General features: G+C 40.0%; 7 protein-coding genes across 9 annotated transcripts; 1 reads left to right on the top strand and 6 right to left on the bottom strand.

The window, feature by feature from the left end:
- Nucleotides 1-2,172: 2,172 nt before the first annotated feature.
- On the bottom strand, nucleotides 2,173-20,879 carry map1b (microtubule-associated protein 1B). Its single transcript, XM_019269122.2, has 7 exons — nucleotides 20,436-20,879; nucleotides 18,487-18,588; nucleotides 11,537-11,619; nucleotides 10,610-10,750; nucleotides 4,412-10,337; nucleotides 4,069-4,307; nucleotides 2,173-3,974 (listed from the first exon to the last, which is right to left on the bottom strand). The coding sequence occupies exons 1-7, from the start codon at nucleotides 20,617-20,619 to the stop codon at nucleotides 3,819-3,821; spliced, it is 6,831 nt and encodes a 2,276-aa protein (XP_019124667.2). The 5' UTR covers nucleotides 20,620-20,879; the 3' UTR covers nucleotides 2,173-3,818.
- A 23,974-nt stretch (nucleotides 20,880-44,853) lies between these two features.
- Nucleotides 44,854-77,296, bottom strand: ttc33 (tetratricopeptide repeat domain 33). 3 transcript variants are annotated; one of them, XR_003462864.1, is made up of 6 exons: nucleotides 77,173-77,296; nucleotides 76,529-76,765; nucleotides 71,895-71,976; nucleotides 68,568-68,699; nucleotides 46,876-47,156; nucleotides 44,854-44,990 (listed from the first exon to the last, which is right to left on the bottom strand). XR_003462864.1 is itself a non-coding variant. In XM_027282105.1 (5 exons), exons 2-5 carry the CDS (start codon nucleotides 76,762-76,764, stop codon nucleotides 47,109-47,111), a joined length of 498 nt encoding a protein of 165 aa, XP_027137906.1. In that variant the 5' UTR covers nucleotide 76,765; nucleotides 77,173-77,296; the 3' UTR covers nucleotides 46,872-47,108. The 3 variants fall into 3 exon arrangements, 2 of the variants coding, with proteins under 2 accessions (XP_027137906.1, XP_010749237.2); XM_027282105.1 differs by lacking the exon at nucleotides 44,854-44,990 and having other exon boundaries at nucleotides 46,872-47,156; XM_010750935.3 differs by lacking the exons at nucleotides 44,854-44,990; nucleotides 46,876-47,156 and adding an exon at nucleotides 64,604-65,743 and having other exon boundaries at nucleotides 77,173-77,295.
- ptger4b (prostaglandin E receptor 4 (subtype EP4) b) lies at nucleotides 56,184-60,470 on the top strand. Its single transcript, XM_010750936.3, has 2 exons — nucleotides 56,184-57,404; nucleotides 58,912-60,470. The coding sequence occupies exons 1-2, from the start codon at nucleotides 56,631-56,633 to the stop codon at nucleotides 59,482-59,484; spliced, it is 1,347 nt and encodes a 448-aa protein (XP_010749238.1). The 5' UTR covers nucleotides 56,184-56,630; the 3' UTR covers nucleotides 59,485-60,470.
- A 3,097-nt stretch (nucleotides 77,297-80,393) lies between the features above and the next one.
- On the bottom strand, nucleotides 80,394-91,379 carry prkaa1 (protein kinase, AMP-activated, alpha 1 catalytic subunit). The gene is made up of 9 exons (XM_010738413.3): nucleotides 91,089-91,379; nucleotides 88,619-88,760; nucleotides 86,663-86,756; nucleotides 86,229-86,373; nucleotides 85,158-85,245; nucleotides 84,825-85,049; nucleotides 84,182-84,701; nucleotides 83,959-84,085; nucleotides 80,394-83,392 (listed from the first exon to the last, which is right to left on the bottom strand). Exons 1-9 carry the CDS (start codon nucleotides 91,192-91,194, stop codon nucleotides 83,109-83,111), a joined length of 1,731 nt encoding a protein of 576 aa, XP_010736715.1. The 5' UTR covers nucleotides 91,195-91,379; the 3' UTR covers nucleotides 80,394-83,108.
- A 1,695-nt stretch (nucleotides 91,380-93,074) lies between these two features.
- Nucleotides 93,075-96,843, bottom strand: cenpa (histone H3-like centromeric protein A). Its single transcript, XM_010738412.3, has 5 exons — nucleotides 96,711-96,843; nucleotides 95,263-95,385; nucleotides 94,776-94,897; nucleotides 93,570-93,644; nucleotides 93,075-93,214 (listed from the first exon to the last, which is right to left on the bottom strand). The coding sequence occupies exons 2-5, from the start codon at nucleotides 95,381-95,383 to the stop codon at nucleotides 93,086-93,088; spliced, it is 447 nt and encodes a 148-aa protein (XP_010736714.3). The 5' UTR covers nucleotides 95,384-95,385; nucleotides 96,711-96,843; the 3' UTR covers nucleotides 93,075-93,085.
- Nucleotides 96,844-98,359: 1,516 nt separating this feature from the next.
- psmb10 (proteasome 20S subunit beta 10) lies at nucleotides 98,360-102,643 on the bottom strand. Its single transcript, XM_019269120.2, has 8 exons — nucleotides 102,478-102,643; nucleotides 101,579-101,672; nucleotides 101,086-101,183; nucleotides 100,842-100,982; nucleotides 100,528-100,643; nucleotides 100,246-100,304; nucleotides 99,561-99,712; nucleotides 98,360-98,653 (listed from the first exon to the last, which is right to left on the bottom strand). Exons 1-8 carry the CDS (start codon nucleotides 102,540-102,542, stop codon nucleotides 98,542-98,544), a joined length of 837 nt encoding a protein of 278 aa, XP_019124665.1. The 5' UTR covers nucleotides 102,543-102,643; the 3' UTR covers nucleotides 98,360-98,541.
- Nucleotides 102,644-109,312: 6,669 nt separating this feature from the next.
- Nucleotides 109,313-121,560, bottom strand: aif1l (allograft inflammatory factor 1-like). Its single transcript, XM_010738411.3, has 6 exons — nucleotides 121,384-121,560; nucleotides 121,184-121,245; nucleotides 118,894-118,960; nucleotides 115,022-115,063; nucleotides 113,729-113,891; nucleotides 109,313-110,912 (listed from the first exon to the last, which is right to left on the bottom strand). The coding sequence occupies exons 1-6, from the start codon at nucleotides 121,406-121,408 to the stop codon at nucleotides 110,825-110,827; spliced, it is 447 nt and encodes a 148-aa protein (XP_010736713.1). The 5' UTR covers nucleotides 121,409-121,560; the 3' UTR covers nucleotides 109,313-110,824.
- Between the last annotated feature and the right edge of the window lie 5,494 nt (nucleotides 121,561-127,054).

Genomic DNA, 127,054 nt, shown 5'->3' on the forward strand with positions numbered 1-127,054 from the left:
GCTGGCATGTCTATTAACTCTGTGTTTTAAATCTGGCTGCATGTTGGTTTGCATAAATAGTAGGGATGCTCTCTCTCCATATATGTATATAATAATGTCATATATCTGGAGGGACGTGTAGAAGCCTTCCACTTCCCTGTGTGAAATATATTTTCCGAGACGGCTCGAGAGATTGGCTCGCACGCTTGGAGCTCACTTGCTCCGAGACATCAGACGTCGTGGTCCCCCACCGTACAACAAAAGGACGTTGAATTGTAGAGACATGTCCTCTCGCTATGCTCTGCTCTGTTCCTCCTCTGCTCTCTCAGTCAGTATCCCTCGGGTGTCTGATCCAAGAGGTCATTCAGCTCACCACATACCGGAGGAGCTATATATGCTCTGTAATGTTATTTTCCTCATATTCTTCTGACATGTTTCATGTCCTAGACTTCATTATATTTTTATATCTGTTAATTTGTCATAAGCTGCATTATATTTTATTCATTTTCATATATTTTTTTCATTACTTTGCCTTTGCACTGGAAGCAGTAGTGTTGGCTCAGCACCGCAGCCTCACAGCATGGCCCTGGGTTTAACCTAGTGCTGATTGTAGCCAGTTTACTTGTTCTCAAGGTTAAGATCAAGTTTACTTTATGTGTCTCAAGGGAAATTTGTCTTGGACATAAAGGCTGCCACATAAAAATACATACAATTCTATTGTTCTCCTGGTACTCACAACATAGGGCATGCGTGTCTATGCATATGAGATGTTCCACAAGCACTGACTGCTTCGAAATAGCTAGGATGAATCAATCCAGGCGATCAGCAAAGTCAGTAGGATCTGGGGCATCTGGGGACCATGAATTTCTGTACAAAGTTTTAGAAAAATTCATCCGTAAAAGTGGTGGACAGACAAACAGTGTTAATACAGTGTTAAAAGACGTCGCTTTATTACATTTATTAAGACTAAACCAGGAAAACAGAACCTCTGATCTCTGTTCCCACTGCATCTGCGTAAGGAAACATAAATATTCCCAGTCTATATCCTCTCTAACTCTCAGGGACACTTGTCAATAAGGAGGCTAAAATGAACTACTTCCATCCTGGGCAATATTGTCACTTATAGGCAATTACTTGTGTGCAGGTTATGGTTTTCAGTGTAATATCTTGGCAATGATTGGATGAACATTCATGCTTCCCTCAAGTGTAATGACTTGGGTGATCTCCTGACTTATCATTTAGCAGCAGAGTATTTGTTTGTCAAATGTTTATGACCAAATATCTGTAAACCTAATGACATATCAGCCTAAGCTGTGGTCTGGGTTAAGTGCTCACACGGCTGTTGGTATGGTTGTAAGCATAGTCTTGTTTATATAAGTAGAAATATAAAGGTATAACTTATTTGGGCATGTAAACAGTAAAATAACTGTGTCTGCTTTTTTGCACTTTGGATTTGCACTTGTGATATCGTAAAATTGGGTTTATAATTCTGTGCAAGGAGCCAGGCTCAGCAGAAGAGGCTATTTTTTACTATCACAGTCTGAATATTACATTATAAGAAATAACACAATGGCACAACTGGATATAAATAGATTTAAAAAAGACAAAGACATAAATCCTTATTTTTTCACAACAGATTTTATTGTGGTTGTCCTTGAATGTTTGTTCTTTAGTAGTGATTCCTCTTACATCAGATTTATGGGTAGAGGAAATATTGCACACAAACATCAGAAAGCACTAAGGAATACTTTCACTTAAAACTAATTGCTATAGGTTACATATGAGTTTGGGAAAAGGGCAGAGAGGATGCAAGATCACAAGACAAATATACCACACAGCTGCAGACAAACATTATTAAAGTTCTCCCAAGAGAAAGATAAGGAGAAAAGGCAGAGATAAATAGAAAGAGAGAGAATTAGAGGAAGTGTAGAGAAAGAAGACAGAGGAAAGAGAAAAGTCAGTTCAGAGTTTGTCGGTTTGTTGTTCGTCGTAGTGTTGGTTTGAGGTTCCCCTGCAGGAAAACTGGTCTGAACACCTGACATCATTTCAGAAATATCTGGTGAGTTTGGTGAGTCGAACGGCCAAAGCCCAAAGTACCAAAAGCCTGTAAGCATTGAGTTGTGATTAGTTAAATGTGTCTCCAGAGGCAGGCGTGTCAATGCTGATCTGTGGCCTCTGTACTGTTAGTTTGGTAAGTGTCATGTTTGTGTTTAAAGTGTCTAGTTTTACATACTTTCATCTAAAACTCACAAGTCACTCACTCCCACGTCTGTGTGCTGCCTCCCTCAATACTACGCCTCTAGTGGAAGCTGTTTCCCTTTTATCCTGGCTAAAGAGGAGACATTTTCAGCCTCCCAAACTTACATCAACCTTAAAATCTACACTGTGCTGCACCCAGTATCAGGTTCAATATCAATACAAGTGCCATTGGAAATCGCTGGAGTTACTGTAGTGTACAATGTCATGGCACAACTTGCAAAAATCATAAAACGCTCCTTTATTTAGCCTGTATAGCCCTGTTGTTCATAATGAAAGTCTGAGCAAAATCCCCGTTAAAAAAAGAGAGAGAGAAAAAAAAATCCTAATTTATCATAACTCATGCACATCTTCCAACCACTCCATCGGCCACAAAGCTATTTATAATTATAGTACAATGCTTTAGAAAAACAAGACATTTTAAGGTTTATGAAAATATCCTGCCTCACTAGCTTTACAATGGGGAAAGTCTAGCTCCCCCATAGCAAAATGATTACATAAAAAACAGGTATCTTCTCTTTTTGAAATAACTTAATTCCTGTAAATAAAACAAGACAATCTTAAATGAAAGGTAATCCTCTAAAAACATTAACTTTGTCTGTGGGAAGCGATTTTACAGATGTAACAAAAGCAAGGGAGAACATCTGTGTATGAGTGTACAAGGCTATCTGGACAATCAATAAAGCACAATAAATTAAATGTAACATAATAAATGAATATGCATACATCATTAGCAGCAACATAAACCCAAAAAAACGCCCAAACATCCATTTTAAATCAAATAAAATCATGGAACGGTTTCACAATGCTAGGGCCACTTTGTCTCGCCCATGATGAATATGAAGTCAGACATTATATTAACACTAATCAATGTTAAGTATGCTTTCAAGTTAATTTATTTTTTTTACCATCATTCAACTGTGTAACCATTTAACAGTCCTTTTTGGGACAGACCTCTGATGTGTAGAGTTACCTGCCTACTCTTCAGTTCGTTGCACCAGTTCTTATACATTCATTTTGACTTTCCCTAAGGCAATAACAGAAAACGACTTGTTTCATCCTTTGGTGTGGATAACAAACATCATTCAAGAATATGTCATATGCAGGGATGTTTTGTTCTTTAACAGCAGTTTGATTATTTAAAACATCTCATGTATTTTGATCTGGGGATGCAGAAGAAACTCAATACATCATCAACAACATCATTATTTGATCTTGTACTGGAGTTACCATAATTGGACAAAAATGGCTTTTTGGGGTGTTTTTTTGGTTTCTAATTTCCTCCCAGTACAGTCCATTTAGACCTAAAAACCAGATAACACCTTGAGGGGTGTCATGGATGTATTACTTTACATGTAGAAAACATTGTCCTTTGCGTGGAGCCCCTCAAGGCTAATTTGTATTAGTGTTAATCCTCATTAAGATATTCATTCTTGGTGGGGTTTAATACACAAGAAGTATCATTTTAGCATATAAAGGTTTAAGTGTCTGCTTAGGTGTTATGCTACATAAATTCGGATAACAATCCCTCTCATTATCAGTCACTAGGCCTCCTGATCGCTTGTCTCACTTGTGAAACAGGCCTACATCTCAATCTTACAAGCCGGGAAGGACTCATCCTGCATGACCACAGTGCTGCTGCTGGCCAGCACCATGATGTTGAGCTCCTGCTGCTTGTCGTGAGTCTCCTGGTACCACTCCCTCATCACATCAGTGTCATGGGTTGGAATCAGAGTGACCTAACACCAGGGAAGGAGAGGTGGGAAGTTTCAAGTATCATTCATATGACCAAAAATTCCCTTTGTATTTCTGTATTGTCACATTAATACTTACCTGCAAATTGTTGCCCCACTGGGCCTTTCCTTCCAGTAGAGCATCGAGGACAGCCCTACTGGGCTCCTGAGCTGTCTGATCATTGCCACTGACCACATAGTAAGAGGAGCGAACCCGCTTAAAGAACTCAGCATCCACATTCTTGGCACTGCAGTGGTTAGGGATGTAAACCAAATCCATGTACATGGGAGGACAGTTGGGCAGCGATGCCCCACTTGATGCCTTCCCACTGCCAGTACCTGAAACAGGCGAAAATATACATTTCTCTTAGATAAGCTATCAAAACATGTAAACAAATTATGTAATGTGATATAGATGATGACAATGAGTAAATAGTACTAACCTGATGTGGCATTTTTCACACCTCTGGATGCAGAGGTATTGGTTGCATTTTTGGCATCTTTCCCTTCTCCGACAGTCTTCTTTGGAGAAGAAGTCTTTGAATCCTTCACTTTTGATAGAGCAGTCTTCCTGGCTGGTGAGGAAGTCTTCTTTACAAGCTTTTTCTTCTTGGCCTTTTCTCCTCCATCTGTATTTGCATTGTGGAGGTTTTCTTCAGCCTTGAGCGCCTCTGGGTCCACCATGCAGACATCATGGTGGCCTGAAGATGGAGCAGAGTCCCTGAGTGCCACCGGAGGGGGATCGGCATGCCTGTAGGTCAGGGTCCTGTCAGTAGGCAGAGTCTCAGAGTCGTCTTCAGAGTCAATGTTAGCGTCTGCTGTAATGGAGGGGCACTCCTCTGTGCCTGGTGGAACATCTGAATCTGTCTGGGAGGGAGCAGATTCACTGATGGATGTGGGTGGGGTCTCCTCACATTGCTTGGCAGAAAGCTTACCTCCTGGTGGTGGGGGTCCACCTCCTAACTTGGCCAGAGGCTTCTCCTGATTCAGTGCATTCTCTTCACTGATGAAGTATTCTAGAGGGTTAGGGTTGATGAAAGATGGGGATAGTTCTGTTTTGGGGTGACGGTATTCGCATGAAGTGACTAGACAGAGGTCAACATCTGTCTTGGATGGAGCAGAGGGGAGTGTGGCGGCTTCTGGGTCCTTGGATCCAGAGGCAGAATTGTAATGAGACGGATCAGAGGAGAGAGGCAGATATGATGGAAAGGGAACTTTGGGGCTCATTGGGGATTTTGCCTCAGGTGTAGAATCCTCACATTTAAAAGGATTAGTCTCCTTTGCTGGGGAAAAAGTCTCTTCTTTTGAAAGGGTAAAAGACGATGATGGAGAAGTAGCTTTGGGAGGTGAGGGTGACTTGTCGTACTTTTGCTGTGTGTCAAATTTATCAGAAATGCTCTCTAAAGATGGTGAAATTGGACTGGTGGTAGCTTTTTCGTACCTTTGCGGTGTGTCACATTTATCAGAAATGCTGTCCATACATGGTGAAATTGGGCTGGTGCTAGCTTTGGGAGGTGAGGGTGACTTGTCGTACTTTTGCTCTGTGTCAAATGTATCAGAAATGGTCTCCACGCATGGTAAGATTGGGCTGGTGCTAGCTTTGGGAGGTGAGGGTGACTTGTCGAACTTTTGCTGTGTGTCAAATTTATCAGAAATGCTGTCCATACATGGTACGATTGGGCTGGTGCTAGCTTTGGGAGGTGAGGGTGACTTGTCGTACTTTTGTTGTGTGTCAAATTTATCAGAAATGCTCTCCACGCATGGTAAGATTGGGCTGGTGCTAGCTTTGGGAGGCGAGGGTGACTTGTCGAACTTTTGTTGTGTGTCAAATTTATCAGAAATGCTCTCTAAAGATGGTGAAATTGGGCTGGTGCTAGCTTTGGGAGGTGAGGGTGACTTGTCATACCTTTGCTGTGTGTCAAATGTATCAGAAATGGTCTCCACGCATGGTAAGATTGGGCTGGTGCTGTCTTTGGGAGGTGAGGGTGACTTGTCGAACCTTTGCTGTGTGTCAAATGTATCAGAAATGGTCTCCATGCATGGTAAGATTGGGCTGGTGCTAGCTTTGGGAGGTGAGGGTGACTTGTCAAACTTTTGCTGTGTGTCAAATTTATCAGAAATGGTCTCTAAAGATGGTGAAACTGGGCTGGTGCCGTCTTTGGCTGGGGGACCTCCTAGCACTGGGGATGGCTCCTTGGAATGGGGAGAATGGGTGAGTGACGATGCCTTTGGGGTGACTGGGGACTTGTCTGTGTGCTCAACCACGGCATGTGGGATCTCTGTCATTTGGCATGGGGTTGTAACAGAGGGAGTAGACTGAGATGCATCTGATGGAGTTGCAGATGTGGCAAGGACTGAATCACTTTCATCAAAATAATAAGGCTTCTCCATTGTAAGGCTATGGTCTTCAGATGGTTTTCCATCTGTTCTATCAGAGGGGCTGTACTCAACCTCAGTTGGTCCGTTCTCTGTAGCACGTGAGCCGCCTCCCACAGATGGATGCTCTGGGGATTGCTTACTAAAGTCCAGGGCTAAGGAGTGGTCAGGGGACTCCTGGCCAAACTCTATTGACATGGTGGAGTGTTCTGGGGATTTTGTGTCATGCAACTGTCCTCTGCTTTTTGTTTTTGGTGAGATGTCTGGGGAGATAGACATGGGCCTCGGGCTATCTTCCTTGGATGGCGATCCTTCAGCCTCATGGAAGGTGGTTGGGGTCTGAACCACGGAGACAGACAAAGAGTCATCTACTTCTGTTGAGTGAGGAGAGCCTACCTCGGCATGAAGGGAAGGAGAGTCAGTGGTGGGTTCTGGCAGGGAGCTGGTGGCCAGAGAAGCTGTGGATGCTGAAGCTAAATGTGAAAATGTATCTTCTGCTACCACCTCCTCTAGAGGTGTTCCTGACTTGTCTGATGTGGTACCCTCTGAAATGGACATTTTGCTCTCTTCTTTGAAAGAGGTGAAAAGATTAGTGTCTTCATGTTTGGTCAGTGGTGCTGAGGACAAGACTGGATGGCTGCTTTCTTCAGTTTTCTTATGATCTATATCAAAGGGTGATCTTTCAGTCTTTGTTGGGGAATCAGGTTCAGTTGGAGATACGCTTTTTGGAGAGAAAATTAGTCTCTCTCCTGGGGAGAAACTTTCTGGTACTGGTTCTGGTTCTGGCTCATATGGCTCTGGCGTAACTCTGCTTGAGGAATCTTCTTTATCACTTGTGACCTCCACAATTATTGGACCCTGTTCTTTGTCTTCACACTCAGGAGGTATAACTCCGGCTTTTTCATCTACTGGTGACTGATAGTAAGGTGTGTGACCAGAGGACTGAGGTGAGTTAGCTCCTTCCAGTGTCTTGTCATCTGGGCTGATGGAGGAATCCGCTGTTCCTTTGGTGCTCCCTGCCAGTGTGGTGGACAGTTCTATTGGAGCAGCAAATAGTGGTGGAGAATCAAACTTGTCTTTGCGGTCAACTGAGGGAGAACGTACAAGAGGTGATGTTGTGGAAGTTGAACTGAGTCTAGCTGGGTCTATGTCAATCTTCTCACATGGCTCTTGAGTTGTGGCAAGTCCTTCATCTTTGCCTACAGAGAGAAACTCCTTACAGACTTTATCCTCTGCTAGTGATGAAGGGGGGGATATCGTGGAAGCGGAGTGGTCGTAGTCATGGCCTTCTGTGGCTTCACTCTGAGAGTGATCTGGTACTGGCATATCTTGAAGTGGAGACAGCTTCTTCCTATCAAACTCTCCAGATGCTGTTGTCCCAAACTTGCCAACGTCCTGTGAAGGAGATTCAGTCTCATCATTCATGGTTTCGTCACTCATAACGTCCCTAGGAGTCGACATCTCATCAATTGGAGTAGGCACACTGGAGATCTCCATGGTGGACTGAGTGTGGCCAGAAGTGATAGTGAATTCCTCAGGGGGTTCATCTCTGTTCTCGTCATCTGAGGCTGTAGAGCTCTCGAAGGCGACTGGAAGCATTTCATCATGGATCAATGCAGCTGGAGACACTGGTGAGGACACTTTGGGTAAGGCTGATACACACATGTTAAGTTTTTCAGTTTCTTTATCACTTATGTGCAGGATTTCTACATTTTTGTTTGTCACATCATCGTCTTCAACGCTCTTCTCTGGTTTGACTGGTTCTGGTTCTGGTTCATCAATTTTGTCTTGGTGTTCATCTTCAGTGGGAGTAAGCTTATCTTTATCTGGTTCCACTCTCTGTGGTTCATAAACCTCTTCTGTTTCTCCCTTCTCTTCATAATCTCCGACCTCAAACGTCTCCTCCATTACAGTGCCTTCATCTTCAAATTTCTCACTTACAATGCCATTGAGTTTTCCCTTCAGAACCTGTTCATCTGGAGTCTCTCCACTGTCCCCTTCTGCCTCTGTTGTGGTTATTCCCTCATCCAGAGACTCTGGTGCTTCAGGTGACTCTTTGGTTTGTATTACTTCTTCATGGTGGATCATCACAGCCTCTTCATCCTTATTTTGTTGCACAGTCGCATCATCTTCCACCAACTCTTCAGCTTTAAGCTCCTCAAAGTCCTTAGTGAGGTCCTCTGGTGAGGACATTAGAGATCTTACTGCTTCTGGATCATCTGCAATAACAGCTGCACTAGCTACAAGTTTGTCACTGTCCACTTTTGTCTCCTTCTTTGTCACCTTTGCCTTTCCTTTCTCTTTTAATTTTGACGGGGTTCCCGCGTCTTTCTTTGTGGCAATGTCTTTTTTCAGGGGCTTTGGTTTTGGCGCTGGACTCTTTTCTTCACCCACAGCTGCCTTTTTTATGTCTCTAGAGGGCCGTTTGACATCTTTCTTTTGCTCTTTCTTTTCTTCCTTCTTCTCCTTCATAGGTGAGTCTCTTCTGATATCTTTTTTGATAACTTTCTTTGCCTCCTCTTTCTTTACTTTTTCATCCTTTTTACTTTCTTGTTTGGCTGTATCATCTTTCTTTGCGACTTCTTTTTTAACCTCCTTTTTCTTTTCGACAGGTGTTGTTTTGGTCTCCTTTTTAACAACCTTCTTCTTTTCTGGAGTTTCATTTTGGGCTGTTTGCTCCGTCTTTGCTTTTGATTCTTTCTCGGATGTCTTTGCCTTTTCCTTTTTCACCGGGACCTTTTCTTTTTTCTCTGTCTTTTGTGTTTTTTCATGAGACGATTCTGCATCTGTCTTCGCCTTTTCGGGCGCTTCCTCTTTTGACTCCTTCCTGATGCTTCTGATTGGTGAAGGCTTTGGGGTAGACTTTAGGCTCTCTTTGCTGTCTGTTCTGTGTTTCATCTTAGCTTGCTTTAGTGTTGGTGTTGACGGCATGGTAGCGGACAATGCTTTTTGAGTGACAACTGGCTGCTTCAGGAAGTCCAGGTGCTTTAGTTTTTCTAAACCTTCAAAGATGTGATGCTGGGTGGCATTTCCAGGAAAGAGAACACGCACAACCTTATCTGAGGGATTTGCAGGGTGCCACACAATGAGTGAGGAGATAGAAGTGAAGTAAGAGACAGGGAACTCAGATTCTTTTCCATTTGGCAGAAGAATGGAAGTGGTGTCTTTTTCACTACCCGTCCACTGCTTCATAAAGTGCTGCATCTCCTTGCTGTTCTTTGATGGATTAAGCACATACATCTCAAGCTTCCCAACGCCCATTTTCTGGAAAAGTATGATTGGTTCTATAGTGTTTCCAACAGGTCTTTGCAAAGGCTCTATCCTCAGATTGAGTTTGGTGAGGAACTGCTGAGTGAACGCTGCCTCCTCAACATTCCTCCGCACTCTGTAGTTAGGTTCAGGGGTCTCCAGGTTTTCAGGCAGATTCACAAACACAACACCAATATCTGGAGAAATCATGTTCTTCACCCAGTCACTGTTAGCCGTTGAACCCTGTGACTGTTCCTCCTCGAGCTCTGCAACCTTCCTCTGCAGCATGCTATTGATGCCTGGCAGGTTGTCATCACCAATGTGGGTCAGGAGGATAGAGTCAACCCTGTCCAGATGTCTCACCAGCTTCCAGAAGCATGACTTCCTGTCTGAACCACCGTTAATGAGCATGTTGAAGCCGTTGACAGCAAAGAGAGCAGAGTCACCACAACCGGCGGGGAAAATGTAACAGCATGGTTTGGAGAGTTTGAGGAATCCACCTGAGGTTGGTGGTTCTAGCATGTCAAAAGGTGATGGGATCTCTACTGATTCAGATAAATACTCTGTGAACTCTGAGAGGCCTTCCATTTCAGGGAGTATAAGAGTGGAGTTTATCTTCATGTTAATGAAATCCTGCAGGTTGTGTTTGTCCAAATTGGAGTTTTTCCAGTCGCCTTGTTCAGGGCAAGAGAGTGTAAGGTTGGCTTTGTTTGCTGGGTGAATGGTGCTGAGCAATTCACCAATCTGTGCATGAGAAAAATTAAGTAACTTTAATTTTAAACATACTGTAAATGTACATCCCTGTACTGTGTGTATGTCAGTAAGTTTACGCATTGCTAGAATGGAGTGTAACTACTGTACATTTTAATTTATTGAATGGGGTTTTATATACAAATTATAATTTTGTTATCCTATAAAAAGGGTTTTGCAAAACAAAACCCCCCAAATCTGATGGATTTGTTTTTCATGACAACCTCATATGTCTCATAGGTGGTGTAATTATCATGGTGGCTCACCTCTTGGTCAGTAAATATGTCAATAAACTTGAAGAAAGAGAAAGCTCCGGACTGAAGAATCAACTCTCCGGTGTTTTCAGAACATTGCCCAGAGAGAACGAGAAGCTTGTGTCTGGCCGTGTCTGAGATCATCAAACGAACCTGGAAATTAAAAGAAGAATATGGCATTATATACTACAATAGCATGATGCCACTGACCTTGGGTAAAAGTAAGTTGACAGTAAGTTGAAGAAATATTGAGAAAAGCATGTATGGTACGAAGAAACAAATGAATAGTTTTCTGCAGCAATCAGCTTAATGATTTAGTACATTTGAAATATCGCCAGTTTCAAGTCACTCAAATCCATTAGCTAATTAGCTGACTTGTTTTCTTGCTGCCCACGTTTCCTTTCATCCCTCTATCTTTCGCCTCTCCCCTCTCTGTTTGTCTGTTTTTTTTTCTCCACAGCAACATCAGCTGTTATGGGCGGCTGGCCAAGTCAATCCTGCTGTGTTGTGAGATATTATTAATGCACATGACTGCAGACATGGCTAGGGGGGCGGAGGCAACACTGAAAAGGAGCAGTGACACAAGAGAAGATTTTGTGCCATCTATGCTACTGAACAACCTCTGTCTTTCTTCCCATTAAAATGTAGCGAAAGCTTTACTGCACCAGAAAACGGCATAATGACATACTTGTTATTCTAGCAGTAAACAAGCATTAGTCTTGTCACTTGAGCTCCTAAACGCTTCTAATTTTTTATTCAAATCAACAGCAACAAGCTGTGGATAAACAGCCATGACACGGAGGACAGCCAAGGTTGAATAATAATCCTTTTCAAGCTGTAACTGCTTTTAAATGAACTTGTGCATCAGAAGCTGAGATGCCGAGTTACAGAATTAACAAGGACGAATATAAATCAACAACAATTACGGCTTTAATTTACCTCGGTGCTGACTGCGTCATCTGAAGGGTTGATAAGAACCACCGTCTCCAGGACATTACTTTTATGGTGAAGAATTCTCTGCCCTGCAAAAACAAAACAGAAGATAGATGCGAATGACAAAATAAAATCTAATTTCATACTCACATCATTTCATCATACCAAGCAATGGGATTCAATTTTAATGCCTGTACGTTATATTGTCCATATGGTGCTGCTGATTTGCCTCTTGTGAGTTAATCAGACGTGTCACAATAAATGAAATGGGCAGATTAGAGATGAAAGGATTAGTCACTCAGCTAACTGTATAATAATAATAAAATAATTATTTAACTTATGTTTCTAGCAAAAAAAGCACTTCCAGCTTAAAAGATCTTATAAGATAGTAAATTGAAAATCTTTAAAAGATACATTTAACGTTTTACATTTGACGTTTTATGGACCAAACGATTAGGTAACTGAGATAGTTGCAACCCTAAAATTAGACAAATTGTGCTTCAAAATAAAAGCACAAGTCTCTCTGAAAATATGATTCATTGAATTACATAGTTAAATGGAGTACTGACTTTGAATCTTGTCTTGCGGTCGGGACATGCTACAGTAATTTATTGTATGCTAATATGACTTTCATCTAATACAAGTTATAATGAGATAAAACACTAATTAAAAAGTCCTGAATGAGTCCCCACCCTTCTGGCTCTTATATGGGGCAGAGCTCGGCATATTTCTCAACTAATTCATCAAACACAGTCGATCTGACAGTTCTAATATGGCTGTGTAAATGTTAATGGTCTCTGCAGAGTACGGTGCTTCATCTCTAAGATGGATGAAATCCCTCGAGATGGAATATAACTCTCTCTCCCTCTTACACCCTGAATCTCACTCCCAGCCACTAAAACCTGTTTTCACATGAAATTACTCCTCCATCATACTTTGTTATAAGACATCATCTCACTTAACTCCATGATGTTGGTTTAATTTATTCAACGTCATAGAAAATGTCGATGATATGACGATATTCATCAACTTAACTTCAACCTGCAATAATTGATTTTATGGCCACTTGGGGGCAGCGCAACAAGCTGTAAACACGACACTGACATATTATCTGTTAGTTATTTATGAAGTTGATTTGCTGAACGTGTAGCAAACAGTGACTTATTGACCAATTCAACAGATATGGAGAAACATTAGTATCGTGTTTCTGACAACTTGATTCGTTGTTCATACAGAAATATTGATTAGTGCAGCTTTAAAGTAAGTGATACTAAACACTTCATTACATTCATCTGGGTGTTTATGCGCTGTGAAGAATCAAAATGACCATATTAGATTTCATGTGCGAAACAAGAACAAATAAATCTTGATTTTAGAATTATTTACATTATTGATTATTCTGGCCATTATTTTATTGATAAATTGATGAATGAATCAATAAAAGCACTGATTAAAAACAAATAAATAAACATGGCGTCTTTAAAAGTGTCTTGTTTTGCCCAACCAATAGTCTGGAACTATATTTGGTTTACTGATTAGTGAATATTTACATTTAACAAGCTGATAATATCGACTTTTTGGCAGTTTTTCTGAGAAGAATTACTCAAATGATTAATCCATTTTAAAAATAGTTGCTGATTATTGCCTAATCAATTAATCAGCAAATCATTTCAGCTTGATTATTTGCCAAAGACCCAGTAATTGATTGGTCTCTCCATATAATGTGGACTGAAAATGGCCATAAGTAATATTTTCCTTTCATAAGACAGAGCTGTTGCATAGAAAATGAACAGTGGGGGTGTGGACAGGCTGATAATCAATCATCCTATACTTTGGATGATTGATTATGATAATGACTTTGATCACACAGTGTGCATCTTTGGGGGTTAGCCTGTGGACCAGCTGACGGGACATGTTATCATTATTTACCTTCAACACGTCAGGATTTCACTCAACCTAACAATCTGTCTTTGTGTCTTCTCCTTGTGGTCTAATTTATTAATTTGTGGATCATCCTAGAGCTGAGAAATGAAAATTTAGATTTAGATTTTTGCTGATAAATCCGATAACACTCGAGAACAAGACAAATATGTTCCCTGTCAGGTTGAGAGGGGAGGCGTGAGGTGTTTGCTCAGAGCTTTAAATTCAATGGCAGACTGCACTTCGTCTCCAGAGACGCAGCTATATGGCTGCTGGACCGATTCCTCCATACATATTTCATATTGTAGATTCTCATTATGGAGCCCACAGCCATTAACCCTGCCTCTTCCTCCCAGAGGGCTGTCACTCCATATGGAAGAACTCTTCATTCAGTGCTCTTAATAGTGAAGTGGTTCCTATACGTGCATGACTATTAGCCTTTAATATTCTGGAGATTGTAGAAATAATGATTTTATCTCAACTCCCATAGGACACTCCAGTTTGCATGGAGTTAGTTGTCTGGAAAAAAAATATTCCTAGTGTGATTTTAAGCTTTAATAATTCAATATGACCTCCATATTGTTTTTTTTAGGGGTGGGGGAGTTATTGTCTGCAATCTTTCATCTTAAGATCTAGTGGAGGATCCCAGAGGATGAATCCTGACTCGTCGATCTTCTGACTTTTCCTGTCGTTTCACCATCAAGTTGACATTTTTTTCTTTCATTATTTAGATTTCTTGATCTCCATTAAGTGGATTGTGAAGTTTTGTTCTGACATTTATGATCCAGAGTGGATGGAGCCGTCTTACTTTAGTGATCTCAGTGAGTTTTGACTCATCCTGAGAAATATCTCAACATTTACTCGATGGATTGGTGCAAAACCTTCAAATACAGCATCTCAAAACAGCTTGTCTTGTTTTTTGAGCACTTTGCTTTACAGGGGAAAATCTTACCGTAAGATGTAATTTCAGTGATGGAAGCTGTAATTGTAACTGATTTATTTCAAAGATAAAATACGGTATTTTAGTGTTTGCACATCTGTTCAGAGTCTTCATTCTAGCCTCTTCTCTTTGCATGTGAATGCTATCAGCAGTTTGAAGTGGAGATTTGTATCTACTGCCACCATCATCATAATCCCAGTCGACTGTGGGAGAAAGCAGCTTCACTCAGCTTTGTTCTTAAAGTGATGACCAGAGCTCGTCTATAAGAACAAGTGACTAAGGAAACATTTTTCAGTGGTCTGTGAAATGAGAGAACAATCAATCATGGGGGCCATCCTGTTCATGATACTGTACACCAGCTCTAGCTGTAATTGCTAATGTAATAGTAAAGGATTTTCTTTGTTTGTCTTAGTGGGTTACGCCCTGAAAATACCATGCACCATGCAACAAGGCAGCCACCATTTTCACCCTGCCAAATTGCTGTGTGTCTAGGGTAACTCGTCAAAAAAATGACAGATTGTGCACTGGGGCTCGATTCACCCTGACAATTACCTTGATCGATATAAAAACCCTTAATGCCAAGCGTGTCTCCGTCTCAGCAGGGGGTGCGAGGTAATGTGACATGCATCGCCGAGCCTTCTCCTTCTGGCTGAGCAGAAAGTGCAAGGCCGCTGTCTATAGCCTGTCTGCCACAGACTGAACCAGACAGGGGAACATCAATGCGGATGGCACCGCACCAAAAATAGATCAGTGGAACAACTAAATTCAGCGTCTCCTTTCTTTTGCATTAAAAAAAAAAAAAAGACCTTGCACAAGAGGATAATAATTTGATCTCCTCAGGTGGATTCCCTGTATATGTCAGCACCTTTCTCCTTGCTGTCATTTCCTTCTCCACCACAACAGAATAATTGACCACGGTGACATTCAGCGGCAAAGACGGGGGCCCCCCTGAGCACAGTTTTCAATGTCACTTGCTCCGGTGTCCCCACACAACTGGATTAAAAAAGAAACCAGTATACGTAATACATCTGGACATGGAAACGTTGACTCGGCCACGGCTGTTAAACCGACTGACTCAAAGAACAGTCTGCGTCGTAACATCGATGCCTGATGTTTTTAAACTCTTTATTATTTTTAGGAATTAGCTTGTCAAAGCAAATGACAATAATTACTAAATCTTGATGTCATGCCATGGCCTGTCTCTTTCCACATCCATCCAGCTATGAACATGAAGGGTAATGCGGCTTGACTGATCAATCAATCTGCTTATTTACAGCTACAGAACCAATCAGTCATCGTCAACTGTTTAATTGACATCGAGAGAAAACAGGATCGTATTTGTTGAAAAAAAAAATATCAGGAGGATCTTTATCCCGGACAAATTCATTTGTGAAAAGTCAACACAGTTCTTTATTACCTATTGATCACTGAATGGATTTTTTGTGAAAGCCTTTTAACCCTCCAGTTGCTCCAGTGGAGACAGCGCCGAAGGCAGAACGCTGGGAAATCTATACGTAACCAGAAGTATCATATATCCAGCAGGGAGACACCAGGGGTCTCCTGTCTTGCCCCTCTTTTTTTCCCCTCTTCCCCTCCTCACTGTGGGGTCCGGGCTTCCTGTGCACTAATGCAGTGTAATGGATAGCACGTCATCTATCAAGCCGACAAATGATTGCATTTGCCCTCCTCCGCCCCGAGACCACCTGCTGGTTTGTGTTTTCCTGTATGCTCTAAACGATGAATGCACGACAAGTAAAAAATAAAAACTCACAGAGAGATGTTTCATCGATTCCTCTACAAATAAAGTTGAAATTACATTACACCTTACATGAAGTCAGCAGTTCAGCTTCCTGATCAATCTTTATCCTGAAAGAAACTTACTGTTGGATCGACGTTTTGCCTAAATTGACAGACTAAGCGTTAACTAAGACTAACGTTCTGGAAAATCTGCTTATTTGCTTTCTTGGCAAGAGTGAGATGAGAAGATTGATACCATACTCTTGTATCTCAGCCATCAGCCCACCTATCCACCGAGAGCAGTAACTTCCCAACTTTAGTCACAAAACTGTTGTGTTGTCGTTGTGTTATTCATGTTCTGCAATTTATTGCAAAGTCAACCTATATGCTGGATCGTGGATGAAGCAAAAGGTTATGTTTCTAGTTGCTGATGCTCTGTTTTCAGTCATTGTAATACAATTTGTTACAGTTTGCGACAGGTTTGGTAATGCTGTAAGGAGATTCGAGTGCATACTGATATGATATACGAAGGATTCAGCCGAGTTATGGATCAGTACAAGTTTTTGACCGTGGGAAGTAGAGTATTAAGTCATGAGTAATGAGGTCATGGACCTTAAATCGAGCGTTTTCGCTTCCTTGTTGCACTGCGATTACGTTGTTTGTTTTTTTACAGATTGAAGATTGAACTAATCATTTTATGGACACGGAGCCCAGGAACCTGGAGCTTGTAGTAAAACGTCCACTACATGTGTGGTACATGGGTAATTCATACATTTAAATCCCTGTAAATGTCAAACTAAATATTGTAGTTTCCAGAGAAGCTGCTCAAAACACAATGAAGATCCTGCCCTTTGAGAAGAGACTTGGCAAAAACACGTCAAGTGTAGAATCCAAGAGAACAACATTAATCTAATTTTACTGCTTATGCTGCATTGTGTCTCAAAGTCTTGGCTCCATTAATTCACTCATCAGAACTGCGTTTCTGCCTCAGTGTCGCATCTATCTCCTACCACCTCCCCCTCCCCGCTTTGCTCCCTTGTTTGCTTTTCTGTCATCCTCTTTCTTCTCCCCTCACCCTCTCTGTTCCTCCAGTCCTCTCTGTTCCCCTCCCTTCTTTTCTTTTCACGGACAGACACTTGCCACTGGGGATCCTACACTGCTAATTACTCCCAAATCAACTGCGCATCTAGTACCGGGTTGCAAGGCAACAGCACACATGGCGGAAGAGAGGGAGAGGAATGGAGGGTAGGGAAACGGTAAAAACAAGGTGGGATGAAAGGGGTGTCTCTTTGCCATTATAGACAAATCACCATGTTTCATCTGCCTCTCAGCCTCTTGTATTTCACCTTTGTTAGCCTTTTAGGAGATTTGATACAGGGATATTAAAGTAAATCACCTGATTTAGGCTGCAGCAGCAGCAGCAGCAGCAGTAGTTGGCTGGATCGATGTATTGTGAAGTACGAAGCCCTGCTGGTCACATCCAAAATGGAGCAAAGCCAAGCAGAGATTTTACTGTAACCGCCGCCACCCGTCAAGGCCATACTGCCCCACTGACAGACCACATGTCCTGCCATACTGGATCTGTTCCATCTTTATGGAGCCTCTTCCTCACCTTGCCAACGATACATCTATAAAAGTACCATGCAACCGAATGCTGAGAGGGCGTAACCAGTGACAGGTAATAAAACCTGTCTGCTTAGTGTACTGCACAGGATTTATAGCTGACTGCGATGTGTCAGCGCGGAGTCGTATACAAGTATATTTACTCAAATGCACTTTAGAGGTAATTGTAGCCCACTTTACTGTCTGTGATACTCATATTATACTTTCCCCTCTTATCAGGTCATTTAATCTGAAATTCAAGTGTCATCGTCTTGTGGAAAAAAAAAAAAAAGATCTAGTAGGAATATTTCAACTGATCAACATTTTCTAGTATTGAATTGTTCAGAATTCTAGTGCCACAATCTTTTTTACATACGCAAAACATTTCTAGAACATTTAAATACAAAATAAAATTTAAAAAAGGTTGAAATATTCAGGCTGCACTGAAAAATAAAGTTTTTATAATTCAGACTTAAACAGAAAAGTCTGCCCAACGCTTAATAAATGATTTAAAATCACCACGGCCAACTGATAAAAGTATCAGTGATGATATTTCTATAGTATAAATAAAATAATCTACACAAGTTTATCAGGAGTTTATGAGTTTATCTGGCTAATAATACTAAAATTTTGTAGTATCATCATTACTGAAGTAAATTTTCGGCATCATTTTTCCGCCACTGGAAAAGTGTGTGTCTCTGTTTTGTTTGGGATGCAGTGGAAGCTAACTCATATAATATATCATATTATTATTTACCTCTGACTTCTGCAGAGAAACGAGCTGAGTGTCTGGAGACAAACAGCTTGAGTTCCTGGTCCAGGTTGCAGTCAATAAGGTTTGTGTCCCATGAGCGGATCCCTGCAAGACACACACACACACACAAAAATAATAAATCATATAAATGAAGAAAAAAGAGCAAAGAGCAAGAAAAGACAACAACGAAGAAGAAACATATGTTAAGTATTTCACTGATCATTTGTTGGAAGTTTGTTGAAAAATCTTTTAACACAAACATGTGTAGCCCTGTTACTGGTTTGGCATGAGAAAATAAATCTATAATAGGAAATATCCATAGCCCTGTTTCTGTTTTGCCATGGGCCAGACGCACTTGGTTGCCTCCACTGAGCTGAGTCATGGTGGCATCACCCTCTCATCATAATTATGCGGAGTAAAGGCCTCGATGAAGTAGTTAGGAGGAGGACAAAGGGAATTTCTTTTCTTTGAGGGGAAACTGCACGTGAAAGTTAGACATACAGTTTATTTCAGTCGCATTGTATTATTACTATTTACTTGTTGAAATAGGATTACAACAATAGGGCTTAAATGAAAGCAAAGGGTGTGGCAATAACATGAAGATGAGGACGATAATGTGTTTTTTTCTTTGTCTAAGCAAGACAGAAGGATGTTAACATAAAATAGATTTAAAAATACGAACAGAAAAGAATAAAAGAAATGCTTTTAAAGTAAAAACACTGTCAAACTCCATCTGATGAGGAAGATGAGTGAAAGCTCCGGAACAGCTACTAAAAGCGCTTGTGTTTTGATTTTTTTTTTTCAAAGTTTCAGACACATTTAGGGTCGACGTAACAATCTGTTGAATAGATATAACAACAGAAAAATAAACCCAGACGTAAACACTTCAATTTCCATCTCTATAAAGCAGCTTTTTATTTTTATTTTAAATCACACCTGTTTGTTTTTGTCAATGTATAAAGTCATTATTTTCCTCTTTGGAAGCTTTCGTGTGTTATCTATACTGGAAAATAAAGAAGCTCAGTAACTGCGCCATATTCTCCTCTCTCTCTCTCACACACACACAAACACATTAAGGCCAGGAAGGCAGGCCACTACAGCAGCAGCAGCAGCAGCAGATGCAGCTGTATGGCATTTTCTAAAACGCCCTGCTCAGTTTTAAAACTCGCCCCTTGTGGCTTTCCGTAGGGACCGCAGTGCGGACCGAGCCACGCCCACCAGCCGGTGAGAGATGAGAGAGAGCTGGATGCAGAGTGATGATGATGATGATGATGATGATGATGATGGGGAACTGTTCCCACAGGATCATCCGATAATTCATTTTCTGACCAATTCTGTTATCACATCCAAGCTCCGACTTCTCGAAATGAATCCAGCTTTTGTCTGCCCACAGCCACAAAGCAGCTGTTTAACAATCCCTGCCTGGAAACTGATGCGTGGGACCCGAAACAAAAGCCTGACGCACCTGAATAAAAGCTTGGCAAAAAGGTGATTGTGCGTGCGGCTGCACCACTTGGAGATAAATGTTGCATTATTGACGCATAGTGCAGATTTTTTATGCTGAATCACTGCTGTCGGCTCCATTAGAGGCCCTGTCCCACGTGTGTGTGTGTGTGTGTGTGTGGATGACAACAACACTGACATTCATATGACAGGAGGAATGATTCAATAACAAAACAGTGTGTGACAGATATGCCACAGATATGCGATATATATTGATGTCACTGGGAGGGGCTGTAGTTCAAATAGTTGCCCATAATTAAAGGCTGACAAACAGTTAATGACTCATTAATATGCGTAATTCGTGCGTAAAATCCTGCGTTTACAAACAGGTGCATCCGACTTTCAAAACATATAAGATGAACTTCCATCTGTGTTCAAGTTGCTATACGAAGATGTTAAGTTCAGACTCCCCGTTGGCCTCCACCCACCTCCGCGGAGCTCCATCTTACCTTTCTCTATGTCCGCAATGGCACACTTTAGGTGATCCTCCGTTGTGATCTCCCCGATAACCACCAGCAGGTAAAATTTGCTGTCGTTGAAGTGCTGCGAGGGGTTGGAGGATGTCGGTGATACCCCGGTGTTGCTTTGACCGCCTAAAGTCTCCATTTCTGCAGATTCTACCAGGGTGGCCATCCTCTCTCCTCTCTGTCTGTCTCTCTCTCTGTCTATCTCTCTAGTATCTCCCGTATACGCGCGCTGGATCCCAGCAGCAGCAGCAGCAGCAGCAGCAGCCTCCTCCCTTTATTCGCTGCAGAGCACCGGAGTGATCTCCAGACATGCAAGTGGAGCCTCGATAGGAGTGGCCCTAGCTTTTTATACCAGCAGACATTGTGTCATATTCGGTAACCGGGGAGAGAAGAGGGCGCCGGTGGAGTTTTTTTTTTTTTTTTTTTTCGCACACTCACTCCACATCTGATGTCATCCGCAACGAATCAAACGCCTCCGGAAGTCACAGAGATTTGATGCTTTGTGTTGTTATTCCTCAGTGATGGGCTGTTTATGACTTGTTACACATTATAAATACTCTGACAGACAGCTACAAGTTTGGTGTGTTTATTATAAAGCACTGCTCCTTTAAAATAAAATCAAAAAACTGTTTTAAAGCTCTGCAAAAATAAATAAATAAATATATATAAAAGATGACTTTTTCTGATTTTAAGAGTCATTCAGGGGTATGTTCTGTTCAGAAAAGGCCTTATAGATGCTCATGTAGACTTTTTTTTATATATATATATCTCACACATTGAACCGTGAGACTTACTGATACTAAAACAATAAAATGTTAAAAAAGAAAAAAGAAATAAAACTATGTTAAGCAAATAAAAACAAGGGAGAAAAACAATGATTTTAAAGATATTAAATACTTTACACTAGACACATCAGGCACTAAGAGGACCACATCAGCAATTTAGTATTGCAATGTCATGAAATTAGAGCAATGGTAAGAGTCTAGAAATGCTGGAACCCACGTTCCTCATAATGCAGCTCTGTGGCATTTTTCATCAGAGCCTCTCGGACTGATTGAGTTGGTGTATTAAAAAAGTTTTAAAGCTCTGGGATCACGTTTAAATGAGCAAATATCAGAAGACAGAGGTTTATTTACTGTGTTTTAATAAAGTCGACACAGAGGTTAAGAGGTTTAATTTGAGGTGATACAGTACTGTTTTTACTGTGTCTTACTCTGTTTGTATGCCATAGTTTTGTACATACATGCAAATGTACAAATAAAATAATGATTGAATGGAAATGTTCTTGTATATTTTAGGATGTATTTAAAACCTCAATTAGAGAATAACAACGATGAAATGGGCTATAAACAAACCTTTAGTCAATCTAATTTAATTTCATGTTAGTTTAAGAACAATTAAGAGTAAAATACAGTTAGAATAGCTTCACCAATTGATTAGAGACAATTACATTTTCAGCAAAAATATGTTTATAATGTTCTAAATCTTGATATTTGGTATTTTTGGTTAATTAGTTTAAATATAAACAACACAAATTATATTTCTGAGTGACAGAAAGATAGATCATCAATGATTAACTTACAGAAATACACACACTATATTACAGTATCAGAAATGGGCCCAAGCATTATCCAAACATCACTCTGCATGAAGTGTTTGGTTTCTAACCCCACCACTGTCCTATATTTAGAGATAATGGACATATTGATGTCTGATCACAGTCTGCATCTTTGATCTCACTCTGGTCGGCCCCTCACAGTCTAATGTTCAGTTTTCTAGAGATTCACTTTAATAAAAACATCTTTGACTGTGGAAAGTTTTCATTGACGACTACAAACGGATAGCAAATGAAAAGAATGAAGATCACAGCATTGCTGCCTGCCATATTTTATTAGAAAGTAAACAGTGTGTGTGTGTGTAGATGTTAAATGCAGCTGGCAGCGAATAATAAAGACATTCGATCTTATGATAAAAACATAAAAGATGCTCAGCTTTCCTTGGAGGATAATCTAAAGGTGCAAGCCGAAACTTTGCCCTTTGTGAAAGCTGCAGACTTCAGAACTGTTGCGAGAATAAACGTCAATAATTGGACAGAGACAGCACAGGATGCACAGATCTAAACACAAAAGCACACGCAGATCCCGACTCTCCCGCTGGATTCCCCTCCGGCAAGCCTCATTGATGTGATTTGGTGTCATGGATGGGGTCACTGCAGGTGCGTTATTGACTTTAAAAAGGCTACCAGAAACAGGAGTCCACTCAGCAGCTCCTGGACGTGAATATTTCAGGGCCTTTGCGGCCTGGTGTGCTGTGCTTGGTCATATTCTCTTAAGGCCATGGGAGGTCGAATCAAACATTCATAATACACTCTGGGAAAGGAGGGAGGCATTAAAAATACAACAGGCTGCCACCAAAAAGTCTAAAAGACACAGGCGAGGATGGAGATGAAGGGATGAATGTGTGTGCGTGTTGTTTTTGGAAAGAGGATTCATAGATAAAATCGCTATAGGATTTCTGCTTGTGCACATGCATTTGTGTTTGTGTCTGTGTGTAGACGGGAGTTCAAAATTTTTACTTGGAGGGATTTTAATAATTCAAAGACCTTAAACCCTTCTGGGTCTTACAAAACATCAAATCCTGTGATGCCTCAGGTCACTTATAAAAAACAACAAAGAGGAGACATAATGTATAAACGCTACAAAGAGATTTATTCAGCACGGAAACAAAAGAGAATAAAATGTAAACATAAACATACAGACATCAGGATCTGTTAGAATAAAATGATTTGAAGTGGGTTGTATATCTTTCACGTTGTTAATTATTCGTCTGTGTGGATGTGTTGTCAATACTGTTTGTCCATTTTATATGAAATTATTTTGCAGCTGCTTCGTCAGAGCTCTCTTTGTTCCCTCGTGTTGCTTTGATAATTCACATATCAAAGTGCAGCTTGCCACACCTCTTTTACAGCTGGCTAATGCTGCTAATTGGCATTCAACCTAATGTGACACACCTTGGGTTGCAGTGTTTTTTTTAAGTATGAACGAGTTACTTCAGGGTACAGCAAAGTACAAATGTAGTGTGGATGCTGTCTGATTTTATTCTGCACAACTCTGGTTATTTACTTATTTATTTTTAATCCTGCTTTATTTGTTTCTTTGTGATTTAAAATGTCATTGTTGAAATTAGGAGGACTGCTTTCATGCCTGCCTCCCTCACAATGGTCTAAAGTAGTTACACACCACACTGCAAGCTGTCATGATGGGCACCATCTACCATGTATTTGGACAACATCAGCATACATATTAACCAACAGTCATGATTGCATATATCAAAGAAATACCAAAGAAATAAAAAAATATTCATTTAATTGACTTGCATTTCAAATAGTTTATTGTTTTTGTAGCATAAACATCAAATTTATAATATAAGTTTTACTTCAGCTTGCTACTGACATGACTGTTTTGCCTGTGTTTTTCTTTGAACATAGGCATACAGTATATCTGAGATGGGAATCTGAATCATTTACAAGGGTCCAATCTCCACTCAACTGTTCTCTCTACGGGCCCCAACTTTGTATTTAATCCCTTGCCCCCTTATCTGTGGCGTCCCGCAAGGCTCAAATTCAGGTCCTCTTTTATTTCCTCAAAATTAGATGTGCTCAGAAGACGTACCAAAAAAAATCTATCAAAGAATTATCAAGGTGAACTAACTATACTGAATCCTAATAATTATCATTATTAAAGCACCACAAAGTCACAGAAACTCTCATGGTATGATAACTTGGCCATAGACTGATTTTTACTACACACCTGAAGACAAAAATTGGAATCAATAAAAGTGGGGCTGCATGAACAGCTCATCTGAGGTACTAAAGTGCATTTGAACAGTGATGTTACTGATGTTGATGAAACTACACAGTTAGAACTACAAATGTTTGAACTTAATGTAATGTAGCAATTCGAATCAGCAAAGCAATCTGTGATCGCTACCTCTACTCCAAATTAATCTACAAAATACATTGCTGTCCATGTTAGTCTAGCCAAATTTGTAGGCTTCAAAATAAAACTCTTTGCTTTGACTTGTTAAGGATCAAAATACCCATCATGCTTACTGTATCTGCACTTGCTGTGAAACACACGATGTCCTGAAATCAAATAATGACAAATACCTGTAAAGCAGCATAATAACATCTGATATGACAGGATTTATTTTCATGATTTGTTGGCGCGGAGACAGCCATCTGCCCTGACTTGGCATGCGGCCACAATTAAGACCTTATTGCCATGGTACCGCTGCCCAAGAGAGAGTGGGTTTGTGGTTGAAACACCTTTTCACTGGCTGCATCTCGCCGGCTTCTCCTGTGCAGACTTGGCACATAATGCTCATAATGTCATAAATGTGCACTGCAGTTATTATTAACGTTACGGTTTATTACAATATCACTTTAATTGCTATAAATCACTACAGACATTTAACATAGCAGGAATAGCACAGGTGTAATTTCAAACGTTTCATTTAGTGCCAACATGCACAAGACCAACACCGGGCAGTGACAGCCAACAGACGCCATGTGTTTGACAATTAAACTGCTCACCTTGAGCAAGGTTGCAATTATATATTCATCTTTATATCACAGATATGAAAATGACTATTTGAGGTGTGCTTTTTGAATACAGACGCCCGGCAACAGCCCACTCGTCACTCTCAAAATTTCTGCGGGAATTTTCTAGTTATCGTACAGGATTTTAACACCTGTATCACATCCATGTTTTCTCTCTTTAACGGCTATACTAACAGTATACTGTTTAAAATCTGACATATTACAACATAAGGCAATGTATGTGTGTGTGTGCAAAAGAGAGTAAGAAAGAGTATCTTTAAATATCAAAAGAGGTGTTGGATGATGTGGGGATTATAAATTATAATCAGCAAACACTGATGCTGCACAATCCTGTAAAAAAAAAAAACATGTTCCTATGTGTGTTTTATAGCAATTAGTGCTCCAAAAAGAGCAAGAAAATGCTGCATCAACTAAAGAAAATAGGTCTTGAAGCAAACACAAGGACAAAATATCATCCTAGAGAGGAAAGCACAGGTGCACAGACTAAACACTCCATCAACTGAGGAGTCCCTCGCTCTACCCTCCCTGGTATCTCTGTGGTATTTCTCTGGGTCAGCCGACACCCTGCTGAGCTGACAACACCAATGTGTCAGCCCGTTGTATGCTTGTGTGTGTGTGTTAGTACGTGAGGGGTCTGAACATGCAATTGACTGAGAGAGACAGGAACACAGAGGCAGACGGGAAGCGAGATACAGAGTTCAATCAATCACAGTTCATATGATCGGGGGAGTTTTATACGCTCAGTTATACACGCAGCATTCAGTGTATATATATATATTTTTTTATTATTGTCACACCTTATCCTGTCCATCCAGCAATATGTCCAAATCCGATAAATTTGCCAGCACCAGGCAGAAAATTGTGTCTGACCTGTTTTTTCTGGACTCATAAAGACGAGCTAACTCTGTGCACAGCAGTAGTGTGTGTAGTGTGTGAGTGTGTATGAACCAGTTGAACCCTGTTGTGTCTGCACAGAACATGGCTACCTAGATTATTATCCACTTACCAGCCTAATGGTGTGACTGCAGGGATAGGAAGGTCGGTCGACTGGTCGGTCCACCACCTCGTCACTGCACAGGAGGTGGACCGGCGTTCGGGGGAGTCATCTCTGCACTTGCTGCTGTGCAGTTTGGCATTATGATATGGGGGCTTATGGAGTTTGACTTGTTCTGTACCCAACCTCGAGTGGACATGTGAGGAACTGCAGTTTTTGGCTTCACTTCACAGCCACAGAGGTTGCTGCTTGAATATGGAGGACAGTTATTTGTGTTTCCCAGAGGATGAATCCTTTGACTTTGGCGATGTCCTCGTGTTTGCCTCTAGCGCTTTCAGCAGGTCAATGAAGTATACAGTGAAATATCTCCAAACTATCCCAAGGATTAGCACAGAATGTGGTGGTTCTTATATAATGTATGCTACTGTAATTCCTTCAGTGCAACCATGAGGTTGACATTTGTGCTTTTGAGTCAAATATCTTTACAAATATTGGATAGATTGACCTAAAACCGTGTGCATTCATGTTCCCTTCAGGATGTAATTACTTTAATGGTCCTTTTCTTTTTATTTGTTGCAATCTTCAAATCAGAATTTGAATTTTTATATGAGCATATACTTGCAAAACTAATGACGTTACCATCAGTCTCAGCTGTACTTTGTGTTTTGTACTAAATTTTAAATATCAGCATGCTAACAGACTAAATTAAGCAGCTGAGTGTGGCTGCAGACCATTTGTCTAGTATTAATCACACCACTTGCAGATGTGCAGGTTAAGCTGACTTAAAGCTTTTCAGTCAATATGTGAAGTCTGATTTTATTTTTTTTGTTCAGGACAAAGCTTGTCACATCTTTTGTGACTACAGAGTAGGAGAGATGGAGCCACTGCAGAGTCAATAACAAACCTCTGATCTGTACTTTACTAAGTGATCTCCTGCCGAGCCTGAGAAAGGCACGGTGTTTACCGGCTATAAGGAGGTGAAATTGGCTTTTCTTTGGTAATGATAGGAGGCATTATCTCGATCCAGATCCAAAAAAAAAAAAAAAGAAAATGATGCATTGTAATGATGTAGAGTGGTCCAAGACTGCTGTGAAATTTTGAGATGATACAGCAGAAAAAATAGAGAGTAATGTTTCGTTGTGTCATCTGTTTTCAGGCCCTGGCCCTAACCCTGTTTTTACTTTAGACTATATGATCAGCTGCTCAGTGTCCTGCAGATGAAAGTGCAGGAGAGGCTTTGGCATAGACTGACAGCTCCCTCTTGTGACAATAATAAAGAACAGCATTAGCTGAGAATTTCACTTGTTTAAAGACAATTTAAAAAGTCAGACATATTTTTATATTATTATTTTTTTAATTTTATCTCTTGTATTTTTAATATTTTGTGACTGTTCTTGTAGGCAAAGGAGTAGATTTAAAAAACTGGAGCTTATTTCAATTTAAAGATCTAAATACTTACTTAACTGCTCAAGTAAAAATGTTATTGATTGTTTTTGTGTCATCGAGTGATTATTAGATTATTATAGCTAATTAATTCATGTGTTGAGGTTGGTTGAAAGAATCTGAAGGACTTTATATATTGTTAATTTATAACAAAGTGTCATATTTTATAATCTAATTTTGTATGAACAATCTTAATTTGTAAAGTAACTTTAAATACAGGGAATGGAGTAAAATGTACAGTATTTTCCTCTCAATTGTATAATGTAACATAAAACTGAAATACTCAAGTACTCTTTAAACTTTACTCGAGTACATGTGATTACAGTCATCACTGGTTTCAACTAAATGTACTATAACATGAAAACTATGATTTCCTGCTCATTAATTAAACATAGTTTTGATGCTGCATTAGATTATTTTATTTTACAATATGTTCTGTTTATTCATTCTTCTTCTGTATCTCACTGATCTGACACTCGAAACATGAACCCAGTATAAACAACTTTGTCCTGAACTGACACTTACACACACTGAGGATGTAATTATCGCTACAACCTCTCTCAAATTGCTGGCTTGTCTTGATCTTTCGTGGGCACATAATTCTGACGAAATGTGTGTGAGTGAGCTGTTAAATAAACATCCGTCAAAGTAAAGATCTTCGCACTGATCTTACCTGACATGGGGGTGAACATTTCATGGCTGTTCATCTCCACTCTTGATCTCCTTGAGTCACCATTGTGTCACTGGCATCATCCTGATGAAGCCTTGATGCACTTCCTCTCTGATTCTCACTTTTACCGCTTGAACCTGTCATTACCTGAATTTCAAATACAGAGTAGAGGTTTTGGCAATGACCTCTACATAAATTATAGAAAGCACAGACACATACAGTCTGTGAGGTCTTGTTTTTGCATCATACTAGGCTTTTATTATGAGGCAACTGCATGTCAGCTCTTTTTTTTTTTTTTCCACAGGAGCAATTTGAAGTAGGATTTCTGCAAAGTCAGCAGTCACCAGCTGGGAAACCTCTTTACCTGTTGTGTCCAGCCTGATTATTATCTGAATTTCTGGAGTGGGCCTTTATTTGTAATTAAAATACAACCAGAGAGTGGAGCTGTAGTGCCATAGCATGCAAAATATAACACCTGCAGAAGGAAAGGAAGCTACTATATCCTTTGAGAGTGTGTGTGTGTGTGTGTGTGTGTGTGTTTCTGCACATCTGTCTTTGTGTGAATCAGTTTGATATTCATTAGGAGGACAGTTTAGGAATGTAAAACTAGTGGGAAAGCTACAGAAATTCAAAATAATATGCATACCTATATGTTTAGGGTCTATTTACCTGAATAGAATCACCTGAAGAATTGTTATGTTTTACTTAAAATGATCTGTTATATCTACAGATGTACATGTGGGTCCTCTCACACCGGCTCTAGGAATGGCTTTTCGTGCCACTTTGGTTTCTCTTTCACACTAGGAAGGAAAGGGCGAGGCGAGGGGGTTGCAACAACACTAGAGGCCAATAAATACTACACAATGGAAGCTACAGCCAGTAGCTTAGCATAACATATGGAAACAACGGGCCTGATACCGTCCAACATTAAGAAAATCTACTTACTAACATCTCTAAGATCAACAATTAGCATAATAAACTTAATCTATAGGACTACAGAAAACAATGTGGGGTCAGGTGCAGCAAGACTCCTGTCCAAAAGCTAACAAACATCTCAATAACATTATATTTCCTTTGTTTAATCCCTATCCTTTTATTGGCAGGACTGTTTCTTGGCTGCGTCTTATTTTCCCCACTTTAAACCTTTACAAAGATTAAACAAACGCTTGCTAATAGGCGAGTTATACATGTGATTTGATCACTGTTACACTGAGCTGTTTCCAGTCTTTAGGCTTAGCTGAGCTTCTGTTGGATGTAGCCTCATATTCTGCAGATCCTAAGTGATTCAGCATATTTTCTAAAATATCAAATTACTCCTCTAGCAGTAAAAAATTACTTCAGTCCCGAGAAAATGATGATGATTTAGTGTTAATCTTGAAGCTTTGGCCTCTGAGGCAGGGGAAGGCTGTGGGCCAATTTATGTGCACGTATGTCAACTTACACATCTTCCATCAGCCGCCTCTTTCCATTACAACAAGCGCATTAAGACAACAGTGGGTAACAGTAAATCCACTTTAGTCAATCCAGTTTAGTGGAAATACTTGGCACCGGCAGCAAAATAATCACATGGCAGCACCCTTCCCGACATCTCACAGTGTGATGGAGCAGTTAATAGAGCCAGCTCTGCTTAGTGATGCACTCCTGTGAGTAAACCAAAGGAAAACAGACTACATCAAGTCATCGAGTTTTCGCAGCCAACGTTGGACCAGAGCACGGTGTGAGAAATATACTGACTGCTGTTTTTAGGGAATCATGACAAATCCCATTAAATTCTGTTGTTTGCCATTAATCAGTGGTGAAAAAATATATATATAATTTAAGCTCTTAACAAAGTTATATTGAAAATAGTTTGACAGATTAACCAAATATTTTCTATTAAGGGAAAATGTATGAACAAAGACAGCCCCCTTTTGCATTATAACAATTTCTAGCTTCCTGTTTTATCAGTCCTTCCTGTGGTCAGGACAAAATGTTAAAACGTTTTATTCTGTGCTGATCGGTACAGAGCAACGTGTCCATACTGTGCTCTGTGGATCTTTGTTCAGCCGCTACTAATCTGACTCCCAATCTGTACGTTATCCACCAACAGGTTGACTGATGTTCATCCAAAACCCTCTCCTCCTGCCCAAACTGCACACACACACACACACATGCACACATACAGTCCTTTGGCTGACTTGATTTTGACCTGCCCTGTAAAAATAGTTTAGATAGGCATCAACTGCTGGCAGTGCAAACAGACAAAGACGTGACTAGAGTGGTGGAGCATTTAGTGGCTAAATAGTCAGATATATTGGAAACCAGAGCTAGTTAAAATATTGCAGTAAATATTGAGTGTAGTGTAGTGACAGGCAAACAACGTCCAAATATTGCAGACTTGGTCACAAAGGCTAAGGTATGTGACCGAGAATGGATATGGACCAGTATATATGGAGGGAATAACAAACAAGTGAGTGATGAGGGTAAGGCCATACAATAATCATAAGACTGGCTGCAGGGAGCTGCTGGAAAATCATAACAATGCCATGGTGGCCAACACAGCTTGCTCTGCTGCCCATATGTGGCCACAGAAATCAGTGAATGCTATCTATCTATCTAAGATGCTGATGTCATTGGATTATAAACATTATATAAATACAGAGATTTAGAATACTGAGAGACACTTTCATCATTTTTTCTCCTAAAAGAGTTAAGTGGCTCTTTTTCCAGGTATTGAAGCAACGTTTGCAGTTAATCACTGATCTTACGATAAGGCTCATTGTTATTCTTAATGATGTATTTAGAAAGTGCAAAATGTCTCTCGAGGTTTCATTAGCTATTTATACGTTGACCTCAGAGTGACTTCTGTGTCTTGGACACTTGCAGTCACGTGGAACTAGTGCTGTGAGTTTCCGTGGAAGGAGCCTTCACTGGAAATTACCTTAAGGTAGAGTAGACCCTCAAAATGAGTGTTTTCAGTTGGTTTATTGTGTGTTAAATAAAATTATGATGACTTATTTTATATGATACCAATTCTCAGGGATGCTTCACAGGAGGACTTATGGTTATAAACCATTAATTATTATGTTTATATGCAGCTTATAAATGCTAAATTTGGACTTGGAGTTTTGCCCAGTGTGATAACCAAAGTCAACGGATGACCCCTGCGTCAACCTCACCAGCAGAAATTCATTTTTAGGTTTTTGACCTGCACGCCAAATCTAGAGGCGTAATGAAACTATCAACTTCTCCATATTCCCGCTCTCTCTCGCCTACTAGGTCTCTATTCTTACCCACAACACCACTTATTAATGTGACCGTTTTTTACTCTCCAGGTTTGTCTCTTTGTTTTCAGTTCCTCATTCCGTAGTACTAACGGAACAATTAAGGGAAGGGCTGAACTCAATTTTTCCCTTTGCCAAGCAAAACCGGCTAAAGATACAACACAATTCTGAAATTAAAAAGCAGATGTTTGACCTTGTGACTCTGTTGCTGTTGACGAATCACTGAGAAGAAATTAAACATATAATCTTTTTAGCTCTGTAGGATCATCTTCACAGCGCAGCCCACATTTGGAGAGGTCAGAAAAGATGTCAGATGTTTTTGGAGCACTGGGAAGAAGTTCTCAGGTCCATAATGTGGACAAATACTGTCATGCCAGAACCAGAGCTGAGCGAGCAGGCAACGTATCCGGACTTAGCCGAGCCGGGCTTCTTGCTGTTGGACTCAATATTCACAGAAAAAAAATACAGAAGATATGTCCTGCATCTTCAGCCCTGCTCCTCCCTGTGTATTGCACATTTATAGATGTATTTGATATTAACATATTTAATGTGTCACATGTCCTTCCACTCCAGTCTTTCAGTCTCCAGTCTGCTTTCTCTCCCATCTTTCCTTCAGTCTCAACAAAACCTGAACCAGACTTGATGTATCTGGTCTGCGTGGCAACAGTGGTGAGGTCTGGCCAGTGTTATTGTCTTCTGCCGGCTGAGATGCCAGCTTGTTACTGTATCTGCTGAGCTTCCTTCCAAGCATGCAACGTTTTGTTTTTTTTGGCACGGGTGTTTACGAAACCAAGCAAGGCCAGCTTTTTTTAAAAAAGGGCAAGGGATGATCATCCCTGGGAATGTTTTTTGAAATAGTCCGTAAAAAAATCAAACGCACATTGAGGTCACATGGGAGAAAGTGGTTACTAAGTACAATTTGAGAAGTTGATCCCAAAAAAAAAAAGCTACAGAAATCGGCTAATCTCACTTCATATCTAGTTTCCTCATGTCTCTGAGTGGAGCTGAATTACTAGTAATCTCTTAGGGTATTATAATAAACAACAGTTTATCTCTGGGTAAATTGAAGAAAATATTCGATAGAGCCATTTGATGAGAAAAGACCAATAAAAAAATTTAAAAAACACAATCTGGATGAAGACAAACTATGAAAAGCATGACAACATATCTCCACAGGTTTTTATTTTGTAAATTTAAGCCAATGACCTCCTTTTTAGATGAACACAGTGATGATGACGATGATCAATGCCATGCAGATCTCTGCACCTCTTCTTTGCCAAGATGTTTTGAAACACCATCGCCAGCAAGAAACAGCACGTGTTCGCGTTTGTTCACTTCCCAGATTGTATTAAACTAAATACTATGATGCTTTATGAAAAGAAAAACGTTCAGATATTATATAGCTCAGATAACATGAGGAGAAAAACACTATTTTCTATTGGTTTACTGTGTTCAATGTACAGGAATACGGTGCACAGAGTTGTTTTTTCAAAGATGTGCTGGCACTGCAGTACAGCTGTCTCCTGGTTTATTATTCCAGGGGTATTACACATGGCAAAGACTCTTTCACACCTCTTGACAACTGCAGAGATGGAATGATGCGCTCACTCGATCCCAAGAAGCAATCTCGCATAGATTTCCACTCATTTGAGACAAAGCAGGGCAGTGAGCGGTGTAAATGAAACAACGAAAACACAAATCTGGACACAGAAGTCCAGAATCACACATGCCCACAAACCATGCTCACCCCAGCGGAGTTAGAGAAGCATGTACTGTCCCCACTTTCTCCGGGAAAACATTTATCAGCAACATCACTCACTTAATTATTTGGCCTGGAGTTGCAGGTCAGAAGGGAACAGTACAGTTTGCATTCTGATCACAGACATCGTCCAGCCAAGGTCATCTAAAGTGCTGCGTAAGACTTTCCCACGGAAACAAGGCACAACACAATTTATTGCAAGACCTTGTAGAGATGACCCTTCATATCATATCTTCACATCGGCTCTTTTCAACATCCTACTGGTGACAGAGATTTGTATGTAAAATGTCACCAAGTATCTGCTGAGTGAATGGTGTGGATGTAGTTTACAGAGAGTCATTTGTGGAAATACGGTTATCTGAGCATTCACAGGCTAAAACAAAGGCAAACAGCAAGCCTGGCTCTTCGCGGACAAACAAACATTTATGTGGACTTAAGTGCAAAAAGGCCGCAGATAGTCAGCCAAGTGGCAATCTCTGCGTCTGTGATGTGAAGCCAACAAAGCCCATTTTTTCTGGCGACGATTGGAACCATCAAACTCTGAGCTTCATCAGAAACGTATAGGGGACAGCACAATACCACACACATATTTTATACCAGCTATGCTTCCAGTCAAAACCTTTGTACCCGTGAATAAACAAGACTGGATTCAAAGTATCAAAGTTTAAGTTTATTATTCTTATACAAGAAGGAGCGTTTAACAGTTCAACACACAAAAGGGGGTTACAGAGAAAAGGCTCCTCGAGGAGCTCTAACAGTTGGTTCTTATGTTTTTTAAAAATGGGCTGTTTTAGACACCTCCCTCACTGATAATTTTCTTTTTTGGGTTTCTGATCAGTAATAAACATTATGTTTCTTGTCCAAAATGACACTTCTCAGGCCATAAACATTATGTTTCTTGTCCAAAATGACACTTCTCAGGCCTGCCTGTCTCTCACGTCCTTGTCTCTACTGATCTACAAATTATCTCTCCCTGCCATCCTCAGCAAAACACAGTCCGAATAAGGGAAGTGCACGACACATGCAAAAAACAGGAAACACACACCCTATGAGTTAAAACATCTGAACCCCAGTATAATCCTTATTTTTATAACAACCTTTCTATTGTTTGTATGGTAAATATAATGCTGCAACCGGCAGCTGGTTAGCTTAGATTGATGTGAACAACTGTAAACACAGGGAAACAGCACAGCTAAAGCTCACTAATTAACACATTGCATCTCATTTATTTCAATTCATACAAAAAACAAACGTAAAAACAAAGTTTACAGGAGATTAAGCAGCCGTTAGTTCAAATAACTTTTGAGGTACTTTAACCGTACTCTTTATTTTGGTCTATGAATGTACGGTTTGTCTCTTTTTTGTGTGTCACTATAGAAATAACATCGTTCTCCTCTCTCTCTGTTATTGTTACCCAGCATTAAAAAAAAGGTTTAATTCATCCGGGCTATTACCCAGGTCCAAACCTCCCGTTAATGATGGGATTTTCCTTTTGCTTCTCTTCCTCCACCTTTAAATGCTTTGAAGTGCTGAAGCAGCTGAGCTATTATTCAAAGAAATATAATAAAATAATTACCCAGATGGTAATGCTGTAAAACAAGCAGCTTTAAATTGTGTGCCAGGTGACATGCTTTTCCTCAGACCCTTTGGCTCAAGGCAAATGCAACCACGTTTACATTACCTCAATGGTTTCGCCACAGTTTTTAAAGTATATTAAAAAGTACCAAGTTAGATGGATACGTGGCTGCTTTTTTAGACCTTAAAGTAATTATATTTTCTTCTAATTGAACAGGACGAAGAGGGATACAGATCTCATAGTTGGGCCTTCCCTTTTTTAGCCACTTTGCAACTGGAACACTAATGTTGGTGGAAATATTCCCATCCCTAAAGTACAATAAATACTCCTGTAAAGGTCCAGCAGTGAACATGTTCACATGTGAAATCAGGAACTTAACGAAGATTAGATTTCTCGTGAATGTAGTGTGGCCCTGTGATGACGTAGTGTCCAGGGTGGCCCGCCTCTTGCAGCTGGGATCAACTTCAGCCCACCACAGCCCTGATAACGATAAGAGGTCATGGTAAATGTATGTGTATTCCAATAAACTTGAGTCGTCTCACATGAAATCTGCATCTTAAATCAACATGATTTAGGACACCGAAGCAGATAATATCTCTTTTCCCAAGCATATCTATTTATCTCTGCAATACATTCCATCATATACATCATCTCTGTCTACTGTGTCGCATCAATTTAAGGCAGTCATTCCCTTTCATGCCTCGACTGGTTATTATGGTAAAAGAATTTGCGGCACGTCCTATTCTATACAAGGGGATCAGTACTGCCGAAGACTAGAATCTATCAAAGATATTGTCAAAACAACATGGACTCTTAACCCAAAAAAAGGAAGATATATGGAAGATATGCTGCTGACTCTATTTCATGTTACTCTGAAAAGACACCAAGAATGTTTCCAGATGAAAGTGAGCGGGAAGTTACGTGATTTCAAGGTTCCTACTTCAATTAAAAGCGCCATTTTTTTGCTAGACTAGACAGCTGCAGGCCATCTGTCAAGTTTGTCCAATATGTTCTCAATTTACCTTGGGGTAATGATGCCTGCATTCATTTCTGCTTCCCTGATATTGATACATATCTTCATACCTCGACTTTGTCCTGAACTCTCTCTTTTTTCTTTTTTCCTTGGAGTTTCACAATACTTGTTAATACAAGTTGCAGCTGTGTGTTTTGTTTTTTTCAAGTCAGCAACTGAGACATTTAATCACTTTGATTGCCAGTGATATGAGCTGAAGAATAAACAAAGACTCTTGATGATAAGATTATCCTTGTGATTACCACTTGTGTTGGACGGTGTCTAAACCGATATTTACCAGATGTAGCCATAAAATTTACGACCCAAAGAGAAAGATTGCTGACTTTGGTGATCCACTACTTTTCCCTCACCATGAGGTTGATATTTGATGTTGATCGCCATCAAACATGTCCTATGTTTTTGGAGTAAGAAAACCAAGAGCCACTTGATTTAATATTGGTTGTCATGCAGTCCAGGTCTTAGGCTTCACAAAAGTATCCCCTGGGGGATCTTTTAAGGGGGTACTAAGGGAGTATAGGGAGTATTTTCTCTGTATATTCCTGAGATCCTGTCCATGAATATCACAAACAGGATCTAAAGTCGCAGCAGGTGTAAGGAATCATGGTTCTCCTTTTTGCAGATGATGTGGTTCTCTTGGCTTCAGACTACAACCTACAGCACACACTGGGGAGATTGTAGCGGAGTGTGATGAGGCCAGGCCGTGACCCAACCCTGGTTAAACAGAAGGAAATTTTTGGATGGACTTTTTATCTACTTTAAATTTAAACACTGGGAAAACATATAAACCTTGAGCACATCCGTGAATACAGGACACTGCAGCCTGACAGTGTCAAAAAGCCATACTGTAATGACTTTGAAGAACTCTTTACCGTGTAAATGTTCAGGCGTGCATCCATCATTACCTCATGAACTGCAAACATTATCATAATATCATGTTTGTAGCATTTATAAAGTCGGGCTTATCAATTAATCTGTTTAAATCCCTATTACGGAGCAATTCTTTCCGTTCATCTCTTGTTAATAAACATGCAAATTCCTCAAGAGGATTCATTCCCAGTGACAGATAGTGGGTGGTCATATGTCTGTGTGTATATTTACAGCCAGCCCGGAAAGGCCATCAGACTGGGCCGGGGTGTCAGGTCAGTCTTAAAAGCGCAAAATGAAAGAGATAAATCAAAGTGCCGAACTGCAGACCGTCAATCCCCATCCCGCCTGCTGATGTTGTAAAAAATGAATGAATGGTACAACACTCAGTTATTCCTACAAGAGGAATGTAGGAGATGAATATGCATGGAAATAATATTGAAAATAAAGACCTGTGCACTCTCTTCTGTCAGGCACAAACACACACACATGAACATTAACTTCTGTAGCCTTAATTATGGCATTGGAGGTGTATCTGAAGAACTGGTCTGGGTTGAGATTACCAGTTCTGATTAACAGGGCAGAGAAGCTGCAGAGGAAGAACAAGTTAAAGGTCAGAGATGGAGCAGTAGTTGGATTCATAGGTGATTGGTCGAGGCTGAGAATCTAAAGAATTTGGAAGAGAATTTGCTGTCGCATACTGTGTCTGCAAAAAGCTGAATATTTGCTTATTGGGGTTTGGCTTTGCACAAACCGAGTGACGTCCAACATTGTTTAGACGGGGTCACTTAGCTTAGTTGCACAAATCCCTGTGTGTAAATAACGTCATTGTACTATTAATCATCATAGGAATTCTGGTCAAAATCTATTCCCAAGCCACACAAATATGTCTCTGTGCCCAGGAATGTACCATATCACCAAACTAAGGAAGGGGTGGCAGGGTGAACGGCGTCTTTAGTAGTGATAAAGAAGGTTGACATGGAAATGTTTACAAGAATGCAACCAAGATCCTCTGAACGACAAAGATAATCTTTTAGCGAAAACAATACCAAATCTGCCAAAATGTACACACTGATAAGTAAAATAGATTTTTGCTGTAAACTGGCCAAATGTCCAGGCTGTACCCCGTCTCTCGCCCATCGACTCGATGAATGGTAAAGGAACATGGACGGATTTATTAATTTTCATATATATTTATGTTTGAATAATTTATGATCACACACACTTACAACTCCTGTATGAAAATGACGGATAGTTCTAATTAATAACTCTAAAATAAATGAAAATGTGCACATACATGAATCCAGAAAAATCTAATCTAATCTTTCCATCGGTCTATTTATTATTCTTTTCCCATGTTGAATAAAGTGAGATTTACATGTCTTTTTTTATCATAAAGTAGGTCTTGGTGCTGTAGAAACACTTTAAGTGTCAGAACACTCAATCTACATAGCCAGTATTCAGAAACTGCACTTTTAAATGATCAATCAGGACTTCTATAAACTATACGGCCTCAGCTCTCAGCACGGCCAAAATCTGTTACCTGTGCATTAAGCTCATTAATATTAACGAGACGAAACCCGACACAAAACACATTGTTCTTGCTTGAGGCTCCAGAGAGAAGAGATGTAAAACTATACTTTTTGCCGTTTTTCGGCACAATTATATCTCCTTGTAAACGTACGGGACATATCTAAACTTATATTACAATGGGCATCTTATCCCGTTTCTGTTTCTCTCTGTATGCTCAAATTGTGTATATTGACACATTTCAATTCATCTGTTGATTTAACCTTTAACGTGTCACTGTGACGATCTCTGAAGACAGAGTATTCACGAGCAGCGACGTGGAAAGCCAAAGGTAAATTACTTAGAAATTATTCTATTAATTAAACACAAGATGATCTCACTACAAACTAACCGTCATGGAACAAGACAGCAGCTTTTATAATATTGATACAGCTCGGATTAGTCCCTCCTTTCTATGAGCTCAGCAAGTGGCTTAATACGTATTTATTTATTTCCTTACTCTTCAGACCTGTGAGATCGTCTGCAAATGTGAATCAAATCATAGAGGTTTGTTTAATTTGAGTCAAAATACTTTTTGTCCCTCAAGAGTGGTCATCTTTTTTTTTTTTGCCAGAGAGGCAAAAAGTTCAAGTACATTTGTCAATTTAAGAAACTGACTCTTTCCCAAATATTCCCAAATATCAGGCTTTTTAGCTGCTAAATACTCATCTATGTTCACTAACTTGTTCCTAACTGTGTCTGATTTAGAGCTTTCTTTGCTGAAAACAGCTGCCTGCTAAGGTGAAAACAGCATGAGAGCGGCGAGAGTTAACCAGAGCAGTAAAGCTGTGGTTTGGACGGCTAAACAATGAACTGAAAGTCCATATAAAGCTTCAGATTCAGACTTCTTTCACATGTCACATTGAATTTCCATTGTAATTTAACAAACTGTTGTAAAAATATCAATTGAAGCCACTTTAGCTGTCTGACAGCAATTTCTAAGATAAAAATGTCTTAATTTCCTTATTGTGTGATGGAAATCATGACCCATTACGAGCCCGTTAGATAAGAGACGTGACGTCAGTGCTCTGCTCTCTTTCACTTTCTCTGTCAGTTTGTTATCAACTTTAACATCAGCAAACTTGTGTTAAGTTTGGTGTCAAAACACTGAACCAAGTGGAAAAAAACTGACAAACACCTACAAGACAAATCAGCGGCAGGAACGTACAGAAGACGAGATTTAAATACGGTGGCCCTGAAATGCAAAACACAACAGCAAATCAAATAACACAGCAGCAAATTCAAAAACACAATAGCAAATCGAATAACACAATAGCAAATCAAATAACACAACAGCAAAGCGAATAACACAACAGCAAATTCAAAAACACAACAGCAAATCGAATAACACAACAGCAAATTCAAAAACACAACAGCAAATTCAAAAACACAACAGCAAATCGAATAACACAACAGCAAATTAAAAAACACAACAGCAAATCGAATAACACAATAGCAAATTCAAAACGGAAAGGATAGGTACCCTCGGGCAACATGAATCGTCGCTGATTGGACTGGTGGTCCTTTGAACCGGAAAGACATGGCTTACATGTTTTCAAATATGAGCACTGTTAGTGACGTATGCGCTGCTATTAAAGAATATTTTGATGCATGACATGGATATGACGTGATACTACGGAAGCGCATTGCATTCACTGGATAAAAAAATAAAATAAAATAGACACTTTATCTCGTAATTACGTAATTAATAAGGAAAGGTGCCTCATTGGCCACAGCACTTAGGTGAAGTTAGAAAGATATTGGCACTTCCGGGATCAATAACCTTACAGTTTTTTTCCATTTGCTTAAACACAATTTTGCAAACTAGGCTGGTTTTATCAAAACATTAAACACAATTCACCAAGCCACACACCCAAACTGCAAAATACCTCATGTATCCCGCAAAATGAAGCACTGCAACCAAAGTCAAACTTTTGCACCAGATGGCACACACTTAATTTATATTACTGATTTCTGTCTAACCAACTACACACTGTTGGGAATAATGAAAAGCACTCTCATCTTTAGTATGCTTTGCCATAATACTAATATAGTTCAAACTGTAGAGAATTCTTCAGATTGTTCACATGCACAGAAATATTTGCAGACGTGCTATTGAAATATCTATTTTTTATTTTATTTTTCACCAAACAAATCAGTGCAACATATGCACAGCAGATATATTTACATTTGCATGAAGCAAAATATGCTCACACAACAGTAAGCTGAAAAATACAATTGCAGTAAAAAATTTGCATAAAAATTAAAAAAATGAATAAAATAAGGAGTAAAGCAAAATAATTAGACCGCGCTGCTCTACCCCGACCTCTCACTCTTCCTTCCCCTCTCATTCTCACCCTCCCTCTTCCTCTTCCTCTCTCAGCAATGTCTTCCATTGTTGTTGTAAAAGAAAAAAATAAGATGCTCACCTGTTCTCTTTTATTGCTTACTTCCTTACACTTAAAGAGCCACTTCGAAATGCAAAATGTGTGTAAAGCAGAAAATGTGTTTAAAGTTTTGGAGATTTGAGATGAGGTTTTTGCTCCCTGTGTGTCAGTTTAAATATTTGTGCTATCCATGTCATTTCAGTGTGTTAACAACTGTAACAAAGGCACTTCAGGGCCACCGTATTTAAAGGATTGTTGCCGGTGGCTCTAAAGAAGCAGAGGAATAGATTGGCCTGAGAAGTGAGATGAAGTTAAACCTACCAAAGAAATCACTCCGCTGTTTGACATCTGTGGTGAACTGCATTCTCTCTTGTTGTGGTTGTCGCAGACACAAAGGGAGTTTCCGGGAAAAAAAAGAGAATGTATTCAGTTTTTTTCACAGGAATAAAAAAAACGGAAAGACGTGATGTCATGTCTCTTTGCCCAATCCACCCACATAGAAACTTTTAATCACATCATAGTTCCTACTGCCTTAAACACACTTCTGCATCCACATACAGGATGTCGTTAAAGGTCTGAAAAATTTTGTTTCACCCACAAAGGATTTTTTTAAATGTCATATATTCATAACTGCCCACAGCCTTTAAATTCCACTTGTTTGAGCATAAATCTACCTTCATCCTTAAATATTCTCACAGTGTTTAAAATATACTGATGTAACATTTAGCTGATTACACATGATTTGCATGAGAAGCACAGGTGTAAACCAATAACGTTAACGTTGTCCCTGTTGCATTCAGTTGCCCCAGTTGCCAGGTTATTAGTTACACCTGTGTTTGACAATTATAAATGTCAAAGTACTTATATGTAGTAATGCATATGTGGAAAAATGTAAGAGGTATGATGAATGCACTTGTACCAAGGGTTAAACTAACATTAGCAATACATATAATGCTGGGTTATTCCTTTGGGTAAACATTGCCGGCATATGGCAAGTGTAGTAACTTTAAACAAACCTCTCTTGCAGTCTTACAGTTGGGTTTAACTCCAACAGACGGTGAGCGTGAAAAGAAGCAGGTGGACTTGCAATCACACTTGCATGAAATAACTGGAGGTCAGCCAAGTGCAAGTCTTTAAAAGTCAGAAATTATTAGTCATATTTGCATGATTTGCTTATGTATACGCAATAGGCTGTAAGAAGCAAGCTTTGTTTTAGTGTTGCAGTCATATCCCAGAAGCCAAGAGCCATGTCAGAGGTTCTCAATGGACTGTGAAGGCGTCTTACTCAACCGCCAGACCCGGACACACATGGACGCCAATCACGGTGCACTTCTACTGAGGCAGAACCAGACTCTCCTTGTTTTTGTAACACCTCCAGTTCCCATGAGGAAGATGGATGACATTGTGCCCTGCCTTCCCCTCCGTCGTAAGTTGTGTTGTGGAATTTTCGGGCTCGAGCTGGTCGAGCTGGTCCGACAGTCAGGAAACTGCCTGTACAAGCTGACCACCCGTCCATCAGGAAGTGCTTTGTTATTGTGTGCAAATATTTCATCAGCCTGACTGCAGGCCTCGACGCCCCCCCCTGGTATTCAGAAAAGGACAGATGCATTTCTTTCCAACAAAGAACATCCCTATTCTGATTGAGCAATATCTGAAAAGTCATAGTAACGTCACAGGGAGTTCACACTTCATTGACACAAATTATTTCTATTTATTCTTGCTTTTTTTTAAAACTATGTTTACTCTGTGTTCAAACAATTGTCATATTTCCTCAAGAAACATTAATAATTTCATAAACAAGATACCAAACACCATAGCACGGAGTCTTTTCCTGCAAAGCTCAGTTAAATTCAGACAAATGTAAGCTGTCTGTGATTTGTCTTCCACCTTCCCGCATTTTCACTCCGGCTTCTCGATCCGTCTCCTCCCCCTTGGCTCTTTTTTCCCCTCACACTTTTCATGTGATAATGGCCACAGATTTGATGGAGTGTGCAATAAAATGTTACATTGTCCCTGTTTGTCTGCATGATCTGTATTACATCTGCAAAAAGAATGCTATCGCTTAAAACATTGAAGGGCGATATCTCCGAGAGCAAGTGATACACTGAATGACTTAGTCAAAAGTTTTTAAAAAAGGTTTGGACGTGTTTGTGTTTTTTGTATTTGACCCAGTTCGCTTCTGCATAATTTGCATTTCATCTGGTGTAAGCGGCATTCAAGTTGAAGTACAAAACATCTTAAAAATAACGAGCGATTGATAGGATAGGGTCCCCGCACGCAGCCCACATAACATACTGTTTTTGCCTTTACCTCTATCCTTTTTCCGTTAGTTTGATGAGGCGTCAGAGACGAATGTCTGTCCAGAGGGTCATAGTTTTTTAACAGATGGACAGGAATCATACCTGCATGTCAGGATGTGAGGTCAGATGGTCGTAGAAAGTGGCAAAACTACAACCAGGCAGGGCAAAACTCACAATGCAGACATTTCCTGCCCTTTGGTGCACATATACACTATTTACTTTAAGCTCCTTTCATGTCAAACGAAGACAGCAGACTGAAAAAAACAACAACAACAGTTATGATATGGGATATAAAAGAACATATTCATAACCCTAACACATTACGGAGCACTGGGAAAGGTGAGTTTTTCAGCTGTCACTTGAAAGAAACAACAGATGCTCACTGACGCAGATGCTGAGGGTTCATTGAGGTTAAGGCCAGCCCCACTAAAGGCCCCGTCAGCCTAAAGGGGGGAGTGGAGACTAGATGGGCTTCAGTGGAACATAGCGAGCGAGAGTAAAGTGCGTAGGGAAATGTATAAACACAAGAAACACTTTAAAACAAATGCTGTATTTAACTGGGAGCCAGTGTAGTTGCTTAAGAGTAGGGGTAAAGTACTCCCAGGACTGTGTGTGGCAGACAACTTTTGTAACTGACTTCTGGAGATACTGTAGTTTTTTTAAAAATCTCTGAGTAGGTACACCTAAGTGAAGGGCATGAGTAATCTAGTCGGGATGTAATAAAAATGTCAATCAGACTGACAGAAGAGTCTAAAATTAACCTCAGGACTTACAGGGGAGACTTTGTGAAGTGAGGCAACGTGCATAGCCTCAGTTTAAGTTTAAGGTAATTACAGGTCATCCAAGCAATAATATAATTTAAGCAGTCTGACAGTTTAGATGGTGGTAGACAGTCAGAGGTCTTGGTGTGCATGTAGCGTTGACAGTTTATATGTTCAAGAGGAAAAATGTAAATAATGAAAAAGAAATAATAGTCCCAGAACTGAGCCCTGGGGGACACCGCAAGGAAGGGAGGATGTGGGAGACCAAATGCTGGTAATAGAAACGCTGTTGTCTAGCTGTGAGGTAGAACTTGAACTACGATATCGGAGTGCCAGTTACACAGAGTAGCGTTCAGAACCGGTTCAGCAGAAGGTTATGACAGCTTGTATCAAAAAGCAGCCATTTTTAAACCTCAGGGAACAGAGCCAGACAGAAGAGATGTGGTAATGATTTGTGCAGAGCACGGGCAGGCTTGATTTAATCTGCGCAGTGGGTGTGTGGTTAAGAAGGCTCATCTACAGTGGAGACAACCTTCAAGATTTATGTTGATTAAAATCCGTCATGGATTATGTTCTTCTGGTTTTTAATATCAGAGTTAACATGTTTTAGCTCCTGTAATTTGGTGTCATTAATAATTACTAGCTGCAATCAGAGCTGCAGGTGTTATGTGTAGTAATAAACACAGAACAATCATAGATATCAAACTGTGTTACCTCATTTTCTATAAAACTTGGAGCCACACAAATTAGTATTACCATAAACAGCGATGCTGCTCGTAGTAATGAACCCACAGGAAATTATCAACCTAGTTTTGTTTTAGCATCTTTCAGCTCGTTGTTTTGTCGTTTGTTCATGAAAAACTGATCATGATTCTCATTTAGGGTTTGAAACTAAAGAAGAAAATCTTTAGTGTTTTTATATCTTCTCAATGAATGCCACGGAGCTGGTACTGACAAGGAGAACCCAAAAGCACGACTCGGAGGCAGACCAGTTTGAGGGAAAAATCTGTTTGGTCGGTCCAAAGTACAGGCAGGGTCAAAACCAGGAGAGCAGATAGGCAAACAAATCCGACAAGGGGCAGGCAGGAATCCAAAGTACAAAACAGGCTCAGAACGGGAAAACTAAACAGGAATCGCTGGAGAGCTGGGCAAAAAATACAACAAGACAATCTGGCAGGGAGGAAGGGGAAATGAACCAGTATATATAAGCTGAGGGACTGATGAGCAAATGGACTGCAGGTGAGGAGATGGGCGGGGAAAACCAGGTGAGGGAAATGAGCTGATTGCAAGGTGGGATCTGAAATGACAGGAGGATTAGTAGACATGAAACCAATAAAAACAAACTAACTGTGTTACAATGAATTTGAACCATCCAATTTTTCACAGTTTTCCACGTAATGTGCCGCGGCTATTCACAGTCCTGACCTATTATCTTATTACGCCGCAGTCTCAAACTGTCTGCCCATCTGCCTTAATAATAGTCTGTTTGTTAATGCAACTTTAATGTCCTATCACTGCAGCTTAGCTTCACGTATCACCACTGAAATGTCAAGTTCATAACTTAACAGTAACTCGGTAATCAAATATATCTACAAGAGTTAAATGTGTACACCCGGTGGGATTCGAAGAAGAAAATCTAGTTTGTTTTCTCAGGTCGTATGACTCCTCTTTTTTTTAAGTGTTTCATTATTACTGAGTGCATCTTCTTACACAAAAACCGCAAAAATTCCCAAATCAAAACAGAGTCAAACAGACAAACAAAGTGGCCCAGATTGAAGTTGCTTTTGTGCAGCTTGTTTGCCATTAAACGTCTCTTGCTTGGTTGATGAATGTGTGAAAAGACAAGTGCCTGAGGACACACAGGGGAAGAATCTGGAATTAAAGTGAATATTTTCTCAGATATAGTTGGCATGCAGATAAGTATTGAGTGCCAGTTTATTTTAGACAAAGGTGCCTTGTAGTAGCAGCAGCCATTATATTTTCTTGTGAAACCTGTAGGATGCCTGAGGGATCAAATGATGGAAAGCACCAATAAAAAAACATTTTCACAGTAATTTGGGAACGCTTGAGTGAGTAGGAGAAAGGCAGAGAGATGGAGCAATTGCATGAGAACAAAAAAACAGAAGTGTGAACACCAGCATGCTCATTTCTAAACAACTTAAACTGGCATGTGGAGCAGAGTTTGGTCGTGCAACCGCCATCATCAGAGCACATTTACTGTCAAGGAATGCAGAGGAGGACAGGTGTGGCACTGTGGTATCATAACAGATGCCTAATGATTGTCTCATTAAATGCTGATATGAAACCCAAGTTAATAAATTTCATTTGACATTTAGAAACAGCGTCTGTTGCTCAATTGAGAGGGGAGATACACCCTAAAATATCATTTGCTGCACTAATGATTTCACCCAAAAGTCAATATTGAACGCTGAAGTGATACGGAGAAAACTTATTATGACTTTTTGTTTGAATGTATGGCTTTCAGAAAATAATCTAAATTGTCTCCATACCTCAGGAAAATCAAGACGGTGCTGTCGTGCACCATGCAGCTCATAATTAGTGGTGGTCTTTGGTATGGGTGGGATACGTAATGTACGTATATTACTTACCATTACTTTTTCAGTTTTTCAGCTGAGGGTTAGTGTTTACCGTCACTTCATAAAAATGCCACATATAAAATGAATCAATAAATTTTAAAGCAACATTTTTACAGTTTCAGAGTGCAATTCATTTATATACTGCCATCTAATTCTTCACGTTGTATTATTCCCAATAAAAATCGAACAAGTCGACGACATTTTATGGGCTTCCGGTGTATTCATCACATATCCGGAACAGATAACAGATATCAATACTTCCTCTGCAGTCTGATTAAGTTCTTGATATAAGAGAATTACAAAAAGCCACGGTTCTGCTCATGTATTTACACAGATATCTGCATACATGAATAAATAATTAAAAAGATCTCGCTCTTGCTTAAACGTGATGTGTAAATGCTACTACTGAAACCAGAACACTTCCAAGTCCTGGTGCCTTTGCTACAGATTCGGCAATTTTAATCAGATATCTGTTCTATAGAGATTAATCGCAAGTCAACACAAGATACAGACATCCAGCTAATATTACTTAGTCCAACAGCATTAGGCTTAAGCAGCTTGGTGTCTACCTCGCCTTACCCTTACCCTCTCGCCAACAGCTAAAAGCCAGTTCCAGACTTATTCTTGTCAGGCAGCGTCTTGCACACACTTTCTCCTTAGCTTCCTCTTCCGCACAGCTCCGGTTCTGGCACGACGCCAGCTCTCGTCCTAAGGAGCATTCCCAGCCGGGCTCCTCCTCACACCAGCCCGAAAAGCTCATCCCGGCGCTCCGAAGCTTCTGTGCCAGGAGTGTAAATACCAATGGTCTGCCTGGTGCTTCATGCTCCCAGTCTGGGCACCACAGTCTGAGAGTTGAGACAGATCAGCTGGAGGACGACAGAGTGCAAACCATAAAACATTTTTCTTCATAAGCTATCATCCAGGTTCACCAAAATTTGTGAAATAGTTGGTGGTGTGTGACTTAGTGCCATAAAGCGTGGGCGCACTTCTTGCAGGAGATCCTACCCGGCAACTAGAGTTACACAGTGTAAGAACAGACACAGAGTGGTACAGGGTAAGAATGACAAAGAATAAAATAATGTTGTTTTAAAAGTAACATTAATCCATGGTTTTGTCCTTTAGGGGGAAAAACATTTCTAAGATATTCCTTTAACCTGCCCGTCATTCTTTTATAACCTGGGTGGGGTCATGTTTAGGGTGGCACCTGGGGCAACCAATCCTCATCACCGCAGAAAGAGACAATACCACTATACCAAAAATAACATGTGCATTTGCTTTAAGCAATATTCTTCATAATGGAAAATGATGGCCACGCTTCAGCAGTGTAAACAGCCGGGTCAGACGAGGTCGGGCTTCCACACATTTATTATCCTCGCAGGCCCAGATTCTGGGTCAACCCAGGTGAGGCAGGTAACTCATAGCTGTGTTTGTGTATAGGCTGAAAGGTGCATGAAAGGTTTTTGGCGTTCATCTTAATTTGGTAATTATATAATGCATCTCCCCGTCTCTGTCTCTCGCTCATACACAAATACTGTGAAAGCTGTGGGACGTAAAGTGCTTCTTGATGTTTGCCTTTTTCAGAGTGCCAGAGGGAAATAGTTTGCAACTGTTGAGACTTGTTCCTCTAAAGCTTATGTTAAAACCGCACCTGAGTGTTGAGCTGATGAACATAATTATAGCCATAAGTGTCTGAGGTTCTTCATGAATGTACTGATTGAGAGAGGAGAAAAACAAAACGAAACAATGTTTTAAAGCAAACAGAAGTATAAAAATATATACAACACAAAAATATATATATATATACCAAGGAAAGCTCAGCACTTGTCAAACATTTCTCATGAGAGTCAGGAAGGAATCCCTCTCTCTGAAAAAGAGAAGTGACGGGTCAGTTCTTATCTCGACACTCACATACACACCACTCGTCCATACTGCGGGAGGCAAAGATAAAACTCTTCAGGGGTCTTCCGGTGCAGAACAAGCTGTATGTTCCACGTAAAGATGAGTCACGCCTCAGAAACGTTACATCTGTTCATGGGTGGGAGTATACATCAGTGTCTGTTATTTGGTGAGAAAGTTATTTGGAAGTCTTTGTACAGGAATTAGAGATTCGTCCGCTCTCTGTGAGCATCAGAGACTAAAACCTACAGTGAACAAGTGCAAAGTCACTAAACAAAAGTCATCTGGTTTTACTTTGTGCTCTTTATCTTTCCAATACCAAGTAAATAAATTATTTCCGAAAGCAGCTTGATCTTCAGACATGAGTGAGTTTTGAAATTGATTAGATGTTGTTTGACCAGAGTTGATCTTTTTTTTTTTTAAAGCAACTCCTTGGGTAAATTATTAGTGCGATAGTGCTTTGGGAGGACATTCTTCGGTTTCGAAATAGTTAAAGATTAATATCAACGTTTTTCCAAGCAGTTCCTTTTCTTAGACTCCCTATGGGTATTTATTCGTTATCAAACTGCTATGAGTTAATCGTTAACCTTTCATTTCGGGGAAAAAAACCCCAGCACATTAACTTCTGGAGAAAAACAACAGCGATCATGGGAATTTGACATCTCCTCACCTCACATCACCTCTGATCCTGCTCAAAAAAAAAAAAAAACGCCATATAAGCATCTTGCATTAGCACGGCTCATGAAATTTTATATAAAACCCTATAAAGCGAAACAACACACATCGAACATGTAACATTAGCTCAGACAAATAAACCACGGTAAAGCCGTTACACGCAGAGCATACAGTATAGCACATGACTGCTGCAGCCGACTCATTCTCTAGATACAGGTCCCTGTGGGACACACTATGACCGGAGTTTTGTCCCTTTGCGCAATAGCATCATTTAACAAACAGATGTTTAATGTATGCATGTATTCATGTGAGGATTCGTTCAAAGGATCCGTGGCAACAAATTTTCTTGTAGGCACAATAAAGTATCTATCTAAGCTAACCACCAACACAGTAAAATCAAATAATCACTGCGAAAAATACTGCAGCTTCTAAACATTTCAATTTTTAATTAAAAACATACAGTATATCCATGTCCACGTGTTCGACTTTTGCAACAGCCTGTTTGACAAAACAGAAACCAGGCAACTAGTCTTGTTTATGCTGCAACCACCCAGATAGCAAAAATCTTTTTGGCTTCGCTTTGGCCCAAATCTGGCTTGTCATTTTGGCAAGGTTATGGGTGGATGTCTGGGCCATAAATGAATCACATTAGGAAAGCCAAAAATCATACCAAAAGGGAGCCAAAATTCACCCAAAACTAATTGTGGACTTCCAAAATATAGCCATAAATGTCCCAGAAGAGCCCCAAATCAGCTGTTCCCGCTCGCGCCCAAACATGCCTTAACTCAGCCATATATTGCTGGCGCCTTCTTATCTATTATGGATAACCCTAATCATACCACAGTTAAGCCAAAAGGCTTTCTTAATGCCAAAACAAAGCCAAAAATGCCAAATGTAAGCCATAATACAGCCAAAATATTTGCTATCTGATGCCAAATGTAAGCCATAATACAGCCAAAATATTTGCTATCTGGGCATGGAGATCCATACTGTCATCAACACAAACATGTGCCTGCGTATGCAGACGATGCAGTTTTTTTCTTCCGGTGATACTTATACGGTCATATTTTACTCACAGCTGGATATCACTTAAGCAATATGACCTTATTGTATCCCCACCACGTTAAACACGTCGAATTCACTATAGATTACGGACTACAAACTACAAACTACAATTGGCAAGCACCCAAATTGAATCTTTAAGTCATTTTTAAGTGTTTATTAATGCATGGTAAACATGCATTATTATGGTTGTGTTTTCTATATTGTCTATCTTTAATTATATGTTCATACACTAGCCTCAGGACTTATATGTTGTTGACAGATACATTAGTAATCACTTACATCTGCTTAACACTAAATTATAGCTGGTTTATTATTGTTTATATACTGTTTATAATGCTACATAGGAGGGATATTAACCGTGTGTTGATTAAGAGATGTTTTAGGGATTGTTCAAAAGCTTTGTCATCACACATAAACTCTCCAGTACATTAACATCCGCTCTTTTAGGCTGCAGCCAGTTGAGCAGCTTTCTTTTTTCTTTTTGCCACTGGTTAGCTGTCAGTGTTTACATATTCTCTTTTAATCTCTTTAAGAGCAACTGATCCCACTGCTGATTTAAATTTTTGCAGTGTTTATTGGGGTTAAATCCAGTACACATCCGCATCCAAAAAGTTCCACCTTTAATCTGTGTTGTTTTACAAAGACTGGGGGAGTAATGTGACTCCCTGGGGGGGGTTAAGAACATAGGAAGTTTGATTAGCTGGACCTTGTATGGAGCAAAAACACACAAACATGGACCATTTATGGCGCATGCCTTATCCAGCTATATTTATTTAGTTTGAGAGAGTTTGAGAATTCTGCGGTTTCTTTTTTTTGTTTTTTTTTTGTCATTAATATTATAGACTTTGATTGAAGGAATGCAGAATTGACAGAGGAGTACAGACAAATCAGGACTTGCTGTTCAGTGATCTGCTCCCTTATTTAGAACACAGAGGATCTTCGAGCATTAATACGGCTCTCAAAGTGTTGGCAGTCAACACCAACGTGAGAGCAAAACATGCATAGTCATAAACCGCAACAGTAAGATAAACAACAAAATACAGATCTGCACTCGTAGGAGAGAAAATAGGAGAGAACGCTGGCACATTGACACTCAGACTGATTATTAGGCCGATTATTGATTCTCTCTTTAATCCCAAATGTAATAATAAACGTTAAATCTAAGTGCGCACTCACAGGGTTCAGGTTCAAGCGCATTTCAGCAGCCAATACATTTCTTTATGGCATTTTTATTAGCTCCCAGAGAAGCTGAGGTTTTGTCACATGACCTCACTCACACATGACCCTAACTCCACAATGTGGACCTGAGTTTAGATGCGGAGAGGGATCGAGGTTTGGGGCATGGTGAAGAGTGGTAGGCTTGGTGCTGATACTCCCCTGGGGAAAACAAAAATGTCATTGGTTTTCCCAGGCTCGAACAGAACTTGTTTTTTATTTTTTATTGCACTCTTATTCTTATGTGAGCTTCAAGATGTTTAAAAATGTTTTTCAGACCTTAAACTTATCGTATATACTAATGACAGCTCCACCTGTGCCACAAGATTAATGCAGTAATACCATTCAACCTCTTTAAAGTCGCAAATGCTGCCTCAACAGATGGAGATCTTCAGCTCTTCGTTTCACATCTGGAAGCAGAGATTATGCCTCATGAAATAGGAATGCAACAGCAATGGTATACTGCTGTTGAGAATCACTCAACATGGTGATGTCCAGTTACTGGAAATGGACCAGAGACCTGAGTCATGTGAGTCTCCCTGTTTTGATAAAATGTTCAAATATCGTGTTTCATTCTGAGGCCGTTTTAAGTCCAAATGGCAGGGAGGGCAACCAGATTTTCACATCATCACATGCTATATGTCCAAATGGAAAAATAAATAATCTGTAATGCTCTATTGGTGATTTTTCAGCGTTACGTTGGTTCACTGAGTCTGTTGTTGAGGCTTCTCAGGCTGCAGGTGCAGTCTGGCATTGTGTTTTTGTGTTCTGAGCTCAGAGCACACTTCCTTCCTCTCAGCTTGTGGTGTCTGGTGACCGTTCTCTTCTCCCATCTTGCTATTTGTTTTGTACCAGCTCCGTAAAGTGGATATCTAATTATATACTGCAGTATCCACCCGCAAGATGCTCTGAAACCATCAATAGGTAACGCTCGGGGCTCACTATCAATATACCGACCAAAACACCAGATGTGCAGAAAATAATTGCTTTCCAATCATCCATAAGTGAACTTGCTTTCAGCATGTAAAGATTTTATCCTCCCTAAAATATTTAACCAATTTGTGACAGAGCCACAGCAGACATGTCCATGAGCTTACATCATTGTTCTTGTTTTGCACCCTTGGGTGTTTATGATTTTCTTTTTCTCTCTCTGCTGCCAGTCATCATGCTTCAAGAGTTTAATGTTGTGTTGCCACTTTATCATCGTGCCAAAGCCACATCAAGTGCAAACCAGACTGCACTACCTGGTAGGGCCATTTTGTTTGGAGGAGAGTAAGGTAACTGCAGCCCCGAGGCGAAGTACAACCAAAGAAATTGCTATTATCAAGCAGAGGTGCAACTAAAAATAGCCCTGTGCATTAATGAAAAATATTGATTTGAAATCCATTCTGTTGCTTGCATAACTTTTGAAATATGACTTTTGTAACTTTGATCTAACCTCAGTATTTCAGGTGTCCTAGTCAAGCAATAAATGTTTGATAAAGTGACTTAAAGTATTGTTTTATGGGAAAATATAAACCCGTCCTTTAACGTTCAGTTATAATGCAGTAAAACATGGGTCCTCGTGTATGTACTGTGTGTACTCGCAATTGTATGCAAATTTTAAATATCCAGAAAGGAGAAGTATTTCAGTTCCTGTAATCTCATGAAAAGCAGCATTATATAATTAGTACGATCTCCTGTGAGAAGTACGTAATGCTTTACGTCACTAAGTCTCACACCACCAACTATTTTACTCACTTTGGTGAAAATGGATCATGTATTATGAAGTGGAGAAGCAGAGCAGGTGTCATGCCAGAACAGGAGCTGGGTAAGAAGGCAATATGATCTCTTCTGGTGACAAGAATTTTCACAGAGATGAGATGGGAATTGAGCTGAGGCTTAACTCTTAAATCAAATCAAATCTAATTTTATTTGTATAGCCCAAAGTCACAAAGTACATTTTGCCTCGGAGGGCTTTACAATCTGTACAGGGAGTGACACCCTCTGTCCTTAGACCCTCGGTTCGAGTGAGGAAACTCTTGCCCACAAAAAACTTTTTTAACAGGGAAAAAAGGTGGAAGAAACCTCAGGAAGAGCCACAGAGGAGGGAACCCTCTCCCAAGACGGACAGACGTGCAACAGATGTCACGGGTATAGAACAAATGATGCACAGCAGCAGCAAATCATTAACTAACTATAAACTGTAACGGAGATATGGTAGCAATAATGACGGTAGTAATATATGTAGTGGACATCATAAAGGACCACAGCAGCAGCAAATCATAAACTAACTATAAAGTGTAATGGAGATATGGTAGTAGTAATGACGGTAGTAATATGTGTAGTGGACGTCATGCAGGACCCACAGCAGCAGCCACGATCCATGAGAACCTGCTGGACGACAGAGCACAGAAACTCCGGGGAAGAAGTTTAGTTAGTAACATGCATTAATGAGACATGTATGTTTACAGATGGTGTCTAAATCCACATTATGTCGTTATGGTCGTCACCTCTTCCTCATACCCCAGGATCAGGCAGATAGTATTGAGTTGATTTTGGAGCAGATTACAACAATGTGCATATGGGGCTGTCGAGTTACAACATGTTAGGAAATACAGTCTACTTGTAGCAGACATAGAGGAACATTAGAATTCATTTGGAGTCCTGTTTTACTGCTACACGCTCCCCATGTATATGCTGTGTGGCATGTGCAGGAGAGGAGACAATGCTACATTAGTACCATACATTTTTTTACACTAGACACATAAGTCTTGCCAAAACTCTGACTCACATCCTAAAATATTTATAGCAAACTTGCTTAAGATTAAGGAAGTTTTAGTATTTTATTTCCTTCTTTTTTTTTGTGAGAAACTTCACCCTGAGGTGAGAGGAAGTGGTACCTCTCTTAAGGTTTCGTCAGTTTGTGGTAGTGTAAACGACACACTTTCCACACGCCACCACAGATCACTCCACCGCTTTGCAATAGTGTACAAACACTAACATCCTGCTGCTCTTAAACATTTTGTTTACGGGGCCATAAATAACAGAATTGATTCATTAGTCACTCTCTGTTTGATTCAGTGAACACACTATTAACTTCCTGACAAATGGACTAACAAACATTTAGATATTTATCTGCCGCAGCTGTTACAATACCATTGCCTCCAAATAAAACAAAAAATGTTTGGGTCTAGTGAAACATAGCATAAAAAACAATGGCCTAAAGTCGTGTTTGTACAAAGTGAATAACTTTACTTCACTTCAATAGCTATGTCACTAAGATGATACAGAGTTTATCCAAGATGCATTGAGGTCTTGCTTAGCAACCTTTGAACATGTGAAATTAAATGTTTACCGGAAACAGTGGTTTTATGGTGTGTCTACCACAAAAGACAAAAGTACATTCAGATGACGCAGTTGTGTTTCTGTTCTTTGAGAACTGAGTGTATAACACAATGTAAATGCAGTGGTTGACTTGTTTTGTCGTCATATGCATCCTGTGTGTAGCTTAGTAAGTACATTTGCACCCATATATCATCATCACGATCATCTTCTAACACATTTCTCAGTGGTGTCTTTATATGTCTGATGTAAAACACTTTGAATTAGGCTCTTGCCTGGCTTAGAAATACCCCGATCTTGCAATAAAGTAAATGGTGCACAGTTATGAAGTTAGTTATATTATTTAATGAACAGTACTACTTTGATAAACATGCACTCAATCTATTAATAAAACCTTGTACTTGTACAGTAGTTGATTCTTTTTATACTGTGGTTTTACAGCAACATTTTGGACCACCGGGAAGAGGATTTTTCAGGTTTTTAGCCCCATGCTGCGGGAAAATGTTAATGGGTTTTGGAACTGGTGTAGTGCCAGAACTGGAGCTGGATAGGCAATGTAATGGGGCAAAAGTGACCAAAGTGGGCGGCCTAGGAAGCTGAGAAGAAAAAGAGTGACTGAGCAAGAGTGACTGAGCAAGAGGCAAGAGCATCCACAATGTTTTGCATATAAATCATCTGTGTTAAATGAATCATCTGAAACTGCATAATGATAGGGAAAAGCCAGATTTCTAATGAAAAATGATTTGCGTTTGTTGGACCACTCCAAATGAATCACGGCCATCTCACTCACATTACTGATGGCCATGTTTTTGCATCTGCAGTCCTCTGTTTCCACTGAATCCGTTTCCGACAGAGGCAACGTGTCTAGAAAGAGTATTTCGAACCAACTGATTCAACTAAACCCGGAAAACATCTTGAAACAATGAGGCATGTTGCAATTAGAAGAAGTTCATTAGAAAACATGAATCAGTAGTCTTGGAAAAAATAAGGATTTAGTTATGTGCTCTTAATATTAAGAGTTAAAAAGGATGATAAGGGGATTTTTTAGGGAACGAAAGCATCAGAATTTAAAGCAAAGCAAAGCATAGAGGCTGTTCAGCCCCCATGATTACACTGCCCACTTGTCCAGCTCCGGTTCTGGCACAACACTGACCCTGCTCCCTGTCAGCATTCCCACTCACCCCGGACCTTAAAACCTCAAACACTTCCCCAGGTGCTCTGAGCTCAGAGTCCGGCAGCCCAGCTAACAAACGGAGCTAATATCAGCTAACAGCAGCTACGGTTTGCAACACAGTGCTGCTTTAACTGATCAGGAAACTCTGTGGGAAAATTAGATTTTTACCAAAATCAGTAAAATAGGTTGGCGGTGTGTGACAGTTTACATGGGGCACAGAGTGGGAATGACAGAGACACCATTCACCTGATTACAATTAATGATTTAAAGCCAGTTATTTTATGGTAGAAAAGTAAATAGTAAAGTAACTATAGCTGTTATAATAAAATGAAAATAACAAATGTAATAGAGTAAAAAGTTCTAAGATTAGATGGTATAAAATGTAAATGTACTCCCCCCCTCCCCCCTCTGGCGTTTCATCAGACTTGATCTCACAGATTTTACATGCATGGTTTTACCTACGTGTTTTCCTGTGCACACAATAATTCCGTTGACTTGATTGTTCAAAACAATCGACAGTTATGACTTTAAGGTCACTTGAGAGATGACAGATTCGCGTCCCTGGAGATAACGAACTGAAACCTTGTGACATATGCAGACTGCTGCATGCGCTGCACCGAGTCTCAAACAGCTCACTGGTTAGAAGAAATACAGAGGAGGAGCTGCGCTCAGTGGCCCCGACAAGAAGAAACTTCCCCTGTCAGTTGTGAGTGTGACAACAACGTAAAGCGCAACTCGCAGCGTCAGAGCATCGCATGCAGACCAAAAACCACAAACGTAAACAACTTTATCCGGTGGATATCAAGACCTTTTGCCGGATTATGGAGTTGAAAGCCTGTGCGTAAAAGAGACGTTTGGAAACGATGGATTCGCTTCTTGTTGGAGCACCTGAAGAATGCGCATTAATGGAAAGTGCTCTGGGAGTGATAGAGGATCCTTTGCTTAGTGTTTAACAGTAAAAAAAGAAAGAAAGAAAAAAGAACCTGCAGGTATGAACTCTACGGTAGCAAATTTCAAACCGCCCACCATCCCGGCGATTATGTTCATTTTCGGGGTGGTGGGGAATGTCATTGCCATAGTGGTTCTGCGAATATCACGGAAGGAACAAAAGGAAACGACTTTTTACACACTCGTGTGTGGTCTGGCAGTGACAGACCTCCTGGGCACCCTGCTTGCCAGCCCTGTCACCATCGCCACCTACGTGAAGGGCTCGTGGCCGGGAGGTGAGCCCCTGTGCCAGTACTCCGGCTTCATCCTGCTCTTCTTCTTCTTGGTCCAGCTCAGCATTGTGTTCGCAATGTCAGTGGAGAGATACTTGGCAATAAACCACGCATATTTCTACAACGAGTACGTCAACCAGAAACTCGCCGCTCTGACTCTTTTGGCCATTTACATTACCAACATCGTGTTTTGCGCGCTGCCCAGCATGGGGCTCGGCCATGTGACGCGGCAGAAACCGGGGACTTGGTGTTTCATCGACTGGCAGAACAACGACACAACAGTGGCGACTTTTAACCTGATGTACGCAGGTGTGAATTCAGTCATGGTTCTAGCCACTGTCATATGCAACGTGATGGTGTGCGGGGCTCTGATCCTGATGCACAGGCGCTTCATCCGACGCACGTCTTTGGGCACGGACCCGAGGCGCATCGCGGAGCTGAGGCGCAGACGGAATTTCAGACGATTAGCCGGAGCAGAGATCCAGATGGTGATACTGCTTATCGCAACTTCTGCTGTGGTTCTCATCTGCTCCATACCCTTAGTGGTGAGTATTGGAAAGTTGAGTGCGTAAATGTTTCGTTACGCGCCAGTATGTCAAAGATTTTCCACGAATAAGCCACCGTGAGAAGGAAAATGCACGAGGATAGGGTTATAGTGTATTCAGATAGTTTATAGAGTATCTATTACAAATCATGTCAGTCCTTGTGCCTAAACCTTAACCACAGTGGTGTAATATCACAATTGAAATATATCTGTAGGCGGGCTACCAAAATAAAGTGTTACTCAGGGGTACACGTCATACAATTCAAACAAGATGCAAACAAAAATACAACAACTGAAAGTTATGTAAGTTTTGAATTCGTGGAAAACAGTCAAAACAAACAAACGCAGCATGGTTAATGATACCTGACACTACCTGCACTGTGTGCTCCAGTTTTAGAGGTTTGTGGTTAGATGACGCATTTCTCAGAGACACAAGTGCGACCGTTCACACACTCTCTGCGATCAATTCAGGGTGAGAGAAAAAGTTTCAGTATGAACACAGTCAGAACATGCGTGGCTTTCATTTGATTAACGTCAGTGTGTTGTTTGCAAACATTTTATTTGCGAGATCTCATCATCAGATCTGTGTGATCCCCCCCATGTGTCTTTCTTTTACTTTCCTGTAAAGTCATGAGATAGAATTAAAGGAGAGTTCCACAAAAAATAGTGTGAACAGTCCAATTTAAGACAGCCAGGTGTATGTTGAACCCTGTTCCTGCTGACCATGAAAAGATGCCGTACTCACATTGGAAGAGAAGAGAAGAACAATCCTTGTTCTATGCTCAAACAATTCGTAAAGTTTAGATAAAGAAAGATGAGATAAAGCTCCACCTGCCTGAGTTCGACGAGTCAAGTTGCCTTTCTTATGTTATGTTGTGTGTTTGGAAGATACCCACTTGTTTCCTTCGTCTAACTCAGACTTCTGAAGCCTCCGAGTGACTTCTGGAACACGGAACAAGGACTGTACTTTTTATCTGCCGTCTCTTCCATTTAAATAATGTTAGAAACGTTTATTTTAATGACCCGTATGAAGCGGAGGAATGATTACAACAAGCAAAACCTGCTTTAATGTGGGTTTTGTTTTAAGGACAAAAACAGTGAACTCATCCTTTAAGGACCTCACTTCTATAATTCATGAAATGTTGTAACACGTGACTGACTTTGATAGGAGAATATTAGCCCCCGGGGAAAGCACAACGGCCAAAGGCTTTCTAATAATGAATGATGGTGAGAATTGTAGATGTTTTTACTGGCTTCTTGCCATCTCTACACTGCTGTGGTTAACACAGAAGTTACATTGGGCCAAGTGCCTTTTTAGCTTTGACCGTTCCATGCTGCTTTACTCTTCTAAACAAAGTGTAGGCAAGTTTGAGCTTGCAAAAACACAAGCACAAATTGTTTCTGCATTTGAAATGTTGTTCCACGTTCCTTTACATGACAACTAAACAACTTGTGTATGCTTGTTAGGTGAAATTTAGTTTACCATTGCTGTTTTTTTCCTCATCTAGTTGAGGATCTTTGTGAATCAGCTGTACAGAAACCAGAGAGAAGAGTCTTCATGGCTGAATAAAGACCTGCTGGCAATCCGCATGGCCTCCGTCAACCCCATCTTAGACCCTTGGATCTACATCCTGCTAAGAAAGACAGTGGTGCTCAAGCTGATGGAGAAAATTAAGTGTCTGTTCTGCAAAATGGGAGGACGGGGACGAAGGAACGGCGGCCAGTTTCACTGCAACAGCCACCTCTCCTCCTCCATCGTCTCCCGGGATTCACCCTCGCTGGTGTCACGTGGGATTCAGGAAATGGTGAGCACCTCGCAGACCTTCCTGTACCCGTCAGAAACTGTAAACTCCAGGTCTTTTCAAGCAGACGCACAGTACGGCTCCAGTCCGCCATCTGTACAGACGTTACAGGACCAACAGGAGGTCTCTGAGGGGCCTCAGAGAGGACTTTCAGAGAGCGATTCAGAGGACACATTGCCAGATAGGCTGCTGAAAAAGCTCCCGGTGTGCCCCAAGGACCCAGCTCTGCACGTGACATTCACAGATGAGACTGAAAACATACAGGAGAAATGCATATGAGCACTGCAAAGACATGAGAACAATGGAAAAAAGCTGAAGAATGAACAATGATCCATCAATCTGTAGATATCTGCCGGACTGTACAGATGTATTACTGAACTAAATACCTATTAACAATGTATTACTCTTCAGTCATCATTTACCACAAACACCATATTGCTAAAAACACTTCAGTACAATCACAACAGTTTTAGAATAGAGAACAAAAAAAAGGAGGAGAGCTCCTGTAGCACTTTTTGAATATTAAAAACCACTGCTAGGCTGTTAGAAATGTTTGTTATGCATCATTTTGACAACACCCTGCACGATGACTGTAAAGAATCGATGTTAAAATGTGAACAGTGTTCCATGATTGATGTTTAATTTATTGTAAGTATGACCTTGCACGTTATCGTCTTCTCTGTGAGAAGGTCCAAATAGTTTGGAGCCATTTGAAATCGGTACAAGATGAATATGTTCATTTTTTTTTTGGTACTACATTCGCAAAGAATTCATTCAAACTAGTTGACGAAGCTAGAATCACACCATCTCCTGCATTTCATAATAAAAAGGCAGCTATCCTGTGGCTTTCCCACATTCACTCGACACTCGAGGACGTTAGGACGCCTCTTAAAATAATGTCCTAACAAAAAAAAGAAATGTTAATTGACCTTTTCAGCCCTTTACTTTTGAAGATTTAATCCAATTTCACTTTAATTCACCTTAACATAATGTGCAATCTAATCAGACACTAATCTAATCAGACATTATATGGAAATTAAGAATGGGAAATCAAAGATATTATTAAGTTTTAAAGCTGTTGGCAATAAAGGATTATTATGGATTATCTGGTGTAACATGGCATTTAGGATTGATATAAATATCACGCTCATATTTCAATGTTGTCAAATTTAACTACAACAGGTTGATTCTCTTGTCAAAATGTTAAATGTTGTACCAAAGTCATACACAAACTGAAAATAAAGGATGGTAAATATTCATACAAATTAAGGATTTGTGTCACTCGTTTGCAAAGTGGAGTGTGAAGTGAGGCACGCATCGCAAGGTTTAGTTAAATATGAATGTAAACATGCTGTGAAGTAGAAAAAGGGAATTACCACATAAACTCTTGGTCGACTACACGATTAGTAGACTATTTTGATATGTGATTAATCTTTTTTTAAGCCAAAAAGTGAAAAAAATCACGTGTTTCAGCCTCTTAAATGTGTGGACATGCTGCTTTTTAATGTTGAAAACAGAATTTTGGACTGTTTTGGACACTAACCCCTAACCTAAGTAATCTTAAGACACCACTTTGAGTGGCAATAGGGAATTAATTAATTAAGTGCTGGACACATTTCACCATTTTCACATTTTACACACCAAATAATCTGCATGTTAATCCAAAAATGAAAATAATCGTACACTTTATGCTACACTGAATGAGGCCACTTCTATGATAACCTGATAACGAAATATCAATCGGTCTTCAGTGGAACGACTGTGATGTTAATGACTGATCGCTTGAAGTAACTGGATGGGAGTCGCATCTTTATCGATCTAAACCACTGACCCTGCTGGTGAGTCATATACCAAAGAAATGGCCTAATTTACGACATTTTCTGTATGACTCATGTCTAAAAACAGATGGAGATCAAACAGATCCAAACTGAAACTGAAACTTTGCTTTAACTAAACGCTCCACGGTAACATTTCTTCATGGCAGCATGTCACCACTGGTGCCATATCTCTTTCATCTCTTTCGGGCGCTGATGGCTATAACACATTTCTAACCAATAGCCAGTTGAAGCGGCATGGCACCGCTCACCTGCAGACTGATGGTTCCTTCAACCCTGAAGACTTCCAGGTCCAACGTGGCCGGTGTCCAGAGTCTTCCGAGAGCAATAAAAAAAAAATAAAAACACCCTCCCATTAAAGGGAACCGTGACCTCAGAGTACGAAATCTGTTAAAGCTGCAGAAGTTCCCTGGGAGGGAGGAAATAGTGATTGACAAAACAGTAGTGATTGGATTTTAACAGAGAGTGGCAGGAAAAAAGGTTCTTCCTGGAAACTTGTCCCTTCTTTATCCACCTCATCAGCTAACGCCAGTAATACACTACAGTACATGTGGCAGGCTGTTTTAGACATTTAAACCCCTGCTATGAGGAGCCTGTGAAAACAATCATTGGCTGTTAGAATATGCCACTCAAACAGCTGCGAGTGTTCATGATGTGGACTTTTAGCACCGACAAGGAGTTCAGTGCGATTAAGGATTCCAGGAAATGAGGGAAACGATAACAGTGTTGGGTTTGTTTTAGGGTCAAGGTGCACGGGGATATAGGATTATGTTTAGGTTAGGTTAGACTGGAAGATGCAGCAACGATATTGAACGTCATTTCCCACAAGTGCAGCATCACAAAACTTAATAGATAAAAGCTTGAATGACTGTAACATCCTATTTTCCGGCTCATGAAACTTAATTTATGCCACCACGTCTTCTATCTAATTTAGACCTGAATTTTGAAAAAGGTGTAATGAACCGAGGCAAACTACTTTACTTCGAGAAATGATTGATCATTCCCCACATAAATTAGTTTTTAAATTCTAGTGAAGATCTCCAAGTTTATTGTAGTTTCTCAAATGTTTCAAGCTGAATATTCGGGAATGATATTTACTTTGTTTGCAAAATGCTAACATTACTAATTACTACTAAACACGGAGTACAGCTGAGGCTATCATCATAATCTATCCATCAATTGTTGAGATATCAAAATTACTTCGACCTTCTGGTGCTACTACGGGAAAAGTGAAGTAGGATTCATCCTCTGGGAACCACGATCCATCTTGTAGCTGCTGAATTTTTAATGTGGAAAACTGTGGCAAATTTCATGACAATCTGGTGACAAAAACCCAAGACTGTAATGGTGGTGTAGTTGCTGATTACAACCCCTTTGCATCACCCTCACGGTTTAAAATCTCAGGCTTCGTTGCAAGAAACTTGTAGATGTTGTTTTGGTAAAAACACAACATACCATTCTTAAAGAGAGAGCCTTAATTCTTACACCCTGGACCTTTGATACTTCACTAAGTTAGCTAATACAGAATATATACTGTATTTTTTGGGCTGTAAGGCGCATTTAAAATCATTTAATTTTCTCAAAAATCCATAGTGTGCCTTATAATCCAGTGCGCCTTATGTATTAATTCTGGTTGTGTTTCCTAACCGCGAATTGATTCTATGTGGTACACATTACGGTTACTGTAGTCAGGAGCCTCGCAGAGTTATACGTAGGCCTACACTGCTTCAACATATTGGTAATATTGTGGTGTGCGTGTATAAGAACCCCAAAATGCTAAATTTTGGGGTTAGCCTACAACTGAGCAACGTTGAGAGTTATTGTGAATTAAACTGAATAAAGTTCGACCTATCTGACACTCGCTTATTGCGCCTTATGTGTGAAAATTGACAGTTATTGACATGTTAATTGATATTGCGCCTTAAAGCCAGAAAAATACGGTACAAGATATTGTCGGCAGTGTGAAATGAGATGACTAACAAATACACATACATAAGGGAAAACTAACATGTTAACTTGTATGTCAGGAGGTTCTCATACGTTCTCATGCCAAATATGCACGCAGCTGTAAAGTAGATGGAGTAGAAGTGACCCAGCAGAAACTGTCAACCAATCAATTAAAGGTCCGGTTACTAGTTCCACCAAGGATAAAGCAGAAACAGAGTAATGCTCGCGAGGGTGAGGCGAGCAGATTTTGAGTTGGTTGCGATCTGCAACTTCACAGCTAGATGCCACGGCTAAATTCCTCAATTTTGTCTTTATAATGCAAGAATGCAGCGTTACATAACAAACGGACTAACTAAAAGTTGAACCCTGTAAGACATGCACACACGCACCTAAGCTGAACTCACTTGGCACACCCTGATTACACAGAAGTAGCCTGATTGTTCTTATGCAACTTCTTCTAAAAACAATAGCTGCACCTGCAATGATTTGGGTGTGTCACAGACAAGAGTGATGACTTATGTAATGATTATTATTTTGGTTTATTTTTGTTTTTAATTTAAATCTGTTGTAATGATTTGTCCTCTTGGTCTCTTCTGTATAGATCTATTTTTAAAATTAAGGCTAGCACTTTGTATTCCAATCATTACGCAACCTCGCAACGCTTGAGAACATCATGAGTCCTGTTTGCTTTATTGACTTTTTGCGATCATCTGTTCATTTGTCAAACAGACACACATCCTTTTGTTGCATTTATAAGAGGATGTGATCGTAATGTTTCCTGAAATAAAAACCCTACCATTGTTGCACGTAGCCTGCCCGACCGTGGTGTTGAATAACCATCGGAACACACACGGTGGGTTGTTTGCAGAAAACCTAGATTATCTCAGGACTTACAGTGGCCTCAATTATTTCTATATATACGCTGCCCTAGAAAGCTTGAGAACAGAAATGAACGTCGTCCTCCATTGATCTAGATAGATATCAGAGTGGGTGCTACAGCTGTACACCTTTAGATCAGTGACTGATCTCTGCAAGACATGAGAACAGTTCGACTTAATCAAATTAATTCATCTAACAAACAATAAAGAACTCAATAGTTTTTTAATAATTTTTTACAGTGCTATGAAACTGATCTCTTTGTTCTTAGATTTGTTCCCAGTGTTAAAACAGAACCACAGATGTGTTATCTGAATCATCGAGAAAAAGTACAAATTTAACTTATCTGGCTTACTAAAGAGTTTGAAGCTGTTAGAAAGGAAACACATGGCTCTCTTTTGTTACAGCGATGAAATCTCATGGTTTTGTACTTGTAGCGCGTTATGTAAAAGTGTGTTGTCGATCGTCGAGCCAACTCCAATATCCAACCAACCGATCCGAACAATATCTCAACTGCTGGATGGATTACCATAAAGGCTTGTGCAGACATTCATGGTTCCCAGAGGGTGAATCCAAACAGCACTGGTGATGCTGACACGTCCTCTACCGTGACCATGAGTCACCAACATGCTGAGAATGGTTCAAACTTGGAACAACTTAAAAAAAAAAAATCAATTTGATTTATACAGTCCAAGAAATATTGGACTCAAAAAGTCCCAAAGGAAAAAAAACAGCAGAAATCACATTTCTATTTCGTGTTTATTCACAGACTATTCACATTGACAATTTGCTGAGCATGCACGCTTTTCCAGCAAAAGCCACACATAGACACATCTGAACCTCACAGGTCATTAACATTCGACTATTATTATTATTATTATGGAGTTTCTGGCTGTTTCTTTCTCTTTGATTTGTATCTACGAACACAAATCAAAAAGAACAAATCCCTGGATAAAACTAAATCCTAAACGTGTATTTAATGTACTACAGAAGCCAACAGATTGTGCTGCTTCATCAATGTGTTAACAGCTTTTCACAGATTCATCTGTAGGATAATTTCAGTGTGACTGCAGGTTTCGTTTATCATTTTTATTTGTACAAATGAATCTGAACTGTACAAAACAATCCGGCTTATTTTAACCACACAGTAGATTATCTGTAATTTTAAAACGAATGCCCACATCAAGATGGAACAGAACGAGGAGATGTGAAAGCCGTCAAAAACATCTTGGTTGTCTGGAACCGAGTGTAATTTACAGCAAAGAGCCAGAACAGACTAAAAAATATATCTTTAATCTTTATGAGTGCATGTAAATATTTCCTATGCACATTTAAACACAATTAACATTAAAAGGATGGGGGGAAAAAAAGTGAAACAACAAAACTCAGTCGACTGCTTCTCAGGCTTTTTGTGCCACAGCGTCACACACTCACAGAGGTTTTAGATATACGAGCAAAACATGAAACCAGGACAATTAATTCATGCCGAGACCAAAGTTCAGAGTTCAGAGGCCTCTTGCTTTGACAAACTGTTCCTTTGACGGTGTCGCTGTGTCCTCTGATCCCCCTTCCCCAGTGACTACATTTTTTATATTTCCCTCAGTGTCTATGATCACGGTAGTCCTCTTCAGCTCCTCATAGCGCGTCTGCCGCTTAGCAACGGCCTCGCATGCGGCCAGCACCTCATCAGATTCAAAATCATAGTCCTGCTCGAGCTCTGGGGCATTGAGGATTTGTTTTTGGGTCTCCTCTTCTTGCCGTATTTTCTCTTTGGTTGCTAAGTGCTGCTTCCGTAACCTGCATGCCCACGCCAGGTCTTCCTGCCACAGGGAGTGCTCCGATGGGCACAGGTGGATCGCAACCTGGAAGGACCGCACAGCCTGCAGGGACAGGACCAAAACACAAGCTTTTTTTTTAAAACGGTGGTCATGAAAGATAAAGAGGAGTTGCTCAAGTTTATAGTCTCCATCAAACTCTTAACTGAACTGTTTGAGGGCCCTCAAAGATGAATGGTATCTGTGCAGCTGAATCAGCAGATGGGCTGCTAACATTCTTCATGCTGTGTTGCAGGTGGATTTATGGTTTCATTAAGAAGACATCAATATCTCTCAGCTGACTGTGCATCGACGTTAAAATTATTGTCCTACTGAACAGGAATACAAACAAACGTCAGCCAGCCAGTGCTGCCTGTAAAGAAAATCCATCCCTGTGTGTGAACAGGGCTGACCGACAAACTCATTTATCTTTCCTAGTTATGTAATGCGAGGCTCATGTTAATATGCAAATGAGAAACCTGAAAATCTGACTCCACCTCGAAGAGTTCACAGTTATCCGGATAATTCTGGCTGGAGTTGCGAGAACTAGTGCCACAACGATGAGTCAACCAGCAAATAAAGACGAGAGAGAGAGTCCGAGTGATTCAGTGAGCACTAGAAGTACATTTCAAGAAGCACTCCATCACTTTTACGGGAGTACAGATCTTCTTAGTCTGAACACTGAACACTAAGGATATCTGCTTTATTGACGTTGCCCTCGCCAAGGTTTTCTGGCTTTATCGTCTTTGCTAATATTTACTTGAACGTTGATTAAACATGTATTTGATACACTGAAACAACAAACTATGTCGTTCAAAGCTCTATTGTTCCTGAGATTAAATTAGTGATATGTAATGAATGGAAACACTCCACTCTACTTTACTCTGCTTGCGATTGGTCAGCTGCGTTACAGAGTTCTTGATAGAAAGTCCTGCTGTTCCCGTATTTTTCCATCCTCCATTGACGTCAACATCCCTTGATCCTTGGCCTGGCTCGTTTGAAACAAGTGCAGCCAAGTTAAATTTTGGCCTGTCACCAAGTTACACACGGAATTAACATTAATTATTTACGGCTAATATAACCTGCCGCGGGCGATGTTTGCCGTATGTTTTGTTACTGTAGCGATAAATGATTCATAACAAATTTGTGACGGATTTGAAAGAATCCGTGTCTTTGTCCGACCCGGATACCTCGCACCTGTGCACCCAAATAAGATTTCAACTCAACTACACGCTGTCAAGCCTGGATGGATATGGATAACACACAGCGCAGTACAAGAAATGATCATGCCACACTTAATTGCATAGATTGGGTACAGGTGAGAGGACCTGACGAGCTCAAATCCTAAACTCATTTTCAGTTACACCTGTTCCTGATGCAACATTCCAGTGTTTGACATAAAACAAAAGCCTTGAGGGCAAACTGTGGTGAATGTCAGGCTGGTAAAATGTCTTTGGTGAATCAAATATCAAGCAGTTTAATTACCACAACAAAAACAAACAGTGAATTTCTTGGTCCTAAACAATGAGGTCTTGTTACAACACTGCAAAAAAAAAAAAAAAAATCATCTTCAGTAAGTAATTGAGTCTCAATTTTAGTTTCAGAAGAATTTCATCATCCCACTTTTGAGAAATGAATCGGTCCGTGACCAAAAAAACAAAAACAACATGTCAAGTTTCATCTTGAACGAGCAAGAGTCTCATCAACTTTATTTTGAAAGGAATTCTTCAAGAGACAAAACACCACAATAGGCAGATTAACCGGCTTCTCTGGCAGAATCGTAGCCAAGACAGAACTTAATTAGAAGATGGATGGCGACAGAGACGTCACGCTGCGATGTCGCTTTCAAATATTTATGAAACATCGACAGAAATCAGAAGCTGTATGTCTATTTCACTCGAGTGGGAATTAAAGAAGAAGAAAAAGAACAGACTCGTGGAAGAGAAAATGGGGAATCGCTGCACTTACATTTGCACAAACAGGCATTACCCAAACATGTTGATACATATAAAGCCCTAAAACGCGACCGAACAAGCCTCTCTAAAAATAGATGTCCCTTTTTTTCCCCTCTTCCTTCCCAATAGATCCATCTTACGAGGAGGTGTGTCTATATTTGGTTTTAGTTTTAGCTCAGCTAACTTTCAACACTTCCCATTGTTGTTTATGGTGCCGTAGGACAGGTCTCTCGCTCGAAGAGTGACAAGCGGTGCCATTCGCTGGAGGCTTTTTGAGTTCAGCCCTGTTTGCTTGGCTCTAAATGGGATGAACGGTGTAACTGTGACGCGCAGGTTTCATAGAGCCACAGGTTCTGGCGTGTTCTCGGGCAATTTAAGCAATCGCGCAAGCCTCAGGCGCTTGGGTGTGCTTTGAAAGAGAGGGCTTCAACTCAAGAGGCAGGGAGTCTGCTAAAGGTTGTAAACAGAAATAACCGACGCATCTTAACGACAAAAAAAAACACCAAGGACGCGACTGATTTATTGTCAGGTTCATTACCAAATCAAATGTTCATTCAGACGTTCCAAAGAAGATCAATAATGACTGTCTGTAGCAACAAGCCATCAACACTTATGCAACACCACCAAGTAAACATTGGTCGAGACGTGCCAACTTGGATTTTGTGTGTTTGCACCCAACCAAGCAATGCATATGGTTTTAATCACCTCACGCTGTCATCTGCAATTAGTAAACAATGTTACAGAAGTTTTATTTTTTTTTTAGATCGTGTTATTTCCTCCTTTCATGTCTCCTTCTTGTATGACTCACACACACCTCGTTTCTTGTAAGTGCATTTGATCGCGTCGCCAAATTCAATAGCAGTCTGACGGCTTTTTTGCGAACGCGCCGCGCTAATTTGTTTTCGTTTGGCGTTTGCGCTGCCAGTCATACTCACCAGGTCCACCTCTCCCAGATTGAGCTGGGCACGGCCCAGAGTCTGCCAACCCTCCCACCACAGGGGGCGGAACTTCACCGCCAGCTCCGCTGCCTTCACAGCGGGGAACAACTCCTGCAGGATGGTCAGTACCTGTGGAGAGAAATGACATAGTTTGAGACTCTAAACCTCTCTCTGCAGAGCATGGAGTATCCTTCATGAAGGGTTAAAGTGTGATTCCCAGTATTAACACAGTATGTGTGAGGCTTAATCCCATATATTGTACTCAAGGACTCTTTGAGAGGTGTTTCAGCCACGTTGTTCGCTTGTTTCTGCTCGAAAACATACACTTCTGTCTTAATGTATGCATTGATTCTTGGACTAAATAAAAAATAAGCTTAATAAAACAGTACCAGTCTATAACAAGATAACAGAACAAAACAAATACACTGGCAAAAATAAGATTCAAAACTTTATAGCATGTTCATGACGTCGAAATGATCTAGGTTTCTAAATTCTATGTATAAATAGAATGAATCAAAAAGTTAAACAACAGAAAATTAACCAAAAATAATTAAAATAACTGATTAATCGAGATAATTCATGATTTTTTTAAGCAAAAATGCCAACCACTGTCTGTTTACAGCATTATTGTGAACACATATATTTGACTTTTGGATTGTTGGTCAACCAAAACAAGACACCACCTTGGCTTTTTCTTCTTTTTTACTATTTTATGACTCTTTAGAAACAAACTTCATCTTTAATGAAAATAATACTTTTTTAAAACCAGGGTGCTGCTGTGGTGCGTGTCGTCTCACTGGAAAGTCTCCGCAGCGCTAAATGGAACAAAACCTTAACTAGTATCATCGGAAACACCTGCGTCGACACTACTACGCTATGTCAAAACAGCTGCTGTGACTCGTAGCTCTTGACCAAGCCGCCGTTTGAGCGCTGTACTGTGTAGAACAAGAGCACAGTCATGGTCCGAAGATCACTCTCTATAATTTACTTATCGATGTGTATCGATTTAGCAGTGACCTCACTAACCTCTTCAACCTTTCCGGAGGCAGTACAGACTTACGCTTCATCTTTTATTCAGACAATAAGTGGATAAATGCAGAGATTTATATGGATACATTTACAGGTCATGGAGCTTGTACCGTTGTGCGTGTATTTGCAGAACGATCTGTGACAAAGAAATTATTCAAGACACAAAACTAAAAGTGAGCGAGGAGCAGTGCCTCTTGAGTGTTTTCGGTGTCTCTCTCTGCTTCAACAAGAAATTATGATGCGAGAATAAAGCTGCTGCGTGATACAATTCAATTCATAACAGACCCTAAAAGAGGTCTGGCAAGTTTTATCCTAGCCTTGATAACCATGTTTGATACACACCCACGTCCAGTGACAAGCCAGTAATACTCAGAATCGTCTCTGTCCGAACACTGGAGACCAAAATAGCGCGAGAGGTGTGAACAGGCACGGAGCACAGCGTCTCAGACATATTATCTCAGTGGAGAAGCCCAATTCACCTCATAACCTTAGAAAATATGCAACACTTTTAATGACATGTCATACAGAGAGCATAATAGACACAACAGGGATCGGGTTAAATAGGACGAAAGCGATGAGGGGAAGTAAATGACCAGCATCAGTGTAAGCATCGTCATCATCTGCGGCCAGTAATGAGAATATGATGAGGTCCAGCCTATTTTCAGCCTAATGAATGCGAGTAACATCAACACTGATAATGGACGCTAAATAAGTTACATGTGCTACTACGCACAAAGTCCCTTCTCGTGTCATGCCTTCGAGGTCGCCTGCTCCTAATTCTCTACGGTAAACTATGTGACAGATTTGATCCCAAGTGGACTTAAGTGATGTGCGTGTTTCCGTCATGCTTCAAGTCAAGAGGAAGAATCCCTTTTACGGGATGGTGTTTTCCAGGCCTGGTTCTCTAATGATTTCCTTCTCAAATATCCTATAATGGATAATATTATATTAGCTTACAATACTCCATGTGATGTGAGTGATTTTATTGTGTTAGGTTGTAGTAAATGAATGAGAAATAATGGATAGAGCTCTGTCTGTCTGTCTATCGCCGCTTTTTCCAAATATACGTGAACCGTCATTTTTCAAACGTGTCCTTGTTAGAAGAAAAGGAGAAGCTGCAGCTGAGGAACGGTGACAAAAGTTAGCCGTGGTCGGCTGAGGTTTTGTTGCTTGCACGACCATATGTTCTGAAATGATGTCTGTTCTTGGTCGATTACTGTAGCGACGCTTTTGCTGTTTCCTGTTGCTCTGCATGGCTTCTGTTGTCTCGAAGATTTCTTGTTTCGTTGCTGTTGCTGAATCTACCGCATGTTGTCTCGGTTCTGTATATTTTTTTAGCTGGAATTCACACCGGCAACGTTTACAGACATGTGTTTGTCCTACATGAATGAACCCAAAGACACAAAAAGGTAGGAAGAGGAAGTGAAAGGAACTGGGAGAGAACAAAACATTAAAGCTGTTGGAAACATGCTGCAGACTTCCAGGGGTGTCATCAACATGCTGATATTGCATATCTAGGTTAAAAGCATACCACAGTGGCAGCTGAAGGGGCATATACGTGATGGCTGTCACACACATCACATCGCACAGTATGTGAGCAGGAATGTGTAGAAGAGGATACACAGCTTGCTGGCAGTCCCAAATCAAAAGATAGGAATAGGTTAGTTAGAAGTCTGCAAAACAAGCACGACTTATTTATTGTATACTGGGTATGAGCTCAGATATGTCACCGAACATAGACGAAAAATCTACAGCCCCGGACTCCGAAGGCAGCAGTTGAACTAAATTTAGACCCGTTTGAACTTTCAGTACTGTGCCAGGAAATGGCAGAAACATTCTGTGTATTAGCCATGTGGTTACAGGCACTTTTAACCACATTAACACAAAGACACCACTCACACCGTCAGATGACTCTGCGATCATTGTTCATCATCATAAAAAAAAAAAGGAAGTAAAAGTGACTTTTCGTTAGAACTGTGTCATGTACAGAGAGGATGAATGGATACACTAACCCAAAACTGTTTCAGAATATACACATGAGCGTGAATTTATGGTTTTAAATGGGAACTCCCCCCCACACAAGTTTGAAAATAACAAACATCTAGAGCTTAATTCTGACCGCTATCTCCGTGTTGTCTTATTTTTAGATCAGTCAGCTGGGCTGAATTTCCACTTCCACTTAATCAACAGCAAAATCAGTCGTCAGTCGGAGTGAATGTGTGAAACGTGTGAACGTATCCTTTACAGAAAGAAAAAGGGTTAGGTAAAAAAGTCAAATATAGGTTAATAATATACCTGAGACTTCATCTCATAGAGCACTGGGTTGTCTGGAGTCAGTTGAATGGCCTCGTCCCACTTCTTAACGGCCTCCCAGTGCCTGAAGAAAAAAACACACTGTGGTTCAAAACACACATGGTAGAACTAAAGACCAGAATTAAAAAGACACAAAAACAGTTTGTTCATGTGGCGTCATCGTAAACCATAACCTGGCTGCTACTGCCGCACTGCATGCTGGTCAAAGCTTTGCAGTGTGCTAAATATTCATGCATGTGAATCAGAAGTGTTCACAATGCATTTAATGATTGTTGGCTATGGTTTAAAGTTACCTGAAGCAATCAACGCCCTGCGCAGACAGAGTTAAACGCGTCTTTGTATTGACTTTGGCTGACGCTAGAGTTTGACAGATTAAAAATGACAATCATGTAAAGCAGTGCAATTAGACAATCGGCTCCATTGTCTCTGTCTGTGAGATTTGATATATGTTATGTAACCAAACATAGGGTCCCGTGTTTCATGAAGCTGATCTCCCTGGTAACTTCTTGTCATAGAGAAGTGACTTGTGTTATTGGAAAGCTGCCTTGATCTTTAAGATTCTCACATACAGCTGAGATCAGCTGAGAGCCAGTTCATATTTACTACTCTATGAATCTTCCCATGTTTATTATTTTATTTATTTAGAAACATGCCGGCGCACCTGCCCACCTGCCTCAAACTCTTCCCAGGGAAAGCCTCTTATGTAGTTTCTTTTCAGAGCTAGCTGACACTTAAATTGGCTGTTAGTTTCCTTTCAGGCATGTAAGAAGAAAAATAAACAGCGCAGAGGTCACGTTGACTTTCACTGCAGCCTTACAACTGTAGTCTACTAATCTGTTTTGCATATATTTGTTTGAGGCATCACAATTCTTCAGGATTTGACAAGCAGATATTCACGTTTTCAACGCGGTGAATGGAGACGGGCGAACGCGTTCATGCTCTGTCTAACCGTCGTCTCCTCCTCGAGTCAATATTGACTCAAGATTCATTTCAATAGCCCGTTAAAGACAAAGGCTTGGAAAGATTATGATGTGAAATCCTGGGTTTGATAACAACAATACATCCGTCATGTCTACATCTTTTACAGATTTATGAAGAAGGATATCCTGAAGAAACTTGAAAAGTCACACAATGAGAACATTAACGCCAATCTGTTGTAAAACTCGGACGATGGCCAGAGCCAGAATGAAGCCTGAGAAAACAAGTCAAGAGAGAGAGAGGAGTTAGGGAAATGGAACTAAGGCAGTGTGGAAATCTCACCAACAGATGAGGCAAAAGACGCTGCAAAATCATGTGAGGAAATTAAGCAATAAGCGGAGCACATGAAGCCTCTGAGCTAAAAAAAAAAAAAAAAAGACATATCTGCTATCAGTCAAACAAACAGGTGAAGGAAAGGGTGAGAAACAAAAGAATAGAGGTTAGCAATCATTTGAATGATCTAAGTGCACTCCTGCACGTTATCTGAAGGTGTGAACAAACATGACACAAACTGAAATATTTGCAGCGCGTCCTTGCGGTGAAGAGGGTTGAGGGTGGGGACATCACAATGGTCTGACACACTTCTGTCAAAACACACGTTCATGATGAAAACGCTGCACACAAGTGTAAACACACCCAAAAGAGAGAACAAAAAAAGAGCCTGTATAGGATGTTGGACACTCCTGCATGCTCTCTTTTACTTTGAAAAAAACTGACTCAGCGCGGCAGCTGGAAGCCGGACAAATCGGTAAACTATGCCGAGTATTTGGTTGATGACACGACTTGTTGCCTCACAAGACTCCCACACCTCCCAAACACCAGCATGAAATTTCACCGTTCTGCAAGGACTATTTATTTTAATTCAGGAGATTTGTTCACGTTCTTTTGTTCGGTTGGTACGAGTGCCAGCAAGTTCAGCGATGTCGGAGTGAATGGGAGAACTGTCAGTCATATTTTGTATGTCCTATTTAAAATGCCGGTCTGAAGCAAATCCCCGCTGAGCCACTCGCTGGAGTCTTTGTTTGATTATTACAGATGCTCAGAAGACCTTTTGGTCGACTCTCATTTCGCTGATAAGCCACAAGTAGCGGCCCATGCATGTAGAAATGAATATGCAATCTGCATCATACAATGTTTTTTTTTTATCAGTCAGTCAGAGATTTTTGTTTTGTTTCGTCTGTGCAATTCATGAATAAATGGTCATCTTGATTAAGGGTCTACTCTTACTCCGTTTTGGTGCGCTGCCATATGAAGATAACTAAGCCTGTAGAGAGTTTATAATATTATTATGTATAAAGTCTGTGTGTAACAAAATCTATTTTAACTGCCAAATCTAGCTGAGTATTGGCTGTGATTGGTAAAATGTTGGTAATTGTGTACAACATTTTACTGTACATGAACTGTGACTCATCGTGACTCTGCTAAATTGACATAAAACAACCTTTAAAATGTAGAAAAACACCCGAAAGTTACATCGAACTTCACAGGGTCAGCTTATTCTTTACAGTGCGTCTCAAAGAGGTGATTCAGATCACAAACAGGACACTGAAAAGAAGCTCTTCAATTACACGGCGAGCATCTAAACGTTGGTAATGACAGACTGAAATCAGAGGTCAATGTCGTTAGAGGAGGAAAAAACTCCTGGCTGACATCCCCGAGCAGACACCGTCTCAAACCTCTGAAGAGCCATTACGGAGGACATCATTTCCTCGCAAATACAATTACAGGCAGACGCTAAAGGAAGGAGGCGGCGGGGGCGCAAAGTGATTGTTATTTGGCTTAAAAGGTCAATTGTCATGGAAGATGTAACAGATAACAGCGGGGCTATTTTGTTTTGTTTTTTAATCATACAAAAGCAGATGAGCAGTGAGATTTTAGACACAACATGAGGTGAAAGCTGAAACAACGAGTAGAGAAATAACACTTAAATGAAATAATAGTGGTGACTATTCTTCAACATAACATAAACTCTCCACAAGAGTACACTTCAGGGACTGCAGGAGCAATTTAAACTTTTTCTTTCCTCCTAATATTAAATATACATTGACAGGTCTGAACCACACCTACTGATCTCATCCTGTGAGGAAAACGGCTCTTTGGCTTTTGAAATCCAAATCTGAACAAGAGCACCTTATACTTTAACACAGGGGACGGTTCAAGCTTGGATTGCACCATGTTGACTGTCGACGCTTATCTGTATTAACGAGTAGTCAGTAGTGTGTTAGATGGGTGTGTGTGCTCTGTGCAATGGTGCCCTCCCATGGACGAGCTCTAATATCACGTCACTAGTTAGAGCTCTTAAATACTAATGGTTCTGATTACCAGGAGATACATAGTAAAAAGCTCTGAGTCATGTCATCCTTTCCTCTTTTCTCACGGTACATTTCCTAATTGCCCGTCTTTGGCAGATCCTGCAACCTGGGTTCACTGGCCATGGTAATAACCTGTGAGTATCCATCAAAGGTGTAACTAAGCCCCTGTAGTCCACATGAAGAATCCAGCAGCACGCACACACACACACACACGTGCGCACACACAAACACACATGCACACACACACACACACACAGGAAGCGCTTAAGTATTACAGAACAAGTTGTAATCCTGCTCCCTATAAAACTGGCACAGAGTACGGAAAGTGTCTTTGAAAAGGAAATAATAGCACAAAGCTTGTTTGCTCAGCACTATTTGTTGCAACAGGTGAGTAAATATTTAACAGCTGGAATTTAACCGTAGCACTGTGCGTTTTTTTCTAATGATTGTGCACAATTCCCGCCACCCACAGAGCATCTAATGTAGGATTAATGTGTGTACTCAGGGGCGCCGTATAGGGGGGGAAGTTAGGACAATCCCAAGGGCCCACGACTGACAGGACCCCCAGAAAACAGGTAAACACCAATATAAAATGATTAAACCATCATCATTGAGTATATATATTTCGAATATAATAATGAAATTAATTATCTCTTTGTTTTTACGTGTTTTGGGCAGTAAAAGTTAAATTTAAAAAAAGGCCTTTAGCACATTTTTATGGTGGCTTTTATTCTTGCATCAAATAGTGAACTGCAAATAATAATTAAATAAAAAATAATCAAATAAAATATTAAATTAGATACGTAAGAATGAATAATTAAATAATACTTAATAATAATATTAAATTATTAATATTAATAAATTAATTCATAATTAAATAAAATAATAAATTAATTAAATAATGAATAAATAATTGAATAATTATTAATAATACTTAAATATAAATAAATTAAATATTAAATTAATTAAATGATTAATAATTAAATAAATAATAATAGATAATTATTAAATAATACTTAAATAATTAAATAATTTCCCCCTGGGATTATTAAAGTATTTCTGATTCTGACTGGATGTATGCAGACTTGCATGCATGTACAAATCACCAGCAGTAAATATTGTGCTAGTACTAGTATTGAACTACAAGACGCAAAACAGTTGCAAGCCTTTGATTAGAGTTGTGTAAAGCTTTTGATGGGATAGTTAGGTCCTAGAGATGTGGCGACAACAGCTGCACAGAGGGTGTGCACCTGTGTGCAAGCAATTCAAAAAGATAATAATAATAATAATGGAGGCTTTGTTATTTTTGAACCACTCTCTCCTCACCTGCCTTGCTCGGCCAGCTGTGCACCCTCATCCTTCAGCCTCTTGCTCTTGGCTGCACAGTCCTCCAGCAGGATCTCTCTCCTTCGTTTGATGGCGTGCAGCCAGTTCACCTCCTCCTCCTCCTCCTCCTCCTCCACACCTGGACCTTCAGCTTTCTCTGCCTCTGCCTCGAACTGTTGCACCACTGACTTTGAAACCTTCTCACCGACTTTCCTCTTCCAGCCAAATGAAGCCATCCTGTATTTGGAAAATACAGAAATCTTTCATTTTTAAAATCAGGCTTTTATTTTGAAAATCCAGAAAAATAGCTAAGCTACCGCTAGCACAATATTACAAGTACTCGTGTAGTTTAAAGTTTTAAAACTGCTGCTACAGCTAGTTTAACCTCTCGTGTGAATATATTACATATAACAAGTAATCTAACTACATCCGTACTGATGTAAACAAACAACTCCGTCACAACAACGCATGCTAACGTTAGCTTGTGACTAGCCTAGCCGACATGTCCTACAAACTCAGTACGTTTTTTTCTCTCGCACATAATGACACATTTTTAACTCGATGACACGACATATTTCACATTGTTTCTGTTTGTTTTAAGACGTTAAAATGTGGCTTTATGAGGGAAATTAATTAATACGCACAGACTTCTAACGGCTTTCCTGGAGCTAAAGCGGACAAGCTAACGGAAGCCAGCTAGTAGTTGACCATATTTGGTCCCTCATGACCCGGATGTTGTGGAAACGTTTACATTGTCTCTTCTTCTGCTTTAATATCAGTCAGCATCCTTATTGTTGCATATACTGCCCTCTTCTGGACTTTTTCTTTTCTTTTTTTTTATTCTTTTAATTAACCTTTTAATTATGATTTTCCTCCCTTCTCTAGATTTCCCACATTCTATTACACTCTTGAAACTATTGTTACGTTTCCCTTTTATAAGCAGAAACAATAACGCTGACAACCAACAACGAAATAACTCAAAAAAAGAGATTTATTTACCTTAAAGGAAAAGGTAAACAACAAATGTAGGTTTGTCCGTAGGGCCGGTGATGTTGTGGGGGTGCAGATGGACTCGCTGACTGTGGTGTTGGAAAGGAGGATGCTGTCTAAGGTGCAGGATAAGGATAAGTGCAGGATATATGTCAAAGGGACAGATACAGGAAATCTTTCCTGCCACATGCTATTACACTGTATAACAAAAGCTAAGTCATAATCTACAATCTACAGTCACCTCACATTTCTCCATACTTTGTACATATCAACACTGCCAACTTGCTGTATATACCTCTGTACAATATATTTTATTTTATCGTATTTACTATTGCTTTTTTGATATTTTATTATGTATATTTTGCTTTATAGTATATTTTTATTCTTTGTTGTCACTTGTCACTTTGTGTAATGCTGCTGCTGCACTATAATTTCCCAGCTTGGGATAAATAAAGTATATCTATCTATCTATATCTTGGACTATGACTCCCACCCACTCCATGAGGTGCTGGACAGACTCAGGAGCACCTTCAGTCCAGAGACTGCTGACACCAAGATGCTCCACAGAGAGACACAAGAAGTCTTTCCTACCTGTGAGCATCAGCCTCTACAACTCCTCACTAAATTCTTTATAAGGTTTTGATTTACATATTGCACAGTTCACTGTTACTGGTTCTATTTAACTGTTATTTATTTCAAAAACTAAATTATCTTATATCTCACTGTTACTTGTTTTTTTTATTTTTTACTGTTACTGGTTCTATTTAACTGTTATTTATACATGTGCATATAGTGTGTGTATATATATAGGATATTGTATAGGGTATATTGTTAAAGTTTTGTTCTCTTACTATTGTTTTGCTTGCTGTCACTTACCGTTTGGGAGCTGCAGTAACAAAAAACAATTTCCCTACGGGGATTAATAAAGTATTTCTGATTCTGATTCTTATTCTGATTGAAACATGGGGGAGGGCAACAACCCATAACCTAGTGTGATAACAATTGCTTTCTGTGTGCACGAATGTATAAGGTACCCCAGCCTTACCTCAGTTCTATCCCCCCACCACAAACCTTCATAGAGCATCAGTAAGTCATAAAGCAAAGGCAGAGAGAAAGCAACACAACAGAGAGGCTTTTAAAAGGCGTCTCTGATTGGATGACTGACTGGAGGGTGAGCCAATCCCCAGCTCTTCTGGAGCCCGCAGGTGGCAGACAATCCTCCCCTTCTCACCTGAAGGACAAAGGGAGGAAGGAGAGAGAGACACAAACTTATACACGTAACACTGTTCTCCACTGTTCCTGTCTTCATCATCTCTTCCCTCTCTTCCCTTTCATATCCCTGACAATCAACCATCACATGCTCCACTGTCTCTGTCTCCACACAGCTACATAGACCAGTTGGATGTTTCCCTAATATACTGAGTGTGTTATTCAATGTACTGTGCCCTATTCTTAGTCTGCTCATGGTCACCTGCTCTGCTCTGCTACCTCCACAACTTCACCTTGTAGTTTATATAAATGTCTCCCCTTTTCCTTGTTCTTCCAATATTGTTTCCATTGATTGATTATTTCTTTCCATATCAAACTTTTTCCTTCTGCCTTTGATCATTTTACTTTCATTTCCACCTCTTCTTTCTTTGCTGCCCCCTTTGCAATTTTATCTGCTTTGTCGTTCCCCTGTATCCCTAAGTGAGCTGGTACCCACATGAACGTTATTTCCCTCTCCTGCTGTCTTAATCTGGCTGTCCTCAACAGTATTTCATATAATATTTCCTGATGTGTTTTTGCTGTTCTATTTTTATTGCTCAAGAGTGCTGAAAATGAATCACTACATATAACCGTCCACCCTGTCCTCCACCCATTCCACTGCAGTACACATTGTCTCTTAAAGACACATTTTATATATATATTTTTTAGCACACTACAAACAAACACGCAAAACTGTGTTTTGCTATACTAAAACTATAGCTATATATAACTATACTAAAAGTATATTTTAAAATAAATGTCGTCAGTAAAAATATACTGTCTGGCATTAAAGCCTCATTTTGCCCACTGGATGGCACCACAGAGGCTGTTTCCTGTTCCTTTAATAAGTTTTTCACCATAGTAATGTAATATTAGACAGAAAATACACCTGAATATATATAGAAGTTAGTGTTTATTATTCTAAAATCACACTAAGGTGACCGAGCCTTTGTGGCGGTGGCCCCTAGGCTCTGGAATAACTTGCCCTGGCTTTTAACCAAGTTTAAGTATCTTAGCATCTCTTGTTTATCTTAACCTTTTGTAATTATGGCATTATATGTATATTATATGTATTAACCTGTACAGCACTTTGGTCAGTTGTTTTTAAATGTGTTTTATAAATATTGTTTGAGTTGAGATAAACCAGGCATGTCCAAAGTCCTGCACCGGCGACCAATCACAGCCCGCAGTCAGATTTCATGCTGCCAGCAGCTTCGTTTTTTTTTTATAATATATTATTTATGGACTGCTAGGATTCTGAGAAACTGTATGGCTGGCAGATTTGGATTTTTTTTGGTTGACGTAACGAAGCATTTGACTGCACTAAAGTGCTGTAAACTGCTGGTGTTATATATCTGTAGATGTGGCACAAAATATTACTTTCTGAATGATCTTGTGAAAGACAAGATACTATATTTTACTATAAGATAAAATATTACTCAGATTTGTATCAGCTTAATGCAAACTTTGTGCATTTGTATGTAACTTTTATTGTTTTTCATTTTTAAAAAGAAAGTATGTAATACTCAAGTTGTCATTGCACAGTTTATTGCACGACTGTGATGTTTTTAATTTTCCTCAAAGTTACCAAAAGACTTGAAACACACAGAGATACTTCCATCAGAAATGTGTGCAATTTAGCAGTTTATTAGGCAGTTGTGTATACAAACGATTTCAACACTGTCCATTCAGATTTACACTGGTCCATCTGGTTAGGGTCCCTTTACACATCAAACAAAAATAGAACAATATTTCTTTGAAGCAGTTCAGATAGACAGAATAGACAGAATCGATCTGCTAACAGTCCACTAGGACGCTTACTCCAAAAGCTGTCAAAAATGTCACACATTCATCATCCCGACAAAAAAACCCATCATGAAACCCATGAAAAGAGGTTTTGTAATCAGAATTTGCAACTGCCCCTTAAACTATAAATGTTTTAGTTTTACGATATCTTTCCGTTCTTTACCGTGATCGCTCTATTTTTATAAACTCTAGTTCAAAACTGAGACATAAAGGTCAAATATCAACTAAATATTTCATTCCAAACCTGCCGCGGCACCACAGCAAGAGCAACAAGATCATAATTATTGTCACTCTTGGCCGTTTTTCTTGAAATATATCTCTTGAAATGTAAAGTCGTTTGTACAAATGTGATATTTTTTTTGATTTTTAAAGCTGTGGAGAGCTAAACACTGGAAACAAAAGACATCAGTAACTGCTGACACCTCTTAACTTTAAAAGTGTCGATAAAAACATGCAAAGGCCAAACGAACATGTTGAAATGAGAAACCGGTTTTTACTTTTCAAGTTTGCTTTCCTCCCCTCACTCCCTATTGCCATGATTAAAAAAAAAAAAGGTGGTAGCAGTCACTGAGGTCCACAATAGTTTGGCAACAACATAATCAGATGTTTATTTTAAGTTCTGCAGGTAAGAGTTTGCTTTTTTTTGTAACGCCGACACTTTCACCATAATCCGTGACTTTTAAACAAACAGTAATTGTAGATAAACAACACTGACAGACAGTTTGTGGACTTCAACCCTTCAAAAAAAATAAAAAATGCATGAGTTGCCAATAATTCTGACCAGCACTGAATTCAAACTTGACGGGACATAAAAACAGTACCGATAATAAGGCAGCCAAACAATAGACACCACTTTAAACTTTAAGACTGTGGACACGAAATGGAGGGAGACGCATCAAACTTTTGATTAAAGACATATCAAAGACTGTGTGAGCTATAAGGCTCTGTCTGACATTATCAAATATAAATCAGCCACACATTTATGATCTCAATGCGTGTGAGATGTTTTTTTTTTTTTCCCTTCTATCAGAATTGCAATCTACTCAGCAGGACTTAGAAATACTAAGCTCGCACACACACACACACCACACACACACACACACACACACACATCTGTTTCAGGTTTAAACATGCGTAAACCTTTGTTCAAGGTCAACCTTCAGGGGAATGTGTGGGCAATCAAATCATAAACATGTCTAAAAATGGCAATATTTGGGGATGCATTCATCTGCCAATACACATTGTCCATGCACTGCATGTAATTTGCTACTACTCATTCTGTAATTGAGCCTCCGAGGCCTATACACTTGTGATGGATTGGCATTTACAAACTGAATGTAGGCAAAAGGCATCTCACTCTGTAATCATACTCAAATCCTAATCCTTAAATCTAGAAAAAAAAAAAAAGAAGAAATAGAGAAAATACAACAGAAAAAGTCAAAATCAACTTGTCATTTTAATATGTGACACTGAAAAATGATATATTTCTAGATTTTGACTGTCATGGCAAAATACCTCTTAAATGGTAAAAGCAGGTTATATGTATCTGGAAAGACAATCAAGTATCAGAATAATTGTGATTGAAAGAAACAAAAGTGTGATTTTTAAATTATTTAAAAACCAGACAGTAAAAAAAAAAAAAAAATGAAAATATAGACCATCCAGCAATAGATCTTAATGCAATAAAGAAAAAAAATCCATTTCCAATAGAACCAACACTGCGTTCACTTAACGCACTGATAAATATATTCACGTATTTATATATAAAAATGTAGGGGACAGAGAAATTCAAACAGATTTGTACAACAAGGACAAAACCATGACAATTTAGATTCTCAAAAAAAAGAAAAAAAAAAGAAAACCAAACATAAATCTGATGAAGCATTCTTTTTGTCCCTGACACAAGACAGAAATACAAGGGTCATTGCACTTCTTCAGAGTCCAATGAATGTCACGGGCACGACAACCCTAGTTTATAGCCAGTGCAGCGCCCCGATACGTCTGCACTGCTTCTCGGATCCCCACTGAGAGAAATACAAGAGCAGCAGGAAATAAAAAGGTACTTGTGCAAAAGTGCTCCCTGCATCCTATACGACTGCCACCCAAACACCGAACTCAACTCAACGCGTGGCTTTCCTTCTCTGCAGGCAAAAACTTGATCTTGTTCTCTGTACTGGAAAGCAGTGCTCACTGGCTACAGTACAGAAAATTCAGTGTAATCACTTGCGCATATATGAATAGGTGGGATGTGGGCATTTGCTATTAAATTGATCAAAAAAATAATTGTAAAACCACCTCCTAAACGTTGTTCTGTCCTAGCTAGTAGGTAGCTTGTCATTCATCGTTCCCAGTAACCCCTTCCATTCCCTGCCAGCTCAGTATACATCTCTTCCGCTTAGGGAACACTATCCTGCATCAGTGCCATGGAACAATCACTTCATCCTCAGCCGGGATGAACTGAGCCATGAATCGGTTGCATGCTTATTGCTATAAAGACACTCGGAGAGGAAAAAAAGGCTAGCGATTGTTTTGCAAGCTATCGTGCAAGTAGTTTAATAAGATTCGCACACATCTCAAAGAACTCGATGGTGTGGCTTCCTGGTCGCGGCACAGACGCGTTGTCCGCCCCTCCCGTCGAGTCGATGGATGAGGTCAACGATGAAGCTAAGGAGCCTTCCGCGGCCTTGGTGGAGTGCACAAGGCTCGACGTAGCTGGAGCCTCTGCCCCGTCCACATCGTTCTTAATAGTGGTGCGGTAGTTGCCCACAGACCCAGAGCGGAGAGGGGTAGCAGTTCCAGATTTTGTCTCCAACATATCATCTGAAGAACACAAGATGCAAAATGTTTGACAGAATACACGTGCAGAGAAAACTTTAATTTCTATACCATAAATACTGATACTATACTACTAATAATTACTGGAATTAAAATTAGGGTGTCAACAAATCCTTCCATTCATTAAAGTCATCAGTAAAAACTGTGGCCTTAACCTGAGGTCAAAATTCTGTCTTTGTCTGCCCTTTGCACAGCATGCCTGTTCGACGTTAATGGCCTATAACAACTCTCTTATCTTATATTTTCCTTTGAAGCGCCGCTACATTCAAACCGGAGTCAATCATTTATGAGGTCTGCACTGATGCTGAGTACTATAGGACAGAACCCAGGTAAACATTACCGAGATACAGGGAGCTGAATCACAGGGAGTACCAAAATATGTCTATGTTAAAAGGTTATTAACTTTACAAATCTTTAACAATATTAGAGGACACACACAACTTTTATATTTCAGGTTTATTGAACGGTTTAACCAATGAACCCATTAAAAGCTAAGGCTTTGATTATTTTGTGAACATTTAACATGTCTGTTTTCACACACGTCAACTTACCGTCTATGCTACGGAAGTCAAGGAGGTAGGTTCTACTGTCCACCTGGTAGAGTTGAAGGCTCATCTTGGTTTGCATCCCAGTAATCGGATTCTTCCTTCTCACACGTAGATAATATGGATTCACAACCTGAAGGAGTTTTGAGAAGAGTTAAGTAAGATGATCTCAACTTACTCATGTCACTTATATCCAATGAGCCCTTCATTCGTGGAGTTTCTTCCTTACCTTCCACTCATAATCCAGCTGTTTCATGGCCCGGCACACTTCTGACATGATATCATTGGGTCTACTCTGACTGCGGATACCCAGATGCCACTTGGCCCTTCTAACGCCCTGGTGCTTGGACTTCTGGGGGTTCAATTCATCTAGCGTGTGGCGAGGCCTTGGTAGCGTCTCTGCCACGAGGAAGGGTACGCGCTCGGGGTGGGGCTTCATGATGCCGGTCACCGCTGCGCCAGACGAGGTGAGGTGCTGGTCGTCTAGAAAAGAGTCGGGAGGGCTGGACGCCAGGTAGAAATCCTTGGCTTCGTTCATGATGCGACGATTGTCAATGATGAGATGGTAGGCGACGGCCAATGGATCCTGATGGTTGCGACTATATATGCAGGCCAGGACCTCCTCCTCTGTGCACTCAAACTTCTCACATACCTCCTTCAGGGCCTCGTCGTCAATCATGTTGTTGCTGTAGGAGGGATCCTCAGGGAACAAGTACTTTGGTAGGTCCTGTTTAAACCACTCATCCTCTCTGTACGAAGAGAAAAACAAACAAACAAACCATGAATGCAAGTGTGTCAATAAGAGAAGTCTCCAAACAGACAACCTTGTTCTATAATCCAGACAAACTGTAGATTTATCTCATCAGGCTCACCGGATCTCTTTGATGGTGGCTCTTTTCATGGGGTCCACCTGCAGCATGTGTTTAAGGAGGCTTATTACTGAAGGATTCAGATACTGCGGGGTGAAAAAGATCCCGTCGCAGATCTTCTTAAAGAGCGTTGGCACGTGGTCGTCATCGAAGGGAAGCGTCCCACACAACAAGGCATACAGAATGACCCCACTGCTCCAGATATCCACCTCTGGACCAGCATATAACCTGAGGACGAGTAAGAAGAAACAATCCTTTAAATCATGAAAGCAACATTTTACTAGGTTTTGCTTTCAAGAACAAAACTGGAGAACGATTAAAGTTCTTGTGTCTTACCTTCCCGAGATGACCTCAGGAGCAGCATAGTTTGGGGAGCCACAGCTTGTTCGCAGGAACTCTCCGTCTGACATCATGTTTGATAGACCTGCACGCAGGTTTACACAGTCATGTAGCATACACACATATTTCAAACACCTGTGGGTTGAAGCCTGTAAGCCTGAAGTTGTAAAGATAATATTGACACATCATCGCCCTCAAGTTGATCATGGCGAACAAGCAGCATTATCATTCATCTGGAGTCATGTTTCCTGGCCACATGATGATAGTAAGCTCAACATTCAAGCTCTTCTAGCTCCGTTTTTGGTCTCTACCAACTCCTGAAAGAAACTCTCATGTGCTAAATGCAACACCAGCTCGCCAACAACTTTGTCTGTCTGCCATTTGGTGCACAGCAGATAGAGAATGGCAGGATTTTGAGCTTTTATGGCCAAAAACATGACACCATGAGGGAACCAAAATAGCCAAACGACTCTATAAATCTCTTTAAAACTGAGTGCGAGCTGTAGAGTTGGTCGATAATTCTTTGTAGGTTCATCATACAAGCAACCTCTTTCTCACAAAATATTATAACATATTTTGTACATTCTGCTTTAAAACATGTCATTATTTTAATGGCATAGCATAGTTAAACTACAAAAAACATCCGCCGTACGTCATGTTTCTTGAGGACGGGACATGATGCTCCACAGGTAAAGCAGATGTTTATTTAACCCTCCCTTAGTTAAAAGTAAAATAAATATTAATCTCATTGTGTCTTGTCTTTTTCAACTTCTACAGCTATCTCCCAGCAAAGATAGAAAAAGATCAAAGATGGAATGAAAAATATCACAGAGCGATGACAAAATATAAATAAACTGACCCAGTAAGGATACAAAATACTCACTAATGAATCAAGAGTGTGGAAAATTTATACTGAAGTGGCTTAAGATAAGACACCAGAACAAGGTGAATATTTTTCTTTTAAGTTAACATTCAGTGTGGTGCTGTGTGCTTCCCTCCAGGCTTAACAAACTCATATTAAAATAGTGTCCGTTAAGACTCCTCGGTTTGGGACGGAGACACACTTACCAAAGTCTGCAATCTTGGCATTCATGTGTGCGTCAAGCAGCACGTTTTCAGGCTTGAGGTCTCGGTGCACCACCATGTGTCTGTGGCAGTAGTCTACAGCTGAAATAATCTGCTGGAACAGACGACGACTCTCCTTCTCATCCAACTGTCAAAGCAGAAACGATCCATTAGGTGAGATCTTCGCTGTGAGTCAGTTAGCACATCGCAGCTGACTGAGTGGCGTCTTGTGTTTGGATATCTTTTGCAGCCGCTGTTGTTTTTTTTTTTTGGTTCACAGGTTACTGTTTCTGTTCTAAAGGCTGCCAATAACACCAAGCACACATAATGCACTTCTAATATAACACGCAGCATCTGCTACAGACGACAAGATGTGAAGAGTGAAAGAAAATGTGGAACATCATTATACCAGGCTGCAAAACATCAGAGCGTATTACCTTTCCATTTTTGCAGATGTAGTCGAAGAGCTCGCCTCCTGAGACATACTCCATCACCATGAAGATGTCTGTGGGGGTGCTAATAACCTGATACCTGCAAACATTCACACAAAGCCGACAATGAGAAGACATTACACTGCTGAAATATAGACAGCCATGAGTTCTTATTTCATTATTTATAAAAACAGGAATGTGTGCTGTTAGATCTCCTGCATTTGGTATCCAACTCTGGAATATTTTAGAGACATCAAAAGTAGCCAGAGGAAATATTTTTGTGTTCTCTGTGTCCTGTCTAAGCCAGAGGCATGTTTGGGGCTGCCTTTCCACTAAAATATCTTTATGTCTTGGTGAAAAAACACCCTTTTAAACAAAGCTACCACGTGACTTATTTTACAAAACTGTGTTTCAATGAACCATGGACTTGCTACAGTTGTTGTTTAGTAGTAAATTAATGTCCATAAATTACATTTAGGGCCGTGTCCAACCCAGTTGGACTGTGTTGGTCTGAAGGGAGTGACTTATTACAACTGTTCTTACAGCTTAGTGCATTTTGTAACAATCAATGCTGTAACAAATTCTTACAGGGATCGCAGAGATTTTCTCCTTATGCATATCCATGAATGCCTCTGAGCAACAAACGCGTATGTTTGAACTACAAATACTACAGTTCAATGCATCTATGGTGCAGCACATACTTGATTCATGTTGTGAAGACACATAACTTGTGTTCTTTGTTATTTGTTGGTGGGAAATCCTTGTCCCTGGGAATCCACAATGACACTCATCAAATCTGCATCTACATACACTACCCGAGCTGTGTGGCTACACTTGTATTTAAGTAATATTCACAGAATAAGCAAACAGGACATATATATGTAAGCAGCACAGAAACCATGTTGGAACTTTGCAGCTCTGAGTAGGAAAGCTATGACGATGCGACACAGTTAAGATATCGTAGTCAACACTATGTGAATCCACTGGTTTTACTCCAACAATCACAAAATTGTCATGTCCGTCTAAAGTTCAGCAAAGATTGAGCAGATAGTTGACTAACTTACGCTCATCTCGTGCGTCACGATTGCTACAAACATCCTGCGACGCCAAGTGAAGCAGTGCTGCGTTGAGTTGCATCACTCCGCTGAACATTATTCAGAGCAGACAGGCAACGCTGTGCACTCTGCCCCAGTGTTTGTGCACCCTGTCAAAGATGGGATCTCACCCTCCCTCTCTCCCTCTCACACACACAAAACAGAGTTTACATTCTTGTGCATGCATGACATGGAGCTGGTATTTCGGGCAATCAGCCACTCCTCCTGGTCGGTTTAATGGCCCTTTAAATGCGGCACTGGACCCTCGCTGCAGCCCGTGGACATTCACATAGCAGACAGGAAGTACCTCCGCAACGGTATTTTTAGGTCAGTGTCTCTTTCAGCAGCAGTGTACCACCACGGCGTGTTTGTGTTGCCAAATGAAGTGTTTACTTTAGGCTAGTACTGGTTGCCATCGCCGCCTGACGCACCTTTGCATTAAAGCAAACAACAGGGTAGTGTGCTGGTCTCTGACAGTGACGCACTTAAAATCACGCGGTCATGTATATCTCTGCATCAACACGTGGAGATGTTGTCAGCGGCGGCATGTATTTAAAACAGGACGACAGAGACTCATGAGTTCTGTGAACACACTTTCACCCAAGGCTAAATTTAAGGTCACACGGCAAGGCATCAGGAGAGAGACAGTGATGAAGCACTTTTTTTTATATTAAAACTCAAGGTAAACCACAACAGGCAGTAAAAACCCTGTGGAGTGAAGGGAGAGGAGACTGGGTCAGACAGATATTGTCCTAGATGGATGTATTCTAAAACACACCATTAAAGCTTGGAAATAGCTCAGTGGGTGGCATTAATGTGGCGGCGGGGGGATTACAGAGCAGCGAGCAGGGTGTAATCTAGGACTTACAGTTTAATTATGTGAGGATGCCTGAAAAGCTTGAGGTTCTGGATCTCCCTGCGAATCTTTCCCACCACGTCCAAACTGCGGATCTTCTGCCTGTTCAAGATCTTTACAGCCACTTGGTGCTTGGTCAGCTCATGTTGGCCCACTGCGGGATAAAAAAAACAAAAAAAAAACAAAACGAGAGACACTTGAGTAATACCAATTACAACACAGGACGCACGAATGATGAGCGCAGCCGCTTTTCAGGAACTGAAGCTGCGTTAACAGTTCTTCTGGCAGCTCTGAGGCGACGGACGGAGCTCTATCACTGACACCTTAGAAAGTTGATACAGCAAACGTGTTAGCAAGCAGTTGCTTATTTCTACGTCCAGCGCCCGCACAGAGCGACATTAGTATTCATTGAGAGTCGTGTTTCTGTCCACCTGATGAGTGTAAATCCAATATTCACCCTTCTTTCAGCTCTGGTCCGATCTCCACTGACTCCTGAGGGAAATATCTGGCTTTCAAGCTATTAAAGCTCATTGCTGAGAAGAGCTGCCTGTAAATGATGCTGAGGCTAACAAACAGTGAAGCAAAACAAGGAGCTAAAAGTGACAACTTTCACATAAAACGGGTCATTCGATCAGCTATGAAAATACTGATTAAGTGTCATAAAACACGGAGATATCCATGTGTCTGTACGCTCAAGAAAGAAAGACTGAAGACCAAAAACCTATGAACTCATGAAAACAAATAGCTCGTTTTATCTTGAGGATGTGGTTAACCCTGCAGCTTTTGAAGGGGGGTTCCCGATCTTAAAAAATAAAAAATAAATAAATAACTGACGTTGCAGGACAGCAGCGGTTTGCATCAGCCAGGAGGAAACATACCTGAAACATATAGCACACAAACAATAGCACGGATGGATGGAGGTGATGGAGGGGGAAGGACAGGACACTTTAACAGCTGCTGTTGATTTACCACTTGTGCTGGTTGCTGGTAGTAAACTATTAACCGAGTCTACAGTAATCCAGTACACATAATAACATAGCACAACAAGTGCTGTGGTCCCTCTTCTCTTCTCTTCTTTTCTTTACAACACACACAGAGAGAGAGAGAGATGACTCACTGGGAATTAACTGACTGGAAACAAAGCGAGCTGTTGTTTTCTGGGGGGTCCGGTTTGGTTCACTTCATTTGGGTATATTAAGAGCTTTTTTTCCCTATTTTATTTCATTTATACCTTGCAGTTATTATTCATATCATGGTCACTACACTTGCAATAAGATTTTTTGTATCACGGTCACTTTCTTTGCGATATTTCTTACACTATGGTCACTTTTTATCCTCCAGTACTTGTCTGTTTTTTGTGTTTATTGTGTAGGTTATAGATATTTCTGTCTGTTTATTGTGTTTATTGTGCAGGTTATAGATATTTCTGTCTGATTATTTTGTTTATTGTGCAGGTTATAGATATTTCTGTCTGTTTATTGTGTTTATTGTGCAGGTTATAGATATTTCTGTCTGTTTATTGTGTTTATTGTGTAGGTTATAGACATTTCTGTCTGTTTATTGTGTTTATTGTGTAGGTTATAGATATTTCTGTCTGTTTATTGTGTAGGTTATAGACATTTCTGTCAGTTTATTGTGTAGGTTATAGATATTTCTGTCTTTATTGTGTAGGTTATAGATATTTCTGTCTGTTTATTGTGTAGGTTATAGATATTTCTGTCTGTTTATTGTGTTGTTGTTGTTTTTTCTAAGTCTGTAGTGTCTGCTACACTTTCCTCTGCTGCTGTAACAAGTACATTTCCCCCATGGTGGGATGAATAAAGTATATCTAATCTAATCTCAGCCTTTAACAATGACATTATGAATGTGAGCAGTAGGTACCTGTTGGTACAAGCAAAGCAGTACATGTATATACATACATCGACATGTTTACCACCGCCCCCCCGCCCTGGACTGACACCAACACTGGGCGTTGATTCGCTTTAGCCCCGCTCCCTCCTCCAGGAGCGTTACCGTGCTGACTACTACAGTAACAGGGTCGGCTAATATAACTCATAAACGAGAGTAAAGTTGAGCCCAAATATCGTCGAGAACTTTCTAATATCGTTACAAAAAAATAAAAATAGGAGAGACGACGAAAGGAGACAAACACTGAGTTTTACTTCCCGGTGTCTTGACAAGCGACTTGTAGCTTTTTTTAACCGCCGCTAACAAGAAATATATAAGCGGCGAATAAATATCTCACATTTTGGAAACTGGAGCTAGGCTTTATTATTTTTTTTATCAAACACAAGTTGAGCTAACTAGCCTGACAACAAGTGTGTTACCCCTTTTTTCCTGTTAGTTAGCTCTCATAGTAAAGAAGCTAAATTAGCGGCTAAGCTACAAAAAAAAAAAAAAAAAAAAAAAAAAAAAAAAAGAAGCCCAACCGCCGCCACCATCTTTCAGTTGAGCAGACAGAGACAGAGACAGACAGCCGTACCTTTAACCTTTCCAAACGTCCCCACTCCGAGCGTGTCTCCGAGGATGTAATGTCCGATTTTAACTCTTCCTTCGTGTTTCGTTTTTTCCGTCGTCGGCGTCGCCATCTTCCCGCAGTGGCCTTTGGGGCTGCGGGGGTTTTAGCTACTAGCTGCGGGCAGAGATGGACCGAGCTCCGCTGTGTGCGTCTCCACTCTAGCGGCCGTGTGCTGTATGGAGGGGCGGGGAAGTGTGTGGGAGGCGTCCCGGCTCCTGCGCGATTCGTCAGCGGCGCACACGACGTAGTGTGATGCCTTAAAATGCTGCCGGTAAATTCCTAAATCGGGGGGGTGTGTGATCACCTATATGGGGTGCCGTTTGTAAAGTGTACTCACGCTGAAAATAACAGCAATATTTTGTCACATTTAGCTTTAAACAGTGTTTTAAAAAACTGGAATTTTTTTAGAGTCGCTTTTTTTTTGCACATTTACAACAATATCTGTCAACTTAGAGATATTTTAAATATTTAAATCTAAATGTTAGATCTAAATCTAAATGTTAGATCTAAATGTTAAATCTAAATCTAAATGTTAGATCTAAATGTTATATCTAAATCTAAATGTTATATCTAAATCTAAATGTTAGATCTAAATGTTATATCTAAATATAAATGTGAGATCTAAATGTTAAATCTAAATGTTAGATCTAAATGTTAAATCTAAATGTTAGATCTAAATCTAAATGTTAGATCTAACATTTAGATTTAGATCTAAATGTTAAATCTAAATGTTAAATCTAAATGTTAAATCTAAATCTAAATGTTAGATCTAAATGTTAAATCTAAATGTTAGATCTAAATCTAAATGTTAGATCTAAATGTTATATCTAAATCTAAATGTTAAATCTAAATCTTAGATCTAAATCTAAATGTTAAATCTAAATCTTAGATCTAAATCTAAATGTTAGATCTAAATGTTAAATCTAAATTATTCAGTTTTTTAAGCATTGTTTGAAGCTAAATGTGACAAAGTGTTGCTGTTATATTCAGTGTGAGCCACTTTACAAACGGCACCCCATAATCACCCATCTAAAGCATATATATCAAAATTCTTTGACATCGATAACAAGAGTAATCTTCCTGAGTAAAACTTGAATTTTGATCAAAAATGGTGTGGGCATGGTGCCCCGTCAGATTTGACCCGTTCACCCAATTCTGGCTAATGTGTGTGGCCTATTTTAACAAACTCTGCGCATGTGCAAGGGCCCGACCAATGCTGCTTGCAGCTTTAATTGCAGTTGTTTTGTTTTTTTCAGTCTTCTACATAGTCCTCACTTCACAGCCATAGAAGTTACTGCTTGCCTGTTAACAACCAAAATGATTTTGAGATGGCTGCAAGAATTCTCTCCCAATGCCAGCTGGGATAGGGTCCAGACCCACACCATCCTGAGAAACGCTTAGAGAAAATGGCTGAATACCACCAAAAATAAAACCTCACCAGCATCAGTCCTGAACTTGTTTTCTAAGCACTGACCTGAGATGCTGGTGGCTGAGCATACAGGTAAAAACAGTTTGACTCATCTGCACCCTAGTTGACCAATTAGAAAAAAAAATATTAAATGAATGTCTCTCAATTTTTAGGTGCATTTGGACCAAAACGTCTTCTTCCATATGGTTCTAACTGAAAAACATGACTGGGTAAGATCAGCCTCAAAGACAGAATGAGAACAGATCTTACTTGTGTCCAAACTAAAACAAGATATCACTAGAAAACTAAGATTTATTAACAAAATACATTTAATAGAATAAAAACAATATGTAAAACATCATTAAAATTCCAAGCTCAACGCATCGCAGAGGATGACCACACTAATACAACAAATCTAATGCACAGAATTATTATTACAGACTAAAAATCCAAATGTTTAGTACAAAATAGTTGTACAGCCATTTGAACAGATAAAATCATGTCATTCCTGCTGCTGAAACTTAAAAAATAAATGTATAGTATTTTGTGTTTTTTACAAGTCTTCCACCCCACGAATCCTCCTGGCCAATTGAATGTCACGGGGGAACACAGTGACCCGCTTAGCATGGATGGCACACAGGTTGGCATCTGCGAATATCATGACGAGAAATGCTTCTGCAGCCTGAGAGGTTGAGGAAGGAAGACATGTGAAGTTAGATCATTTTTGCATTTTTGTCACAATAATGTTATTTTTAGATCATTCATATTTGACTGGGTGGTTAATAACACTTTCTTCTTTAGTCTGACAAACTCAAAAACACATTTATTTTTTACTTTACATGGACTTTAAGCAACAAGAAAACACCAAATCTCTAGATGATGCGTTGCTCATGTGGCGCTGTGGTTACTCTAACCTGTTAGTATGGACACTGAAATGAAAACCTGGAAGTTCTGCAATTTATTCAATAAACTAGTTGTATGATGGTTAAACCACCACCACCACACGTAACGACTTAGTGGTAAAGCCAACTGCTTACCTCCTGTAGGGCTAGAAGAGCATAGACCTTCCACCTGAGATTCTCTCTGGAAAGAGTCTGGCACACCTCACGAACCTGAATCAAGAAGAGGAATCAATAATCTCTCATCAAGGCTGCAGTCATGCACATCAAGCAAACACATATCTTTCAGTTCTGGGGGGAAAAGAAGAGCTGAATAGAGTACAGAAGAACTTAAGGGAGATACGGAAGGGCAAGGCCACCTACAGGAGAAGGTTGGAGGACCTTCAAATTCAACACAAGACAGGTCTGGAAAGGAGCAAAATCTAAACAAGCTAAATTTGTTCAATAGATTTCACTGTCAGTAGTTCTCTGACAGTGGACACGTCACTGGACATATACCAGAAGGAAACAAGCACGGGTACAGTCACAGACTTTGTCTCAAATCAACATCAGAAAGACAGAGACTTCAGGAGGAACACATGAACCCACTCACTGCAGTGGTAACACCCTTGACTCAATGGCTGCACCATTATGAAACAATCAGAAAATAACTTCATTTCTCCAACGAGAGCATTTTCAAACTTTTGAACACAAACCAAAGGGAACTTTATGGCGTCACTACTCGCAGCATAGACTGCGAGCCAGGCACAGATGTAAAAAGCTGCGTACACAAAATAAACCAAGTCAGAATACAACATGTAGAGCATCACAGTTTAGTCCATGAACTCTACCTTGATCGTACACAGCTTCAGTGCATTTCAGGCTGACTGTGGAGGTATTTGACTGGTCTGGTTGCCTGATTGCCCCCTCAGTATGTAATCATGCTGCGTTTCTCCAAATGTTAAACCTGGCTCAAATTCTCAGCCACAGGTCTGCAGTTCAAAAGAATTGGAAAGTTTTAACCCGCAGCACTGGATTTAGTTTGAATCAGGCCCATCACCTGGAATAGCCCTTTCTGCTTCGAACACTACTAAATCTGAACTCACGCTAGCCTGTCTTTGCTGGTCCTGCTGTATATCACCCTGTAAACTTTAAGTGCATGTGGTGTGCGACTGCCTGTGGTCCTGACTTCTTTCACTGGAGCTGTTTCACTGCTAAAAAAAGAAATGTATACCAGTGACTAAAATAAACCCCTTTCAACACTCAGATATTTATCTGCGCCTCTGTTTTCTACTACAGTCGACATCCTAGATATATAGCTATCATATTCTTCTCATGATTTGCTGCTGGTGCTGGTTCACTCACCAAGCGGGAGAAAGGACCCTTCCTCAGCAGAAGATCTGTGGTTTTTTGGTATTTGCGGATCTCCATTAAGGCCCTGGTTCCTGGTCGAAACTTTCTCCTTCTTGGAGACACAGGAGGACGCTCTGGAAAACACATATAGTGTTGATGACAGGACAGGTACAGGACCTCTAATGAAACAAGGTGACTACTTAACAAACTGGTCCAATCTGTTCATAGAGATTACATATGAGGATTGATGCTGGCTCTCATTAGTCCCATGTCTGTGAATCACCACTGCTTTGTAAATGTCCTTTGGACTGTACTTGTCTGTGATCAGGGGTTGCTTTCACCAAATGTTTTCTGCTTTTTAACAATGTTGGAAAAATCTATCTGTGATTTTGACAGATCGACACAGTAGAGTGATCTACTGTAACATTCAGTAATTCATTCATGTCCATACCAACATCCCACCCTGAATTTTATGCACTTCTACTTGAGGAACTCTCACTTGAAACTCCACTCCGTCTTGGGGGCCGGGGTGTCGCACCAGAAGCCCCCGGAGACTCCAGTGGGGGACGACGTTGGGGCACTGTGCCCTTTCTGCGTGTAGTAGATGTATCGTGACGCATGACTGCAACACACAGGTCAGGACAACAAGAGGACATTACATACTTCATCACAAAAACAAACATTCAGTCATCTCTTAAAAAGGAGACAAATACTATTTCAGCATCTACCTACCTACCCACCCATTTCTCTGTCAACAGTTTTACAATTATTTGCACTGGCCCACACACCTGCTAGCTGTTTAAATTCTCTAACGGTTAAGGAAAGAAGCTTCAATGCTTCCTTTATTATCTCCTTTAGCACAGGATACACCAGACCATCCTTTACGAAAGGAAAGGAGGTGATGGTAAAGGGCGGCTGTGGCTCGAATTCCTTGCTGCAGTCACCCGTTGGTCATTCACAACCAGACAAAAATAAAAACACAAGTGTATTTAAACAGTGTGATGCAGCCTGCAGCAGAGAGCGTGTGAACATGAACATAGGTGTTGACGTGATGTAAAAACTTTGATCATGAAGTGTGTTCTGTTGTTGACTGTGGAGCTGCGTTCACACACAGTGAAAACTGTTTGTAAATGTGACATCCAGCGTCCTGCAGATCATCATGAAGTTACCACTCATTATTAATCATATATCTTTGCCATATAAATATATAATAACAATAATAATAATAATAATAATAATAATAATAATAATAATAATAATAATATATTTATTTATTTGAATTCTGACGTTGATAATGAAGTCAGATTTTTCATCGGGTTGTCCATGTTTATATTTCCTGCATGAAACAACACGGTCACAGCGCACGGGGAGCATCAGATGCGCGTTTTGTAGTCCATCTTATGGATTTTGTAGTTTTACCACAGATCACGTCAATAACTTTCGCCGTCGCATGATGACGTAGTCTAGTTTAAATGCAGTCAGAGTCTCATATATACACACACAGACATATATACATAGACGCTTCATAAAAAGAAACGCTGCAAATAAATAAAACTTGTATATATTTTATATTGAAATATAAAATATATACAAGTTTTAAACAGATCTAAAGGAAAATACAGCAAATAAAAACAGTAGAAATATGACAAATATAAAAAGATATTCACAGTGTAGATATAGCAGTACAAACAGTGTGAATATATCAAAAATACACACGGATGGGGGTGCACATTGATGAACATGCATATCCATACAGTTATACGATTGCAGTCCGTGTGTGTGTTTCCAAGTTAAAAACCTTGGTAAAGATTATTCTTGCACTCGTACCCCAGGTTAACGTAAACATCTAGCGTTATATGTCTTTTAAGTGCTATATTAAGTTTACAGCGTCATATTAACATACTATTTTTATACGTGTCCTAATAAGTAAAGTCATTGTAAACATACCTGTGTGGGGATGAACAGTATCCACAAATTCAATTGCTTTTTAAACGGAGCAGTTAAACTACAGCGAAATTCAAACAGCGTCTATTTACCAGCTCAACCAATCAGAACACACGCTTTGGACGCCCATTCGCTACAGCGCATGCGCGGCTCCAAACAAAGATGATAAAGAAGCAAGATGGCTCACTACTTGCGACACGGAAGTCCGGATTAAACGACGTGTTTCATTCAGGATGTTATTGATTAGGTCTGTTTCCCTCCTCTTGGTGTAGTTTGATATGATATTGTCACTAGCTCAGAGGTATGACAAAAGATGAGAGAGACCACACATGCCTATAAACTATAAACATACATTTAGTTAAACTACATTAAAGGTCAACTGTGTATATCAGTTCATAAGTAATGTTTGTTACGGAAGCCCTAAAAGGGCCATACATACATTTTATTCCACCTGTTTTCCAGTGATAACGAGATAATTAATTTGAGATCTCGAAAAAACAAAACGATAGTCTAGTGTATTAAATCAAGTGCGCCCGTATTAAAATCCCTTTGATCCATAATTTTTAACAAAGGTTGATACACTTGATCTCAGGACCATCCGGACTGTTCACTCACTCAGTATAAAGCATATTTACTGTATCATTTTTGAGCAATTCAGCCTCCAAGTTCATTATTTTGAATTGAAAAAGGGCATTATGTACAATATTTACTCTACTGTAAAATCTCTTTGATCCATAATTTCTGACAAAGTTGATACACTTTGGCATAATCCTCACTCCAGTCCTGGATCAAGTGTATCAATATATATATATATATTATATATATATATATATTGTTTATATTTATTTAAAATATGTATAACAATGTAAATGTGAGTCCAGTTTTGTTTTTTAACTGTGCCTGTGTCAATATATATATTTTTGATATTTATACTAAGAGAGCAAAGTGTAACCAGAGTCAAATTCCTTGTGTGTGTTCACATACCTGCCTCCTGACACAGGCTGTAGTTATCTTACAACTCCATTACTGTAAACCCCTCATAACTGGCCTCCCAGCCTGCACAGTGAAACTCTTTCAGATGGTCCAGAACAAGGACAACATGTTAGCACATTTAACCTTGAAATCCTTGAACCACCTTGAATGCCCTCATACAGGCATACATTACTTCTCAACCGCTGCGCCTGGCTCTGCCACCCGTATGCTCAGTGCAATCGAAATTTTTCTTGTCTGCTGGAGATGCTATAACTATCCCAGCTAGAACTGTCACTTGATTCTATGTGAGTCGTACGTATCGCTGCACTAAAATGTTATTGTCCCAGTGTACCATGATCGTTTCAGGCATACAACAACGTTGTCCAGGCTCTGTTTATCTCAGCTTGTTGCACAAGATTGTTTCCATTTTATAAAATCTATGGGACTGAGTAACATCTGAGGAGCCTGAGAAGAGAAGTCTGAGGAAGTCTCTGCATTTGCACCATTTTGAATCGGGTTGGGATGTGAGTGAGAGAATACACTGGATGAAAAAGAATGAAGATTATTGGAAATATATTTAAAAAGCCATTCATGCAGATTTTTACCAGAGTAGAATGTTTCCATACTCAGGTGAATAATGTAATAATAAAAAGAACGTCACAAAATAACTGCCAGGCACCGATCATTCCACAAACAAAAGCTTTTATGACTTAACCACTTCTTTTATAATCACTTATGCTTTTTAGAGAGACTACTGCAACAGATGCTCTGTTCTAAATTCTTGGACCACATCTTTCTTTCTTTTTATTTGGTACACTGACATAACTACACAGTGAATAGATTTTATTCCATCAGGAACATTTCATTCAGTGTCCATGATCTGAACAGATTCGTTGATCACATCCAGAGAGAGCGGGGTTACAGTTTTGGTCAGGACAGCCGTGGTGTTGGGCTTATACCTGTACTGTCCCTCTCTGAAAAAAAGACAAAAAAAAAAAAAAGTGTCACATTCAATTGTACAAGCAGTACTGCCAGAGGAGGATATTAAAGTCATGATTCCTTTATGTCACATTTTCACTGTTAATTAAATAACTAAAATATGACCTGAAATGATTTCCACTTTTTATTCATAGTCTTTCTCCAGGGTGATGATTAAAATATAATAAAGAAAATTCAGTAGGGGGTAAAATCCACTCAAAAATATTATGTGGCTACACTGTTTCAACACTGAACAGACAGAAATCTGACATTAATATATGTGTCCACTATCCACACACAGATGTCCTGTTACAGAGCCCCAAATACACCTAAAATCATCTAGAGATGATGTTTTCATAATGCAAAACTGCTATTATATCTGCATTTTGACTATGACTTTTTGTAACAGGGTTATCTTAAAAACTAATTTTCAAATGCAGTCCTTTGTCAGGTCACAGTTAAAAAAATATAAATACAGGGACACAATAGCACTAAACACTAGGGGTGCAATGACACACAAAATTCATGGTTTGGTTCGGTTCGATACTTTAGTGTCGCGGTTCGATATTTTTTCGACACAAAAAAGAGAAATTTCCATGCCTTTTTCAACTTGTAGTTTATTGAAATTACCAAAATGGTGCAGCTCTACCTGCCTCATTTTCTGCTGTGCATACTTAGAAGTTAGAACCATGTAAAACAAGAACAGCACCTTGTAAAAAAGGCATTAGCCATGTTGACTGAACCGAGACCACTGAGTTGAACTGTTCAATACAGATACATGTATTGTTGCACCCCTACTAAACACATAAATCTATAAAAGGTATATATATATATATATATATATATTAATATATATTATCATATATATATATTATATATCTCTATATATATATAATGGCTCCCCTTTTTCCCTTTGTTGTGGGTTTGTCGTAGCCTCGCAGGTACTGTACTCCAGCTTCAGTGATAACACACAAGTCCACATTGCTGCCTGAACCCAGGTCACAGAAAATCCCTGCAACAATGGCATCGTGCACAAGCTGCTTTGCCTCCTCCAGCTAAAAGAGAGAGCAGCGAGAAAGAATTGAGTTTTTTTTACAGATTCATTTCCAAGACAACTTTCAGGCCACTTTAAAAGCATAAATTTTCAAACCACCAGTGACTTCACACTGAAAGAAGTTACTTTACAGGCAGAAATCTACTTTGATTAACTAAAGATACATAGTTGGAACTTCTTCAGAGGTCGTACATAAATGAAATACAATGAACACTGTCTTCAAGAAACTACTGTCCAGATGGGGGGATTGCACCAAGTAGGCTTACTCAGTCAGCCAGGTAACTTCTAGAGCATGCGATAAATTTAAACTCTTTAAATTCTAAACATTTGGTAATAAATAGCATAATCAATACTTAGTTAAGTTTTACAAATTTGGATTCAAAATATTAAAAACTATTCATCCTTCCTCCATCCACCTTCACCAATCCATAATGGTAAAATGAAAAAAACAAACATCAGAGGGGTTTGATCAGAGCACTCAGTGCATTTCTCTTTTTGATTATTACACCGGCCTTCAAAGGAAAGTAGTCTTACCTCCATATTAGGTTTGAATCTGTCCTCAAATACAGAGACAGCAGCTGCAGCTCCAGACCCTGAAACCAGAATCAAACATGTTTTACTTGTTTTTACTTTTTCATAATATGCTTTTTAATTTTTGTTCAATGATTATTTGGGTTTGAAACTTTATTTATTCAGCTGGATTTATATGATCAAAACAAAATGATCTGTTTTTTTCCCCTCAAAAATCCCTTCAGACATCTGCCCAGCCACATAGAGAAGTACAGTATATAGTACATTTAACACGTAAACACATACCCATGGTGAGGAAAGGCAGTTTGTCGTAGGAGCCATGTGGATAAACGCTGTACAGGTGAGCTCCATACACATCGACTCCTCCAATGATCAGGGATGAACCTACGTGACCCTGGTATCTGAAAAAACATCGAGACGTGACCACAATCTCAATTTCAGTGGGAGGAATAAGGAGTGACGGTCTGCTTAGACATGTGTGGATGTTAATGAACAAAGGAAACCCGAGAAAACCAAAGAGAGAAGATATGAGGATTCATGACAATGAAATTAACCATAAGTGATTTGGATTATGTACACTTTATCTCTGTTACCCTCACCTGAACAGCATCTGTTTTAGCTGTCGGGTTACCATGGCAACAAGGGGAGGTCGCCCTGTGTTGAGGGTGTGCAGTTCCACATTAGATGCCATGATCTGTGTGGTGATCTCTGCATCTGCAGCCACGCCGGCCCCACAGCAGCTGCAGAACATACAGGAGTTTAACAAGTTTAACAAATCAAACCATGGCACACAAAGAGGACACAGCCAGGGTTATCCTGCTGTGGAACTCTGGTTTTACCCACTAGATTTTTGGAGCAATGTAATGAATCTTCATGCAGTTTTTGTCAGCCACCACCATGTCGTCTGTAGCCCTGGTGTCTGCCCCCAGGATCACACCATCCTGACAGACAAGAACAAAGAATATAAAAAAAATAAATGAATAACTGAAACTGAAGGCAGATCCTCCCCTCATGTTGTATCAGTCCTGATGGGCAGTTGGTACCCTGCGTGGCAGCCTCTCTCACCAGTGTGTAAATGTGTGTGACTATGTGAATCTGACAAGTGTTTTAAAAGTGCTTTGAGTGGGGGTGGTGTTTAGCCCCATGTACAGAGGCTCAGTCCTTGCCGCGGCGGCCCAGGGTTCGAATCCGACCTGTGGCTCTTTCCCGCATGTCATTTCCCATCTCTTTCTCCCCACATCCTGTCTCTGTCAAATAAAGCTCAAAAAGGCCAAAAAAAAAAAATCTTAAAAGTGCTTTGAGTGGTCGGCATTTCAAAAAAGAACATTCCATTTACCTTGTAAACAATACCAGCGATGGTAGTCCCTGTCTTTCTGGCCTTGGGGGCATTGTAGCCAAGCTTTGACAAACCAGACTCTAACACTGCATTCCTGGAAATGATAAATAAAGATTAAATCAACAGATGAACAGAAAGGCCAAGACACTAAAGATTAGGGTTGATTCACTGCAATCCTCCTGTCTCATATTGTCCTGCCATAAACACCCTATAACTATTCAATACACTGCCCAATACCATGTAAATGTCAAAGGTACATACCGAGACATAATACCACATGGAAAGAGAGAGTTGTATGTGTACAAAGTAACATTTGAGCAATATATAATGAGATGACCGAAGTCTGAACCTTTAGTAAATATGAGCAAAGATGGAAAAAACTTTTTCTCTGGTGGATGTAATGACATAAAAAGGACAATTAAGGGTTTACGCAAAGTTTCTCTTCCAAACTAAGGATAAGTTTGTTTTTTTATTGACTGCGATGCCCTAAATGTGGGGGGTTACATTTTACAGTAATATTGGTCCATATATTGGCTGATTGTGGAATTTCTTTATATTCAATGTATAGATTTGATAAGTTTTAGTGAAATAATGAATCAATACTAAATCAATTTGAAGGAAATGTCTTCAGGGTTTCCAAACCAAAATTGTGTTCCACGTGTAGTGTAGGGACAGCTTTCAAACAACACTAGATCTTCTTGAAAAATGAAATTACAATTAGACAATGTTATAAACAAAATATTGTATCTGGGACTTGGAAGTGAACTCATGATGTAAGTTTTTTTTTTTAAATATTCAGGCTTCAGCCCTATGTGAAACGGGTTGCGTTGCTCTTATAGTACTTCCTCATAAACAGAATTTTAGCCTCAGTAACAACAGATAACAATAAGAGTCCATACCTGCGGCTGTTTTCAAAGCAGAAACCATTAGTCTGCTGGTCACAGGGCTTCAAAGTGTGAAGCATCTTCAGTTTGAAGACAGAAGAGGAGATGAAAATGAATTTCAGAGACGACTTTGTCAGACTTTGTGTCAGCACTTTCCTGGACTTTCACTTTCTCTTTCTCAGCACAAGCCAAGCCCTCCTGCTTCCACTGTAAAAAAAATATCCAGATTTTTTATCTCATATACCAGTTATGAGTAAAAAAAAAGAATATTATTATTATCCCAGTCAATTTTCTTTTAATACACTGAAGCAAGACTCTCTGAAATGGCATAATTTATGGAATAAGCTGATTTGTATGAGAGAAAACATCCAATCTCATTGTGCCTCTTGAACCAATATTAACTGATATTTCTTGCAGTGTATTAAAGTTTGTCAGTGTCCAAATGTAAATCTGGTTCCCAGGTGCCTAAAATGTCGGCTCAGGTAACATGCATACCGAAATGAACAAACTGTTGAGTTTCACTTTTTAAAAAGAAGTTAAGCAGTTAAACCAAACCAATGTACAATATATCACATGTCAGACTTATTAGAAATCTTTGAAAACACTGCTTCTTAAAATGACATGCTAAGTACAGTTATTACTGATGTTCTCTGCGCAGTATCTTCGATGTTCCTAGGACTGCACTCTTCTGGACTGAGGCTTCAGATGTTGTTCCTGGGATTTGCTGGAGCCACGCTCCCAGTTTGGGGGTTACTGCCCCAAGTGCCCCCACTACCACGGGGACCACGCTACCCTTGACCTTCCACATCCGTTCCAGCTGCTCTTTCAACCCTTGGTACTTCTCAAGTTTCTCATGTTCCTTCTTCCTGATGTTGCCATCAGCTGGGATCGCCACATCTATCACCACTACCCTCTTCTGCTCTTTGTCCACCACCACTATGTCTGGTTGGTTAGCCAGGATCTGTTTGTCAGTCTGGAAGCTGAAGTCCCACAGAACCTTGGCCCTGTTGTTCTCAGCCACCTTCTGTGGTATGGCCCATTGGGATTTAGGTACTTCTATTCCATACTGGTTTCAGATGTTCCTGTATACTATCCCAGCCACTTGGTTGTGCCTCTCCATGTACGCTGATCCAGCTAGCATCTTACACCCTACTACTATGTGCTGGACTGTCTCAGGGGCTTCTTTACACAGTCTGCATCTTGGGTCTGGTCTACTCTGGTAGATCCTGGCCTCTATGGCTCTTGTGCTTATGGCCTGTTCCTGTGCTGCCATGATTAGTGCCTCTGTGCTGTGTGTCAGTCCTGCATTATCCAGCCACTGGTAGGATTTCTTGATATTAGCCACTTCCTCTATCTGACGGTGGTATATGCCGTGTAGGGGTTTGTCCCTCCAGGTTGTCTGTTCCTCCTCCTCTGCACCCTCATCAGGGTTCTGCTGCCTGAGACATTCACTTAGCAGTTCATCCTTCGGGACCATCTTTCTGATGTATTCTCGTATTTTCGATGTTTCATCCTGGACCGTGGCCTTGACACTCACTAGCCCTCGGCCTCCCTCTTTCCGCTTAGTGTATAGCCTCAGGGTGCTGGACTTGGGGTGGAACCCTCCATGCATGGTGAGGAGCTTTCTAGTCTTGATATCTGTGGTTTCTATCTCCTCCTTTGGCCAGTTTATGATACCAGCGGGGTATCTGATGACTGGTAGTGCGTACATGTTGATGGCTCGGACCTTGTTCTTACCATTCAACTGACTTTTCAGGACCTGCCTTACTTACTCTGTCGTTTCTTCAAATTCCACGTAGATGCTGTCTGTAACTATGAGATCAGATCCAGTGCAGAAGAAATGTCTATCTATAATAAATATTCATGCAGATATTTTCAACCAACAACCTGTCACAACAGTTATAACTAGAACTTTATTTATATGTAAGATTACAAGTCTGTCACATCTAAGTTTTATTTTTGCTTTTCTGTTTTCATACTTTTCCCTTTTCATCCATATTATACTATCATGTAACCATGCTGGTGCTATGTTACTATTGTACAAGGTGAACTAGTATGACTAGTATGTTCTTTCAATAAAGTCTGAAATAAATAAATAAATCGGGGTATGATCGTTAACTTTTGCATGCATAAAACTTGTTTTTGCTCGGAAAATCTAAAGCATATTTGTTCATTTAAAAAAATCAGGGTCACAGAGTACATATAGAGAAAATGCACTATGGGAACTGTAGATCAACTTAGCAAAGTAGTGCCGTATATGGGCCATCATTCAGACTTAACCTCATGTATTCTCTTATGACCTTTATGTAAGACACAGCCTCCCTCCAAAAATGCTGTGAGAGTTGTAGACAAGGGGTTACGTAACTCATCCAGCATGTAATACTTAACAAAACTACTATAATTTCCATCGAGTTTCATGAGAATGTGATTCTGTGATATGTGCCACACCCAAGCATTACCAAAACTGTGTTTGCAAAACCTCCCAGATTAATTTGCCTGAATGTACTCCAAAGTGGTCTCAAATGTATAACTATAAAACAAAAACATTACGTCTGCATCCTATTATGTTACTGAAATTCCACTGAAATGACTTCTTTCTGTCATCCTGGTTACGTGATAGAAATCAGCCCTCATGGGGTGCTTACAGTAAGTCTACTTTGCACAACATGTTCAACAGGATGCAAGCATTTTTCCTGAATATTTTGCAGTAAATGTATAAAAACTCTGTAATTTCTACAGTTTATCACATCCATCCTCCTAATTTCATATATCACAAGACTGTTTTGAATCATGCTGAACTTAACATGTGAGTGTGCATTTGTTTTCTACGCTAAACAAGAAGAACAAGTCTGTTTAATGCTGTAGATGCCTGACAAAGGCATGGCTGTCAACAAGGCCCAAAGCAGTTTGATTGCATGTGGTCTGACATTGTTCTTTCTCCTATCTGCTCTCTAACTTTTATCAATCCGTCACAAAACTATGCAGATGTGTTGCTCGATGTAACGCTCTTCTAAATTACAAAAGATTTTTGTTCGAAGAGTCCAGCATAGTGTTCAGGTGGCTTGATAGGCAGTAGAAAGTAACTGCTGATCCACATTTCATGCTGCGTATAAACTCCGTGCTAACAGCTGAAAGGAATGCCAAACACTGCAAACATTCATCACGGGATCTCAGCGTCTTAAACCTTTTTGTCATTCTGTTATTGTGTTATGTTCATTGAGTTGTGTGATTCCTACCCGTGCATGTTTCCACAACCTTTTCAAGAGTTGGAGAGGCGAATGAGAGCAAATATTTGGTAGGATTAAGAGCAGTGTGGAGACTCATCTGCCTGCAAAGACTGAGATTTGCAGCAGTTTAGCATTCATGGAAAGATTATTTTAAGAAAATCCAGTTATTAAAGTTATTACATGGAAATAAAACACTGAATCAAAGTAACTATTCATCATGGAATATCTACAATGAAATGAGTGTGCTGTCTAATATCTTAATTGGATGTCTTGCTGAGATCCAGATCTTTTCTGCTCATGGATTTTACAGATGTGACTTCTTGTTCAGTGCTGATCTGGGTTGATCTCCATCTCCAGAGGCATTAAGTCACCGCGTCATCTCAGCGGTGTTTCTTGAGCTTTAACAGAGCCACTTCTCCTGTAACTCACGACCTGGAAGATTGAGTATCCTCATAGACACGTTGTGAATAACAATCAGCTCGTCAAAGATGTGAAGAGCAACTCAGTGACAGTAATAGACAGTAAAGCCTCTCAAATCAAACCGAAAAGCACTGTAAAGCACAGCGTGATGTATCTCAGGGGATATCCTAAATAACAAGACAACGAGACAATCTTTATTGTCAATAAGTCAAAGTACAGACTAAACAAATGCAAGTTTCACTCTGTCAGTGAGTGATCATTAAAGTAAGAATGGCCTGGTGAACAGTTACCATGACACTCCGGAGAGGTCTGGTAGGAATTAACAGTTAGTACCAAAAGTCCTTGACAGTGACACTTTTGTGAATGAGTGTGTGTGTGTGTGTGCTCTCTGTATGTGAATTAAGATTAAAGGATATTGATAATATAAACATTTTTATACATAATCCCTCCATTTTAGGGCACAATAAGTTGATCATCAAGTGCTTATAGTGATGTGTGTTTAAGTTGTGTTTGTGCTTTTATTCATCATGTGGAAATCTGAGGAGTGACTTCCACCATAGTCTGTCCATAAATCTCTATTTCCTCTCATTCACACATCATAATAGCCCAACTCTGACCAGAAACTGACAGATGTGATCACCCTAAAGCTTCTAAGTGGCGACATCTTGTGGTTGCTTGTCAATCTAGCTGTTGTGATTCATCCACCGAGGTTGAGCCCAGTTCTACTCATTTTAGTTTCTAAATAAGAGAAATAATGAGAAGAGGTGCTCGTTCAGAGTGAGTCTAAAGTTTGTGGGTTTTAAGAGATCCTTTAAAGGATGCTTGTACAGGTTTGGATTTGGATTCAATAGGAAGTAGGTGAAAGGTTAAATGGGGGTGTCACAGTGAAGTCGTTTAAGACGCTGCAGCTTAACAAGTATTTGTAACACACAAAATAAGGTCTGTGGTGGCACCAAAATCCAACCATGAGTAGTTCAAAGACACATAAGAAGATGGCAGACATGGAAATGTGTCCATGTGATGATTACAGGTCCTACGCAACTTTAAACTAGAATGAAATGAGACCAGACAAACCAACACATACACTTTTAAATACACTTTAGATGAGTTAATAAGGCAGGAGCTGATCAGAATTAAACAATTCTGATTTGTTACAGTGTTACATTTACATTAAGTTACCTACACTAAACTGTTGTTTTTATATGTCTAACAATTTGCTTCATTTGTCTGCTGGTTCAGTATATCAGCAGCTCTGTAATCAAGGCTTCGTTTCCATGCTATGTCAATGCAAATTTAAAATTTCACAGCAAACTGAACTCAGAAACGATTTGAAGCAAACTTATTTAACAAAACAAAACAAAATTAAAGGCTTACTGCAACGATTTAGTATTCTACTTATGTAAAAGTTGGAGACCAGAGGAGTTGCAGCACCAGAGGTCGAGGTATCTTTTAGACTGTTAGAGTATGAGTCAAGCTTACACAATGTGGATCCAACATTTACCATAATTCAACTCAGTGTCTGTCTTTCTAGATCTGCATTGCCTCCTAAATGTCCACTATTTTCTTTGAGTCTTGGCCCAAGCTGAAATAACCCACATAACAAATTCATGTTTTGTTTTGTTTTTATTCAAGAACTGAAAAATGCCTGCAGAGACACATTATACAGGCTGAGTTAGTCCTATAGATCAACTGAATACATGTGTCAAATCTGTGGAGCCGACTGTGATGTTCTTTTATATTTTTTTTATGTCAGTCTTTGAGAAGAAATTCAATTTAAAAGTCTCGCTTTATCCGACCCACAGATTGTGCTTTTTTATCTGCAGTTTGCAGATGGGGCCTCAGGAGCTGCTGCTTGTACTTGACATTATAATAATTGTATTATAGATATTATGATAATTGTATTATAGTTGTCTGCTGACAGTGATCTTAATGAAGCTCAAGTTTCGCTCAAGGGTTTTCTCTGACCACTTTTTGGCCAACAACACATGAAAATATCACACTTCTCCTGTTAATACCAAATCTTTCTTATTAAATTAGGAGACACTGATTTTCATTTTTCATAAATCTATTTCATGTTGCTTGTTCAGCAGTCTTTTATTATTACCTGTGAAATATCTCACTCACGTCCCGGACGATGAGCAACCAGTAGATGGCAGTGTGTAAGCGAGGGAGTGGGTACTCTGCTCTGGGATACATAATGCATTCATAATTCCCAAAGTCAGCCACAGACCATGAACTACTATCACTGCAGAGTGATGCAACTTTGGAATATTTGGTCTTGACTCAGCAATAAGTAATGAGTGACTATAACAAACACTCTATATGGTAAATCTCCTGAACGCATAGCTGAAGCAGCCTGACTGATGACACAGAGAAATTAAAACAGTTTTTGAGTGAGAAGGAACAAAATTAGAATACAAATAAGCTACCTGCAGGAAACAGAGTAGGCACAACTGGACCTAACATAATCTCCCCGGGGGGTCAGTGTCATCACAATTAGCTACTTCTTGTTTTATTTCTCCTTACAGGAGAATCCCTGCACTGCCCAGCTCTTGTTATTTCTGTGCCTACGTAAGCCTCCTGGCAGTTTACTGCATGCAACGGTGATTATCATTTTAATTACAGAGGTGCTTATTATAATCCTACTGGATCCCGCCTGTTAGGATGCTTGTTAAAGTATTGCTCACACCCAAGCAGCAGCTGCTCTCTCCCAGATGAAATGTGAACATGAACGACCTTTACATAGAGAAAATCAAACTGTATCAGCAGCTATTCGCTTTTTTCATGAAAACATTTTATTGCTCAGGAGCGTGTATGCATACAGCTGCACGTACAGTACATTAAGCGTCACGGAGACAATGGAATGAAAGTGTTATTACAATGAAACAAAGATTCTCACACGCCATTTGTTTTATCCGCCTGTGAAAGCACTGGAAGATGAATCTATCTGCACGGACGGCCAAAGATGTGTTGCAACTTGAGTATTTATGACTGTGGAGTTTTGTAACCTTTCACTGTGCAAGACAAAAGGGCTACAGCATTACTGCATCAATGACTACATCTCCCTCTCAGCGTAGTGAGTCATCCGTCCATGGTTGATATGTGTTCTGAACCAAACGCAGGTGTTAACTAGTAAATAAAAAAATATATATTAACCACAGATAAACTGATCACTGTAATAAACAATTCAAAACTTAACAGGCCAGTGTAAGAAGAATTTTTAATTCCTTTGGTGTCTGCAAACAATGTGCATTCATAACAACATTAAAAGATGTAATAAATCCCAATCAGGAAAACAAAATGACATAATAGTTTTAAACATGTTAAGCGGGTTAAAAATGACTACAGGTACCAAAATTCACAGTAAATAGTGTGAGATGTGGGAAAATTTCAACGGGAGAGAGAGAGAGAGACAAACGCTGAGGCACAAAATTCAGAAATTCACAGGTCAATGAACCCAGTTGGATGGAGGGAGGAGGGGTTGGCTGGCTGGTGAACAAATATGAGGGAGGAATGTGAATCCAACACAAAGAGAAATTGATAACACATATTAATGAAATGCAAGACAAGGTTAACAGTTAAACAGATTACTGTGAAGTAAGTAAAAAAAAAATCATTGTAAGTGAAGGGAAAACACTACTTTTAAAAATTCACTCACTCAGAATGGAAACACCGTATCAATATAATTCAACAAACATCATCAAAACTATCTTACCAAATAACAAAAAGAACATTATCATCAAGGTTTTCTGGAGTTAGTGAGCTAAGAGGACTGCTTGAACTGAACACTCCCTATTTTCAATCTGTGTTTAAGCTCTACAGTATCTGCATGTTGAGGCACTTGGAAAGAATATGATTGTACTGTGTGAAGTATATTTTATGTACATTTGTTATGCTCCCGTGCCTGTAAATCACACTCCTTCCAAAAACTAACATGTGCTCTAACCCTACAGATGTAAAACCGAGTCGGATTCACTGTTCCTCGAGTCACATACTGAAACTGAAAGTCCCATGGTCAACATGATCGTTTGTTCTTCTCTCAGCTGAATATTCGAAACGCAAAAGCAGTACAGACATTTACAAAAAATCTTTTTTTTTTTTTGTCAGATCATGAGGTGGCCACGATAACCTACTTAACTGATTCCAGATCAGCGTTGCGGCTCCGAGGGCTGACGACTTTTACCCAGAGGAAATGGGCTGGGTCTGTAATCTCTGGCACCTGATCTAAAGCGAGACGCTGACCAAGATTAGCCTGGCAGGAATCCATCCGAGACCAGTGAGGACAGTGCAAAAATGTGTTGGAAAAAAAACTGCTTCTTTTCTCTTGTGCTTCCCCTAAATGCATCCTACTGAATGTGTCCCAAACACGAAGCAAAGAAACAAGGAAGGAAAAAACGCCTCTGGAGAATTCCCTTAAAATATAAACACTTACTACAAAAATGTAATTTATCAAGCAGGTTACATGGACAACTATCAATGCTACATTTTAAAAAGGGAACAAAAAACTAATTAAAAAAATAAGATGATTGATAATATTCACAGTCAAACATCATTTAGTGAGTTGTGGGCTTGTCTTCCAAATAACAGAAACCTTGCACACACCGTATATCACAAAATAACATCCTCAAATCACTGGTCCCACACTAATACAACACTCCACATGTTAAGAGAACGACTCAATTTCACGCAGATGACACCCTCTTCTTCTCTCGCGCTTAAGGCAGGCTAGCAATGTCCCGCTTTGGAGGGGGTCCTTCTGGTTTGCAGGGAGAGGCGTTGGCTTTGTCCTCGAAGATCAAGACCCTGTTGGAGAGAGGAGAGCCACGACATAGCAGAAAGAGGGTCAAACTTATTGGCATCGCTAGGTGGTTGCTAAGGTGTTGCTAGGTGGTTGCTAGGCTGTGTTAGGTGCCTTCCTCTGGGATGCTGAGCTCTGGTACTGTAGGACAAACATCATGGCTGCTTTGCTGTAATGTATGTTTGTACATAAACAATGATATCACCCTGTATGATTAATAGACAGCAAGCACACTAATCAAATATGGTTATAGCCATGTGCGTTGCCCAGCAGGCAATATAGATTATATAATTATGTAATAAGATTTGTTCTTGGCTGTGTCATATCGATGTTTGACTAATAAAATAAATCATAGCCTGCAGTTAATGCGCGTTTTGTGTGTTGAATTCAAATTAAAAGATAGAAAAAACATTTATTTTCATCATCAATTCATTTACAGATTATTTTTGTAATTACTAGACTAATTTCTTAATTCCCAAACCCTCAAGTTGACGTCTTCAAACGGCTCGTTTTGTCTAACAAACATCCCCGAAACCCCAAAAGTTATTAATTTTCTATCACATGAGAAAGAAAAGCGGCGACTCTTCACTAGTGTGAAACTAGAAGTAGTTATTTTTGGTATTTTTGCTCAGATTACACATGTGATTAGTCAGTCGGTCGACTAATCGATTTGATAATTTGAACTGAAATTAATTAACACCGGCAGAAACAGAGACGAGAAAAACCTCGGCGGGTTCAGCACCATGGAGAGAGTCACGAAGAACGTAAATTGGACGACAGAAGGTCGTATAAGATGTGAAGGTATAGATGACAGAGGCAGGACGTGTGAGTGAGGAGTGATAGTCGGCTACAGTCACGGTCGAGGTATGAACTGGCTGAGCAGTGAAAGGAAAGGAATGAAGGGAAACCACAAAGGGACTGCGGGGAATAGTGGTTTAGGCTGCACACAGTAGAGTGAGTGATCCGACAGGAGCTATTCAGAGCGAATGCCTGTCTTTAATTTCCTTTTTTGGAAAACTCTCTCAAAGCTCCACTAAGCCCATAAGGAGCAGTGATCCCAACAACCAAACCGGCGCTCAGCAACTCAAACTCTGGCACATCTCTCTGGCAACTGCTCTCATTCAACCATTTTGTCTTCAGACTTTTTATACATCTCCTCCTGACAGTCGTCAGTCAACTGCTGATTTAATTATGAAAGCCAATAACGAGTGAAATATCCTGTTTTTGTAAATGAACCATAAATTATGCATAATATGAACCAGATATTTGAGGCGTCTGCCATTCAAAATCTTGGTAAAACATATTAGAATGCATCTTTGCAGACTTATGCACTGCTCTAATAGCGACTTTATTCAAAAGAGCTTTTACAAACGAGGCCCATCTGTGGAGCACGACCTCAATTATTTCCTCTAATTGCAACTAAATCAACTGTTGCCCTGCTGAATGCTTTCGAGTGACGCTGCTCTAAAGCTGTTTTGTACTCCCAAACTTCTCCCCCCCCACCCTCTCTTCCTCTCTCCAGAGACAAAAACAGCAGCACACAAGAGAGGCGTTGTTAACCTTTGCAGCTATCGAGAGAGCAGGCAGCAGTAGGCTGCTGGCTGGAGTTAAGAAGGAACAAAGTAATAAAAAAAAATATTAGAGCAGTAAAGATTAGTCAGTTATCTGATTAGGTGTCAACTATTTTTATGATAATTGCTTGTTTCATTAAGAAAAACGCCCAAATTTTGTTATTTCAGCTTCTTAAAAGTGAATATTTTCTGCTTTCTTTAGTCCTTCCTGACAGTAAACTGAATATCTTTGAGTTGTAGACAAATCTGAGCATGATTTATCAACATATTTTACTATTTCACTGATGTATTATTCAAGAAAATGATCGACAGGTTAATCGATAATGGAAAATAATCAGCAGCTATAGCCCTAAACAGCGAGATACTCTATGTACTGCAGGTAGATAAACCCACAGGCTGTGACCTTTAATCAGGTCACGGCCTGATTTCACAAAATCCTTCATTAGAATACTGATCCAAGTTAGTGAAAAGTGAAACTGGGATTCAAACATCTGTTTAAAAAATTTGACTAAAATGTGGACAAGCGTGGCCGGGAGGGAATCAGACATTTATAAATAGCGGCTGGGGGATTATGGGATACACTTCCTCAAAAAATGGTTTAAAGGCCAAAAGGAGGAAAAGTTATGCATTTTTTCTGCTTGTGGTGTTTTTTGGGATTATGAGATTTGTCTACTAAAGGGGTCCGGGGCAGCTTAGTCCACCAGAGCTGACATGCAAGCAGCCAATGCACTCATGACCGACCGGAAGTCTGCTTTAAAAAGGCTTACGCTGCCTACACTAAACCCTTTTTTAAAAAACAGCAGGAAATATGTCACCTTATCCACAGAGGTCAAGTGAGAAAAGAAATCATTCGAATGTAAAAGTTTCAGTGTTTTCATCGGTCCTGCATGACCGTCAGTGGTTAATCAGCCTATCGTCAGTTACCTAATCACATGATCCCGGCTAAGGATAAGGATGGGTTGACTATGGATAGGCTAGGGTTTTGTTGCCATGGAGATTAACGACTAACGCAGCATGTGGGAAATGACATCATCGCCAGTCATCCCCGGACCTCCTGCTGACGGATGAAACAATTGGCTGACGCAGCACACGAGTCATATCCTCCCTCTCAGACACACAATGAACCAGCAGATGGTTTGTAGACGCAACTAACTCTGCATATGTGTAAAACATCCTATTAAATATTTATATATATATATATATATATATATAATCTTTATACAAACACACAGGCAGAGAGCTTTACTTACAGTTTGAGCACAGCGGAGCGCTTGCCCAGCATCATCTTCACAAAGTCCCTGTAGTTGATAGTGTTGCTGCTGCCGCCCGTCACCTCCACGATCATTTTTTTCAACTCCAAGTGGGTCTTTGGCACCCCGAGCTTCTCCATCATCCTCTTCAGACCCATCATATCTGCGAGAGGGCAGAATTCACAAACAAATCCATTGTTAAGTGAGAGAAGGTGACGCATTTTTATGAATTTATCAAGGTAAGGCAGGCTTTATTGATCCAACACTGGTGAAATTCACTTGTTACAGCTCAATGTGGATAAGAAGGACACTCATAAATAAGAATAAAATAGGAAAATCAAGATTTTTACACACATCAGAGAACGTAAGTCTGCATTTCTAACAAAAAGGGAAGTGAAACATCATCTAAATGCTTAATTTCATGTATCTGAAGCATTTTAAAGGGCCACTCCGACAGTTTTACACATCACGAGTTCATCATCACGAGGACCACTACGCAACCCTGATGATGTCATGGTTATATCAGCTTGGGACCTCTTAATTTGCAATTTTAAAAACCATGTGGGGTTTTGGAAGACTGGAGGATTTAAGAGGCTTTAATGAAAGATGCTTTTGTGTTGCATCATGGGACCCTGTGTGTCTGGAGCTTGACCCATACATACTCAAAATAAAAAAAATCAGGATATCTCAGCCTCTGGTGCTTCAGTTTTGCTCCGTCTCTTGAGAGAACATTATGTGTGAAGTGTGGTCATAAATCTCTGGAGTACCTCTTCACAAAAGGGCTTCAGGAAATATAAATAATGATAAATATATTATGATTACAGCCGTGGATATTGTCCAACTGGCTCCTGTATTTCTAGCGAACAAAAAAAAAAAAAGAGTCCTGCAGAGCCCTGTGAAGCTGTCGACTCACGACAGCTTGCTTAACGGCGCTCTATAGTGGGAATAATGCGATATAAACGATATATTTCACACTGGACCAACAAAAAAACAAAAGCTGCTTCTTTCAGGACCTGCAGACAGGCGCCAAACAGCTGTCTGACTCCCACGGTAAAGTTCGCATCACATCTGTTCAAGGACTAAAGACCTTTCACGCCGGTGTGCAGTTTGAGCTCACTTTACATACAGAACAGACATGACACATGAGCCCGTTCAAGCCCTGTGCTCACACTGGTCAGACAACACACACACACACAGTATTAATTACTGCTCGCTCATGTCGACACTGCACATGGGTGTGCTGACAGTTGTTATCTGGGCTGCAGTTGGTGTTTTAGTGCGACCGTTACTTACCAATCTCTCCCTGGTCGTTCAGGTCAAACTCAGCATATTTATCTGCAAAATACACACACGGACAAGAGGCGATTACTGACAGTCTGTGAGCTCACAGGCCACATACGCGAGTGCAACATTTTAACATACACAAACCACCAGCTGGTGTTTTACATGTCAGCAAAACTGTGTGTGTGTGATTTCACTGTCTTACGCTCGGCTGACAGCTGACCTGGCAAAAGAAAAGACCCAAACAGCTGATAGTGGCAGGTGTGTGTGTGTGTGTGTGTGTGTGTTTTGGATGTCTGTCAATGGACAGCAGGCAAAGGGCAGCTGAGTGGGAGAGGGAGGACGTGCGAGAGTGAGCGGGTCAGGAAGTTAAAAGAGAACTGAAAGTTCAAACGCACAAAAGCAGGAAGGAAAACGACGACGGTGAAACTTGGATACAGTACAGTAAATCCGATCCTTTAAGTCAACAAGCAGACATTGATGCAAGTGATACTTCAAAGATGCATTATGCTTTTTATATATACTTGTTCTTTTTCTGAGAGTTAGATGAGACGTCACATATCAGGCAGATGTGACAGCATTAAACATCTTCTCATCTCCAATATGTTGAATATCTATTTGTTTTAAGTTATTTACAGTCTTATTTTAAAGTGTTACACACTCAATCTACACAATTTTGACGAACTATTGAAAACTTTCAAATCAATAAGTGGATTTGATATTGTTTCCAACTCAGTTAATGATGTTATTAATGATGTTATCCTTTTAGGTATTTTAATTTATCATCCTTTTTCTGGAGAAATAATATTTGAGAAATATAGATTTTTCACTCCTCTTCCTGTCCAGTTGCAGCACAGAAGCCTCCCCATACTCACTTCTTATGAAGAGCCTACATCAGTCGAGTTTTAAGAGGCCATAAAGCAACTTTTAAATGAATCCCTCCCACAACACTTAAGTAGGATTTATCACTTCATTAATTAGTTAATCACTTTATTGACATTCCAGCTAAACCCTCGTTATCAGGTTTTATTTTAAAGCTTCTTCAAACGATCTCTACGACTACACGTAACAGTTTGCAGTATCTCACAAACAGAGCAGCTTTAGAGAACACGTCGGCCATAGAACTTTTTTTTTTCCATTTTATGTCAGCTGAAGAATCAATCACGCACAAACAAACAGCAGACGAGGTTGTAGCAGCGTCTGAGAGGGTTACAGAAGCACGTTTCCACCACAATTGTACCTCAATTACTTGGTTTGTTTGAGTTCACAGCCAGCCATGCATGTTCTCCCATGTACAACGACAAACCAAAGTATATATATGTATAAAAGCTCTACATTAACGTGGTACTGAAGTGGCTGCTCCTTTGAAATACCAGAATCGGACATTTTCCTGCCTCTCTTTTGTCCACAAGACCGTCTCTTTTTGGTCAGATTACACTTGCTATTTCTGTCCCACAGTGGAAGCTCTGTGTGTGTGTTGGAAGGAAGAGAAAGGACTGTGTTAACTGTGTGAACCCATGGGGAGTAGGACAGGACAATGGTAACCCTGTTCGTAAACTCTGAGGAGTGGGCCTCCACACACACACACACACACACACACACACACACACACACAGAGCTGTTCTTGAGTGGGCCACTTGTCGCAGAGCAGCCTGTTGATCATCTGCAGCCGCAGAAAATGGCTCAACTGAACGAAACTTAAGCCCGGAGTGAATCCTCCTGACCTACATTCCTTCAAGCAACTAATGTGACAAAATGACGAGCGGCATTAACCTCTGAACCGTCTGACATTTTCTGCCTTAATTCTCTTTGTGATTAAAGTTTGATTTTAATCTTAATTGTCTGACGATGAGTTTAGATCATTTTATAAAAGGAGGTTTTCCCTGGTAAAAAAAACAAATAACGATGAAATCTTTGAAATGGACGATGACTTCCTGTCGTTTTTTAAGCCCGCAGATAAACAAGGAATTTTTCCATCCTTTTAAAAAGATGCTGACCCTAAGGGTATAAAAAAAAAAGCTTCAGTGAAGGCTTCTGTTGTTTCTGAAAACAACCTGATATCCGTTCTCTCTTCTATCTGTGCACAGACATTTTTATAAAAAAAACGCCTGAGAAACCGTCGAATGGCAACACAGCAGATATCGTGAGCTAAACACACAAGAACAAACGCGTGAAAAAACAATTTCACTGATTTATTTCAGCCATTAATCTATGCTCTCCTCCTCTGACACGCAGAAGTAAATATTCAGCATGCAGGGGCGGCAGAGCTGTACAGGAATGTGCTCTCTCTCTATCTAGAAACTGATGGACTGACGTTTGGTTTGGTGGAGGTGGAGGTGGAGGTGGAGGCGGTGAGCAGCGTTGATGCCATCGATGATAACAACGCGAACAATACGAACTTTCAACTTGACACTGACTCTTGTGCAATGAGTGTTCAGGCGGTGATTATCAGACTAATGTTTAACCTGCAGACATTTACCAACTTATACTGTACAAATCCAACATTCTCCTCGGCACCATCACCGACCTTCTAAAATCAAATATTAAACATTAATACAATCAATACATCTGTATCACTTGTTAACAAGCCAAAAGAGAGCTATTTTTACATATTAATACACTGTTTTTTTAAGGTAAGCACTAGAATAAAGGGAGGTTTTACAGTTTAACAAGCCAAATACTATTTATCCATCCATTATCTGTAACCGCTTATCCTCATCAGGGTCACGGTGGGGCTGAAGCCTATCCCAGCTGACTTTGGCCGAGAGGCGGGGTACGCCCTGGACTAGAGTTGCCAGTTCATCACAGGGGCACATAGAGACAAACAACCATTCACATTCACATTCTACGGACAAGTTAGGGTCACCAATTGATCTGTTGAGTGCATGTCTTTGGACTGTGGGGGAAAACCGGAGTACCCGGAGAGAACCCACACAGACCCTAACCCTAACTCCCTAACCCTACTTTTAAAGTGTCGATCAACACATGATCCGTACTGCCACCACATTTAGATTTTTGGCATTGTGTACATACTTTATCTTGGGGGTAATAAAGTTTTATCATATCCCATCTTAAAGACAAGCATCAGTGATATAATGAGTGAAATATAACAACTGATTCGTCCAAAAATGTTCAAGAAAATACTCTGCTGCAGCCTTCATGTGAACGTTGTTTAAAAAGGTTTGGGTCATGAGTTGGGTTGACTTGTGTGTTTAGATGCTGACCTCTGGGTCAGTGGGACAGTATGGAAAAAAAAAAAAGAAATCAGCAACTCTCTCAGGATCTGGGTGTCAGGTCTTCTTTCTGTTTATATATTACTGCTCCATTTCCTCCGGCTAGCAGAGATTGTAAGTAGGACACTGGAGCATGTTTCTCATTTCAAGGCGTACGCCCCGCTTATTAGAATAAACAGCATTATGTTATTCTGTCTGGGAAAGTCAGAGATAAAAAATCTGCAGAAAAAGAAAAAACAAAACACTCGACATGCACCCAGAGCATACATGTGTTATATCAGAGCGACGGGGTGGAGCTCTTTGATAAATCGTGTAATTTTGTTCCCGTAATTGGCTCCTAGTTTGTAATGTTTTCTCTGTTCCCAGGAGGGATGAGTCTACCCGACAAAAAGTTCGGAATATTGTAACAACAAGCAGAGAAACGCCCGAGCACATTCCTCCAAGGCCACTGAGGACTTGGCCTTGCAAACCTCTTTGAAAAATCACAGCAGTCTGTCTTTTCCCACAGAGAAAAACAAAAAAATAAAAAATGTTGAAGACTTGCATGTGTGCGCAGACTGCCAACAAACAAACAAATACTGAGGGGAAGACAAAAGTTAGAAGAAAAAAAAAGGCAAACACGCCCTCCCAGAAACTGCTGAGAGGACTTACTTTTAAGACTCTCCAGTTTTTCCGCCAGGTCTTCTTCATCCCTGTATTTCTGGTCTTCCAGGTATTCCTAAAACGGGAGGAAGAGGGGAGAACAAACGGAGGAAAAAACAGGTTTAACAAGTTCGGCTGAAAGTGAAACCCCTTCACATCTGCTGCTCTGGTCTTATTTCAAAACTTTGTAACTTCCTGCCGGGTTAAAATTAGAGCATTAAGTTCTGTCAAATGTGTCTAGAACTTCCATCTAGAGAACGATGACTCATCTTAACATCCCTCCTCCTCCGCCTCCTTGTCAATACTCATCACTGTGTTCATTAAGTGGAACACCTCACGAGGGGTGCAAGGGAAAGAGCCTGAAGGGAGCTATTCTAATGAAATTATAATGACACAATCTGCCATGTGGGAGTCGGGTTTAATCTACGCGGGAAGGAAGAGAGAGAGAGACAGAGAGTGTGGCTGTTCTCTGCGTTGACCTCTGTGTGTCTGTCAAGCTTGTAATTAAGGGTGAAAAGGATAAACACCACGCGAGTGGATGTTTATCGCGGGCGGCTGAGTCAGCCGTGCTGAATCACGACTGCAGCCTCCGCCCGGACGTGGAGGAATGTTCTCTCGCGGTCACAGCGTTATCTGAGTATGCAAGTATATTTGAACAAGCATCACAAACACACTGCAGACGTTTCTCCGGGCTGCAACTAGAGGTCAACCAGAATAATCTGTGCCTGGTGGAACTGGTGATATCGACCTTTTTCCTAATGCAAACTATCGACCAACGCTGAGCTGAGCAACTAACTAAGTATTTTCATGATCAGATCATCTGGATTCATTAATTCTGTCCATTACATTGACTCAGAGGTCAAGCTGACATCTTAAAAAGGTGCAGTGTGTAGGATTTAGTTGCTGCATTGCAATCTCCTCACATCACCTCACCTTCCCAGTGTAAAGGAGAAACAACACCCTGTCAGTGTTTGTCTGTCCAAGCTACTGGCGGAGGACCCGCTCTTATTTTCAGATGATTATACATGCATGAAATCATAGTTATAAGTATTATTTTCTGTATCGGCCTTATTATAAAAAAATAGAGGCCACCGATCTTACACGCTGGACCTTTAAAGGAGCAGTGCGTAGGATTTAGTGGCATCTAGCAGCGCAGCCTGAAGGAAAAACTAACGGAGGCTGTGAAACCTGCGAAAAACGAGAAAGGCGGCAATGTTTAGCCTGTCCGTTCTGAAGAAACATGGCAGATCAACATGACTAACTCAATGGAAGATGATCCATTGCATCTATAGATATTAAACGCTCATTGTAAAGGCATCAAAAACACAACAATTCTTATTTTCAGGTGATTATACGCCAATGGAAACATAGTAATGCATATTATACTCAATTTCTGCAATGGTGTGCCACAGACTGGACCTTTAAAATAGCAAACAAACTTAAAGGATATTGGTAAATATTACAGGAAATAAAAAAAAAAAAACTATAATGTATTCATATTAAAGAAGCTGAAATTGGAGGATTTGGGGTGCAGATGAATTGCCTGTCAATGGATTAATGGACAACACCCTAGATACGTGACAGAATATTGGACACAGGACCCATTTGTGCAAATGCGCCCATGTTAATCTAATGGAATGGAAATGTGTATTAAAAAAAAGAGGATTTAATCACAGCACAGCTGTTATTTTTAGACCTAGTCACTCAGGAATGAGCTGTTCTCTCTAACGAACAAAGATGATGAAGGAAGAAGATCTAGAGAGGGTTTGCATGTGTGCACAGGAATGTCACAGGGACTGCAGGGCTGCGACCTTATTATCCATGTGTGATGACAGAGGGGGGTGGGGGGCCAAAAGCAAAAGGAGGGAACAGAGATTAACACAGAGACATCATAGTTAATCTGTGGGAACTACTACTGCAGAGGTATGTAACAACGCGAGGCCTGATGGCAGACAAAGAGCCTCATTCAGGGGCCAACCAGGAAACACAGTCGGTGCAAGTGCACAGAAAATATGAATGGAGGGCTGGTTGATCGATATGTGCAGGTCAGGAGAGAAAATAGTCCCACAGGAGGAGCACAGACAGGGATGTGTGACAGCATGCAGCCGGCTCAACAAGTGCCACAGAGAAATCAATAAAAACGCATCAGCTGTGCGCATCTCTAATAAACATGCGCGGTGTTTATTATCGTGCACAGTCTGTGTGTATCAGCCTGCACGTTCAAAAACAAGGCCAGTGCCAAGTCAAGTGCGTGCACGCATGTTAGGATGTGTCATAATAAAAAACAAAACATACGCACCTGGTTTATTTCCTCCAATTTCTGCCTCTGCTGCTCCTTTAAGAAGCCAAAGGCTTTCCCTCCTGCAACAGAAAAGCCCGTTATTGTCACAGCAAAGCTGGGTAATATCGAGACAGAGGTCGGCCTCCTGATGCTCTATTGTAATGAAACCCGGAGAAATTGCACAAAGCATCCCAGCTGATTTTTTATTATTTATTTACCTTGAGTATTTTTATTTGAAGGCATCCCGGGATTTATCTGTAACCCAACAAGTCCAGAAGAAAAACGAGAAATATCCGAGCCAGAGGGGCCGACCACCGCAACTGTCCGCCGGGGCGATACTCTCCTGTTCTCCGTGAGAGATTGGACTGAGTGAGCCACTCAGCTCCGGTGTCAAAGCTGGACGCGTTAAGCCAAGAGGCATCCGGTCAAAGCCTTTCAAAATAAACTCTTAAAACCCACCCCTTTAACACAAATAGGATGAGACTTTATTGATTCTATTGATTATAGTATATAATTAAATTCAGGACTGAAATAAATACACTGTTTATTTGTTTGTAATCTTGTGCACATATATTTTCTTATTATTTTGGTTCTTAACCTTGTTGGAGGTACCGAACCCCACCAGTTTCATATGCTCATTCACCGAACCCTTCTTTAGTAAAAAATAAAATATGATTTTTTTTACTGGTGCACAAAATGAACCGTGAATTAACATCACCTTGTTCAAATAACAAAACCAACACAGTGCATGAACTCACAACAACTTACCTCAGTGTGACTTCTGCTGTTGCCTTGGCAAGTGCCAGTCTCATGTCATTTTCACAGCAAAGTCTGTTCCTTTTCTTAGTTTTTATGTCCAGCATCCTCAAAAAACGATTGCTCACAAAGATATGTTGTAACAAATGGTATAAAAAATTCCAGGGCGGAGGCTCCACCGAACCCCTGAGACTGACTCACCGAACCCCTAGGGTTCGATCGAACCCAGGTTAAGAACCACTGTGTTAGATTAATAACAAGGCATTTAGTGGCCCTAAGCAAGATTTGGTTTGTGGGGCCCCAAAAAACTCTCTAATAACTGAATGAACACGCACACACACACACAACAGAGATGGACAAATCATTCAACATCAAATCTCTTGCTGTATTTTTTGAGGGTTGGCAAGTAGCTACAAACAGAAACATGATGTGAAATGTAAAATAATGGAGAAAACAAAACAAACTGTTCAAAGATCAATTGTGGCCCTAAGCAACCGCATAGTCTGCTTATGTCAGCGTCCGGCCCTGTTAATAACACAGTTTTTTGTTGAGTTAGGGTGCGGAATCCAAAACTGATCTCAGTTTTTTCTCTATCACGTCAAGTTTTTGAACTATAGGATCCCTGTTTTTTTTTAAATATGAAAAATATACTGTACTTAACAGATATGTGTTTGTTTTCACTAAACAAAAAGTAACAGTCTGTGCAATGATCTTTTTGATCTGTTCGCCAATGTCAGCGCGTTCGTTGATTTGCATAGAGGAATTCTATAGCCGAGTATTTATTTAGCATCAGGACACCAAAATATTACATGTACATGGACCTCTTTTGTTCAGCAAATCGCAGTCAGTAAAGAGGAGGAAAACCTAAACTCCCCCTTCGATGTTCAGTTGTACCCAGTCAGCGATCTGAGACATCTATCTTACAGTATGCCTCACATGACTAACTGCATACTGAACCTTTAGGGGGTTTGACTTTTGACCCTGACGGTATCTTGTCCCTCTGTTTTCAACCGGCTGATAATCAGAGTAGCCCTCTGTTCTACAGATCCTGTTTCAATCAACTGACAGAGGCGGCCTTCTGCTCTATGGATCTATAGAAACCAGGGTGATGAGTTGGCAACACAACTTACAGGTCACACAATACGAATATAAAACATTTTATTCTAACACCAAACCATGGGGAGACCAAATGCAAACTTCTCACGTGTTCCTTTGGTCCACATCCGTAAACTCTCAACACACTTTGTGCGGGGCCCATGGCTTGTCTTGTCTTAATGCATTAATGAGTTAATTGGTAACTCTTGAATTTGCCCTGAAGGTGCTTCTATGTCATGGGGGATTTGGGTTAAGTTAGTTTGGACTTGTCAGTTTTGTTTACACATTGTGCGTTATTTGGTTTGGCCAAATCAGCATGTATGTTCCCTCATGTGTCATTTATTCATGTCAGTTTGTTCAGTTAACACCTAATTTAATTACTGTTCTGATTAGTATTTATCTGTTTAGTATGGTTTACTTAGTTTTGCATTGTATTTAGTTGCATTTGGTGTTTCACCTTGTTTACCCCTTGTGTTCCTCATATGCCATTTTATCAGTATATTCCCTTTTGGCATTTGGTCTGTCTATTTATATGTTGTGGTTGTTGTGTAAATGTACAAAATGCAACACTGACTAACAACAAACAAAGTCTAAATACACAAATGTGTCTCTGCGCTATTACAAATAGTTAAAATACATGAATATTGAATAAATACAAGTACTAAGCTCTTATTTTGAAGGCTCACACTCCCCGGTATCAGTGTGTGGACATGTGTCTGACTGTCCTCATCAGTGAACGATGCTCTTGGAGTAAACTGGGACGCTTCTTGCTCTCGCTTACCATCACGTGGCGTGTGAGGGAAGCAGCACATCATGAGTGTGTGTGTGTGTGTGTGTGTGTGTGTGTGTGTTAGATCCAGACAATAAAGGCCACAAATGGATAAACAGAGCCAATCAAGAAGCTGATTTCCCTGAATTAAAAACAATCAGTGTGCGAAAATACATTTCCAAACAACAAAAGTAAGACAGGCATATATAGGTCAGAGCCATCATCACAACAACAATGTGACAAATGTGACTTTGTCTGCTCATGATTGGGTCTGAAACCATTCTGCCCCTAACTGCCTCAGATGAGGCTCAATGCCCCTTAATGTGATGTCACCTCAGCCTCATAAAGACCCACATGGCTCGTACAGGAACACATTTGGTCTCCTGGATGGAGGCAATTTGGGGATGATTTCATGACCGCAGAGCCAATAAAATCCACCTGCCTCTCCACAAAGCACAGCAGACCACCTCCAAAAATGATTCAATATCTTCAATAGTGATAATAAATTCATCGTTGAACATGAAAACATAAAACTTTTCTCGTATTTTTATTTTTTATTTTATGTTTTATTGTATTTAATCCAACAAAATCATAAAAACGTGACACAAACAAAGTCACATTATCTTTTTTTTATTTACATTATTATTATTATCATTATTATTATTTTAAATATGTGAATACAAGACCGTCCAAATCATTATTTTCATTAAATTTTCATTAAATTCCCTGTTTTCAAAGAGCTAAATCGTCATTCTAATTGTAATAAAATACAACAAAAGGAAAAACAAGTGACAGTTTCTCTCTTAAAAACATCCTTGTCAGGTGTTTTTATCTTAAATTTACATTATGTATTACATGTACCAGTGCATTACCATACATTTGTACTTAAAACGCATTATTGTGTTATATTGCATCATGTGGAAATGATTGGGTAGTGTATGAATGAATTTATGATGATTTATGAGTGAAAATATATTCATGTAGGGTGGTGTGTCACCCCCTTGTGGCCATTTGTTGTGAAAGCCTCCATTTTGGTTGCATCCAAGAAGATAGGAGAGCAGCTCAGCATCTATTTCTCTGGTGAGATGGGTTTACATATTCCTGTACATGCATAAATATAACAGGTTGTGTCAAATTGGTTCGACTCTGTTTCAGTTTTATGGTCTATTTTTGTCGTATCTTCTAATTAAAACAGGTCAGGCTTCAGATCTGTATTGGACTGACATGGAACATTCATTTAATAATTAAATACACTTTATTATGGTTTATTTATTGTCCTAGAAATTTCTATAACAACTAATAATTTCACTTTTTAGTGACAGCAAAGATTGAAACCTAAATGACCTGTATAAAGCAAAAGTCGTCGAATCAGTGAACTCACACATTAACGCTCATAACGGGTCTTTAGGAAGAATCTTTTAAAAGGTCTTTGCCAAATGTGCTGACACATGCAGTGTGTGTAACTGTGACACTAACTTCAGTGGAAGAGGTCAGAGGTCACAACTAGACAATCCAATGAACCAGAAATATAAAAAGATCATGTGATCAGGGCTTCACCAGAGGGAGAATAATCAGGATAATTTTATAGGAACACTATAAAAAAGTATGAAACACACATTATACATGACAAAGTGTCGAAGATCCACATTTTCTTTAGAGTTGACACTTTTCTCCCTCTTACCTCACTTCTTTCCTGAGCACTGATTGGTTCTTTCCACCCCTGTTCACTCCCTATTTAAACCCTGCACAGCCTTGACGTCACGCTTTCCCGATCACCACATGGGGCTGCAGTGCTGACGAGCAGTTCCTTTTCCTTTTAGTTTATTATGTCAGACCTTAGAAACGCTCGAAGAAGATGAGTCTCAGGTTTAATTTTCTATCAATCGATGAACTGACATGGGGTTTGTGTGCAGCAATCTGAATTTGTAGCTGTCAGATAAATGTATTACTCCAATATTTCTCAAATGCTTTCTCAAGTGGCGTGAGAAGACTACGGAAGCCCTAAAAGGCCATACATACATACATTTTATTCCACCCGTTTTCTCGTGATAACAAGATAATTAATTTGAGATCCAGAGAAAACAAAACGATAGTCTAGTGTATTAAATCAAGTGCTCCCGTATTACAGAATGTATGGCAAATGCATGTAGTCCATGATACTGAGCGAGCAAACCTATTACGCCACTGTAAAATCCCTTTGATCCATAGTTTCTGACAAAGGTTTGTACACTTGATCTCAGGACCATCCTGACTGTTCACTCACTCAGTATAAAGCATATTTACTGTATCATTTTTGAGCAATTCAGCCTCAAAGTTCATTATTTTGAATTGAAAAAGGCATTATGTACAATATTTACTCTACTGTAAAATCCATTTGATCCATAATTTCTGACAAAGGCTGATACACTTTGGCTAATCCTCACTCCAGTCCTGAGGTCAAGTGTACAAACCTTTGTCAGAAATTATGGATCAAAGGGATTTTACAGTGGCGTAATAGGTTTGCTCGCTCCGTATCATGGACTACATGCATTTGCCATACATTCTGTAATACAGGCGCACTTGATTGAATACACTAGACTATTGTTTTGTTTTCTTGAGATCTAAAAACGGAGGAAAATTATCTCGTTATCATGAGAAACGGGTGGAATAAAAAGTATGTATGTATGGCCTTTTAGGGCTTCTGTAGAAGACAGTACTCGGGTACCTCAAATTTGTAGTTTTGGAGCAAATTAAGAGTATTCCACCACATGCTGCCTTTTCAGTAACCACTGCACACTTGATGGGTCTGGTAGGGGAACTCTCGTTTAGGTTTATTGGATTTTTTTTTCTTCCTAATAGGGCTCTGAGCGCCTGTGTCTCCACGGGTGTCATGTTCATTAATTGTTTAATAATGTAGGAATGGAGAAAGCCTTTTAGAGTGGAACTTTGTGCTATTCTGCCCTATTAGCCCCTTTCCAGATAAGCTTGACTTATCACTGCTAATTTACAGTTTTGGCGGCATATGTGTTACTGTTTTACTTTTTTTAGGCAAAACATTATGAATTGTCAAAAGTAAGTCTCACCTGATTAATTAGATGGTAGTCATTTACATCTGATTATTCAGGAGTGAAACCCACACATATCAACATGGCTATTAAAATATAGCAGCTTCAGATCCAGAGAAAATGGTTTCCTATAAATGGATTTGCTTATGTGTGAATCCACACGCTGAATAATAAGCTAAGTGAGGGCAAGGCCTTCATCAGGATGCAGCGCATCTTCTGAATTTA

This window comes from Larimichthys crocea, chromosome IX (genome assembly GCF_000972845.2).
Source record: "Larimichthys crocea isolate SSNF chromosome IX, L_crocea_2.0, whole genome shotgun sequence".
In the NCBI taxonomy this organism is placed as follows: Eukaryota; Metazoa; Chordata; class Actinopteri; family Sciaenidae; genus Larimichthys; species Larimichthys crocea.

Coding starts and splice junctions, on each gene's coding strand:
- aif1l (XM_010738411.3), bottom strand. CDS start 121,408: ATGCCTTCAAATAAAAATACTCAAG. Junction 121,246..121,383: donor TTCAAATAAAAATACTCAAG/GTAAATAAATAA, acceptor TTTCTGTTGCAG/GAGGGAAAGCCTTTGGCTTC. Junction 118,961..121,183: donor AATTGGAGGAAATAAACCAG/GTGCGTATGTTT, acceptor CTCCCGTTTTAG/GAATACCTGGAAGACCAGAA.
- ptger4b (XM_010750936.3), top strand. CDS start 56,631: ATGAACTCTACGGTAGCAAATTTCAAACCGCCCACCATCCCGGCGATT. Junction 57,405..58,911: donor TCTGCTCCATACCCTTAGTG/GTGAGTATTGGA, acceptor TTCCTCATCTAG/TTGAGGATCTTTGTGAATCA.
- map1b (XM_019269122.2), bottom strand. CDS start 20,619: ATGGCCACCCTGGTAGAATCTGCAGAAATGGAGACTTTAGGCGGTCAA. Junction 11,620..18,486: donor TTTCTCTGCAGAAGTCAGAG/GTAAATAATAAT, acceptor TTGTTTTTGCAG/GGCAGAGAATTCTTCACCAT. Junction 4,308..4,411: donor TGTGAAAAATGCCACATCAG/GTTAGTACTATT, acceptor CGCCTGTTTCAG/GTACTGGCAGTGGGAAGGCA.
- ttc33 (XM_010750935.3), bottom strand. CDS start 76,764: ATGGCTTCATTTGGCTGGAAGAGGAAAGTCGGTGAGAAGGTTTCAAAG. Junction 68,700..71,894: donor TCTATGAGATGAAGTCTCAG/GTATATTATTAA, acceptor TTCTCTCCACAG/GTACTGACCATCCTGCAGGA. Junction 65,744..68,567: donor ATCTGGGAGAGGTGGACCTG/GTGAGTATGACT, acceptor CTGTCCCTGCAG/GCTGTGCGGTCCTTCCAGGT.
- prkaa1 (XM_010738413.3), bottom strand. CDS start 91,194: ATGGCGACGCCGACGACGGAAAAAACGAAACACGAAGGAAGAGTTAAA. Junction 85,246..86,228: donor TGCCAAGATTGCAGACTTTG/GTAAGTGTGTCT, acceptor ACCTGCGTGCAG/GTCTATCAAACATGATGTCA. Junction 85,050..85,157: donor CCTGAGGTCATCTCGGGAAG/GTAAGACACAAG, acceptor ACTCGTCCTCAG/GTTATATGCTGGTCCAGAGG.
- psmb10 (XM_019269120.2), bottom strand. CDS start 102,542: ATGCTTCACACTTTGAAGCCCTGTGACCAGCAGACTAATGGTTTCTGC. Junction 101,184..101,578: donor TCGCTGGTATTGTTTACAAG/GTAAATGGAATG, acceptor CTTGTCTGTCAG/GATGGTGTGATCCTGGGGGC. Junction 100,305..100,527: donor ACTGCCTTTCCTCACCATGG/GTATGTGTTTAC, acceptor TTCTGGTTTCAG/GGTCTGGAGCTGCAGCTGCT.
- cenpa (XM_010738412.3), bottom strand. CDS start 95,383: ATGCGTCACGATACATCTACTACACGCAGAAAGGGCACAGTGCCCCAA. Junction 93,645..94,775: donor AGGGTCCTTTCTCCCGCTTG/GTGAGTGAACCA, acceptor TTCTTGATTCAG/GTTCGTGAGGTGTGCCAGAC. Junction 93,215..93,569: donor CTCTTCTAGCCCTACAGGAG/GTAAGCAGTTGG, acceptor TCAACCTCTCAG/GCTGCAGAAGCATTTCTCGT.